The sequence below is a fragment of the Erithacus rubecula genome (assembly GCF_903797595.1).
Source record: "Erithacus rubecula genome assembly, chromosome: 14".
Taxonomy (NCBI): Eukaryota; Metazoa; Chordata; class Aves; order Passeriformes; family Muscicapidae; genus Erithacus; species Erithacus rubecula.
The window spans coordinates 11,088,318-11,231,404 of NC_136666.1; the positions used below are offsets into that span (position 1 = coordinate 11,088,318).

Here is a 143,087-nt window from a genome sequence, read left to right on the forward strand (position 1 = left end):
TTTCAGTCCAGTGCCTCCACCTTTGATAGGTTCACCACCAGAAAGACATTTCATTGAGCAAGGTCAAGACCATAGCAACGAAACCAAACAAGATCTTCAGATTCCATTTTCTGAAAGCAGTTTCTTAACTTCTAGTTCTGCACCATTTCAAGTTGAAAATGAGAGGAGCATAAATGGTCCAGATGTCACTAAAACAGAAGATGATGCCCTTTTAAGTGATTCCAGTTCACATAATACAGCAGCCAAGCTTGAAATGACAGCACTATCTCCAGAAAACAAAATGAAATCTGTGGAAAAAAATGCTGGGCCAAGGAAAGGGCGTGTCTTTTGCACTGCATGTGAAAAAACATTTTATGACAAAGGTACTTTGAAAATACATTACAATGCTGTTCATCTGAAGATAAAGCACAAATGCACCATTGAGGGCTGCAATATGGTATTTAGTTCATTGCGTAGTCGAAATCGTCATAGTGCAAATCCTAACCCCAGACTCCATATGCCAATGAACAGAAACAACAGGGATAAAGATCTAAGAAATGGCTTGACCATTGCTGGACCTGGAGATAGTAAAAGGACAGAGTTCACAATTTTAACTCCGGATAGCAGAACGATTTCCAGCTATGCCAGCTCTTGCACAGATTCAAAAGGCCAGGCTGGATTTTCCAGTATTGGACATAACGGTGTCCTCTTTCCAAACCTGAAGACAGTACAGCCTGTTCTTCCTTTTTACCGCAGTCCAGTCACACCAGCTGAGCTTGCCAATACTCCGGGTACTCTTCCTTCTCTGCCTCTTGTTTCTTCCTCAATACCAGAGCAGCTTGTTTCCAATGAATTGCCATTTGACATGCTCCCCAAGAAGAAATCTCGTAAGTCGAGCATGCCCATTAAGATAGAGAAAGAAGCTGTTGAGACGCCCAATGAAAGTAGCGATGTTGCCAGTTCTGAAGATGAGTCACGTCTGCAGGGGGTAAGCGATGGAGAGCTTGAGACCTGTGAGCATAAGATAGAGAAGCGAGTGACCGACAGGGTGGAAAAGCACCCCCATTCAGGTAATTCATGGAAATCTCTCTCTGGGGTAGAGGGCCCAAAGTATTTTGAATCGGTCTTTGCACCAAATAACAAATACATCGAGGATATCTCTGAGAATGAATTGCAACACTGTGAGAAAGAGGTTAAACCAGAAGAAAACCAACCATTAAAAATAGTTTCCCATGAGATTATGTATGAAGATCCAAAACACCACCACAGTGATGTTATAAAACCAATGACTGAACCCCCCATGTATACTAAAGAGCAGTCAAAGCACAGGATTCCTAAAAATGACTGCCCTGAATTGCAACACCACTTGCTGACCGGGGGCTTTTTCAGCACTTTGTCAAACAGGGGTGCTGCCATTCCTTGTTTTGAAGACTCTAAAGATATGGATCATGTCAGTCAACATGCACTAGGGATTCAGAAGGAAGAAAGCCGCTTTCATTGCGACATCTGTAAGAAGACTTTTAAAAACCCTTACAGTGTAAAAATGCATTTCAAAAATGTACATCTCAAAGAAATGCATATTTGCACAGTTGAGGGCTGTAATGCTGCTTTCCCTTCTCGTAGAAGTCGAGACAGGTAAGAAAATTATAAACAAAATTGTATTTATTTTACCATCACAATGGAGCCTGATTTGAAATTAAAATGAGTGTTTGAGGAATGGAGCCTGCAAATATTTTCTGTGTATCCTCGTATAACAGGTATGATAACTTATCAGAACATTCTTGAAATGAAAATCCATTGAAAGAAACATTTCCTTTCTACAAGACTACAAGGTATTAAATAAAGCCATGAAAATTTCATAACTGATAAAGACTGCAGTAGTTGAATGAGTACTTTACTACATAAAGGGAAAGCCATAAGGGTATAAATTCAGCAATTTTCCAGTAGATGCATGTGTGGACTTACATGTTTAATATGTACTTTCATGTGTCTTTTAATGTATAACATCCTTTTCAATGAAAAAGCAATGAGGTCAATTCATGAAATACTCATTTGCCCTTGTCCTTTCTTTACTCAAGGATTTGGAACATACTGGTGAGAAAAAGACCATAAGAAAAGCAAGATTAGTCTTTGTCAGCCCAAAACTAACAGTGGTAGTCAAGCTAACACTGTCTGGTGTGTATTCACATCAGTAGTGCTTTTCTGTGAGATTAAATACTAATTTCTAAACTAAAGCATGAGCTTGATTCAGTTTAATGTTCATTTCAGTACTGCATTGCTGTAATTTGTTTTATTTCAGCCTGCCCAAGGGGAACACAGTGTTACAAGTTTTCCAAGTCTGCAGCGGTGTTAGAGCAGGTTTTGGCTGCAGGAAGCATGCCTGGATAGTAGTTGAGAGTGACACGAGGTTTAGATTGTCTGTAATCTGCTAGGGGTGCTGGAGCCAGCTGATGCAATCCAGAGAGGATGAGCTGGTCTCTGAGGACTAGCCACTGCATCTGAGATGCACAGATTCATCTGCTGCTGGCAGGGCTTCATACCCTGCTGCCTGCATCTTCCCAGATGTGAATTCCTCTCCACTGTAATTGTGATATGGGCCACAGGAAAGAAGGCCAGCAGTAAGATTTGCATTCACATGCCACAAATTCCTTCCCACACCAATATGTTGAGATAAGTTTGAACATAGGTGCTTTTGGAAGATGGGTTTAAAAAAGATTTTTTAAAAAGGCAAGTGAGCTCAGAAGACATTTCAGAAGCTTTGTACAAAATAATAGCTACTTGAAGCAACTTTGCAGAAGTTTCTAGACTTTAACATAGAGTAGTGTGACTACAAGTGGTAAATATTTCTTTGCCTTTTTGAACAATTCATGGTTCTGATTAAGCCATGATGGCAAAGAGAAAGACAAATGTTTTTGCCAGTATTACAATAAACTCAGCCTTTTAGACAGAGCCTGCCATTCTCAGTGAGCTGATTGATAATACTCAGTGAGGAGCAGTGATTCTGTATGTTTTGGTTGTTTTAAACTAAACTCAGAGGTGCCCATTTGAAAAGCACAATCTGCATATAATTCGTTTTTCTTTTCCAAGGAAATTCCTGTCAAGAAAAGGCTCTGTACTGATGTGTACAAGTGCATCCTGGACATGGCTACAGCACTTAGAGATCAGCAACATTTTTTGCAGACTCAAGTGTCAATCCTTTCCTGCTTGGTCCATTGGGAAAGAATTTTGTTTCTTACTCACCTCAGTCCATTCTCTGATCTCAGTTCAGTTTACAGGTTTTTAGTCTGTCCCCCCCCTCTTTTAGGCTTAGCACTAGATCTAGCAGAGCAGACAGCTGTCCCCAAAGCAGGAGAATCTAAAACATTGATTGCTGTAAAGTTATTGCATAGAATCTGATATATGCCAGTGAAAGCAAGTCACCCAGTCACATGTGTAAATTGTCCATGTGCACTCCCAGTGGGGCAGTTGGTCAAATCTGAAGTACACAATTTGTGCATGCTACTAAATATTGATTTTCCTTTCTTTGTTTATGATCATTATGAAACAGCTGTTAAGTGAGGTGAAACACTTTCTTGCTAAGCTTGTCTTTGTTCTTTTAGACATAGTTCAAACCTAAATCTTCATCATAAGCTTCTGACTAAAGATACACTGGAATTCAACAACCATTTCAATGCAACATACCTCTTGAAAGACATGGCTAAGGAGTTCTGCCAAGATGTTTCTTTAAAACAACACGTTGGACATACTTCTGTAATCTTCAAAGGAATGAACAGAACAGGCAGCTACGTTTTCCCAATGAGCAAAATTGCAGAACCCTGTTCTGAGAGTTATGGATATGATCCATTAAATGATGGAGCTGTTCTGGATCTAAGCACTACTTCCAGCGTTAAATCTGAGAGCAGTGCTCATTCTTCATGGGATTCTGACGGAGGAAGTGAAATATGCACCATGCCCTTGGATGACAGTGATGAAAGCTGTGAAGGACCCAGCCTAATGCCCAGTGATGAACTCTACCAAGACTGTACTTTAATTGAGAAGGCTAATCAAAACTTTATAAATTTACCTTCCAGTTTGCCAATAACTTGTCATATATGTCAAAAAACATACAGTAATAAAGGAACTTTCAGGGCTCATTACAAAACTGTGCATCTCCGCCAGCTCCACAAATGCAAAGTCCCAGGTTGCAACACAATGTTTTCATCTGTTCGCAGTCGGAACAGGCACAGTCAAAACCCCAATCTGCACAAAAGCCTGGCTGGGTCACCAACTAGCTTACAGTAAGATCAGACTGATCTTAATTTATTTCTCCTAAGAATTAATCATTTCAATTAAAGAATGTGTTAACGTTAGTTTTATTTAAGCTCATTTGACTTCTAGCTCACTCAACAACCACAGTCAAATTCTTTTTTCCTGTGTGTGCTCTACAACAGTTTCAGTTAGCAAAGCTTGGTGCTGTAGTTCTTGTGCAATTGTTTTGTTTGATGTTGAACAGTTGAAACTTCTGTAAGGAAAAGAAAACATCTTAGAAACGGGGGAAATACGGAGACATTAACTAAAGTGTTTCTGATACCTTTGAAGTATTACTTGCCACAATAGGAGATTCAAATGAGAACCATCATTGCTTGTGTTTACATGTTTAATGGGTTGTTGTGTTGTGTAAGAAATGAGTAATGATTGGGGTGAGTTTCCTCTGGTTGGGTTACGAATCTTGAGGCTACCATTTGATTCCTGAGACATTAATCTGAAGCTTTGTTAGTAGAACAGAGTATATGTACTAAAGTATCCCAAAATCCAAAGAAGAAAATACAAATTTGAGAAAACTGCATACAGTTTAAATCTGAAAATCCTGCAGTCCTTACTCTTTAAGGTTGTGTTTCACTTCAGTAAAGAATAGTCTTCTGCCTTTCTTATAATTTAATCCCATTTGCTTTGCAGGAAAAGGGACTACTTAACTTGTTGGCAGAATAGCCTAAATAAATCTGAGACATTCTGTTAAATTGTAGTGGTAGAAAGAATGAATAGGCTAAGCTAAAATTTCTAAACTACAGCAAATGCATCCATAAAATTGGGGGGAAAGTAAGCCCTTTAATTTAAAATGCACTTTTTGAGTTCTGCTTTCAGGAAGAGAAAACTTTTGTTAAAAATAGGGGGAGAAAAGGGAAAAAATCCCCAACCAAATATCCAAGCTGCTTAGGAGCTTATGGGTGCAATTCTAAGCCTCTGAGAGAAAGAGATAAAATGGATGCAGTAGATAGATACATGTTTTATGATGCAGCAGTTAGTTTCTCTTACCAGCGGGGGATAAAATGTGTTGATCTTTGTAACAATAGAATGCTTATTCTCATTCACACCTCTTTTTTTATAAGAACGTTGTTCAATATCCGTTAGAATGTTTCATATCTTTGTAGTTGCCCCTGTAATTAACAGTATTCTGCATTATGTTCTATGCACTTAAGAAGACTGGCCTTGCATTGTATTTAAAAACACTTTAATATTTAATTTGCAGTCACATCATACAAATGCTGTGTGTGTACTTGTGTGTCCTCTTTCAATCATTTGCAAAGAGGAAAAGAAATAAGAGAGCAAGTCTTACAGTACCATTTTTTACTTTATTCCACCAGTGGAAATCTGTTGATTAATCTATAATGTATGCAAGCATGACATTGACAGCACAATCTGTACATATTATACCAAAGTGCTTACAGTATTTGTGGTTTCTAAACTAGTCTAGCTTTCCAGTATAACTGGATCTTAGTCTTTATTCATTTTTGTGCCTGAATAAAAATAGACTGAAATTCAGGATTTCATATGTATGTAGAAAGAATAGTACAATGCTATTGCCATATGTCTTGATGTTTAACTTATTCTAAAAAATCCTATGGTATTGTAACCATTTCATATTGTATAAAAGGAACAAATGTGGACTGAATATTTCACCAATTCTTTTGAAAACTGGTTTGTGTGTGAGTATGGGTTATGCAAGGAAAAAACATGACACAGTTGTAAATGTTTGTGCTCACTAGAAATGGTTTCCATGCATTGTGTAAAGTAATCTTCTATTTTTTTAATTTACTGTAGGTTTATGTATATTTAAAATAATCCATTTGTGCTTGAAGCCGTCAGGAAAAAATATTAGCCTGTTGAAAGTTGTGCCATTGCTTTGAGGTTTTGTGTTCTGGGGGAGTTGGTGTTTTGGTTTTTGAGGGGGAGTAGGGTGGTGTTTGTTTTGTTGAGGTTTTATATTGTTGTTTTCTTTGGATTTTTGATAGAAACTTCTATGAGTGGGGGTCATAGTTTGAAAGCTAAGGGCACAATCACAGGAGACACAAGTGCTCCCAGCCTTTTGATAGTATAAATCAATTATTTGTTATCCAGCTATTTCAAGCTCTTTTATATATATATATATATATATATATATATAAATTTCTTGGTTTAATCATTAACTGTTTTTTGAAACAAAATGTGATGTAAACAAATGTAATGACCATTTATTTAGTTTTCACTGTGTCAAAAAAAAAAAAAAAAAAGAAACACATTTGTATACCCTAATAATTTTGTATGTGTTAATAAAAACCAATAATAATGCCTCTGGTTGATTCAGAAAAGTAGGTTTTTTTGCTTGAAAATACTGCAATTCTTAATTTTTATTTTAAAAAACAATTTCTGAGAACACATTCTGTCTGTGGAGAGCAATGGTTTGACAATGGTGCTAACTTATTCCATAATAAGGAAGTGTCATTATTTTAATGAGCCATTAGAAGTAATGTAATAAACGTTGTCAGATATTTTATTGGGGTTTTTTTTCTTTGTGCAGTAGGCAAGGGTAGAGTTCATTTAAAAGCCATCAGCTAAACAGAAGGTAACTATCTCATTATTGAGAACTACACTGAAAGATATTTTGTGTCCTCTTTATACTTTGGAAGGGTTTGTTGGGGGCTTTGTTATTTCTCAGGAATGTGGGCAGGATGGGAGATTTCTCAGAGCAGGCTAACCCGTAGCACTGCTGGAGCAGCATATGTATCTCATGAAGTGTTTGTGTAACTCCCTCCTCCTAATGACCAAAATGTGGCTGGACCAAGCCTTGACATCTCCTGTTAGCTTTAAATACGTGTGATGCTTATAGCAGCCCCTATCACATATTCACCACAGATGTTGAAGGAAGTAGCCTCACTTCAGAATAGTAGTACCATTATTTTTGGAGCTTTTCAGAGTCAGTCTGGAAAGCTAAAGCAGTTTCCCCTGGCTGAGGCTCAGTTCCAGAGATGTTCACATCTGCGATCTGTGAGTATGTGCAGTTGGGGACTCTAATCTCTTCCTGAGATTGGAACTGGGCCTGGGCATGCCCACCCCTACTACTTGAGTATATAATAGCTCCTTTTTTATTTTTAACTTTTATTCTTCTCCCTTAGAAAACAAGAGCCTCAAAAACTAGATCCTGTCGTCTTTCTGTGACTCCAAAGGAGAAGGCACGGGTGCACAGAGCGGGGTACCCACTCCGAGCATCCAGTTTCAGAACACAGGTATTTTGAATAGTCTGTGGTAGCAAATCTATGTCCCTCTGGAACAATGACTGTACTGGTGCTTACAGGAGTATTTGCAGAAATCTGTTTTGAATGGAGTGTAAGGGATCTGTTTTTATAGCCCTAGTTTTCTAAGTACTTTGAAAAGAACTGCGGCAAAACCAGAGGCTGCTGTTTCTAGTGAATCTTTACTGAAGTTATACACTGCAAAACCCAGCAAAGTGGAGAAACAAGTTCTGAAAATACCTGTCTGATGTCCTGCATTGAATAGGGAAGCCTAAAAAACAGCTAAACTACTTGGACTTAATCCAGGGATTTTTAGGTAGAGTGCCAGATCCTCTTTGAAAAGGGTTCACGAGCAACTTCTGATTAATCAGCAAGCATAGATTTAAGAAAAGCAGCTAAACTAAAAACACCTTTAGAGTTTGAGATACAGCCCATAAGGATTCCATTCAGCCTGCAAGTGAGCATTCATTTCCAAGCTGAAATGAGAGGTTGAACTGGGAAGGAGACAACACTGCAATAAAAGGAGGAAGGTTGGATCAAAGGTTTTGTTCAGAGCAGCATTTACTGCCAGTCCCCCCAATTTGAGGGGAGGGCAACACAAGGAAGTAGAATTAACTATGCATAGCATGATCAAGTCAGCTTTGAATGACTTGGAAAAGTTTTGGAAAACTCTTGAACAGATTGCTGGCTAGAGAGATTTCCACATAACCTCAGCAAGCATGTTTCTGAAGGTAGACTGGCTTTTCATTTCCCCTTGCCTTCACCCCTCACCCCCTGGCTCCCCTTGCCTTTTGGCAGTCCTTGGATTATGCGAGGTTGCTAACTTGGAAATGTACTGTTGAAATGTCACCCTGTTAAACTGCAGCCCTGTCAGCTCTGTTCCCTGTGAGCACCCTCCAGCTTTTATGTGTGGTCTGTAAAGAGGCAAGGAAAGGTAACACTGTGAAGTGACAGTCCCTCTCTGGTGAGCACTTCATCTAATTCTTTACTGATTTAAAGCTTCATGGAAGCATTTTTAGCCTTTTATATTATGTCTCTGTAGCTCCTACCCTAAACTGGTAAAACTGATTGTGAATTACTATCCATTATTGCCTGCAGATGCTTGTGCTTAATAAGCAAAGAAGTTGCTTTGACTGCTGAGTGCAGCACTGAAAGTTTGTCAAACTTAGGTTTGCCAAAGTCACTAGCAAAACTCTTCTTAATTTGGACTGTGAGGAGTCCCATATATCATATATTCATTATACAATTTTTTGATTTTTTTTTTTCTTTTCAATGACTTAAGCCAATTCAAACATGTCTGAAGTGTGAGCTGATTCTTTGCTTCAGTCTTTTAAATCTTTGGTCATTAGTCTTCTTGTTCTGTAGTTTCTGCTTATTCAGTGTAGGGATTTCCAAAATGTGTTACTTTTATAGTATTTCTGCTATTGTTAACTCCTGCATCTGCCACTCTTTATAAGCTTGCAAATTTAGAAGCTTCCCTGTCATACGATGATATGAGAGAGAACTCTCTACTTCTGAAGCTTCCTTGCCCTTTTTCAGCCTTTGAGTCAGATTGTAAGTTATCTTAAGATATGTGACACATTTCCTACTCACTCACTGTCTGTGCATATACCACAGACCAGTGTTTCTCAAGACCAGAAGCCCAGTCTGCCCTTCTCACTGAAGCCTAAAGCCAGTGAGGTGACTGTCAAGGATGAACTGAATTACCCTGGATTGTTCTCACGTCCTCTTTGTATCCCTTCAAATTCAGAAAGAGCTAGTCCTAACATTTGTTTAGTCACAATAAACTGCAATGGCTTCCTGACTTTTAAAAAAAGAGAATCCCATAGTTGCAAATAATATATTACTGTTAAGGTATGTACTGAGCAACTTGCATGCAGTAAAACTGAGCAGATGAAAAGATTTCAATCTGAGCTCTCATTTTAATTCCAAAATTATTATTTTTAACTATAGTCATTAAACAAGCTGTTTTCTAGGAAAATATCTTATTTGAATCTGCTGATTTATAAGGATGACAATATGTATATGCACTTTGTGCATAGGGGATTTATGCACACATATATGTCAATAGATAGTAAAATTTCATAGGGCTGCATATTCATGTTAAACCTAATTCTGTTCTCATTTATGGTAATGTAAGTTGGGAGCAATTTCAATGAATTCAGTAGAACAGGGCTTATAGTACTGGAATCATGTCTCAACAAGGATGGTTAGTTACATGTCTGAGTAAATAGGCCCATGTTAGCTGCTTACAGTGCTTTGTAACAGCTAACTTACTAAAACAGGTCAAAATATTACACCATGAAAGAAAAAACAAGTTTTTACTCATTTCTACACCCCCGTCCCACTATAAATAATTAGTTTGCAAGCAATATTTCTACATGACCAATGTAACAACTGTACTAGTGTTATCTTTGCTGGTAAGAGCATGAAACAGATCCTGCGTAGATATAAAACAAAGTCTGAGCTTGGCCAGTTTAGGCAAGTTCAAAATCTGGACAGATATGCCTTATGACATTCCGACAGTCTCCAGCCAAAAATTCTCAAAGAGAACAAAAAGTGTGAGTGTATGGAGTATAGAGATGTGGAAGAACCAGGAGCAGCCGGAGTGACTTCAGAGGAGACGCTAGGAAAACAACATAACTTACTGGAGAGGAGACATGTTATTGCTGCTCTGGGAAGCCAACATCTGCACCTCTGTGTGGGATGATATAAACCTTACGTTGGATTCCTGAGCACAGAGAGGCCATGTGCAAGCAAGAGGTACACACAGGCTGCTCAGGCTGCAAGCAGCTCCAAGGGAGTGTGCCCCAAGCCAGCAACTTGCCTAATGCTATCCTTGCAAAGTAATGCAAGGCTTGGTAATGATATCCACAAAAATGGGGGCTTCTCTCTCTTCAGAAAGTCAGTGTGCAGAGCTTCCACTTTTTGCTAACAGCCTGTAGATTGTGAGCCCCTTTGCCTTTCTCAGCATACCCAGGAAAAACTCCTTTGAGTGAAACCCTCTACTTAGCTTTCCCAGCACTCTGCCTTCCTCTGCTTTAGCACAAAGTGCCTTCACCCTCTGACTACAAAGGACAGTGCAGCAAGACCTTCCACTCTGGCCATCCTTATCATTCAGCTGTTTCATCTCCTTCCTTTCCAGGAGAGGTGAGGGGTTGATGATGCACCTAAGTTTTTCTCACTTCCGTGGAGTTTGACAAAAATCTCCAGTCCCTGTGTTTCTTTTTCTCCACTTTACCTTGCACAAACAAGAATGAAGAAGAGCAGTAGCTGAGCATGAAACTGGGGGACTGTAATTTGGAGAGCAGCCACACGGTGGTTCCAAAGGGGGAAGGAGTGCATGGAGCACAGTTACTATTGTGGGTGGCATTTTTGCACTTTTTTGGTTACCACCATCCACAGAGAGAGAATCTTTGATGAAGAGCTCCTTTGTGGATGTTATTTGTGGCAGGAAGGGAGATTTTTCTTTTTTGAAGAAAACAGTAAGAAATGAATGGAAGCTGTGCAGGCATGAACAGCTACTGCCAGTGAGTGGATGATACCAGTGTGTTGGAGATGAAGCAGAAATGGAGGAATATTTGCATGTTGAAATGAATGGGAAAATTTCTGTTTTCTCTGTATCTACACTTTTCCCTGTTGTTTTTGGGAATGCTACTTTACCTTCTTTTTCCTATATTTTACTATGATTGTATGAATCCTTTAAGGGTACAGTTGGAAACCAGTCTCAGTTTCTCACCCGTATCTTTGTAACCTGTATCTCTGTGTCTTTGTCTTTCTATGATAAAGGGATGGGGTTTCCTCTTATTCAGACCATGCAGTTCAGCTGGAAACAAAACTCAAAAAAATTGATCTACCAACACTGCATTTCACACACTGCTCTCTTGCTAGTGCCCTTGAGCAGATGTAAGATGAGTCTGGTGCCTGCTCTTCATGCAGAGGAGGGGAAGGCTATCTACAGGTAACTGAGCTGGTTGGCATGAAAACTCCAGTCATAACTCTTCACTTTCTGCTTAAAATTAAACAAAGATCTGCAGATGCATTTTAGTGCACACTCAGAGCAGTAGTTTTTTGACCTCATAAGAAAATCATGAGGGTAACACAAAGGCTTTGGTGTACACTGTGACACTGCAAAACATTTAAAAATCTGATTCCATAAAACCCTTTTTGTGTCTCTATGGAGGATTATTGCAAATGCAGTTTTTGCATGACATTATATTCCTTCAGTCTTTATTTTTAAAAAATGTTCAGTATTCACAAACCATCACTTCCTCCATCACTAGTCTTTTGTTTACAGCAATGTAAATTACTGAGTTTAGAGTTAAGGAGCAATAGCTACTGTTTGGTCAACTATCCTCTTCTTTTTATTGTGTTTTTCCATGACTGAAAGAAATCATTTTGCTGTTAAGTGGCATTCATTTTGTTCTACATGTCAGGCTATTGTAGGGAGTGGGTGATATTTAAAAAATTTTGGCCTTTTTCTAGGTCTGCCCTGTGAGGACACAGGTATGTCCTGCTGCACTCTTCTGGCTGGAATTAGAACTGGCCAGAACAACCTTTTCATTGCAAACAGCAGGAGGTGATGCTAGTTCTACTATATGGTAGATGCCTGTGTAAAATCTAACAGAGGCATGCTTTAGGGAACTAAAATATAAATTTTCTTTCCTTTTGTTTCAAATGGTTCATAGCAATAATACCCCAGGAAATGCCTTATTGACATGGATTCCTGACAGCACCCTGCATGTTGTCATGTGAGGCCTGTTAGTCATTGCATCCATACTAAAGTTGTGTGCAGTACAAACCAACTGTTACTGCCTCGAACATCAGAATAATAAATACACATGATCATGTTAAATAATGGAAATATATCCAGTGTTGCACATCTGGTTTCAGGGATGCATTAACCCAGACAAAAACAATGGTCAAATAGGGAAAGTAGAATAATTTCCAGGTCAGTAATAATAACTGTTCACACAGCACTCAGGGGAAATCAAACACATGTATTTGCATTCAAGTATGTACTACAAACACAAGAAGTCTGCATATCCTTCTAGAAAAGCATGCCAAATTTTCTTTGAAAAGTTGTGGTTTTAATCACATTAATTATATGTTGGATTTGGGCAGAAGACCACCATCATGACATTACATCAACAAATTTTGCACTAATGTAAATACCACAAAGAATCCTGCAAACTAAAGTGAGCACACTATCCCAGAAATCTCTGCAGAACATGGTGCAGACGAGCAATGTCACCCTACTCAGCACCCTGCTTCTGAAATTTAGAGTACCTTATGAAGTAGTGATGCTTTTCTAGAAGGGAGGATTTGATTTCCAATCTCTCATTTTGTATTTACAGTTTCTCTCTTTATATTAAATCACAGCTCTTTCTTGGATGAATTCCTCTTGTGCTTTAACATGGATGTAAGTAGAAATTCTCAAAATTGCACAAATTCTGCAAACAGCAAAGAGTGCACCTTTTCCCTAACTTAACATCAAAGGAGACTCTCAGGGCATTTTAAATGAAGATAAAAATGTTTAATTCTGCATACAGCAAATGCTTTCAAGTGAAACATACATTGCAAAGAGAATGCTCCTTCCCCAGAGTTTTGGCCTTGCAACCTCTCTGAAGGGCCAGGACTGAGTCACGAGGATGTTTGAATGCAGTTTTGTTGCTGTTCTTGTTAGAATAATTATTTGCTGCCATGTTAGCAGAAGAATGTTACCATATGGAAGAAGCAGCTAGGGGTAAGTGGGTATTCAAGACAGTTGGAAGCATAATGCATTACAATCCCAAGTATTGTTAGTAGTCCATTTTTATCTGCTGTTTACAGTGTGAAAACCAAGCCCAGTATTGCATCCTTACTCAAGGACCATGTTGCAACATCTTTCTCATGTGGACTGTGACATAAGCAAAGATTATGCACATAATTAAATCATGGCCTTCCTATTTCCTCAGGCCTTTTGCCCTGAAAAGGTGACTCTCACTTTTAGAGTGCTAACTTTGGTAGCAGGAAACAGCAAAAGTACATTATTTTTTAATTTTTTAAAAATTAATACTATGTGTGCAACATCATCATGCTGGAATTGACAGGGACTGTTAGAATTACAGTCTCATCAGTCAAAAGCCTTGAATTCACACCAGCAGGTAACTGAATTGATGGAACTCAGTTTTGTAAAACAGCATTATGCCCAATATCTGACAGGTGGAATAAATATGAGTTCTCTTCTTCTGAAAGTATTGAAACATTTGCTGAGATCTTAATGTCTGTGGCTTCAAAAACTGTGAGCAAAGAATTTTAATCTCATTGCTCATGCATTTCTCCAAGTTGTTTAACAATGTTTTTGCTATTGTTGAGGGGTTTGTTGGTTTTTTTTTTGTTTTTTGTTTGTTTGTTTGGTTTTTGGTTTTTTGTTGAAAGCTGCACCATATTCCAAGTTTAGAAGTGAAGATCTTGGATAATTTGTGCAATTCTGTCTTCTGTTATTCTCAGATTCTGCTCTCACGTAAGTGTGGATTTCTGCTGAAGTCAACAGGGGGGAAAAGTCTTTTCCAGGCCAATAGCAACCTCTTTCAATAGAAGGCCACTTCTAAATGTTTTACTGTAACAGGTGTAAAGCAAAAGAATAGATGTTGGAAAAAGATATGTGGTAAGATGGGTCTGAACCTCTCTGCTATGAAAGAATTTTCATAAAAAGACCAGGAAAAAGTACTCACAAACCCTTTTTGCTGGTTGGATTATGCTTCATCCTCTGTTGGGTCCCTGGTCCATTCTTACCCTATTTTATTTTCTTGAAGTAGCTGTAGGCTACTGAAAGGCCATAAATTTTAAAGCAGCAGGAAAGGAAGGACTTAACTCTTATTTAGAGACTAAACAAGGACAGAAAGTTCCTCCATCTCTCTGCTTCTTTCACATGAAGTGAACATAAGAGTTCCTTTTGGACACAAAACAGGACCAAAGCATCTTTTAGTTGATACATTTCTTCATTCTGGTCCATCATATGGGTAAAAGCTGCAGAGCTTTCAAGCTGTAATGAAATAGTCTGTTGTTTTTGGTCTAAAGGAGAATATTGCTGTCCTTGGCTCTAAAGAAGGGAAGGAGAGTCTCCTCAGATGGAATATATGATACTTTTGTGACTTTTAGTTAATTTTTTGAGATTCTCTACATCCATAGCTTCAAATTAAATTCCTGTGTTGTTCCTAGACAATCTTCTATCCCTCTGTAGCTTCTTCCAGGGACTTTCAGTTATAACATGCTCTGGCAGAGTAGGAGAAGGGAGTTGGATCTTTAATGTCATCCAGGCCTGCAACAGCTGTGTAGGAGAAAGAATCAAACTGGAAAGTATCAGAACTGGAATTGAACCCTGATAGCCAGGTCTGCCTGTCATCTCACCATTACCATAATTGCATCAAAATTAACATAATTGCAAGGTAGGAGAGGTTAGAGTATGGTGCATTCCCAAAAAAATGAACATGCCATCTTAAGTCAAGAGACAATATTAACAAAACAAGGATCAGCTTTAGCTGGAATGTGGGTATTTGCTGGAAAAGAGTGAGTGAAATGTGAATCAAATTCTACCCAGAGTTTGCAAATCAAAGAACTACTGAATTACAAGTGATTTTTTCAAAGGACTGCAAGAATTTCTACCAGATTACCAAGGGACTTCTGTCTCATGGTGAATTATAAGCAGAAGACAGGTGCAGGCATTGATTTGACTAAAATATTCAGTTTGAGACATGGTGAAACTTTCTGCTGTTTAGTTAAAATTCCTTGTCCTAAATCATGAGCAGTTCCTCCTCTTTCGTTTAATCCCAAAGGGATTGTTATAGCAGTGGACACTGAGTAAGTGAGCACATTATCAGTCTGTTCATCCAATAAATACCCCTTCTGCTATCTGTGCATGGAGAGAAGGGAGTGAGTCAAAGCTGAATGAAGAATTGCAGTGCTCTTGGAATTCAGCCTGCAATCACTTCCACATAATGCCACCTTAACTCCAGTATGAGTTATGTTGTAGGTTGGAGTAAATTTTGCTCCTTGGCTAAGGTAAGTTGTAGGCCTTGTGCCAGGTGTTATAAAGAGCATTAATACCTTTTGTCATCTTGCTACTGTTGCTTGTTGTTTTCTAAGGCTGAATTTGTTTCTAGTATTTTTCTAAGTACAGTATTTGCAGCTTCCAGTACTGCCTCAATGCCCCAACTTCTAATATTTTGTGGAAATGAAGGGGTTGAGAGTATGTATGTAATGTATATGGCATTAACATATAAAAATGGTATGTTTTATGGCATGAGTAAGAGCTGCTAAGACATTGGCTTGCAATTCTTCAGGCATTCCCCACAAAAACTAGTGCTGTGAGTTACCCACTGAGATGGGTAGGTCAGACCTTGCACATGCTCCCATGGTATTTGTCCATTGGTCTTCTCTTCAGAGAAGCTGCTGGTGGTGACACAGATGTGCTAGACTGGTCACTGGCCATGTTTCTATTTCAGGTATGGAATTATGGCTTTTGAACAGCTGGAGATGAAAGGAATGTGCACCTTTCACATCTCAGTTGAGAGACTACACCAGGCTATGTTTGAGATGATTTCAGGGCGAGCAGGATTTTATTTGTGTGTCACACAGGCAGGTGCTGTGCCTGCACTGTGAGCTGGGGAAATCGTGGTGGTTCTGCTGCAAGATTCTCACCTCACACCATCCTCTGCCATAACAAAACACCAGCAAATGGCTTGGCACAGAGAAGAGTAAGGCTCTTTCCTGAGGTGAGGGAAGGGAACCTGCCCCACCCTCATGATATTGTTTGAGCTTCAAAAGAGCCTCTCTTTGAGACTTCTTAATGTTTCTTGGTGAATTGAGGTGCTGCACAGAGCAATTAGAGACCAGACCTCAAGGTAGAAATGTTTAATCCTTATTTTTAGCACCTTGCATTTTTCGAGTGCATCCCATAGAGTGAAGTAGATTAGTAAATAAAATAAAGACAAGGGAATGTAGGCATAAAAATAAATAATTTTGTCATAAGCAGATGGTACAGTTATATTAAAGCCAGATGAGATGCAAAGATACTGTAGCCTGAAAGCAAAATGTCTCTTGGAGCAGTTCCCCCTGAGCATAGTTAGATCTCAAGTTAGGCATTACAGTACACTCTAAGAAGATAGAAGTTTATTTTCCTTGCTTCAGATGAACTTACCTGTTCTGTGAGCAAAATCATATTTACAGTTTATTACTTCTCTGATTAAGTGCTCTTAATTCTTAAATTCATTGAACCATTGATTTTGATAGACAGACTACACATGCTCAAGAGAGTTATTTAAATAAACTTCTATAAAGAAACCTTTCTTGAAAATCTCTGTGTATGCAACAGATGGGTATTACTGCCCTGTAAAGTAGATCGTGATGATTTCCCAGGCACTCAGATTTGGGAAATCTTGGATTTGTTTCTTACTCCTGTGAAGAGACAAAGCCCAACACTGACTTGGGAACCCTGCAGTGCATAAACAATCCTACCAGACTGGAATTATTAGTAGACAGAGACCTCTGGTGGAAATTTTTCAGTACTTCAGGGAAATACAGATCTTTTATTTAGGAGCAAAGCTTGGAAAACCCTCCTGGTGAGAAAGGTCAGAGGCCTGGGAAGGACTACATTAACAGCAGCATAGATATTTTCAATGTGGTTTTTCTCTCTGTCCTGTCTAGAGAGCTGAATGACTCTCTTTAAATAAAATAAACAAACTGACTTGGATCTGAAGACAAGAACAACAATGGCAACCCTTCAAGCTGCCTCTGGGAAGCAGCAGTCCCTTTACCCAGCTGTGCCTTGGCAGACTGCAGTGTGTGCACGGTGCTGGCAGCAGCTGTGCTGGGGGTGCACCTTTGGCTAACACAGGGACCCCAGGAGAAGAGAAAGTCCAGGTGGAAAAGTCCTTCTGGCATCTACACCATGGTGTAGCACCAGCCTGTGCTAAGGAGCTTCAGAGAGCCTTAATGCTCTCTTTACAGAGAGCATTAACAAATTATCACAAGATATTGAAGCTACAATTCCTGTGCTAGTCTGTCTCCAGAAGCTTCCTCATAGATATTTTCTCTTATTAATAGTTGTGCTTTTGGACACAATGAACAGCTTGAAGTACACTGCCAGTGCCTCAGCTCACAACAGATTGAATAAAGCTAAAGCAGGACTTTACCCAGTAGTTTTTCCCAGTAGGTTGTAGAATTTGGTAGCTGTCATAAGTATTGGCTTCACCTTTCTGAAAAGGAAACTAGTTTTGCTCTTGGACAGCAGGAGAGCAAAAAAAAAAAAAAAAAACCAAACCAGCAAAGCCTCCAACGTTCAACAATTGTCCACCACACACAATTCTGAAGAGTCCCAAGTTCATCTCTTGACAACAAGATTCAAGCTTAAAAATACAGGAACACTTCTGAAAATCTGACTCTCAAGCATGTGTTATTTTCTCCCCAAATCCATAAGACTTTACAACAAAATGTCTAGAAGTATAAGCAGATCAGTCAGTACATTGGTCTGGTTCTACATTCTGCTGCCTTCAAGTTCTTGATTGTGCTCAAAGAGAGCATCTCCACTGGCTGCACAGTACACATGCATTGTAGATGCATGTCAGCAGTTTTCCTGGGCATTTACAACTGCAGTTTTCTCTGCTTTGAACTCAGCAGAGTGTAGCTGGTGGCCACGTGTGCAAGGAATGGTAGTGCTCTTCTCAGTGTGAGTGACAGTCTGACAGACATCTTGTAGAGGTTGGGATATTAGTTTCTAAACTTAAGCTTCCCAATGGAATTCTCACTTTTTGTAAGAAAACTACAATAAGTTTCTTGTCTTATCCTCAGACCAAATCTCACTTTAGAAATCCCAACTTGGTGGTATTTTATAGTTTTCTTGGTTAAAGTTTGTCAGTTAATTTTCATACAAACATTCCTGCTCCTGCTGACACAGACAATACTGAATACTTATGAATTAGTTCAGTTCATATACATATTCATTTAAGAGAATATCAAGGGTCACAGATTTTCTGTTTAAAGAAAAAAAAACAGATAATCTTGGCCTAAAGCTCCCTCATCCAGCACCCAACCCCAAAGTCTCTATACATAACTGCTTGTTCAAAATTCCTTCTCAGTCAGTTTTCAGACTCCTGTTCTGCCTCATTATTTGACAAACCACTTATCATACCAACTCTAGATATATCTTAGAAATTCTTGGGCTGCTTGGCTTTTGATTTGCAGAAGAAACCATGGATCTTACAACTTTTGTGTTAGACAGAGCCCATTGACCCAGTCACTGATGTTTAATTATGTCCTCTAACACCTTCTTCCTAAAACATTGTTTGACTCTTCTTGGATCTATACTCATTTTCTGTGGTAGATAGCCTAGAATACCTAAAATAAAAAGAATGTATTCCCTAAAACACAGAGTTGCATTCATACAGATTAGTTTTTCTGTCATGCCAGAATAAATCACTCAAAACTATTTTACATTATTTCCTACTAGTTATAAATAAAATTCACACTGTGATAATTCTTCCTGAATGTTGTTTGTTTCTCCAGATGCCATCAGATTTATAACCTGTCTGCACTTAGATTTTGTGACAAACATTTGTCACATACATAAGCTCCACTGGGCTGTGTGCAGAACAAACAAAGTTTCTGAAATTTGTATATACTCCACCATGACATTTTCAAAACCATGTATTTACCGAGTTTTGTGTTGCTTATTCCTGTGCCCATTCACATCTGCATTGGCATTTTAGTAACTTAAGTACTCTGGTGATCATTTTAGTGTCAAAGGAGAAAAATTTATATATATAAGATGTTCCAAGTGTTTGGTCTCCATGTCATCTTCAAAAATATTCTGAAAGATCAAGTAATTCAAACTGAAAATAATTTGAACATTTTTTAGCATTACAATCCATGTTCATAAAGAAACATGTGGCCAGCTTTAGGATAGTGAGTACAAAGCTGCAAATTAACTCCATTATTTTACAGAGGATCAAACACTAGGCAAAAATTTACCTACATTATTGTCTCAACTCTGATGAAATAATTGAGATTGCAGAGGGAAGGAACATGTAGCCCATCAAATCCTTTTAAATACCCATTGTTTCTATTAGTAATTTTACCTGTTATGCACATCATTAGCATTGTAAGGAAAGCAAGTCATTTATTCCTGAAAGTAAGCCAGCTTTAGAGAAAGCCAAAATTATCTTTCTTTCACCCTACAAAGAAGAGGATTAGAAGTACAACAGAAAGTAAGAATGTTTAGAAAGTCTTGGAAGCCACTTTAAAAGCATTTGTATGTTGCAAATGATCACAGAAGTGAATGTTAAAAGATGCATAGCTGAATTTCTAAATTGTAGAGGTTTTGGCAAGCAAGTAAGAAGCCCTTTTCACATAGTATCATCTGGTTTTACTTTTACACTAAAACAGCCCTGCGGTGTCCTTTTAAACAGTGCAGGAACCCTCAGCTGGGCCTCCCTGACTTGTAGTGCAAAACCCACCAAAATGTAGAAAAACCTCACCCTCTAAACAGCAAGAGCAATGGGTCAAGAGTGCATGTGTGTATGCCATAATATAGGGCAGAGTTGTGTGATTTATATAGATTTTACAGATTAGAAGTTAAGCCAGTTTTGTCACCATATTGACACCTTCTCCTAGGTGAAGAATTCAGACCAGCCTAAAAAAAAGGCCCAGCACTGGGAGTAATCAGCCTTTAAAATTGAATAAATTAACACTTTAAAAGCAAACCTATCCCCAGCAGTTTTGTTAGCCAGGAAAGGGAAGACTGCACTTAATCCAGTAGAGATTCAGCTGTTGACACTGTCCAGGCATTTCCCAATGCATGGTGACACAAAATCAAGAGATGGAATCTTCAGCCTTTAGTAGTAAGAATGTCTAGTTTGCCATGGGCTGTCTCTACTACAACATTCATTCTGCTCAGTAATTTATTCCTGGAGTTTCCTGTAGGACATCTGAGTGATTCAGTCAGTATTTGGATAGACAGTAACAGTACAGCTCCAGGCCTTAGGAGCATCACAGCATAACCTAGATTCTCATCAATTGCAGTAATAATTGTACATGTTCTGACTTGGCTCCTGCTCATTTCTGCAGCAGCAGCTCCAAGTGCCACTGTCCATTCCGTGAAATACTGGAGCTGGCCATGCCATGTGGTGGGGCAGCAGCCTTTGACATGCCTAGCAATGAACATGCCATGAATCTGAAGGCAAACATTTAGGGGCTCAAAGCCCTAGTTTTTAAGTGAATCACAAGCTTCAAACAAACTTGCAGGAGCGTGTCACTAAAAATGTGAGGGAAATGAAGCATTTGTCCTTAATCCAAACCAGAGTGGTTACTGACAGAAGAAGGACACTCGTAAAGGATCAAAGCTATTGCCAGGGAAAAAAAAAAATAAAAAAGAGGAGTAGTTAAAAGAGAGAGTACAGAAGTACCCTCATTCCTACAGATACTTTCCTGTATGCAAAACACTGAGACTGCAAATAAACATTTTTATTGTCATGTCACATGATAGTGCTGCATTGAATGTGATAGATTTCCTGGCAAATGTTTGTGTGGAAAAGCAGATGTGGCAGAGTGATCTGCTATGAGATAGCTCTTTGGACCCTGCCAGCCTCCCAGGAATGCTCAGGATCAGTGAGAACCAGCAGGTTCCTTACAGTGTGTGTGTGAGAAAAAATGAGTTCATATTCAGTGAAATAAAGAAATATCAGATACCTGAGGGTTTACATTTGTGTGTATACTGCGCTGCATACCATTTTACATAATATATGTATACAGTTTAAGCAACATGTAATATAAATTTCATCTACCAGTTTTTCATTATTATCTATAAATGTGCAGAGCTACATAGTATTTTTAAGAGTGAAATTCTGTCCAGAGAATTCAAAAGCAGGATCTTGCTGGTTGTGTGTGAGGCTTATGTGAGTGTGTTTCCTTTCATTGCCTTGTGCAGCAAAGAACTGGGTACACCAGATACACAGTGGCCAAATTATCTCTTGTATTGCCTTCAGCTAAGTTGCACAAGACAGGGCTATTTGGTCTATTGACCTTTGGTACAACTACAGTTATTGTAAACTACATATTTGCTGAGAAAATAATTCCTTGCTTTAATTTGACACTTTATTAACCTGGGGAAATTAACACACAATAGAATCATCTTTTGCCTATTCATTTAAAGTCCCATTGCTGAAACAAACAAACAAATTGCACTGTTTATATAATGGCCAGTACTAGATGTAAAATAACTTATAGCTTGTGGTTATAGAATAGTCTGCTGTTACTTGTTTAGATTACTGCCCTGAATGTCAATTCTTCTTATCCCCTGTTAACAATGTTAATTTTATGTGACGTGGATAATACTGACATCCATGTAAATAGTTTATATTGGTTTGAATCCTTCTATATTGGATGCTGAAGTCTACATTCTATGAGTTCCTCAAGCTACCACTGTAAGGTAAAAACTGTCCTGGAATACTGGGACTGAGGAGGACACTGCATGTGAAAGGAAACTGCAGCTCATTTCAATTTCATACTATTGCTGCCTGAGTTTGCCCTTCCCACAAAAGTATGGAAAAGTAGATCCTTCCTCTGGCAAGTCCAAAATAACATGTAGGTCTAAAGCTCTGCTTAAACTGAGGCTTGTGGGACAGCACAATTTAACTAAAGGTCTGTGGTGCCTAACCAGTTGTATCCATTCTTGCCTTTCTGCTGCTCTGCTAGCCATGCTCCAGAGTTCACTGTTGATCACAAAAACATCTGTGAATGTTCAAGCTGTTCCTCCTCTTTAGGTGCCATGGCCCACTTGGCAACAAACTCTGACTTTATCTTCAGAGGGCCAGCCTCTGCCCAGTAGAGCAAGCTGCCAGGCCCTCCAGCTGCCAGGCCCCATGAAGTTGCAGAGGGAGGATGCAGGACAAGCAATTAACAGAGGCATTACATGAATGGACAGAAGATTTGGGTATTGCTTTTGGTCCCAAAGTTCCTGCTCAGCTCTGCACTGGCATTATGCCCTTTGAAAGTTTTAGTGGGAGGGTTGCCTGAGTAAGACAGGAGCATCATGTCCAGTGGGAGTAGCAATCTATTAATACCTCTCCCTTATAAGACTATCCTTGCCAATTCTGTTTGGCTGCTTCATCTCATGATATTCACTTTGACTTTCTTAATACTAACCAGCCTAAATATTTTATGCTTGTCTTCCAGCAGTCCTTTGCTGCTACTACTCAGTGAAGATAGGTTATAATTTTTCTTCTGAAAATATTTTTCTTCTGAAATATTGTAGTTCTCTGAACTGCAGTGGGAAGGTTTGAACAGAGGTTCATGTTCAGTAAGACAGCATCCACTTAAACAGGGTTGCTAAAGAAGAAAATAAACAAGTGGACAGAAATAAGCCATTTCCTTATGAAGCCTCTTTGTTCTAATTATGTAGTAATACTGTCACTTCTCTAGAAATATGTATGTTTCCTGGCTTATAATGATGTCTCTGCAAATAATACACATCTGATAGGATGTATATTATTTAGTAATATTTATAGTGTTTTTGTATCTTACTGTTATTTTATGTTTTAGCAACTCAGTTTTTCAGTGATACAAATCAAGAGCAACTTCACTGTATCAAAGCAGATAAAGTGACACAAATAGCAGCAGAAACAGACCTCTGACTTCTAAGAGACCTAGTGCATATTGGCTGTTTGCTAGCAAGTGCAGTAGCCCTGATTTTTTATTGTAATATTTATTATTTATAAACATGTAACTTTCCAAACTCAGAAGAAGAAGACGCCTTCTTTGAAGAGGGCAGTGTTGAGAAAAACAAAGTCAGACTGTGGAGAAAGAGATACATTATACAACAAAGGAGCACTGGAACACTGGGCAAGGTAATATTAATTATACATTTCAATCTTAATTGTTATTAGGCATGCTAACTTCCTTTCCTCCTCCACAACCTACTCCTGACCTTTTCAGTCTCTGAACCACTTAATTCCTGGCTCCTATACTAACCCTCTCATTAGAAGTGTGGTAGACCTAATCAGCTGTCCTAGATTTTCTGGGAGGGATGGAGTTTTGAGAAAGGAATTAAAGAGAAATGAGTTTACAGTTCTTAAAAGGACATGTCATAAGCAGGAGTACAGGCTGCAGGTTTCTGACAGACAAATAGGTGAGCAGGATATTAGGTTTGGTTCATGGAGGAACAATCAACATGTGGCTGCCACATGACAAGATGTAAGTGGGAAGGGGCAGACTTGCAGACCATCACAAGAAACATGATCTGGAGGCAGAGGCTATGTGGAATGTGTGAAGAAATGTGCTTTTAAGAAGTTCTCACGGGAGGCAGCTGGAATCAGTTCTTGCATTGTGCAGGGTAGTGTGGTGATCTTTGAGTACACCACGAGGTTTAAGTGATATCATATCTGACCAAGTGAGGTGGTGTGGATCCAACAACTTCAGTCCCTGCATCCCAGCTTCCCATCATGCCCTGGAGAGGAAAGGAATGGCTGCCCAGAGACCTGAGTCCTTATTTGTTGGGATGATGAAGGGAGAGAAGGTAACTTGCCCTGTTTTTAACTTGCCCTATTTTCTGATCAGCAATGACTTATTCCCCTGCAGCCCACCAAGTGTAATATCATCCATATCCACTTCCCAGGCACTTCTTCATGCCTGTTTTCATCCTGGTACCTAACATGGTCATCACCCTCAGCATCACCACAACCACAGAGCCTGAGGAATCTCCTCAATGCGTCAAACTCAGCAGTATCTCAGTCCTCACCCCCAGGTCCTCTGAGGACTCATCATCCAGGAGCCAGGGGGATGATGTAGTAAGTCTGGGCAGAATGGGGGTGGTGAGAAAAAAGTTCTGGTTTTGGCTGGGATATAGTTAATTTTCTTTACAGTAGTTCATATGGTGCTGTGTTTTCGATTTGTGACCAAAGTTGTGCTGACCACAGAGGAATGTGTGACACTTGGCTGCCTACTGGAGTTAACCCACAAAAAAAAGAAGCAGGACCTGTGAAGCCAAAGTGTAAAACACAGGTATGATAGAAAGATGATGTTTCCAAGTGACTCTTGGGCAAAGCAAAGTGCTTATAAAGAATGGCCATATCCTCAAAGGCACTGCTTCACATGAACTGGAGAAAGAGGGCACGTGGATGGGAAAGGTCAAGAAAGATATACAGAGGTCATATCTGGAGAAAAGTGCCTTCACAGAGATGAAAAATATTCATGTAAAAAGGAAGAGAGTGAGATTTGGATATGGACTAGGTAAAAGATATGGAGGGAGATAGGCATAAGACCCAGTTTAGTGATTTGAGTCACTGAGAATTTGGGGATGTTGCCTATGGAATAGAGAAGGATGATCTCCAGACAGTTCAGAGGTGACATGCTGAGAGATTTTCTGTTGATTTCAACACAGTTGGGATGACAGTCTTGTGTCATTTAGTTTTCCTTCTATTAAACTCTTGTTGATGCCAACCTACCCTAGAAGAAACTCCTGACAGAATTTTTTTTTTCCTGTGATAGCACACGTTAGACTGCAGCACAACAAATAAGATTCAGGGCTTGGGTTCTGGAAGTATGAATCCTTGAGCAATAGGTACATCCCATCATCAAACTCTGCTGCTCTTGAGAGGGGTTTTATGGTACAAAGCAGCAGCACTCTCCAGAAATTGCATGCTAGCTGCATTATTTCTTTCTATTTCCTGGCTTCTAACACTGTCATTCAGGTGAGACAAAAGTGAAGTTACAAATCTCCTTAAATAAATATGTTCTGTTGTCCATGTTGGGATGTAATTATTCATTAAGTCACACTTCAAAAGGCATTTTGATGAATGTACTAGAGGGCATGTGAAAGAAATCCTTTTCTCTGATATTTATGAAGGGAAACTACAATGGGGTAAGTGTCACGAATCTGGCATTAAATTTATTGTTCTTGTCAACTCTCAACATACTTCTCACCCAATAAATCTCTGAGACTTCAGATGACACATCTAAAATATTTCTCCAGAGGAGAAATATCTGTTCCACGTTTTCTTTCTTAGGTATGTATTATGGCTTTATAATTTTAGAGGTGGAGTTTCTCACCTGGCCATTTGAAGATGATTTTATAGATTAGCTTATCAAATGGAAATGAGAGTCGCTACTTTCATTGTAATGAATTATGTCTATAACAAACACATGAAATTATGGGAACAGCAAAGTAAATTGTGCAACTTCTGTCCATCAAGATAATCTTCACCTTGTGTAATGTTTATGGAAGTACTGGATTTTGATGAGTGTTTCTCAATAAATGGCTGCTAAAACATTTCACATGCCACAAGAGAAAATTCAAACAGTGAAGTTGCAAAGTCAGTAGTTGTGAAATACTCAGGTTGCTGGAAAGCTTTGTGATACAATCTTTAACAATTTCCTTCTGATTTGTTTTCCTCCCCCTAAAAAATCTCAGGCTGGTTACCACTGAAGAGACTGGTAGGTCATAAAGTCCAGTACCTTTGCATGCAGTGTGGATTTCCACATAAGCTGATGAGCTCACAGACAGCACAGTGACAGGTCATCAGTCTTTGTATGGAGAACTTGCCAGCAGAGAGTGAGATGTACTGGGCTACAGCATTTTTTAAATAATGAGCAGGTCTTCTTGATTTATACTAAGATACTCTGAAATCTTTGTCTTCTTATACAAGTCTGCTTTTGCCTCTCTTTCTTAATCCCTTTCTGCTTTTCTCACATCCTTTCCAGGCTTTAGTTTCTGCTTCCCTTCTGGCTTTCCCCAGTTCTCTCACAGGGAGCCATTTTTTCCTCTCATGAGCTTTGCTTCCACAGTCATCTCCAGCATGAACTGAATCACATTCACTTTAGCCTACAGCATGTTTAGTCCAGACAGAACATGAGGCTTGTTTATTAATCCCTGTTGACTGTGTACAAATGCTTTTCAGACACTTGAAACTCAGTTACATTTATATGGTATCTGGAAATTCAGTAATTTTACCGAATTACTTCTTTTACTGTCATTGTCAGAAGAGTCTTGATTCATTGAAAATTTCAGTTCTAATGGTTAAATTATGAAAGATATGCAAGAAACTAGAAACAGAGGTTTGAGTTGGAACATATTAAGCAGCACTGACTGTAGGCATCTTTTGCCTGCTGGAGCTTTAGCTGAAATGCCTGTAGACAACAAGGAATGGCAGCAATGCATACTTGCTAATAACATTTCCATCCCATACAAACCTTTCCAGCTGAGAGTGGAAAGCTCCCAACCAGAGAGAAAGTTAATTTTAACTGAAGTGCTTCTATCTCTTCTGCCTCTAGGATATGTGTTCACACCTCTGCAACATGTAAAGCAATCACCTTAAAGATTGTCTAATTTAATATGATTAGGAGTGTATAACATAAGAAGATTCATGAAAGTGAGTATAGATAACTTGCTCCAGCTATGATACACACCCTTCTCCCTTCTAAGCTTATTAAAGAGAAAGCTTGAGATCCTCTGGTGAGCTGCTTATCTCCAGTAATTAAGAATATCCTAATGGGCATGGTAAGTGCCTTTCTATGCATGTTGGGATGGACATAAACCATCATGTCCTCTTTCTGCCTGACAAGAAGTAGCTCTGTGATTTCAGACAGTGCTCTCAGACATGTCTTGCACAGGGGAATGGCTCAACTGTGATTCAGAACAATTTCCTATTAAAATATTTAGCAGAGAAGCACTACTTTACTGAGGTCATAGGCAAAATACTAATAATGGTAATCATTACTGATACATTTTTACATACAGGAAAAGGAAATGCAGAAGAAAAGAAAATTATATCAGCCACAGGTAGGTAAGTAAAAATAAATAGTTTTATTTCATTATCTAACAGTAAAGCTGATTGTACAGGTAGCCATGGTGCAGAGCATTTGCAGTCTGATCTCTGAAGAGATTTCAGCAGGGAAACCAAAAATTGTAAGGTGGCCAGGAACAGAATGTTAGAGGCAAATGTAATAATCCATGTGGCTTCAACAGAAACAATATAGGCAGCTTCTCAAAAAATGGCAAGTGCAAGGTATCAGCATGAACAGGATTCACATTCCAGACTGTCTGCATGCAAATAGGTGTGTGTAAAACCATGATTATGGAGTATTTAATGCAAAACTCGGGTATGTTTAAAAATTTATACAGAACTTTGGAAGGTTTTTTTGAAATTAGGCCTTTTTTGTCCACATGCTCTCTTCTGAAAGATTGATCTACACTTTCAAATCAATTAAATCCTTTCACTATGAACGTTTTCAACCGGGAATGTGTAGTTATTCTTTTCCTCATATGAACTGGGGAGAAATGATCAGAACTAGCTGATAGATTCTCAACAGCTTAAGAACACTGTTTCCTGGGAACTATTGGGAAAGCAAAATTCAGTAGTGTGGTAATGACTTCAGAGCAGTTATCTCAGACTCCATCTGTCCTGGGTGACTCAGGGTTTCACTGCTGAACATGCTGCTGGCCCTGCCACCTCCCTCGAGGTCCTGCTGGGGCTCTGTCATTACCATCTCCCCTGCTCATGCTTGTGTGTTCTGCCCTGCTCTGGGACAAAGCACCTGTCTGGCAGGGGGAGAAGTGAGAGAGAACTTGCTATGATCATTCTGAGGAGCTTAGGGAGAAGAAGAAACCCATCCCTGCTGCAGGTGTCCCTTGCTCCGTAAGGACATGGCTGTTGCTGCCTCTGGGACCTGCTGATTTTGTGCCCAAAGCAGACACAGCTCTTGGCTTCTGTAGACTTAGGACCTGGCCCATGTACGTGCAGTGCACATATCAGCAAGCCTCTGCACCCCTCCACTCACTGTTTGGATCTGAAACTGCTCTTGAAGTGTTTGGAGGAAACTCTCTTCACTCCTCTTTTCCACTTCTCTATGGAAGGAGTAGATGAACTCTCCTTTGTAAGAGAAGAGAAAGGAACAGAATACAGGTGACCTAGCAGGAGATCTCAGGCTATTGATGCTGTGATGAGTGGCTGAGGGGGTTATGCACACTACCAAACTCCTTTGCATTTTGTGCCAATGTTCTTTCCTTTTAATATGTGGAACATTTGATTTGGTTTTTCATTTGTCAGCAAGGAAATTTGCTTTTTCTTCTCCATCTTTTCCCATAGCTTAACCATAGCTTGATGGAGGAACTATCTGCAGAGTGTTTTAAGAGTTTTCAGCTGGCCAAACCTGAACAGAGTTCTTATCTTAGCAACTCATTTATCCTTTGCAGTCTATTCACTAGGAAAAGAGAGCTGCATCCTTGCATGTCCATGGGATGAGCTTTCTTTGGAGCTCTAGTATATGATTATCTTCACTGCAGACTACAAGCATTATTCATTCACTGCATTCTCTGCAGACACCAATGTTGGGACAAAAAGAAATAAAAATGTGCAAATTGCAATGAGATGTTTCAGTTCTGTATTTAGTCACTTTAAATGTTGTTATTTTGACATTAGCAATACACTGTTGTTTGGGTGTGTACATAAACTGTAGAGTTTCCTTTTGCAAGAAGCTGGCACACATCCTGCTCCATTCTGATTTATGGTCACTAAATAAGTTGCTAGAAAGAGGTATTCATATCTGACATGAAAATCAAACAATGCATAAAATTAAAAAATAAATAAATAAAAAAGGCAGCTCCACCTCTCTAGTAAGTATTCTGGAGGGAAGGCTGGTTTGGGGAGGTAATCCTATGTGTCTAAGACAGCACACAGGATTATTCTGGTGAGTCCCCAGCTCCTATACTCAGAGATTTTATATTACATTTTTGTGAAGAGAATTAGGTACCAGTTTAAGAGGATACAAAATCCTATTTGATGTGAAAGTGAAAGTGAATTGTTTGGCCATATGTATATACTGCATTGGCAACCCTCTCACTGATTAATACTTCAGAACAGGTAGCAGCACTGGGCACAGTGCTGGCTAATTATCTAAATGTTTATCCAGCTTTTTGGAAATATTTTTCCATTATTAGTCTGGTACTGATACCTGAGCTGATGATTTTACAGCAGTACTTCCCCTATCAGCAAAGTGCTTATTGTTTTTTATGACCCAGAGCAAAAACTTTCTTGACTTACATACAAGCAACAGCAGCATTTGGGCTCCAGAGCCACATCTGGGGGCACCATAAATAGCAAGCCTTCTTGGTCCTGTGCCAGCCCAGGAACAGGTGCTAGAAACAGCATTTCTTTATCTTATTTTTCTGCCATTACCAGCCATTTCAGACTGGAAGTGCTCTCTATGGTCCATCTACTCCCTCCTCAAAATGTGACCCTACAGTCTTCAACCATCTATTTTCATCTTCATCAGCAGGAACTGCCTGTGGCCAGGTGCTCTCCTTGGGAGTCAGGGAGTACCAGCCAGAGCTGTCTCCCCAAAGCCAAAGAGGACAGTTGCCATCTTAAATGTGGGAGTGGTTGGGGAACCTATTGCTAGAGTTTCAGCCAGACCTGCAGAACATCCTTTCCTAAACTTTGCTGCTTGTGAACCACCTTGCAGGTGCCTATCTATTTTTACTAGATAAGGTACTTGAGTATAATAAATGTCAATAATAATTAATGTTTGAACATTACAGCTGAACTGATAACATTATGGTAAAAGCAGCAATATCTGGGATTTGTGAATTACCAGGGCTTCCCTTCCACGGGGAAAAACTGGCATCACCAGGCAAGCAAGAGATCCCAAGCACCCTGTGATGGGAAGTCACCATTGTGCAGCTCCGAGGTCCATGGCTTGGTGGATGTGGGTTTTAGTTTTGAGCTGAGAAGGCAGGTGGAGAAGAGGCTGGGTACAGAAATTGGGACAACCTTGTGCTTAGGAGCCAGGCTGTTGCCGAGGGTGTGCTGAGGCTGGCTGGCACGGATGGGGAGGGCTCAGGAGGGGTGGAGGAGCCGGTCCGAGCTGGGCCTGGCCTCGGTGGCAGCGGGGCCGGGGCACCGGCGGGGCCGGCTGCCAGCCCGGCCGGCTCCTGCCCGCCGCGCTGCCTCCATGGCGGGCGCGCATAAAGAACCATGTCATGCTTCAGCGGGGAAGGGAGGGCCGGGCGGGACTGGAGCGCGCTCTGCTCTCCTATTTTCATAGAAACCGATCTGTGTACCTAGAAAATAACAGGAAGGGAAAGCGCGGGGGGAGGCGCGGGCGGGGTGGGGGGGGGATAAGAAGATCCTGTTTTCGGTCGCTGCCCGAGGAGTAATTCGTCGGAGACGGCTCCATCTTCCCGGGGCCGCGGCGGCTGCGGCGGGGATGGAGCGGGCGGCGCGGGCGGCGTAGCCCAGCGCGCACGGGGGGGGCCGCGGGCAGCGCCGCGCCCGCCGCCGCCGCGGGGCGAGGGCTCCCCGGCCGCCCCCGCCCGGCCAGCCCGCTCCCTGGAACCGGGGGCTGCTGGGGTTGTGTCCAAGGCCTCCCCCTCCCCCGCGTACACACTCACACACACAGACACACGCACACACACTCACACTCACACACACACACACACACACACCCCGTCTCCTCCTGCCGCCGCCGCCGCCGCCGGAGAGATCGGGGATCGCCCGCGGCCCGGCCCCGCTCCCGGCTGCGCCCCGCGCCCGGGCGCATCGCACCCCGCGGGGGCTCGCCCGGCTGCCCCCGGGGCGGCGTGCGGGAGGGCGGGGGGACACACGGCGGCTCCCGCGGCGGCTCCCGATGGCTCGTCCGCGGCCCCGAGAATACAAGGCTGGAGACCTGGTGTTCGCCAAAATGAAGGGGTACCCGCACTGGCCGGCCCGGGTGAGTACCGCGGCGGGGTACCGGCCCCGCGCCGCGCCCCTCGCCCCGCGGCCGGGCGGGCAGCGGCCGGGCCGCGGCCAGGAGCCACCGGAGGGCCCGGCCCCGGCCCCGCCGGACGGGGGGCCGCGCCGCGCGCCCACCCCGTTATTATTGTGCATCTTTTCTTTGATCTGTAGATTTCTCCCCGGCCCCCCGGGAGGAGGAGGAGGAGGAGGTGGAGGAGGAGGAGGAGGAGGAAGAAGGGGGAGGGAGGGGGGCGAGCGCGGGCTGTACCTGGGTTGTTATCGCGGGGAGGAGGCTTGGGGAGCCGGCAGCCCTGCCTGCATGAAAACGATGCTGTGACTATGCGCCCTCCCTCGCCCCGGCCCGGGGGCTGAGGGGCCCCGGCGCCCCCGCGGCCCGGCCGGACAGGGCAGGGCAGCGCGGCCCAGCACGGCCCAGCGCGGCCGGGACAGCGCTGCGGGCCGGGCACCTGCGGAGGGACGGGGACGGGGACGGGGACAGGGACAGGGACAGGGACAGGGACAGGGACAGGGACAGGTCTGCAGGGGGCGAGGCTCGGGCCAGGCTGTGGCTGTGGCTGTGGCTGTGGCTGTCCCGGCTCGGCTGGGCTCGGTGGGTCGGGGTCTCTGTGGCCGCCCCGCCGCTCCCTGGCTTCCCGGGTCTCCCGCGCCCCCCGCCGCACCTTGCCCTTTACTGGGCTGACTTTCTTTCACAGGCCTTTGTCATTTCTTGTTTTACACTGCCGTGATACAACTGAGGTGCAAAGGCAGCGTGGTCATTTGACGGTCAGATTAGCGCTGATTGTACTTGAACATCCATTTGTGGTGCTGCCACAGTAACGCAGGGCAGAGCTTTCCCCAGGGGTCTGGCACTGGCACACTGACATGGCCTGTCCCTTCCCTCCTCTTTGGTCACTGTTGTGTAAACTCACTGAGTAACACGTGTTGTGGGAACTCTTGGCAGGCATCAACCAGCGAGTCTGTATTTACTTGTCTTCCCCGGCCTTGCTGGGATGATTGGGTAGTGCTTCATGCCATCATTTGTTAGTCAAGGAAAGTTGCTGTTCTTTAGAGACTGTAAAGAGCATGAAGATAGTGAAGAGTTGTGTGCAACCTGCAGGAAAACATGGATGAGCAGGGTAGAGATGGACTGGACTGACATTTAGCATTACCCTTGGCAAGACAGCCCTGGAAAAGGATGGGAGTAAGTGCTGGAAGTGTGTCCTGGGCAGAACTGGGAAGCAGAAGTGTTGTTGAGCAGCAGACACTGTACGAGGAGGGAAGGCCAACACAGCAGGCTTAAGCAAAGGTTGGTGAAAAAAGAATAGCAACAGGGTTCTAAATATCCAGAAGCCTGGTAATGAGGTGGTGCATGCAATTATTTTGGCAGAGCAGGCTAAAATTAGCATGCAAAAGTCCGAACATAATCAACAACGGGTTGTGGTTTTGTAATTCTATCATTATACAGGTTGGTGGATATACTACCTAAAAAATGGCAATTTATGTCAGCAGAACAGCATGAGCCACTGAAAATTGACTTCTTTCCTACCTCTGTCATGGTTTAATTTACTGTGAAAATTTTAATGTGAACAGTTGAGACCATTACTACGTTGAAGCATGTTAATCCCTTTCCTTTTTGAGCCTTTGTAAAACTCCCATTTGTTTACTCAGAAGCAGAACAGGGCCTTTTGTTTTAAATGGCATTTTCTTTCCTTTCAAAAAATCATTATATGCCATGCAGCTGGTCATAGTTTTTGACTGGGTTACTAAATACCTACCTGAATGGCAATAATATCCAACAAAGTACATCTTGACTAGGAAAAAATAGGTGTGCTGTTCACATAACTCACTTCCTTTGTGCAGACTAACAGGATGTGAAGTTCAAGTGAAGACAAAGCAGTCTCTAGTTTTAACATGACTTAGCAAGTAGAGGCAGAACCTGTAGAGAGCCCAAAGTCTGCCATCAGGTAAGAAGGGAACTGTCAGGAAGGGCAGCATTAGCACTGGGTGTTAGTTCAGCAGAGTGTGCACAGAATGTGCTCCTGTACCTTGTGATGCTGTTATGTACAACTTCATGGTAGATCAGGCTGATGTCTGCCTGAACCTTGTTAAAATTACAGTTCATGCCATCTTTGCTTGGACTTTTCTTCATCTTGGTTGCCAAGTTTTGCCTGGTGCACGCTTTCTTCAATGAAGGAAAAACCTAGTGAGAACATTAATCTTTATTTTCACTCTTAGTAAACATTATGGCATAGAAATAAGGAGGAAAGAAAAATTTGAGTTGAGAATGCAACTCAGATACTTGTGATTAACTGAATGCCTTTTATCCAGGGGATTCACTTGCTTCCAGATCCTTGAGTGGTTGCTAGCTACTTCTCTATTCATTATGCAATTAACATGTTTGATCTTTGTATTCTTATAAAAAGCTTATATATTTCATGCTAATATAGTAGCTTTAGTAATACAAGTAACAATGCATTTAAATGGCAGTGTTATTGCTCCTAGCAAGTGGTGTTTGGCATCAGTGAGACCTTTGGCATGAATTTCCTGTCTAGGGACAAACTTCTTACACTGTGTTTAATAAACCTGCAAAGTGTTAGAGCAGGACAGAAGTGATCTGCCTGCCCTTTAATGAATCAAACTGACCTGGCTCAGAATCAGCCCTGTATTTCTGAGCATGTGGCTAGTGTCATGCAGAGGAAGTACCTCAGATCCCAGAGGCTCCAGCAGCAGCTCCTGTCTCTCACAGGGATGGGGCTTGTGGGCTCAGCCAGCTCCAGGTGTCCCAGCACCACAGACAAACCCAGCACAGGCAGCCCTGTCAATTCCTGTGTTAGCTTCCCACCCCTCTCTTTGGAGCTTTGGTGATGCAGTGATCGCTAAGAACAAGCCTGACAAACTTCACCTCCATCCCTGTGAATAAAGAGAGAAAAAAATATGCAGAAAGTGCAAAATAGTGATGAAACGCCAGGGCAGCATTGGAAAATTGTGTCTTGCAACTGGTGGAGTGCCTGACCAGTCAAACTGCATTTAACATTTCTTCGTGGATTGGTCTAGAGTTTATTTGAGAAGGAATTTGCCACGCTTGGCTGAAACAATAATGGCCAGATACCTGATGGCTGGAAGAGGCCACTTAGGTCTTATTACTTGGAAGGGCTGCTTTGCATTTTGGTATCACATTTTCTTGTGCAAAGTCAAAATTTCCTTTAGCTTGATTGGAGGACAACAAATAGTTTTAGAATTGTATTGAAGATTAATAATAGTGGTAAAGGAAATACAGTTTGGTTTTAACATGGTTTTTATGTTTGTCTGTAATGTCTGTTGTCTTCAGATGCTCATCACAAATGCAGAAACAAACTGGCCAGGTCATCAATCAAACAAATAAGCAATTGTGTATCCAGAGAACATGCAAAAATAGAGGGAAGATGTCATTGTTGTTAAAATGTAGAAAATAAGAATTAATTTTGTTATACATGTGATGAGTGGTCTTTGCCTTTGAAGCACTAAATCCCCTGTGTATTACCTCCTTGTTTGTAAAAGACAGTTAACAACTCTTGTCCCTTTAAAAAGGTGTTGTGGAGACAAAAGCCCTAACATTTATGAGTTTCTTTGATACTGCTGTGATAGGAGCTGTATTAGCAAACACAGACAGAAAAATCTCTTTCTTCAGCTACCCTAGTTTATCTAGGATAAATGTCCTGGCTTATTGAGAATTTGCCCCTTGAATAGTCACTCAGATGAGATAAAAGGGGAAAACTAGTGGTAGATTCAGAAAGATCAATAATGCTGTTTGTTTTATGAGTGACCCTGAAGAAACAATAGGCACTTAGTTGCTGAAATTAGCTGCTGATTTAAAAATAGGAAGGAAGCTGTTAATGCAACTGTAGAGAGCAGAGAAAAAGTCTGGAATGACCTCAATAAAATAAGAACATGCCCAAATAAATGGCTGATGCCATTATTGAACAGAAGTCTAGGATTGTGCAGCTGGGGAGACAAGAACTGTATTTGGATAAGCAGCAGGAGGTTGTGTAGGGATGGCAAAGCTTATTTGGGATAATACAAGAGACCCAAGCAGGTAAGACAATGTATTGTAATGTAAAACACATGGATGTTTAAAGCTGTTCAGAACACGTGCTGGGAGGAGAACACAGCCCTTGAAGTGTTTGTGTCATACCATTATGAAGGTGTATTTACTGTCTTGTCAGGGTGAAGTTCCTGTTTCCTGCACTCCTGTTTGTCTTGCCCAGTTCCTTTATTGATACTCTGAATTAACACATACTTTAACTCCAAATTTGCTACTTAGCTAACAATACTCTTATGAATGCCACTGTTAAAAAAAACATCTGCCAAAAGCAGTGGCAGAATGGGATTTGGAGCACTTCAAGGTATTAGTTGTAAGTGGATGTGAAATTTTCAGTATATTGCTTAGAGTAATACATAGTAAATGCTGTCATTTTAATGGGAACTGGTGTCAGTGGCAGGCTGAGCCATCATAATGTAGTGATTACATGGTAGTTTTTAGCTCAGTATTTTCAGTATTGTTGACTGTGTCCCCCCTCCAACAAGGCACCTGAAAGTATGAACTAAAATAATTCAAGAGATGGGTTTAAAGGTAAGCTTATGCCTTGAAGGCTGTGTTAGATGACAGCTTAGAAGGGCTCATAATACTATGGTATCATAATGTAATATACAATGTTAGACACTATGAAAAGAAATTACTGCTACAGAGTAACAGAAGACTTTCAGTATCAGTAAAAAAAATTCAAAAATATACTTTGGACACCCCTATGCAGACATTTTAATAGATAAGCCTCTATCATCCAGTTCAGTAAAGTGTGGATGGAGCCAGTGGGTTGATTTTGATTCAGGTGTAAGTGTAGGACCAAGGCTTATGTTCTGACATCATTTGATAAAGAACAAGGAACAGAAACAACTTTGGTCTGTTATAATGGCCAGTATGACAGCTTGCAAATATCGAACTCTCCAACACATCATAGAAGAAAGGTTCTGTGTTTTAAGTGTTTGATATTTAAAACAGACCATTTGTTTTTGTATTAATATAAGGATAAGGGCAGGTGGGTTTTTCCCTGGCAGGGTTTATCTTTTTTGGCAAAGAATGACACACAAAAATCAGATTAGATCCAGAAAACTTCAAAGGGTCCATCGAAATAGACAACAGATCTTTCTCTGTGTTTTTCTGCCAAAACTTGGTCTGCAGTCTTTTGAGCTTTTCTCCTTGGCCATTTGGGACCTGTCCAGTCCTGCACCATGTGCTTTTCTCCTTTCCTCCTTTTGGTTGCTCTGGTTTATGACCTCACTTTTGCCATGTTACTAAATATGAGTCCCCTGTGACTTCTCCTTTACCAACTGAGAGCTTCTTCAGTCTCTCTCCCTCTTTAATTATGTACCTCACTCACACATCAGTCCTTGGAGATCTGCAAGCGATTTTTCCTGGCTGGTCTCTGTTTGTTCCTTTCTGAGATGAGACATGATTTGCTGATCACTGCAAAGGTCTGGCTTATCCTAGAAACTGATGGAGAGGTTGTGGCTTCTTCAGGAAACACTTCCATGAGTTCTGCTGTGCTGCAAGGGAAAAGAGCCCATTTAAGGCAATGAGTCCTTATGGAATTGTTTGTACTTTCTAATTCTTCTGCACCGTGTTGACACATGTTGCTTAGACAGTATTTAAATTTATTTGCAGATACCTGGTATCCTGGTTTAAGGACATATCCTAGAGTGGAGGTGAATGCATTTTCAGTTACTTAATCAGTTCATTGGGTACTGATTCCTTCATTTCCTAAAAAAAAAAAAATAGCAAGGGCTGAAGTATTAATCCTCCTGCTGTTTGAAAAATAGGGAACTTAAGTAGCTGATGGTCTTTTTCTGTCCTCCTGCAATTAGTTTTAAGTGTGAATTAAAAATATTTCATCTGAGGATTGTAGCATAAAATGTCATCATTTTTATACATGAGGTTGAACCATAGCTTATAGTAAAACCTTTGCTCTTTTTTGGCAAACAAATAAATTTTGGTCCAAGATGTTCCATGTTTGTTGTTAGCACAGCAAGGGTATATGGGGAAACATCTTTAAAATTCAGTTCTTTAAAATCTCTCTGTTGGCTTTTTTTTCCTTCTTAAATCAGTTTAAACAATTAGCTCCAAATGTGCAAGTCTGATCTTTTTGTGTAGATGACAATAGATGAATACATTTTCTCCTGCAGTGACACAATTTTAAGTCCAAATGAAGCTAACACAGAATAAAGACAGTTGTCTCAGAAGTTTTGAGACAATAAGCAACTGAAGCTTTTCATACCTATACTCTACAGACTTTTTGTTAGATACATTTCCTTGTTACTTTGAAGCCACTGAATAATTTTCATCAACTGATCTCATGGAAATCGTTGGATATATATTTTGGATGAAGGAATAATGCCCCTTTCAGTGACACCTGTATCCTGTCAAGTCAATCTGTATGTTATTACTGCAAAAAGATGGGAGAAATATTAGTTTCCCCCATTAATTGACAGATCTCTTTTTTTTTTTATTGGGTAAAGAAACTTTTAGGACCCCCAACCAGAATGAACTTTATGTAGACAGCAAAATGAAGACAGAGTTTTCAGTTTGAACTCTTAATTTTGTGATTTTCCTGTCATAATGACACATTAACAAGTTTTCCTGCATTTAGGGTAATAAAAATCTTGTAAGCAAGTGACTGCTGACAGTAAGTTTATACAATTGTCATTTGGGGATAGATGAAAGGACTTCCTGGTAATGCTGGAGAAGTGATAACAATGGGGAGAGGCTGGACATTTTAACTGGTTTCAAATGGTGATGCCTGAGCAGTGAAAACCTTTCCACTGTGTACTTGAGAGACATAAGGGAGAATGAAGCTGCCTGAGGCCTCTCAGTAATACAGTAATTTGATGATAAATATAGCAGCAAACACTGGGAATTAGTCTGTGTGGAGCAGGCAGGAAGAGGTGGAGATGGCTTTTTAAAGGTGTTAGGAGTCAGCTGAACAGTTGTGTGCTGTTTCTTTAGGGACCTTGGCACTTTCCAAGGCTGCTCCTGTGCCATCCATCTCTGGTGCCCACCTCCCATGGATGGGTCTGTGTGTGTGCAGACACACCTGTCCTGTGCACAGGTACATGCTCCCCTGGAGAAGATTAGCTGCTCAAAACACAGGTGTAGCACTGGAGCAGGACATCAGCTGACTCTGGACTGCAGCAGGGGCAGCATCAGGAGTTTAGCTCAACCACAGTGGAGCAATGAGAATGAACCGTTATTTAAAGATTCCAAGAAATATTTGGCAAACAAGACAGTATCATGAGGTAAAGCTTTTAAAACTTAAAGAAGGAAACAGATCCTTGCTTCCTCCTCTTGGGAAGGTCTCTGCAGTACTGGCTTTGCACATCTGAGATTGTTTCATTCATTTGTGTAGCAGCCAGTTCTAAACCTGATACTGAAATTGGATATAAACTGCAGATTCATTTCGTTTTCCTTTCTTCTGCTCAGACTGTTTGACATGACAGGCTTGATAATACTTTTGCCTGAAGGGTATATGAGACCTGGCTTTGGGGATTGGTTTTGTTTGTTTGTTTGTTTGTGTTTTTTTGGTTCTAGAAAACAAAAGGAAGGTAAGAAATTTGAGTAAATACTGCAGCATCTTAACAAAACAATGAACTTCCATGTTATGAAGTAGCTCCTATTGCCCCAGTCTGAAGTTCCTCATCCTTGAAGTGGTCTCAGGTCAACTCAAATATTATCCTTGGCATCAGTGTTTCTCCAAAAAGACACATAATGTCCTTGAATTTCAGAAGGATTTTATCTCTGCCTCCTGGCCTTTTGTAAAGCTCTGCTGAAATCTGAAAATGCCTTCAGAGTCAACATAAAGGGAGGACATGACGTACTCTGCTCTGGGCCACACAGAGCCCAACATTAGAAAGGACAGGTGTCCATAGACTTTGGTCTCTGCCTTAGAAAAGTACATTTAAATCTCTTTCAGCTTTCCATCAGCAGATTGAAAGGTTAATTAGCATACATCTGTAGCCCCGACAATGCAAACTGGAAACAACTGCTTATTTTGCCTTGCAGCAATGTGTAAAAAACCTAGAGAGAGACTGTTTGCCAGCTAGGGTTTGGCTGCTTGAATAGGACACATCATATAGCAGAGGAGGAAAAACAGGACAAGGCATATCATACATCAAAGAATTTCCTTAAGACCATCAGTTAACAAAATATCCTACATGCAGCAGAGTAAGTAGAGCCAGAGAGGAAGGAAAAATTCCAGGCTGTAGGGACCTTACAGATGTCACTGTGGTGTCACTGATGTCAACTGAGAAACGGTGTGTCAGCCTTTAAAGTCAGGAACTTTGTCCTCCTTGAGCTTGGAAGGCACCTACCTATGAAGCCACTTAAAGCACAAAGAGTAAAACTACACCAAAGGCAATGAGTAGAAGAAACTTTAAGTCTGGGAGAGCTCGAAATACAATTGCACAATAATGCAAACCATTTCTGGGAATCAATCCCATATCAGACTGGATTACTGAATGTACTAAATATAAGTACATATTGAAACTTAATAATAACTCAGGGAGTGACCTTATAGAGATGTGTAGCATCAGTCTGGAGATGCAATCCAGGTGGGAGAAACAGGAAAGTGCAAAGAGAGGAGCAAAAGTTGTAGTTGCAAAGAGCAGTTCTGGAGTTGCTTCTATTGCCTTGATCTGTTGATGTGTTTTGCATACAAAGTCATTGGAACAAAAAAACTAGCTCTTTTTTGCTAGTTTTTCTCCATCTTCATGAAATTTATGTTTTATAGCATTCACACCTCCAGAAAGGGTTACTGTCAACCCTTTATTTTAATTCTTGGAGGACCATGTATCTTCTTCATCTGGAATCTCTTCCACATGTAGAAAACAAGAATCCAAGTCTCCATTCCTGTTACCCTAGTCTCTTACCTGTTGTTTGGTAACTAGGAGGCAATTCCTGCAGCTCCTCTTCTGCTTAATCCTCTGGGAAATGTTTGGATGTAGGCACTTACAGTTCTCCTTTTCTATAGCACTGTGGGTATCTTCTGTGGGGTGGGAGCAAGGGAGGGAAGGGCCCATGGAGCAGTGTTTGGACTGACATGTGCCATGGGCTGTCTGTCCTGGCACAGCAGCATAGGTGATGCCAGAAAGCAGAGCTCTGTACCTCAAAAGGAGATTTATATCCTTCTCTTCAGTTTTGCTTTTTCTTTCCTCCCTCTGCTTGTACAGAGACCAGCCAGGCACAATGGCTGGGGGGGCTCCAAAGCCAGCAGACATGGAGGGCAGTGTTTGGCACCCCTCAAAGGAAAAGCAAAGCTCTCCATGTATGGAGTCCTTCCTTTCTTGGGATAGAATTGGCTGCTGAGCACTAAATCAATCCCACCAGCCCCACTGACTGTTTTTGGTGTGTGCACTGCCCAAAGTGTCTGTGTATTTTTCCTTAGGTTCATTTAACTTGTTCCCAGTCAGTCCATCCATGTCCTGCACAAGGCTGGACCATTCTCCCAGGTGCAGTTGCACCCTGTGGGGCTGTGCCCATGCTGGCAGGATGTGTGTTTGTATATGGGGTTGCTGCAGAGTGCCATGACCTTTGCAGCACACTGGTTATTCAAATGTAACTTGTGGTCCACTATTGGCTTCCTGTAGTATTGCTGCTTCCAGCTTTCTCTCTCTGACATTGCCAGTGCTTTTTCCCAGCTGTGTTGTGTTTTTCCTTTTGCTGACTGAATTTCAGTTTACGTGCAGCTCGTGTTTCTCACAATCCCAGGACTGTGAGTCAGTTGTCACTGGGTTTGCAATCACTCAGTGTAGGGAATTGACTGCACGTTTCTGCATACACACCTGAGACTGTCTTTGAATATCTGCAAAGGTTCCCACCTTGCTGTCCCAAATGCCACTTCCAGATCATGGAAAAAGATGCTAAGGGGGGCAGATCCTGGCAAGAAATACACCTAAACAAGGCATCTCATGCCAGGCACTGTGTCCTATTGTAGTGGCATGTTTTTGTCATCTTTTTCTTAAATGAATTAGTTGCTTGTTGGTTTTCAGCCCAGATGTCATAGTTTCCATCTGAGCCAGTATAAATTTGTATTTTTGTAAGGATTTCTTCAGACTCTATTATCTGGAATCCAATTAAGTAGTGTTCATTCAGGATTAATCACATGTGGAAGTGTTTGCAGAATTGAGGTTCCTGTGTTCTTAGCAGCATACTATTACTGCTGTATTTCATTATCCCCCAGTAGGAAAGGGCTTGGGAATTTCATGTGTTAGTTGCCTTGCACAGATGCACTGCATGGCTGTCCTGGGTGTTATGGAATAGCAGAAGGAAGATGATACCTTATCCCAGTAGTTGGCTCTCTAAAGACCATGTCCCAAAGGTACAGAATGAGCTTTACTGCATAAAGATTCCTTGGTTTCAATAAAACTGCTTACATGTGTTCTGCCATGCCTGTAGAAACACAAAGTAGGACCACAGCCTAAGGGAGAAGCAGACATTCATCTTAAAAAAGAAAAAAATAAAATCTGACATTCCTTACTGCAGTGCCTCTCCAGATACCAGGACTTTTGAAAGATATTAGTGGTGCAGCAAGCTCAAAAGATAATTCTTTTCGTATGGTGTCTGGATCAGGTGACTTGCATATGTGCACATTTTCAGGTGCCCCTTTTGCTGCTTTTTATCAGAAGTTCTTTTTCATAATCTTCCTCTTGTGCAAAATGTGTTTTCCTTTGTCACAGTCAGTATTTCTATCACAGCTTGCAGAAGAAGGTAGCATAAAGCTATTAAGCCTCATGGTTAGAATTTTAATGTCTGCAAAGTAGTAAGTTTGTTCTATCTGATAATATTTTGTTTTCTTTGCATTTACTTGTGCACCTCTGCTTTAGAGCTTTTTAATGTTTGTAAGGTAGTGGGTCAGTTTTATTAACAGATTTTTTGAATTGGTACTTCTGGTAAAATGACAAGAACTCCTCGTTAAAAGATGAAAACAGATTAGAGAAGACACACTTGTCAGATGGGGCTCTTCAGCATTAAAATGCTGTGAATGTTTGCTCCTTATCTTTTAGAAGATGCTTTATGCCATCTCCTGCCTTGCAAATGAATGGATTCACCTGTGTGTATAATTGCCATGTTATTGTGCTGGATGGGATCTGATCATACAAAGACAATGGCTTTGTTTATGCTGCCAAACTGCATGCCCAGCTGTGCTAGCAGGATCAAGCCTCTAGCTGTTAACTTTCTAGAAGGCCATAATAATAAAGATTTTAGTGGCAATATGTTCAAAAGATATGCCAGCTTCTTCAGCAGATGTGGGAGAAGGAGAACAATTTTTTAATAAGAAGCTTATACTTTTTCTGAAGCATTTGCTGCTAGATGATGGTGTTTGCTTGTTTGTCAAGTGTCAGCCTGGCAGTGACCTGCTATAATGACAGGGGTGTCAGGGTTGGAACCAAGGCAGATTTATTGAAAATGATGCCATCCTGAATGCTGCATGTGAGGCTGAATTGGGGATCTTGACAGGTTCAAGCAGTGTGAGCTAAAATGCTGTGGTTGTGGAGCGTGGTTTGGACACATCATGTTGTCATCACCATTGCATTAGAAAGTAAAGGCAAGTGACAAAATAAAATTTTCAATACTGACAGAAAGGGTTTTGGTTGGATTTTCTTGATTTGTATGAGGTCTATATAAACACTCTGTCTGGATCCTGGCATAAATCTGTATGTGCAGTGATCTCTAATGTCCTTCCTAGTTCCAGATATGTGTATCACTAACCAAGTCATCTTTTCTTTGTAATTGCCTTTTCCATTTATTTGCACAACTAGAATAAAACGCTGTTACTTTATAGTTGCTTTTTAAAACAAAATAGCAACCTGATTAAAAACATGCTTAGTATGGATGCCATCCCTGATTCATAGGTTTTAAAAATTTAATATTAATGTATGTAGGAAATAGTACAGTTCCACACATGTAATTTGTTCCTTGACAGTGTGGATCCTTAAAATTGATCTTTTGGTTACCTCTCCAAGTCTGAGATAGAAATGAGAAACAGTGATGGCCAGAAGGTACAGAGATGCAAAGTTGGAGAAAATCAGAGAAAGAAAGCAGATTCTGGAGTAAGCTTTGTGACATAACTGCAGCTGAGTTACTGGGTTTTGCAGGTAACTTTGTGTTGGTGACAACACCATATTCTGAGAGGTTCTTTGAGAGTAACACAAAATACTGACACATACTTCATACATCTATTCAGCTTGACATATTGGATAGAAACAAGGGATATTAAAAAGTAACTCTTCATCCTACACAAATATATAGGCAACTTCAAGCCCACGATTAATCCATATGAATCAAAAGAGAGTTTTCACATGCTTAAAACTTGTATTCAGTGGTTTTGATGTAAAATGTATTCTTTATAATGATGGGCTGCCACCCTAGCAAATCTGGTCACTACCATATTGATGTATTCATCTTGTCTCTGACATTAATGCCACTTCTGTTTCTAAAAATACATCTTTTTGTCTTCCATGTTTTCATTACTTCATTTGAGTTATTTTTTCTAATATGGTTTAGTAATTAGGATTTAAGTTCATAGGTCTAGAGTACATAATGGAGTGCTTTGTATATTTTAATATAGTTTCATTCCTGTAAGCTGCTGTTTGAGTTTGGACGGGCTGGATTTGAGGAAAATGTTCATTTTAACAAGTAAGGTTCCTATTGTTTTAAGGACTATCTAAGTAAATTTCAGCAACATTATATTTAGAGTCAAAACTAAATGAAAACTCTCATTCTGGGGTTTTGGAAGCAGAAAAATGGGCAGGTGGGGAGAGATATGACTTGACTTGGAAAAACTTGTTTCCAAGTCTCTTTAGGTAGGAGGATTAAAATTCCTAAGAGTTTAACCTAGAGTGAGGGACTTTGAAAGAAGGCATTTGACACCCTAATGGCAGCTCCTGGAAACAGGAGCAGATACTGAAAGCAAACCCAGTAAAAATACCAAAGCTGGGTCTAAGTGCTGCACAGAGACCACTGAGACTGTGAATCTTTTTCATTCCATGGTTTTAGCAACTCAGTCGACACAAAGTTCCACAAAGGCAAAAGTTCCATCTTAGCAAAGTAGTTTGGGAGTTAATAGCTTGTTTTGTGCCGTAGAGGGTGGCTGAGGCTGGGGGAGGAAAGGAAACAATTATTTGTTATTTATAGTTGTTAAGTTTAGAGTGACCAGAGGCTTTCAGAGACCCCTAGCCCTCCTGCAGGTACGAATTTGCAGCTTGTCAGCAGAGTAAACAGAAAAACCTGCCTTTGCACAATTATTGCAAATCACTCCTTTTCATTGCCTTTGCAGTTAGATTTCATTGCTTCTCATTTCCCCAGCTTGGGTGCCTCTGTTGTGTTTTACACGTCACTTGCATCGCAGCAAATCAACTGTCCTGCGTGCCAGTGCTGCTCAGATCAGACCTATCCCCAGCCCAAAACAGACTGAGCCTCTCCCAGCCCATCACCTGCCCATCCCAGCCAGGATTGCTGGGATGTGGTGCTGTGAGCGTGGCTGTGTGCTGCACAGGCACCTGCACCAGCCCTGCTGCCTGCAGGTGTGCTGGTGGCTCTGTGCCTGTGCCTGTGCCTGCAGAGGCTGGGTGGGTGACAGGGCACATCAGCTCATGGTCCTGGGAAACAGAAATGGGTGTTTGAACCAGTTGCTTAAATCTTGCAAATAGATGTTCTGGTGTGAGCACATTAAAACCATGAGTCTTGATGTTCCGTGGGTCCGCAGAGAGCATCATAATGAAGACAAACACATGCTTGGCTGTGTCCCTATTCCCTCTAGAGGACTGGTAGGACACTCAGTTTCATCTCTGCTGCTGCACCTGAACCTCAGAGGGTTGCAGGGTATTGGAAATGTTTTGTGCTTTCAAGATTTTGTGTTCTTTTCCCAGGTAACAACAGTAAGCATTTTCTGTATGCAGGCACTTGTTCAGTGGCAAGGAGTGTTTCAGGTCTCCCTTAGCTGCAACTGATGGTAAGAAAACAGGTCAAAGAAGGGAAAAGCAGGAGGGTTTTCTGTACCCAGAAGCCCAGATAATAGTGGAATCTCCAGTCTCAAGTTTGAATCCTCCCCAGCAGGGGCTGGGGGCTGCACTAAGTGAAGGAAGTTGTTCCTTTCTTTGTTTCTGGTGTGTGTGTGTATCCACCCTGTCACAAACTGGAGGGTTGTGTTCTCCATCAATCACGTTTCCTTCCCCAAAACAATCAGCCACAAGTTGTAGTGTCAATAATGTTTTGTGTATTTTTTGGGAAGCTGAACTAAATACTGCACAGGGATGCTCCATATTCTTTAGCCTGAAAATATTGTGTAAGTCCAAATTTTTCAACTGACTTTTTGGGATAGGAAATGATACTGAAAAAGAAATGGTAAATTGAGCCAAGTCTAGGAGACCACAGTCTTCTGAAAATTTGCTTACCTTTTGGCTTTAAGTGTGCTGATAGGAGTAGAAGGACTAGCAACACTTCTTTTAATAAAAGCTTGGACAGAGAAGTATGGAGCTTTGGGTGGAACAAATGAGCCTCAAGTATAAATTCTGTTATGTGTATTTGACCAAATGTCAACACTCTAGGCTGGCTGCATCTAATTGAAAGTGTTTTGATCAAGTTAACTGGCAGAAAAATCCTACCTCATGAATATAACATTCTTCCTTAAAACTAAACAAAGTCAATGAAGTAGTAACATTCTAGTGTAAATATTGTGAGGCAAAAAAAGTATTCCTCAGTCTTATACCATCCCTGCACTCCTTTGAGCAGATGGAGGAAGGTTATATGACTTCTCATGTCTGTTTGGTTTTTTAGAAGAGAGTAGGAAGGCAGAAATACATTTGTAAATGTCCATCCCTGAAATTTCATACTTATTTTAAGAATTATTGATGTCTTGAGTGGTTAATTAATTTTTATTTGCTGTATGACTTCTAAACACATTTTTATATGTGCATTTCTTGCACACTTGTATATTTCAAGGCAAAAATTGTTGTTTGTTACCACAAAAATTTGTGGTAAGATGGTAAAGTAGGACAACCAAATTTTGTCATCAGAAACTGCTTTCATTAGGTGTTAGTGGCCTGACTCTGATTTGCTTTGGTGAATGTACATTGCAAGCAATATTTTGATATCTGAGAAATAATTCAGATAAAGGAGAACCAAGCCTTTACTGTGCTTAAAGGGAAGAAAAGTAAATGTTAAATGCCTCAGAGCTAGCAATATTTGTTTAAAATAAACAAGCTCTCCCCACCCATACACAAATAAAAAATAATTTTGTGAGCCATGAAACTTAAGAAGTTTATTTTTCTCTGGCTTGCTTTTGTGTGGATTTCCCAGTGTCTGATGTTTTGATTCAGCCTGCATTGCAAGCTGTCTCTCAGCATATGTACTACTTGTCTGCCCATCTTCTGTTGGACAGCCTATTTATCACAAAACATGGGGAAACTTAATATCTCTCTGGCCTTTCTGCTTTTGTCTGGCTTGGAAAAATTGTCTGATGTGTCCCTGAGTTATTGCAGGTAAGAGTCAGACTGAAAACTGTGGTTACATCCTTTTCTTTCCTTAGGGAAGAGACTGGGAAAAAAAAAAGAATCCTGGTGGTAACACCATTGCTTCATTCACAGCAGCAGGGAAACACTTTATTTGGAGAAAACAGAGCATTTCTGCAGCAGCCTGACTTTGGGGTGTACTGACTGGGAGGATTACAGTTTGGTAACCTGAAATGCAGCTCTGACAGAGCTGGAAGTATGTGTTACTAGGAATTCCTCTCATTTTAGCAGTGGACCTCCAGTGCTTTACAAGAAGTCCCATAGTCCCCATTCATAAAAGTGAGACCAAAGTGAATGCAGTGGTTCATGTGGCCAAGGTCATCCCAGGGGCCAGTGGCAGAGAGGACTTGTCTTTGTATCCCCTGAATCTCCTCCTCTGACAGTCTTCCATCCACCAGCCCCAAAATGCAGAGAGGCCTGGAATCACATGAGTAGATCAGTTATCTACAAAGCCATGCATATAGATACCAGTCACGCAGAACTAAGCTCTGGCCCCATTTTCATATTGGAGATTAAAGCAGCTCTGCTGAAAGTGTATTTCAACTTTCTGTCTTAAAAATATGCTGCTAATTAGGGATGTAAAGGGGCTGAACTCAGCTTCAAGACTGCTGATCTTTCCTAGTGAGACATTGCTGCCAGCATTGTTTGGACTCCAACTAACCCTTCATTGCCTTCTATCTCGTTGAGGTCCTGAGCATGCATAGAAAAAAAAAAAAAGGGAGGATTGATGTCTTTATATTTTCATTTCTGGCTGTCTGCAGGATACCCTTCAGCCATTTTCAGCAGTGCTCAAAAGTATGCTCTGCTGGTTTTAATCTTGTTTTGCTTTTTGTTTTTTGCTGGTGGCACTCTTCCATGCCCAGAGACATTTTTAATTTTTTCTTTTGTAGCTGTGCAATTCCACCTTATTAAGTTGGATTCTGCTTCTAGTCTCACCCTTCACAGGGTTATCTTTTTTAATGGGTGAAAAAGTGCATATGCCAGCATTCCACACTATGAGTCCAGGTATGTGATGTACATTGGGGAGTAGTGCTCTGCTTCAAATATCAGTCCTGATACATGAGAGAAAAAGTCAGCAGTCTCCAATCAGCTTTAGTTGGATTGCTCTTCAATTTTAAGCACTATGGAATTTGAGTCACAGTTTTTAGCCTGAAGCAGGTTGGATTTTTTTTTTTTTTTAACATATTAGGTCCTCTGGGAAAAAAAAAAAATTAATATTTTACATCTTACAGAGCAGTATTTTAAATAATGGTTTAGAAAATATACTGCTATACTGCTGACTCCCTGTAGCATTAGCTATTAAAAAGCATAATAAATCCATTGGAATAAAAATGTTGTAGTAAAGCAAAATATCCTATTTTAATAATGGATTTTGAAGAGTATTGCTTTTATCCATCTAGAATCCTGCTAATAAGCTAACTGCAAAACATCAAGCTGCTTGCATGTGTTGGGCAATAAAAAGCAACTTGAACCACTTTCCAGCAAATACTCCAGGCCTCTGCTCGACTGCTGTGCAGGACTCCAGGGATTTCAGTGGGAGATAGGGATCTCAGCAATGGTTCTGTGTGCTTTTGCCAATCAAAGGCATTTACACTATGTCAAAACAGTCAGTGATTACTGCTCTGCAGTTTCAATTCCCTCTTTTTGTAAAATAAAAGGACTTATTCTTGCGGTTTGGTGCCCACATAAGCATCCCTGCATGCTGATGTAAAGTTTTCTCTTCTGTAAATGGGGATCCGATAGGTATTTTTGCATAATACTTTTTTTTATTTCGGTGTAAAATTCTGTTGGAACACAACAGAAAGCCACCCTGACATCCTGAAATTCTTGCTTCTGAACAGCAGCTTATGCAGAGCACAGTGATGCCAGGAAACATGACCCTTGCTGCCCGCAGCTGGAGGGAGATGCGATGCCTGTGGGATGGCTCGGGGATGCCCCGGCGGGCAGAGCAGCCCCTTGCTGGGCGCTGCAGTAGCATCAGCATCCCTGGGCGGGCACAAGGCGTGCCGGCTCTCGCGTCTGGCACAGACATGGTTCCCGTTCTGCAGGGAATGCAGAGCTCTGCAGAGCGCAGCACCCGGGAGGGGGTGCAGCTTCCTCTGCTCCTGCACCAGCCCTCCCAGCCAGCTCCTCCGCCTGTCAGGAGCCTGCCGCCTTCTCCCACAGGCAGGCGCGGCGATGATTTGTGCTTGTGGGAGCCGCTGTTGTTGTCCTTCTCGCTGGTTCTGGCTCTGCAGAGCCGGTCCAGCCCACCCAGGCAGCGCCCGGCTCCCCAGGGTCCGTAACCCCGGGGAAGGGAGCGCTGCGGTGCCAGCGCTGCCAAAGCCACCCGCGCCAGCCAGCGCGAAATGCTCCCTGAGAGCCCCTGAGAGCAACGCGCTTGGGCTGCGCACACGTCCCAGCCTGACATCTCTTGCCTCCACATTGGTAGTCACTGGCAGCACGGTTTGATAAAGCCCCGCTCTGGCTGGAGAGGACCGAGCTGCATTTTCTGTTCAGTGTTCTTGACCCCAGAAGCCTGGCATTTGTTTACCGGAAAAAACCTCGCAGTAACATCTTTAAAGCTCTGCTGCTTGGCTGGCAAACAAATGCTGGGCAGTGCAGCTCTGCTGAGGTTGTGCAAAAAGAAAGCAATTGTTATTCATTAAGCAGATGACAGCAACGGGAGCTAAGGGGATAAAACTCGAAATCTGAAACCACCTGCTTTAATTTTAGCCATAATTGAAGCGGCTGCCCGTGGTGCTGCTGATGCACGTATCAGATTTGCACGCCATGCCCTGCTCACACTGATTTCTGTGGCAGCGAGCTGCAGCCCGCTCTGGTTCAGGCAGAGATGGAGCTCCTGTTTGATTGCATCTTATAGCGGGTACTTGAGAATCTGTTTGTTTCCTTCCAGGAGCAAAACACAGTCGCAGTCTGGCTCTCTGATAGACAGATGCTTTAGTCATTAGTGAGGTTTCTGTGACTACAACACTGTGTTCTAGTATGGGTGCTCTTCCCTCTTTTGTTCCTGGTTCAAGGCAGCGATGCTTTTTTCGCTCTTGTGCTCATGCGCTCACTCTTCCTCTCCCTCCCTCCCTCTCTCTCTCTGTCTTTGATCTTGCTGATATGGGGGAAAATATCGGATCCAAATCTGCAGCGTATTTAACCAAAACATCCTGTAGAATGGGAATAAATTGTGACTGAGTGCAGCAGCAGGAGATTGCAGTATGGTTGCTTGTCTTGCTTGCTTTCTGCTACAACAAAACAGCAGCAATTGTCATGGAGTGCGGGGTTGTTCTGCAGCTAAATAAGCACGTAGGGACTCCACGTTCAGAGGGCTAAGGTGGCTTTTCTGGGAATAGGGAAACTGGGCAAAGCTCTCCTCTCACAGTCTCTAATGCCGGGATTTGTGTGAAAGAGGCAAAACGGGAAGAGATCTTTTCTAATGGCAGAGAGTGTCTCATCCTTCACTAAATTCCCTGGAGTTTTTTCCACAGAGTTCAATGGCCCTAAGATAACAGTGTCACTTCATATCCAACCTTGTTACTGTACTAGCAACATAAGCCCCAGAGCTGGGGAGCACACAGCAATACCAGTGAAGGAAGGAAAAGTCTTGACCTCAGCTGCAGAGTGAAATGTTAGAGTGGGAGCACTGACAGTCTCTCCTTGAGCTGTTTGGTGCAGATTTATACTGCATGTGTTTGCATGTGTATGCCAACTCCCAAAAGCTATGAAAAGCTTTTTTATGGTTTCCTGTGATGATACATAGTCAGAAGGGATACTTGGATGAATAAAGAAATATGCCACAAAATGGGGAGCAGGTGAGCTGCATGACAGATGTGTGTTCTGTCCTTTGTTGATTTGGTGCTGCTCCTTAGCTAACAGTATTAAGTGCTGGGAATAAGACAGAAGACTTAACTCCACTTGGGATTTTGCTTAGGAGATCCTCACTGCTTTAGAGCATAGCACATTGTGTGATGTAAGATGCCCAATCCCTTCTGATCAGCATTCCCTGCTAAGCATGTCTTCATTCTCCCCCTTTAGTGATCATTTACAGCTGTTTACTTTATTTCATGAGAGATGCTGAGAGGGCTGAGGCAGTAACTGGGCTGTGCTGCTCTGTAATGCAGCCCAGAGCTGGCGCCGTGTTTCAAGTGGCCAAATGAGATTTGCACTCAGGTCCCAGCAGACACTGTCTCAGTCAAAGGAGTCCACATTTTTCTGGGGTCTGGTATCTGGACATCTTCTTTGTCACAATAAAGAGGAGGATGGCTATGACATCCAGGCAGTCGAGGTGTGGTACCCCTCCCTGTCCTTGGTAAACTGCCAGCACAGCCTTTTTTGCTCTGACATATAGATACTTCCATCTTTAAGGAGGCATAAAATGTTTTGCAGACATGCAGTATATTCCTGGCTTAATATCAGTTTGGAAAGGGAGTTGCAGTGTTTTTAACCTGCAGTCTTTTTATCACTCTTACAATAAGTCTAATATCTGTATTTAAATAATTAATTGTGAGCAAATAGCAACATTATGGGCACTTTATAAAAAATACACATAGTTCATGTCATAAAATTATGAGCTCTAAAGTAATGTCTTCAACAGCCTTTCCTCTATGTGCTCCTGATGATAAAGAGGACATCAGAAAGCCTGTCATGTTGTTTCAGTTCCTCCTTTCACACAGCTGAGCTACAAGTGAAGGCATGTGTTCATTCTCCATCAGTGTGTATTTTCCTTCTATGTGCATTTCAATAATAGATTCTCCTTTTATCATCAAATTATTAGCTCTTTTAAGTACAAGAAACAGGTAATTGCTGTGCCCACAAGGCCTGTGACACCTGTGACAGTCCTGGATTGTCTCCTGCAGACTGTGCTGGGCAGTGGGTGCATGGTGACATGTGGCTCATTGTGCCAGAACCCCACCAAACCCCTGAGGGAGTGGTTTGGATGTGCTCTCAGATCTCCAGATTTTGGTGCAGTTAGACCTAAAAGATAGGTATCCATTTCTTGTACAGAAAGGAGTCCTGTGATGTTACAGTTCCACATGTGGCTCTCGTTTCTCCATCCCCAAGGGGTGTCCTTGCAGAAAGACCAAAAAGGTTTGAATTCTTACCCAAGCTCATACTCCTTTGAAAGCTACATAGCCAAGCAGATGCTTTACTGTGAAAGAGGACATCCTTTGAAAACAATCTGGTGCTTATTAGTCAATAAGAATTCAGTGTTAGGGGTCCTTTGGCAAGAAAAGAGAAGGAAAGCACATGTGGGTCTGGCCTCCTGAGTGAAAGCATGCAGGTTCCATCCCCGTGCTCTGCTGAGGAGCAGATTTTGTATAGCACTGTTATGTCAGCACTTTGCTCGCAGTTGCAGTGACATTTGGCAGGATTTGATATGCTTATGTTGAGACTGAGTTGCCTTAGACCAGGCACCAAGCCATTCACCTGCTCACTGGTGCTGCCCTGTAGATATCTAGATTCATTGGGCTCTCTCTTAGCCAGAGAGTTCTCTGGACACTTAATTTCACACACCCACATATGCTCAGAAGTGCCATTTCTGGGAAGGCAGGCTCTTAGAAAAAAAGCTTTATTTAAAGCTTTGCTGTGTTTCTGGTTTATGTGGGTAGGCACCTGGACTCTCTTATTTCTGTTGCAGAGGACTACAAAATTAGACATAGACAAGATTAAGTCCTGGGCCTCACCTCCTGCTTCACAACCAATGCTCTCACTCAGACATTGGGAGAAGGGGTCTGGGCTCTGCTCAGCCTCAGGCTTGTTCCAATACCATCTCTGTGTCAGGACAACACCCTCAGCATCCCTCCTTCCACTGCTCTGCAGCTGTATCCTGAGAAATACAAGGCCAGGATTAAAATGTGAAAGAAGAGAGAGGGTAGAGGAAACCAAAGCCAGGTATCAGGGTGTTGCAGGGGAAGGAGAGTCCCTGGCCCCCCTCCCTGGCGTGCATTACACACTTTACACTGTACCACCATCGCCACTGGGAGCACCACTGGGAGATTGTCCAGTTTCCCAGCTGCAGAGTCCCAGAGATGGCATCTGTTCCCCATTTGCTGCAGAAGTTATGGAGGTGGCTGTGTGAGACAGGCAGGATTGCCCTCTGGGCTTCGGTGCCTTTGATGAGAGGCAGCATCTGAAGTTAACGCTTAAATTAAGCAGACTTGATTTTATTGCCTTTGTGTATTATAATGCCCATGAAATCATTAAACCTTTGTGTGTGCTCCTGGGTTTTCTGTGTCTCCCTGCAGTATTTCAGTCATGTCCTGACTTTGTATGACCTGCCTGCCTGAAAAGCCAGCAGCTCTTTTCTTCCCCAGCCTGGCACACAGTGGGACCCCCCCAGGGCTGCAGGATACCTGTGCTAGCACCTCCATGGCTTGGTAGGGATTCTTGGATAAGGGACATCACTTTTGGGAATAATCTTTTTTTCTACTGCTATCTGTCTTACAGATTGATGAACTTCCTGAAGGAGCTGTGAAGCCTCCAGCAAATAAATACCCCATTTTCTTTTTTGGGACTCACGAAACGTAAGTGAATGGACGTGACCTGTTCCTTTGAAAATGTCTTTTTCCACTGCAGCTAACATAATTTCCTCTGATTTTATTGGATCAAATCCTCACTGAAGCCATTGGGAGCCTAGAGATAAGTCCAGCAAGCCCAACTCATTTGTATTAACAAATGGGAGTGAAAGCTGAAAGTATTTGGGAATGCTGCTGCCTTCATGGTCTACCATGAGCTAAACATAAAATCCTCTTTCCTGTAAAGAAATGTGTTGGCATGAATTCATTAACAGGTCTGGAAAATCCCTGAACTCAGAGGCAGGGACAAAACATTTTCTACTTGGATGTCCATCATAGCAGAGACCAGGCTCTTGTGTTTGGACATGTTTGAGCTCGTGTCATGTGTGAGAACTGCCTTGGTAGTTTGTGATAGAATAGGAAGCAGAGCCCAGAGTCTAAGGCAGTGCTTTAAAATGTGCATACCTGGGAGATTTCTGCTGGGGATATTGTAGGATGGAGCTCACAGAAGTGATGGAAGGACTGAGCTGGCTGAGCCTATAGGGAAAAAAAGGAATCATAGCACAAGAGGTAAGTTAGAACTCATTTTAATTGCTACAAAATACAGAGTTTCAAGATTATAATGTTTGAGGTAGCTAAAAAATAAGTCACATTCCATTTTGCATAAAATATTTTAATTTTAAAATTTTTCCTTCATCATTTGCAGGTAATATGTTTTTTAGAATTCTTTTAAAACTGGAAAGAAATGAAATTCTGATGATATTTTAAATTTGATGCTAGAGGCTTGAAGCTTTATTAAAAATGTATTGTTATTTTTAAAAATTTTAATATTATTCCAAAATATGATAAGCTACATAGCTCATACATCACATTTTATTTTAAAAAATCTTTAAAGGCATTTTCTGCTTTATAAAGTTCATAATAGCCTCTCTTTGATTAAAATTGTTCTGCCCATTGCTAGAATGAAACAACCTGATATTTTGATATATTGTGGTCTACTAGTACTGTCACAAAATAATCTGGAAATAACAACATTTAAATAAATTGACAATGCTTTCAAGTCACAAACCAAAATGTAATTGTTTTTTAATGGAAACATTTTTTGAGAAACATTTAAGAAAAAAATTGACCACTTTTCTTCCAAAATGAGTGAATTCTAAACTGATAATCTCTATTGTTTTGGATTTTGTGAGCCCGTGATCTCACGGTAGCATCTGAAACAGGAAAAAGTTTGTAGTTCCTACTTTATAAATGTAAAAGCCTAACTGTTAAAAATGAACTATAGATTGCAGCTCCTTAGTTTTATAGCAGAGCAGTACAAACTTATACTCTTCCAGTGGCAATGAATATATTTCAAGCAAAGATGTAGACAGTTTACTTTACATAAAAGGCTGTAAAACATTTCCATACATTACTGTGGAGCTAAGTTAAGGTAGCTCATGCTAAGTTTCATACAGCTTTCCTTTGTTATTTGTGTTAGAATTGTTTGTTGATATTTTTGACAAGGAGGCATCTCCTGGTATTAGCAAAAGCGTAGATAACATAATTTATTCAGTGGAGCATTTAATATTAACATGACATCTGTTAGTTTGGAAATCACTGTTTGGCTTTCAGGTAGAAATGCATTCTTGGCTTTGTAATTATATAATTAAGGCATTTCTCAATATCCAACTGAGTGTGGATCCTGTGCTGTCTCACATGCAGTTGGAAGGAAGCTCTTTCCTCAGGGACTTGTCATCTGATGCCTTTTAGCAACCAGTTGGCTCTGCTTGGCCAGTGGGATGATTTAAGTGAATGGAACTTTGCACATTCATAAATGCTGGGCATAAATCAGGCATTAATCTGAAACAATGATTGCAGAAAGGAAGAAATATGATCCTGTGATTAAGGTATTGGACTGACACTGAAGAGACCTGGTTTTTCCTCTGTACTCTGCTATCAGTTTGAGTTTGACCTTGGGCAAATCTTTGTGCCTCAAAGCCCATCTGCACAGAAGGGCAGATTCCCAATGTCATTACAATGAATGTGCTGGACATGGTGGAGCTCCACAGTCCCCCAGTAACAGAGACCAGAGAGTTAACATGAATTGCAAAGATCATCAGGAAAGTAGGACAGTGATTATGGTGAAGGACACTGGGACTTGCTCAGCTCTGGTCATTGATGACACAGAATCTTTACGTGTGGGAATGAAGGGATCTTTTTGTCTTCATTGTTTTAATTTGATTTGTGATTACAATCTCAATGCCACAATGCAGAATACAGTCAATATAGATACCCAAAAAAAGAGAAAGTTATGCTTTCTTCAGTTTAAGAGTTAAAGAAGTTGGAGTTTTACTGTAATGTGTGTGGAAAAAGCAGGACAAATCATCACTCTTATTTTTTTTATAATTATTTTTCCCTGCATTGTGGTGCTTGTGCCTGAAATTAGTTGGCCCAGTGCGTAGCTGACTTAGGCAGCAGCAAAGCACAAAATCCCTCCTTTGCTGTGCTGTCTAAAAAACTATTTGGCCACAAGCACCCTGTGTGCCTCATTGTTTCCTTGTATTACTCATCTGTCTATATTCATCCATTGTTTGTTGTTCTTATATGAAATTATAAGATTTTTGGGAAAGAGAATTTTTATTGTGTTTGTACAGAATTTAGTATGCAGGGGTCTAATTCCAAGAAAGCAGCTCCCAGGCTTACTGGCAGTATAGGTAACAATAAATGCCACTGCTTTTTCTATCCCATAGTACAAGTGATAAATTTTGGCTCATGGGTCCTAGGCACTCCTTACATGCTTAACTTTTCATGTGGCATTTTTGAGGCCTCTGGATTGGAACACTAGGATTGGAAGTTTGGTCCCTCACTATCACAAGCAAGGACATCCTAAACTGTTTCATAAACTTTCATAAACTGTTTGAGTTCCCAGCAGTAGTTAATAAAATAGAGATGTTTCAGTTGTTTCTAGAGATACCCAGCATGATTTTACTACATCAAACATCAGGATGGTGAGCCAGTCCATTAAATCAGAATCACAGCAGTAACTCAAAGCCAGTGTGACAAATAAATAAAAAATAAAACTAGAAAAGAAATGATGGAATGAGCAGAAGGATAGGGAAAACATTTGCACTGTTAGTGTTTTGATTTTTTTGAAGGGGAGAGTGCTAAGTCCTTTTTTTGAATGTTACCTCTGTTAAATGCAGTGCATTCCTGGGGCCCAAAGACCTTTTCCCATATAAAGAATATAAAGATAAGTTTGGGAAATCGAACAAGCGAAAAGGATTTAATGAAGGCCTGTGGGAAATAGAAAACAACCCTGGAGTAAAGTTTACTGGATATCAGGTAAATTATTTTCACACCTATTGCTCCTTATCTTTCTTGTTTTCTTCTTTACTGCTTGTCAAAGTGAGCATTTTAAGAGTGATGTCTAAGGTTCTGGTTTTGATGGAGCAAGGAAGTTTCACAGCTCTGGTTAATTGTGTAATGTAAAGACAACTGTGGTCTCACACTCTGTGACAAATGGAACTTTAATCATACTGCAGAGCCTTTTGCTTTTTATGATATTCTAGGGTGGTGAAGTGGAAAATTCTGCAACACATTTAGTTAAATTAAAAATGGATGGTTTTATTTACTCCTGTACAAACATGAATAATTTCTGACTTCTTCTTTCTGTTGTTTATTTTTATATCAGGCTCTGTGTATTTTACACAGACCTTAATGTCACTGCACTTTTGATTTTTACATTGGTAATGTATAAAACATAGTGCCAAAGCTTAGAGGAGTGAGGAGGTGGAGGGTTAAGCTGCTGTTAGGAGACAGCTGCTGCTGTACAACAGCTCTCCCTGTTGGATGTCCAGAGCAGAAAATCTGTGAAGCTGGAGGGGGAGAAAAGTAGTTGGTGGGCTGTATAAAGCAAAGAACGTTTCTCATTAAAAAAGTGTGGTCCTTTGAAGGCAGGAATCACCTCCAAAAGAAGGCAAACACCTTTTACATTATTATCACAAAACCCTACAAGCCAGAGATACAGACCACCTGCAGAAAATCTGCTGCCTTCTCAGTTCCTGTTTCATATTTTCAGTCCTACACATGTTTTGCATACACTTGGGGATTTTGAAAAAATCCAGTGAATAGTCTGTGGGAGATGGGCTGTCAAAGAGTGCTCAGCCTGCTGGTCTGGGTTTGCTTTTCCAAAACACAGAGATCTTGCCCTTTGAGGGGAGTATAACAGCCATCTTCTCTCACAAAAAATGTATCTCCTATTGCAGCCAAAGTCTAAAAGCTTCAGTAGTTTTTCCCAAAGTAGAACATGCCAGGTCTCTCCACTAAGCAGCCCTTAGTTCTCCTCCAGAAAACACATTTTTGTTATCAGATCTTCTGTTTCTATGTAAACCCTTCAGAACATGCTATCCCAGAATCTGCATCTCATAACTGAGTTCCAGTGGTGACTGAGAAAATTGCCTTTGCAGCCCTTTTTTGTGATAATTGCAAAAATAACCTGAGCTCTTCCTAACTATAGAAATTAAAGTGTAAGCTGTCCATTTCCACTTTATCATCAATGCAGAATAAAAATCAAATAATAAGTATTAGTGATATTTTTATTGTTTATTCTATTATTGCTGTTATTTTAAAGGCAATTCAGCAACAGAGCTCATCAGAAACTGAAGGAGAAGGAGGAAATACAGCAGATGCCAGCAGTGAGGAGGAAGGTGATCGGGTAGAAGAGGATGGAAAAGGAAAGAGAAAGAATGAAAAAGCCGGCTCAAAACGGAAAAAATCCTACACTTCAAAGGTTATCTTCTGACTTTTCCTGGTTTTATCCATGGGCATTTATAATTGGAATACTGTTCATCTCATGGAAATTTGTTCTTCCTTCTTTGGCATTTTGACTCTGATATCACAGCAGTGTGTTCAAATAGGCAAAGGGGAGTGCTCTTACTTTGCAGACAGCCTTGGTGAGACACCAGCTGAAATAGTCTGCCCTGATCCAGTGCCCACACACTGAGAAGAAGGTGAAACTATGGGAAGGAGGTCAGAAGGGCTGGAAAGAAAACCCATGCAAAGATGGATTGATAGGTTGGATCATCTCGTGTAGGTCTCTCCCCAAGAAGAAGAAAAAAGCCTTAGGAGTGATGGCTCCTGAGAGTCATGAGTTCAGGTTTGGTTCTGTCCAGGAGAATTTTGCAGCTTCCCTCTCCCATCTGCCAGAAAGGTCTGATGTGCTCAGCTGCTCCTCTTGTAGCTGAGTGTAAAATACTTCAGTGCAGGATACAGGATACAGAATGGGAAGGAGGAAGAACTAATTCATTAAGCAGGGAGTAGGATGCTCAATTTATAGATATACCACCTGCACTGTAGTACCTACCAGCCCTGTTAATGTCTTAAGTAACAGTGTAGATCGGGAAGCTAAGAGTAATGTGTCTGTCTCACAGTGGCTGGTGGACATAATCCCCTGAGAAGTGACACCTTTGGTTCAGGTAGACTTCTCACTTGTCACCTGGGTGAAGGGGAGCAACACTATAGTCACTTCCTCTGGTTCTGCATGTGCCTCCAGGGCTGCACTTCACCTGAAAAATTGTGGAAAGTGTGGCAATTTATTCACATTCATGTTGTTTTTCTCTGAAAGTGAAAACTAATTGAAGTGAGAAGAAGCAAGCAAACAATCTGATCCAGGCACAGTTTGGGGGAGAGTGTGAATTTTTGTGGTTGATCCACCAATCAAAATGTATTTTCACTCCTTTTGTGTGTTTTACATTAGAAATTCAGGTCTGGTCTACCATCTTCTTTCCAGAAGACTCTGGGCAAACAGAGGATTATGAAAATGGTGGCTTAATGCCACAATTTATCCTTTTGTACTGTAGAATTGCATAACATGAAGGGAACAGAAAAGATGTATTGGTTCCACATGGCTCTAATGTTAATATATTAAAGCTGACAGCACTAAAAAAAAGTATGGAAAGCAGCTCTGCTAATGTTATTCTCATTTTACATCTCTGTGTTTAATCAAAACTTTTGTCAAGCTGGCACCATCTGTTTCATTAACTAACAAAACCTACAGGTGACCCAACACTAATACCCAGCTCCTATTACTGTGTCTTGTCTTTCAGTCAATTGAGCTGCCAACCTGTGCTGAACATAGAATTTCACAGAAATTTTCTTCATTGGTGGCAGTAGCTCCAGCTACTTCACCTGAAAAATGCTTTTCATCCCACAATTCTCCCCAATATTTAACTTAAACAGAGCAATGCATGATCAGACATCATTTCACATACATTTCTGAATTGTATTTCTATGGCTGAAGCTCAGGTTTTAATTTTAACTTTTTTGCTGATTATTTTAGAAATCCTCCAAGCAGTCACGAAAATCTCCTGGAGATGAAGATGATAAGGACTGCAAAGAGGAAGAAAATAAGAGCAGCTCTGATGCTGGGGACGCAGGCAATGACACAAGAAACACTTCTTCAGATTTGCAGAAAACCAGTGAAGGGGTGAGGAATCTTCTGTTCCTGTCATTCACTTCCCATGCAGTTTGCTCCTGGGGGTCTTTGGAGCCAGGGGTGACCTGTGTGTACGTGCCACCTTCTTGGGTTACATTTCAGTGCTCAGAATTGTCTAGAACAGGAACATGGACTTGGTGCCTGCTGTGGTACAAATTTTGCTCTAGAGAAATGACTGAAAAAGAGCATTATTTTGGTTCTGACACTTGCATAGATGTCAGCTGAGAGCTGAAAACCATGAGCTGGAATGATGCAAAATTGATGTGAGAGCAGAATCAGACTGTTTGCATAATGCATGTTGGCTCACTGACAGGGGGAGCCTGCTGACCCTTTCACACTTGTTTAATTTGTGCAGTCCCAGTGTCTTCTTTGGAGTTCACGAGGGTTCATGTGCACATTACAGACTTTGCATACTGTGGGTTCCAGGGCAGATGCTGCCCTGGGCTGTGACCTTCCAAGGATGGGATATACAGTCTGCTCCAGAGCAGCTTCCCACAATCTCCTTGTGTGTTTGTGTCAGTGTGTTCATATCACTATTACTTTGTTGTGGCCACAACAACAAGATGGGAAGGCTGCTGAGCAGAGGGATTAGCAACTGGTCACTCAGCCACCTTTAACAACCTCTGCTATTTCTGAGCCTTTGGAGCAGCACAAGCCTCTCTGCTGCAGCACTTACAGCTCCAGCTCAGAGCCAGTCCTTGTGCACTTCCCATGCCAAGGCCCTGCCACGTGGGCAGCAGCTGGGCTGGGCTGTCACAGGAGCTGAGTGACACGAATGCCCAGGTGTGACAGGAGGCCAGCCAGCACAGGCTCTCATCTGACACTGCTGAGCTGCCTTAGCACCCAGCTGTGTGCTCAGCCACAGCCCTTTCTCACAAAACACAGCCTCTGGGGAGCTGCTCTTGTCTCCTGCTCAAAGACTCCTCCTCGAGCTTCCTTCCCCATGTCTCTCTGCACTGCAGTGTAGTTGTTCTGTGACTCTGCTTTATAAAAACTTTGATGGGTGGCTCATGGGGTCACGAGGAAAATGTGCCCTGAGTGTCTCCCATCCACTCTGACAAAGCTGCTGGCTTGAGCCAGAGGCTGATGCCAGGAGACACTGCCCAGCTGTGCCCTCCCAGCCTCTCACCCACAGGCTGTCAGGGGCTGAGTATGGCCCATGTTCTGCCTAGTGAGCCCTGTGACACTTCCATGTCTTCAAGTAGGTATTTGAGTGAGAAAAGTGTAAGCTGCATCTGAGGTAGCAGAGGTTCAGCAGGGCCTGCTGTGTTTCCCATGTTTGAGGCAGTGACAGGGGATATGTCTGTGAACTTCAGGCACATTTTCCATGTAGGGATAAAGTTCTTACTGAGTTAGGTAAATCATAGACTAAGTGGCTAAAACGTCCCACAGGATAATGGCTTTGTGGCTATTAACATTCATATGGCTCTTCCTTCTGGATGTGACATGCTTGGGACATGCTTGGGACGTAGAGTTCAGCATGCTACAACATTATGGTGCTTCTCAGCATTTTTAGGATTACAGATATTTTAGCCTCTGTGCTGAAATACTGAAATACTGTCAACAGTCTTATCCTTCCTACCAGCACCAACTTGAAGAAATACTCACAGTCAAAACTGTCATACCCTTATGGGGAGGTGGCTCTGCTGTAACTTCTGCAGCCCCACCACACAGCCTTGAACTCACACTTGAGCAACCAGTCTGTTACTAGGTCTTGGGTGCTTTTAATGTTATGGAAAAGGTGGAGTTTTGGTAACACAGATTAAAGAGTCAATAGGGATGTGGTTTTAAGGGCAGCTCAAGATAAAAGCACTGATAAGTTTGGAAAAGTTCACATCCTGATCCACATATTTCACCTTGGGCATTTCTGCTGCAAAATCACTTCATGCATGAGTCTCCTCCGTGTTTCAGAGGTTTTGTCAGTGCAGTTCTCTGTGAGCACCAGGAGGGGACACTCCATCTCCTGCTGCTCCTCAGAGCCAGATCAAGTGTTTTTAGGGCTGCCTTTAGAAGACACAGGGCACTGGAGTGCAAACATACCCTGAGGGCACAGGCCACCAAAACAAGGCCAGGCTGTTTCACTCCATGGTTTTGCTTGGGAGCTGCCTGCTCGTGGAGGCTGGGCCAGCCTGTCCCTGGGCTGAGAGCACCTTCAGCCCCTGCTCTGCCCCCCAGGCCTCACACCTGCAGGAGCAGCCTCCAGGAGACAAGCTTTGCTCTTAATACTGCTAATAATGAGGGAGTAATTAGCTTTTATAATGCCTGGACACATCTCCCCTCCTCAGATCAGATGGAATCTCGCCTTTTAATCACACTCTTACCCTCAGCATTATAGGGATCTTCTTGAAGAGCTAAAAGCCAAAGTCAGATGATTGCAGGAGCACCTTCACCTATATTTTTTAATAAAAATTCTAACCTCCAGGTGGTAGAGGTAAGCTTGAAAATGCGAAGTGATGGCCTCCTGAAGACTCAAACCCAGAGCAAATAAAAGTACTTTCAGAGCTATTATATTTTTTTTCAGTCAATTTCATACTGTTCAAGGGCTCAACTTGTGATTTTCTTTTTATCCCTTGGGTAGGAAAAGGTGCTTTCTTTTTTTTATCTCCATCCCTTAGATTCTGTGCTATTCTTGAGTACTACAGGCACTCTCAAGAAAGGGACTTCAGTCCCAACCATAGTTGGTAATTGTGTCCCATCACTACCTGTTTTTCAAGCTTTCCCTAACTGCTGTTCTTTGTCTGATTCCTTCCTCAGCAAGAAGCAGAGCCTGAACCTCAGGGCTTGATAATCCAGCATTAATTAACTGATAGTGTGTTAGCTAAGACAGCCCATTCCAGAGTTTGCTCAAATCTTGAGTCACAGAATCTTCCCAGAACTGTTCCCTGCTGTTAAATACTAAATTGTTTTGGCTTTTTCAGAATACCATGTAAAGATAGTTTTCTGGTGGAAGGGTATTCATGGCTCTGTGTTGTTGACTGTCATGATATTAAATTAGCTCATAAATTGGTGAATTCGTGGCAGCAGATTGACATTCCTGATTTAAATCTCTGGTGACTTGTGTCTTTGGTTCTTGGCTGACATAACTCTGAACACCCAAACTGCTTTTTATTTTTACTTTCTGGATGGCCACATATTCATGTTCTAAAGCTGGCTGTGGTTCTGGCCTTATTAGAGAAGGTCAGGGTCAGCACACAGAGTGTGTGGCAGGTTTTCATTTTGGTATTCACTGTTGTAGTGACAGTCTGGGCAGTGTGTTGGTAAAGGAGTCATTTACTTGGTGTACAGGTGCAGGAGATGAAGGATTTTACTGTCTTCAGAGAATAATAAATTTGCTGGAAATTAAATACATTTTCTTGCTCCTGGTACAGCCTGAATATTAAAATGGAATAAAGGACTGTGATCCTTTTACTCACACTGACAATCAGTTACCAACTGAGTCAGTGGATCTATTTGTAGAGGCAACTGCCAGCATGAATAAGGGGATCAAAATCTGGTCCACAATTATTGCCATCTGACACCATTGCATTTGGGAGAGCATATTTAAAACAGCCAGTGTCCAGGCTTTTTTGTTGTGGTGTTCTTGCAGGGTAGCAACAATCAGTTAGTGCTATCAAGTACAAGTGTAATGGCCCACCTGGCCAGGGAAGCACAGGTTCACTGTGTCCTTCTGATGTGATTTTCAGATGTTTGGTTCCTTTGCTCCTCTTTAGTTGTCAAGAATAACATTGGTCAGGCTACATAACAGGTTTGAGGGATTATCAGCATTGAAAGCATAGCATTAATAGCTTGGTTCAATGTAAAAGCATTTTGTACAAAAAATGAAAACAGTGTGTTTTTCTCTCTGATTTTCTTTTTCTGCAATTTGAGCACACTAAAATCTACCCTTCAAAGCAAAAGATAACATTTGTAAGAATGCGTGTAAGTATTACACAGTAAAAATTTCTGTGTAAAAATCAAATAGTGGCATAGTATAATGGTGTAAAGACTTGTGTTGTCTGCTGACTTCCAGTAGCTCAGGATAACAGCCCTGCTGGCTAAGGACATGGGACATAGCTCAGAGAAACATAAATGTCTGAATGCAAGTTAAGATTAAAGCAGCCAGTACAGATGAAATATTTGCAGCTCTGTGTGCATTGAATCCTGTAACCACTTTGACCTCAAAACAACATGGAATAACAGCTATTGTACAGAGCAAGTAAACAATTATCCTTCTGCCCATGCACTTTTAAAGTACAGGATGGCTGAATTAGTTGTCAGACAGCATTAAGGAAGAAATTTTCTGTGCCAGAAAAAGAGAGGGCAGTTTGTGGATTTAGTTGTGTTTCCTGCTCTGTTTTCTCTGTGCAGTCATTGATAACAGAAGCTTTGCTCTCAAATCAGTCAGATCCTTTGTGTGCAGCAGCTCTGGGCAGCAAGGCACACGTTGTACCATAGCTTACGGTGAAGCTGAGAGACTTGTTCAAACAAAGATGTTTGAGTTGATGTGTTTCTGGAGAGATGTGAAACCATGGAGACCGGGGATGCGCTCAGCTCTGCCGCATCCTGATGAGCAGGAGCTGCAGGGCAGGGTGGGAGCCTGCCCTGACAGCCACCCTGGGCTCTCTGCTTCTGGGGACAGGGACTGCTGACTCCTGGGGCACCTTCCAGTGCACCCAGCGGGCAGAATGTGTGCCATGATGGAGCATGGACTGGGAGTGTGAAATCCCTAGGGATGACTTGCATTATCTGTCTCTTTGTTGTCCCTCGTGTGCCACACTGTGTCCCAACAGCTGTATCTGGAGGGGAAGCATTAGTGTTCCAAACACCCACATAAGAATGATCCTACCCAATCTTCTGGACACAGTCCAGAAGGGAATTGTGATTAATAATTGCAAAGGTTTCATGCTCCAAAAGGACATCTTTCTGTACTGGATCTGAGAGTCACAGCACAGGAACCAGCTGTGTTACCCCATCCTACCTGTCAGTGCTGGGCAGCAGCTGCCAGTGGAAACCTTGGCAGAAAGTAGGGTTTGATTAACTGATCATGTGGAGTTGTTTTAATGGGTGTCTGAATCTGAAGGGAAAGGAATAGCAGTGAACCTCCCCAAAGCATCTCTGAGTATGATCTCACTGACTCTGAAACAAGAGAGAGGCCCCTGGAGTGTGGTGTGCTGGATGGGCAGCACATGGTTACACCTTTTGGGGGAGTCAGAGCTCTGGTAGTTCCTGTAAACCATCACTGCATGCCTGAGCACTTGATAATGAGCCCTGATCGTGTGTCATTAGTCAGGATGTACCAGGACTCCCACACGGGAAGCACAGGTTTCCATTTTTACTGTTCACAAACCACTTGTCATAGGAGAGAACTGCTCTGGCCACACACAGGGAAGACATTGCAGTGTTGTAGAAGGGATGCCTTGGCCAGAGGTGGGTGGTCATGGTGCACTGTATGCTGTCATGTTGCTGGCTAATGTAACACGTCCCAGGGTCATAAGTTGAATTTTCTCATCTCTATTCAATTTGAGAAAACCAAGACTTGCAGATACTTCCATCATCATTCAAGGGCAGTCTGATCCTGATCCTGCTAATGTCAGGGAAAGGCAAGAGCTGACCTTGACTCAACTGTAGGACTTCCTTCCTTTTCTGTCATCACCTTACAGTGAGCTGGAGCCAAACTGTTTCCTTTTCAGAAGCAGAATTTGGATCCCTTAGTGATGAAAATGTTTATCTTTGCTCATGCTTGCTAAGCTTTCATGTATCTGAACGAGAGGGTTTTCTTGTGGCTGGACATCCAGGAATGCAGCAATGCCTGCCTGAAGCTCATCAGTAATTTAGTGCAGTGGAAAAAAGCAAAATTTGGTTGTGCCTGAAGTGTGCTGCAAGTTTGTAATGGAGTCATTGGGGGAAAAACCCACCCACATACACCACTGGAGCTGCTTACTGAATACAGCCCTAAATGTTTACTTTTAAACTGTGTTTATTAATATTTTGTAGTGATATGTTTAGCTGATGTAACAAAGCAGTTTTCTCTAGGAAAAATTTGTTTGAACAGACCAGGTGGTTACTTGTACCTGTGACTTTGAAGTGTGGAAATATGACATCAATTGGCATCAGCAGCATGTTATTTCTTACATTAAACGTGACTTTTTTCTCTTTCTCTTTCAGACTTAACCAACATAATGACTGCTGAATATTAAGGGAAAACACAAGAAGGTTACATGTTTGGTTGTCTAATATTCTTGGATTTGATATGAGTCACCACATCTGTTCATTAGTACCATCAACTGCATCCCAGTTTGTATGCACATTATTCACATTCCTATCTGTTGTGTTTGCAGAAATGACATTTTTACCCTTTTTTCTAAGGGTTACTTTTTGATTTTCATATTATTTGGTTGCATGAAGTTGCCCTTTTCCAGTGGCTGAGGTTTATGAAGATATCGCATACTTGAACATGTTTTAGATTCCTTTTCTAGACAGAAAAGGTGTAATTCCAAATTATATCATTCTAAATCAACATTTTTTAAACACAACTAAATCTTAGAAATTAGTCCCCTCCATACAATGCTAAAATTATCTTCCACATACAAACATAATTTTAAATTTTCCTATATCCATTCTCTCTTGGGTTTTGATCAGTTTACAACATGAAAGAAAAATTATTCTTCAGTTGAAATCACCGCCAAGTTCAATAATGTAATAAAATACCTTTCCTTATTAGAAGTACCTAGCTAGTTATACTCTTAATACTTCTCCAAACCATGATGTAATGTACACTATCTGACTTAGTTCCTATATGTGGAGTTAGTGAAAGTCTTTTTGTGTTTCTTTAGATTAATACAAGGATTTTTCCAATGCCAACACAATTTGAAATCATTCATTTGGATGCTCTCCATTTTTAAGCTTACTGTGATATACAGCCCTATGGGAAACCAAAACAAAACATCAATTTTAAAGAATGAAAGGCTTAAAAAAGGATGCTGTCATTCTGGCTTTTTTTTTCCTTTTGGAAATAGAACTAGACTAGTAAGTAAGCATTCCAAATCCATTACTCTGTGTACATTATTGTTGCTATTGTGATAATAGAGATTTTTATTTATTTTTATGCCAGCTTTTATTGTGAAAACATATTTAGTCTGGTTTTATCAATCCTTGTTATGCTTGTCCTTGGAACATCTTTTGCGTATTCAAGGTTTGTAGTTGATGAGTTTACTGTAAAAAACTAAAAAAAAAAAAAAAAAAAAAAAAAAACCAAAAGGAAAAAAAACCAAAAAAAAACAACCAAAACAAAAAAAAAAGGAAAAAAAAAAAAAGAATTGTTTTTACAGAATAAATTTATTGGAATGTGTATTGGGAGTAAGGTTTGAGGTTGTAAGCAACTAAGTTAGCGTCATATTTGGCTTCATACGTGTAATAATGTGAGGTATTAATGTAAGTCAAGTATTAAAGCAAAACATTCTGTTAACATGAGTTGACCATAATAGATACAAGTGCAGGTGAGATCTTTATTTTTTCTGTACTTTGCCTTTTCTGGATAACAGGAGGTCATTAAATTCACCTTGAATGTATTCAAAGTTTCTTTAAAGACATCAGAATCACATCAGAGGCTCAAATACCAGTTTGTGAGCCAGCACGTCCTGTGACAGCCTGGCAGAGCTGGGTTTGTGTCCCTGGGGAGAGGCACTGGGACTGAGGAGCTGCACTAGGGATGCTGGGTGCCAGCAGGCATTGCCTGAGGTGTGCTGTGGCTGTTTTGGACCTGCCCCTTTGGCTGCAGCTGTAAAACCTGGGGCCTCTCCTCTGACTGCTGCTGGGAACTGCATGGCAGTGCTCAGCAGGAGAGTGATACAGCCTGAATTCCTCAGTGCTCTGAAGGTCCCTCGTGCAGGGTGCAACACACAGGCACGTGAGCTGCTTCCTTGTTACTGATTTGGCTTGAAATAAAATTCATTCAATCAAAACACCAAGAAGTCAACATTCCCAAATAAAGTGTTTCCAGTTAAAATGTATCAGCTAGTTTCATCTGTGAGAAGGCACTAGGTGTACTGCTTTTAATATAAAATCACATAGAAGGCATAGAAATAGCTGTAATTGCAAATAGAAACATAAGCTGCCCAAACTAAGGTCGCTGTGTTTGCTGCTGCTTGTTTCTGAGCCAGCAGCATTAGCAAAAGTAGCTGCAGAGACACAGCCAAAACCCCTCCTCTGGAAACACAGGAGTGGCCTGAGCCCTCTGTGTCCAGCCCACCAGTGCTGGTGAGCACCTGCTCAGCTGCAAGCAGCTGAGCAGTCCTTGCAGAAGTGGATCCTGAAGAGAATTAACAAAACTTTATGATTTGCTTATCATAATGGAGTCTTACCATAAGAGTTGATTGCTTCTTCAAAGATTTCTTGGGATTTTTAACAAGGTTGACCCACAAGACATACTTTTTGACAAATAAAACATGTGCATGTGACAGAGTTATGTATGTCAATTTTTCATGCTTCACAATGCTGACCTTCATGTTGTGCAATACTCTGTGCAGGGACTGCTAGCACTGCTGTTCTTCAGCGTGCGGAGGCTAAACACTGACATCATTATTATTATTTAACTTCATGCAGTATTTCTAAAACTGTCAAAGCAGCTTACTTAAAAATAGCTGTGGGAACTGGCAATCCACTGCCACGCAGAGTCACAGTGTTGAGAAGTGGTGCTAAAGGCAGCGTCTTTATTTTCCCTTTTTCAGCAGGATAAACAAAGCAGACCGTGCGACTACACAGTTGTGCAATTTTACACATCTTACACGCTTCATTTGGCTTCCATTTGAGCAGTTCAGGTACATCCCAACCCAGTTATATACATAGCCAAGGACAGGAGCTGGAAACAGTTCTGCTATTCTGTTTTTTCTTCTTGTTTTGGTTTCATAAAAAACTCTGGCTTGTTGACACACCTGTAAGCAAACAGCTGGGGAAGAATCCCGTACATTATGTTCAATATCAGGAAAAACTCTTTTGCTTCTTCAGGGACTCTGTAGATGTAAGGAGTTCGAGCATGAAGAGAAGCACCAATATGGGAAAATTGAGCCTGTGGTGTGTATATAACACATATATTAAAAAAAGGTAAAGTTGATGTATATTTTTGGAAAGATGGCATAATCTGCATGCAAGTCTGCATCTCCAGTGACATTTTCCAAGCCAGCCCTTATTCTTATTCCAGAATTATCCATCATGCACAGTGGTATAAAAATACAGTCTAAACTAAAATCATTAATATCTTGGTAAATGAGGCATAACTGGAACCATCAGTGATATGGTAAGAAGTTTGTTTTATGCACATGGTGGCACTGATCACTTCATCAGGTACAGGATTCCACCCTGGCTTTCTGGGTCACAGTTTGTGCTAGAGAGTCCACAGTCCTTCCCCAGGAAAGTGGCCACTGAAGGGCACATCCCTGCAGAACCCAGACAGGAGAGGACTCTCACCCACCTGCCTGGGAGTTAGGCATCAGTGGGAGCAGCCAGACACTCACTCTGAGCAAAGTGAGAAAGGAAAGTTCGTTCTGGTTTGGGTTTGGATTTTTTAATCTTAAACCCAGATTGTTCCAGATTCTAATCCCAGAACCCCTGATGATTTCAGAAAATGTCTGCAGTATTTGGCTTTTGGGCTGAGGCTATTCTGAAGCATAGATTGAGCATACAGTGAAGGTTATAGGCACAGACAGGCTTGCTGGCCTGAAGCATATTTTTAGCATAAACAAACATTTAAAGATAGAAGTGTCAGGATAGTTGGTGTCTTTTGTTTCCATCTGTTACCTGCTATTTCAAGCCACAGCTCATTCACATTAACTATTGTGTGTCCAATTTTTTTATTACTATTTAGTTAGTTAGCAGTGGAGGAGATCTGAGAAGATAAACATCAATTTGATCATAAAGGGAGCACTGGGACACCAGGATTTTATGAACACAGAGGAGTGCACTGTGGCCAAATCACATCATCTGTTCTGGCTTCAGCAGGAGTAATTTTGGCCTCCTGTAGAACATAGTTCTGGTCACAGCAAAGTAGAAGAGGAAATAAAGGGCAGGTGTTTCAATACATGACCCTGGCAAAAGGCTGGGCTGAGACCATCATCAAAACAGAAACAGAAATTTCAGGCAATTCCAACCACCTCAACTGAACTGGGAGAGCTCATTGAGCAAACCTGAGCTGGGAAAAAAATAATCAGCGAAATCAAATCCACAAACACACTTCAGCAGAGTGCCACTTAGCATGTTTCTGTAAATAGCTATTGCACAGCAAACAGATGTTCAGGGGCACACTCTCAGCAGCCTTTCTGTATTGGCCTGGTAATTCAGTGTGTCTCTTTTGCCCCGTTTGTTCTCCCCTGCCCCAGGCAGGCCCTGCCTTTGGCACCTGGGTGGGCTTTTCAAATCCCTGCTGCCTCCCTGGTGGGAAACCTGCTCAGCCCAGGCAGCCAGAGCAGCTCAGCACAGGGCAGAGTCCCAGACAGATGGACAGACAGCTGCCAGCAGGCTGCAGGCAGGAGCTTTGGGCTGTCTGATGTTCCCCCAGACCCTGAGAACCTCTGGGTTGCATTTTAGAGCCTTGTCTGGGGTGAACAAGCTGCAAAGCTGCAATTCTGTGGGGGGGATTGTGAGGCCTGCCTGTCTGCAAGAGTGGCCAGCTGTGCATCAGAGTAAATGTCTCATAATTCATGGTAAACCTTGTGAGAAGGAGCTGTGAGGGGATGCTTCTGAGACACCCATCCCAGAGCTTCCCAGATGCCTGAGTATCTAAGCCTTACTGTGTGATCTTGTCTCTTACAGGAGCTGTGGCACATTAGTGAGCTTTAATTGTTGTAAAACCAAAAAGCAGTAACATGATGTCCTGTCTCTAGCCTACAAAGATTTTTAGTAGTTAATGATGCACCATATAATGAAGTTATTGCATATTAGACTTGTTTTTCACTGTAACACATGGTTTCTTCTTTCATTACCGAAGAGGATATTTAGGTCTGTAAAATTTTTTTTTTTTAATTTATTTGATTTGCCTTTATGAAAATTGTGTTATGTCTTTAATCTCCTGTGTTTCTCTTCTATGACTGTTCTCTGCTGCTACTTCTTTTTTTTTCCCTTCTCCTCTTTTTTTTTTCATACTTGGAGCAGGGGATATGTCTTAAAAGAGATCTCTCACTCACCAGTAGTCCAGTCCTGCTCTTCCTTCCAGGTAGACTGGCACCAGATCTTAATTCTGAGCTGTCAGTCCCTGCACAGCTCTGTGCCTGTGTGCATGGGCTGGTGCTCAGTGAGAGAAACCTTGAGTGTTGTGTTACCTCACCCTGACTGGAGTCTCTCAGCAAATAAGCCATTCCTCGGTGCTTGCTGTTTCTGATCCCCTCTCCAAGTGGAGAATTTCAAGGCTCCAACAAACCCCTGAGCCTTGGCTGAGAAATCAACCAGATGAGATGCTGCAGGTAACCTTCTAAGGTAGCCTTACATGCCTGACATCCAGCCTTTGTTTCCCTGTAGCCTTGGCCACTCTGCTCCTCAGGCACTCACTCCCAGCTGGAAGCTGCCTGCTGCTGGATGTGGCACTGCCCAGCTTGGCAGCTGCAGTCTGTGTCTGCCTGCTTCTCATTCCCCTGCTTGTCTGTATAAAGAAGTCTGGATTTGGCCTTTTTACAATATTTTTTGCCTTCTTGCCTAATCATAGGCAATATTTCAAGCATTTTTTACCCTGCAGTTGAGGATGAAGAAGGACCCAGAAAAAGGTTAGGAGTCCTTCTTCACTCTGTGCCTTCTCTCTAAGACTGACTAAAATCAGGCAAAGACTATAACTTTGGAAGGGTTTTGACCTCATCTCATAAGCCCAACAAAGCCATCAAATAGTGGGGGAGTAACCTAGAAAAATACATTCCTTGGGTTTAGGGTCTCTGGTAGACAAGAAGCACTGCAGAAAGTAGCCATCAAAAATGGCAGGGTTATAGAAAACTCTAGGAGGGAATAGAGGTAAACTTTCTACATTTGAGAAAACAAATGGGCTGCAAAGAGCTGCTGAGACAGTGATTTTGGCTAGCAAGGCTGTGGCTCTTCATCCCTTCTCACATGGCTCACTTGCATAGGGAAATACCAATTTCATTAAGTTCAGAGGCTGTTTCAACCCTTTTGTATAATCAAAGCTCCTGGTACTTCACTCATATGAAATTCAAAGAGCTCCTCCTGAAGCTTTAGAAAGTCTAGCAATTGTTGGGTCACAACTGGTTGTGGAGTCTGAATGTTAGTAATGGAGTCATTCAAGCTGAGAGTTATTTGTAATTCTGAAAATCAGTAAATGTGTGTCTATGTGAAAGGCTAGTTGGCTCTTTGGAGGTTGCTAATTTAGATGCATCACATGGTATTTTGTGACTTGTTTTTGTAAAAAGTACATCATAACGATAGAAATAAAAATTAAAATCTCCGTGTTCCCCACCTGTAGGAGCAGTGTTCATTCCCAGGGAGCAGTGCCCACTGCTTCCACCATCAGATACTTACCTTTATTGGATCTTTGTGTGTGAGGGGAAGCAAAATGTGTTTCAGTAACTACATATGTTTTAATTATCAATTAAACCAGTGTTTTTAACTTAAGGTAACAGTAGACAAACCGTAAATGTGTTTTTTGCCTCAAAATGACAGAACACCCAAATAATCTAGAAGGAATCCTCAATTTACTGTCACATTCATTTTGCATCCCAGGTTGGTCACAGTTTACCAAGTCAAATCAATTAACTCATGTTCACTTGTAGGATGGCTGAAGTTCATCCTGCAGTGCATTAAAGTCAAAATTACAAAAAAAGCCCTTGGAAATGTCAAGAACTGTTTCTTGAAGCAAGATAAAATATGAAGAGTGCACAGCAACATAGAGTTCTGTTAATCAGTTTCTGTCAGCCCACAGCATTTGCTGGTGCCAGGATGAGCTTTAAATAGTGAAATGGGAAATTTTGGGTGTTAGTTTAATGTGTATAAATGGATATCCTGAGGCCAAACCACAAAGAACAACAGAAGGGTTATAGACTTCAGCCACAAAGTGTAACACTCACACATCTAAAAGGTACAAAGAGCTGTTGAAAAAAAAAGTCATTATTCATTACAGGAAACATATAAAAGGGGAAAAAAAAACCCAAACCAACCAAAAAAATCACCTCCAGACCAGGAAGCTGAGCTTTCTGGTAAGTTTCCAAGGTTGTGATAGTTGGCACACTCTGACTTCTGATTTACTTTTCCTTGTGATAAAAAGTCTTTGAAGGAGTGGTTTCTTTTCTGATTGTCTGGGCAATTTATGGAACCCAAGTAGTCTGTCAGTAGAGAAAAGTTCCTCACACAGCCTTGCCTACTTAGCTAGCTTGTGATTTTTTCTTTTTTATTTCTTTTTTTTTAAATTAGATTTTGGCCAAATACAGTTGTACAGTATTTATGATACTTTCTGTGCATCTAAACTTCCTCATTAATGTTTGCCAGATTCTGTTTTGATATCACATGATAGTTCAAGATTATCTATAAACTGATAGAGAAGAAAAAAGAAGTCCTATTCCCTCTGGCAACTGCTCCCAGATAGAAAATGTCACTCCACCCTTCTTACTGGACAGTTAAAGTGGATTGTAGTTTGTATCTATGATTCTCTCAGACTTGAGGAACCAAGTGTTGGTTTGTGTTTGTCTCATAGTGGTATTGGAATTACAGTTATTGCTGTTGGTTTTGTCACTATTTTTGTGCTTATTCTCTTATTGTGCTTATTCTCTGCATTGTCTGGATGTTCTGAGCACACACATTTCATTTCCTATGTACAGAACAAACCGATTGTCCCTGTGTCTCATCTGTTTAATGTTCATCTGTCTGTCATAAGTAATTTACCAGTTCCTGTTGAATTGTTTTGTTTTGGTCAGTCTTCTCATAAGCATCAGTCCCATTTAGTAATTAACTGCTGTTGTTTGTTTAAGAGAACCAGAACAGAATGAGTAAAAGAAATATGATCATTGTGTGTCTTTGGCAACACAAACACCTCTGGGTGTTACTGTGGTTTGTGGCCCAGGAGGTTCCCTGAGTTCTCTCAATATCATCCTGATACTGTACATTTTGTGTGACAAGAAGATACTTTTTCCATTTATATATTTCAAACTACCTACTTGACCAACACATGTTATGGAAACAATGTATTGTGCTGCTGTGTTGTGTTTGGGTTTTGCTGGATTGTTTTTATGATGGGCTGTCACAGCTTCAAGATGGGCTTCCTTCATGACCCCAGCTAAAGAGTGCATGGTGTTTAACCAGGTTTAAATGAGCCCAATAAAATATTGTGTAGAAGGAGAGAAGCAAGCTAAAGCAAGAATGTGGTCATTAGAGAGTAGTAGGTTTGATTCTTCACTCCCTTAAATTAAGGGTTTTTTACAGATACAAAAGGTGATCTGGATTACATCAGCACAAAACCTGAGTGGGAAGATCAAGCCCTGGGCCCCTTATTGATTCCATAGGTCTCTACATGTTATTATGTAGTTTAAAAGTGAACATTTTGCAAATAAATACCTGAGCTAGTCCTCCAGCATGTATGAGGGTCAAATCAGGCATCCAGGAGCAGCCAGGCACCAGCAGGCCATACAGGGCAATCACATAGTATGGCACTGAGTAGAACATGTATGCCAGCATCTGCATTTCAAACACAAATACCAGTTGCTTTGCAGTGGGAGGGAGATGCATTTAAAAGCCAGTTGCTTACTGAGAAGTTGAGACTACTCAAAACTACACTTCTGGCAGCTATGATTCCCAGGCTTTTTTGTCACACCTGGATACTGTGGACTGGATCCAGCTACCCTAAGGTCTCTTCTAATATTAGTGGCTGATGTCTGCTTGCCCCATCCATATCCACTTCATCCAGGACATGTATTCCTGCCCCTTACTATACTGGGGCCATGCCAAAGAGCTTATCTCCTTGTCCATGCAGCACAGGGAGCCTGTCAGGCTCCACTGCACTCTCAGCTGGGAGCTGTGAGACATCCATGCCCCCCTTTCCCAGAAAGAGCTCATCCAGCAGGGACACTTGGTTCCTGCTCATTTCCCAGCCCTGTGTCCTTTCTAAGGAAGGGAAATTAACATGAAAAGCATGTAGATCTGTTTCATGGGCTGTATTAAAAGAACCCTGAGTGATTAGGATGTGTAGCTCCATATAACCAATGTGAACCTAAGTTAAGCTTATCACAACAAGGAGTTGGTATCCTACAATGGCTAGAAATGGAACTGGAAAATACCCTTTGACTTGCCATGAATTGAACTTCCCATGTTGATCCTATTATCTCTGAAACCCATGGCTTCATTTTTGCACCAGTTTACAAACCACTTCTTAGCTCTCCATGGTCAGAGCTTTACCTGAAGCTTGGGATAGGCAGCAGGATCTTTTATGTAGGGCTCGTGCAGTTGGATGTACAGCCGGCAGAGTTCAGCAGGGCAGTCCAGGGCAATCTGAGAAGGTTCAAAACATATCCAGTGATCAATTTGTTCTGAAATCAGCCAACCTGACACGTTACCAGCCCTAGAGGTGCACTCATGGTCTGCAGCACAGAGTTTGCAAAGGTGATCCATGTGATCACCCTCAAAAGGTGAAATGCAGCCTCCTCTCAGCTCCTGCTCCGTGGGTTTGTGAGGAAATGCTGAAGAATTTACTCAGTTGGCTATGCTGTTGTGAAAGTACAATTGCTATTGATGTGCTTTGATAAATAGCCTTCGATCCCACCAAATGAATTTTCCAATGGAAAATTGCTCTAAGAATGGAAATTTCAGGGTAAGCACCCAGTTTTAGGATAGCAAGCTATGAATGGGGTCCAAGAAAAGAGCTGCTCTGGGACAAGGTGAACAATGCATGAGCCAGGTCTTACTTGAAGTAATAATTTTTGAGAGTAGTAAAGGACAGATTATTGGATTTTACATTCCTGTAGGAAGAAAAAGTTCCAAAGAAACATGGAGAGATTGCAAAAATATTTCCTTTTCATGGTAGTCCTTAAAACTACTACAAAAAATTGTGCTGTAAATTGAGCTTGCAATCCATGTGAGCAGCTGTCCCTGGGCGTGTCTGTGGCATCCTCAGTGCCTGAGCCACAGGGCTGAACAGTAAGTTTTGCACAGCTTGATTTCATGTGCATGTGTTGTGTGACTCTGAGGGAGCAGTGCAAAACTTTAAAACTTTACAACAGTCAATATTCCTCCCTGTTCTTTTCCAACATGGGCATCCAAGAAGCAGGTCTGAGTTGACTATAATGGATTGTGGTTTTTGAACTTCTGCACAAAACTACAGTTCCTGCACCTTACACAGATGTTCAGTTGATCTCTCTGTGTATAAGCAAGGCCAGTAAGCAATTGCTGCTTGGTGAAGGAAATGTATAAGGAAATTACCACAGTCTCAAAATCAACAAAAAACATTCCTCTGAGAAACTAAGTGCAGAACTGAGTAAGACCATGAGAACAACATTTTCCACAGTGAAATTACAGGAAACCTGATTTAACCTGTATCAGTGGTGCTCTGAAATAACAGGATCTATAAGAAATAAAGCAGTCTGACAAATTAGAAAAAAAAAATGTTTAAGAGAAACAGGAGGTGAGAGAGGAATGCAAGCAGCACAGCTACAAAAGGACAATCTGCACTAGGTAAATATGATGTTGTTGGGTATTTTTCACCTCCTACTTGAATTATTCTAGAAAAGATCAAATGTAAAAGTTAAGCAAGCAGGCAGTTATCTGAGATGCCTAAACATTTGAGCTGTGCGAGTGAATGATACACAAGTTTCATTTTGCTTAAGACAGAAAATGCATTAGAGCTGACAAGGAAATAGATTTACCTACTCCTGGATTTACTCCTGAAAGTATTTTCAGTACTGCTTCCTTCCCTCAGAAATTTTAATTCAATCAGCTATGCTTAGAGAGCAACCATTTTTAAAAATTGTCTCTTGGTAAGTAGAAACAATGTGTGTTGTTCAGGTAACATGGATAATTTTTTTTTTTCCTTTTAGGTGGAAATGTTCTCCTCTATCTCATGCAGTGTAAGCTAACTTGGTTTTGTACATGATTTTAAATATGCATCACTGCTTAGAAAAACATGAATACAGAATAACTTTAGTTGCTTTGTCTCCATAAATGGAACAACAGACCAATGAAAACAGTTTTGGGTCATGTTGATTTCCTCTTGGGATGCTATTTACTCTGGTGATTGTGCACCACCTTTTGAAAAACATGCTGCACACAGCACAAAATGGAGAAGCAAAGCATCAACAGTTATCATATATAATTTATCCTTTTATATCTAAGGCCTGTTTAAACCCAAATATTACAGATTTCCCCTGACCACAATGTATGTGCTTTTTCATACAGACTCAAATTTAAAAGTTTGACTGAAAATTAGCTTAAATTATTTAAAATATGTTTGACTTACCATGCCCCTAAATATGCAAAAGCCTGTGGCTAGAATGAGGTAAGCAGCTAACATTAAATCTATTGGTCGTCTTAAGAGTCCTTTCTTCTGGACCTCCTGAACCACCTGCAACACAGAACATGTTTAGTAGGTACATCCTGGTTCCCTGTCACAAATATTTAACTCCACATCAGTCACTGCAAAGAGGGTGGAGTGGTGAAACATCATGAAACATCACATCTATCCACTGATTTCAGAGACAGAAAGATTTCCACCTAAAAAGGTGACTCCAGACTTTATAGGATGTAGTGAGGAAAATTCATCTGAATAAACTCTAGAAATGGATGGATCCAACTGAAGACATTCCAATAAAGATTAGTGTCATTTCAAGCAACCTAAATCAAATTAACACTAACTCTGCAAGCACCTAAGGCTTTAAAGCAGCATAACTTCTTCAAAATTGTCTTTTTGTAATTGGAAATAATTTGTTTTCCTGAATGTCCCTATGTAGAAAAGCCTTGGAAATGTAGGTTTGTCTCAAACATTTGAAGTTGAATCTAGTGTGCTTTGTAAAAGGACTGGGTCCATCTCATTATTGAATGCTGGTTTTCAGCAGCTTGTGACAGTATTAAAATTAATGGACTATCACTGGCATAAAATAAAAGCTTTTCTGTGGCTGGTTGAGTCCTCTGCTGAGTTCAGTAAGCAAATACTGTATCCTAGTGTGCAATGCAGAAATAGAGAGTGAAATGTGTGTGTATGGAGTATGTGGAGCCCCTTCCTTTCCATCACTGAGCACTGTGAATTCCTGGGATGGCACTGAGGCTGCCCCAGGGTTTGTGTTTCCTCAGCACAGGAATCCCCCTGCTGCAGGGACAGAGGGGATCCCACTCTGCAGAGCAAAGTCTAACAGGGAAGGAGGTTTGGGCCATCCAAAGGCATCTCTTTGCCTACACAGTAAAACCCACAAGGCCCTTGGAAATCATTTTAGCTACACTTTCTGCACTGTGTATTCACAGACAAAATCATAAACACATCACAGTATCTTTCTGTAGTTCAGAGGAAAAATTCCCTGTGTATATGTGTTACTCATTTCCTCTTCCTTTTTATTGGCCGTTTGTTGGCATGCAGACAGCAAAAGAAAAACCTGATTTCCTTCCTGTTATACACTTGTGGAATTGTCTCCAAAGTGCAAAACAAAAATTAGGGTACAGGGGCACAGTTAAAAGCACACGGGATCAAGATATTCACAATAAAGTTATTGGAACAGGAGAACAAATATTGGAAACAAAATTTCTGAGTAAATACTACAAGATCTGGATTACAGATGAACAAAATAAGGCTGTGGCAAACATAAGCCATCCCTTTCATAACAATTTTCTTCTGATTTTCTTTTAAAGGATCTTTTTCATTAAAGAATACAGGGACAGCTTTGTTAGATTTTTGAACACAAGTAACAGGTTTTGGCAGTATGGTGTGACTTCACAGTATTCAGAGTACTGGTGTAGGAGTATTTTTAATACTACCTGCAAAGAATGCCTATATTCAAATATTTCTTCCTATAAAAGAAAGAGGCTGCTTATGGCTGAGTTACAAATAATTTTCAATTGTAGACCACCTAGGATAATGGAAAGCTGATATATTTTCTTTCCCTTTTGGACTATGTGTGAAGCTTTTAGATATATATCACCTCTTTTCAAATATTTCAATATTCCTCTTTAAATATTAAATGGATGTGTGTATTTACTGTAATCACAAAGCTACAATAGAACTTTGTGCTTAGAGGGTTTGGAGACAAAGCCAGTGTAAGTGGAAGCAACCTTTGGTGCAGTACTCTGAAATTGCCAGGGTACAGAAAACTCACACCTTTATTCTTTATGCACACATGCAAACAAAATGAAAATGCAAAGCTTTAAATAAAAGGGAAAAAGCAGAAGCAAGAATGTGATGCACTTTGCTGGCAGGCTCAGCTACAGAGTAGCTTTCCCTTACCTTTCTTTTGCCCAGCAAAGCCCAATCACCCCATGCTAAAGTGAATTATGTGCTGGCCAAGCAGCGCTGGCCTGCCACGAGTTTCCCATGTACTAAAACAACAGTGACCTCTGCACAGATCTCTGCAGCCCCAGGGATTCTTTGTGCAGCAAGGAAGTGGGTAGGCACTGTGCAATTTCTCTCACTTCCAGGGAAAAGTTTTTTTCCATAACTTCTGAGAGGCTTCTTGCATCATCAGTTTGAAGGAATTGGAATAATCTTGTGTGCTGTCTGCAAAAGTCAGTGCCTTCAGAAGTCATGCACAAATCTGAATTTGTGTATTAATTCTGTTACAAAATTTTAAATTATATTAAACTTTTATGAGCTGATATACTTGCAGATAAATCTGGCTTTGTAAAGACTGCAACACAGCTTGGCTTGATTCCAAATGAGGGCATAGCTCCATTCCACTCCCCTGCACCCCCTCTATTAGAAAAAAACCCTAAATTTTAATACCTCTCCTCTGCCCCCACAGTATTTTTTTCCTTAATTAACAGGTTTGTCATAATATTATAGCAATGTATACCTTAGCCAGCAGAATACACTTTGCTTCTGTTGCTTTCATGTAAGTATTTTCCAATTTATTAACAATAGCATGTTTAAAATAATTGTTACATTTTCTTCCTAAATCTTTTAATGCCAATTCTGAATAGTTATAGTTTTAAAAAGTTAAATTTTACAGCTAATTCCAAATGATCTACTGATATGTTCAGGACTTAAAATTATTAGCTCACTGATTAGTAGCATTAAACACAATTATTTCCTGGAAACAATTCTTAATTTGGGACTGAAAGAGTTGCATGAAAAACTCATGAGTAGTCAGGTTAAGATTTAAAGGCATGCTCAGATATGGAGCATAATTTACCTGTGAAGATTAGATACAACTTCTGAAAAACAAACAGCTTGGGTTGGCTATAAGGTCTCAGTGAAAGGAATCAAGGCTTTTTCTGTAACCTTCTGGGCAAGGAAGTTTAGGTTTTCCAGAAAGGATTCATGAAGAAGTGCAATGTTAAATTTTCAGGTCACCAGCTTTTCCTGCACTCTCTCTTTGAAACAGAACATTAAACTAAGTTTCTCTGAAATTTATAATAAATTAAAGTATCAAACCTAGGTAAGCAGTTTATCTCTGGTAAGCCCAGGAGAAATGGCTGCATTTCAGTAAGTAATCAATCAGTCCTTCACATGTTTTCTATAATTCCTATTTCTATAGTATTGTTAATACCAGGAAAATAGACTGAAACCTTCATCCATGCTGCACACAAAGGCTGCTCTCAAAATGTCTTCAGTAAAAATTGTGATCACTACCTTTAACTACACTTGATAAGTCAAAAGAATGTGTTTCTGACCACAATTAATGTCTCCTTCAAATAAATCAGCTCACATGGCTTTGGGATGGCACATGTGGTTTCCTATAAACCTGTGCAGGAAGGTTTAGCACCTGAAGATTCCTCCAATTTGCTTTCCACAGTGATTTGCCCTAAAAGCTGTGATTCTGTAGGTGTTCTTCAGCCCTGAGGAGATTGAACATCTCTCCATGCTCCCCTTTCCTCTGGAGGATGGATGGATGGCTGGATGTTGTGTTTCTCCTCTCTGGGAAGGTCTGCCCTGCCTGGCCTGCTCTGTGCCACTCCCCTCTGGCTGCCTGCTGGCTCTGAGCAGCCACTAATCCTTCATCTCTGTCCCTGTTTGCAGTAAAAGAATGCAAAAATATTAATTGATTATATTGCTTACAACTGGTATGGAGTGCTGCAGCAATAAACTGGCTAAAAAGATCTGTTCTGTGCTATTTACTGCAGGGATTTTTGAAGTTTTTTAAAATATAAAACAGTACATAAACTATTAATGCATTATTTTGATGGCTCAGTTAAGCTTATTATAACCCATCTAGTCATTTCAAAGGCAAAACTCTAAAAATTTTCAAGTAAACATTTTAATGGATGTTTTAATAAGAAATGGGTAAATAATTTTCATATCAATTTATGTAATGTGCCTCACCTGTAAAATCTAATATATTACAGAAAACACATACAAAAATTATTAAATTACATGAAATCTGTAAGTCATCTGCAGAACAGTGCTTTCCTGCAGTGTTTCTACAGGACTTTGTGCTGCTTTATGAAGCTGATAAATGCCAGTATTTTCATCAGCTAAGAATCTAAAACAGAAACTGAATAGATAGAGGGTAGAAACACAGTTACACCTATGAATAGGTTCTCTACTCTAAACATAAGATTCTTTTGCTTTTTCTTTTTTCCACCATAATGAAATAGTCCTGCAGTATAGATATTTTTGCAGTCTTCACAGCCAGACAACAATTGTTGTAAGAGTGAACAGTCACAGCACATTCCATGCTCACTAGGGGACCCATAAAACCCACCAGAAATTGCCAGCACATTTCAGCTGCCCCAACAGTAGCCAGCATTAAATACAATAGAATTACCTTGACTGGAGTGTCCTGAGTCACTGAAGGTTGGTTATAAATTCTGAACCCAGCCCATATGGGGAGGCAGATATAAGGTATACTTAGGAAAATAGCAGGGCACACTTTTGCTCCATATTTGCCTGTTAAAAATTGTTACAAGATTTATGAGAATTTGCAAGCTCTGTTGCAGAAAAATTAAAAATTGTGCTATGTAACAACAAATCTGAAGCAACTATGGTAATGTAAATAAACATAAAACATCAGAAATCTCTGTTAACACAAATCCTCTTGAAAATTACATGCTTAACAGGAGTGGAGACAGATAAAAGAGAGCCTGTGAGATAGGAAGCCTTTTCAGAATTAGGAACTTTTTGAGAAGATGGGAATCCACATCTGTCACTCTGCATTGGGTAATCCTGTAATATGGGACAGCTTTCAAATCTCACAATGGACCCTGCTTCAGATAGAAACCTCATTCTTTTTAAAATGTATCCATTTTCCAAGATGCTCCATTTCTATCCCAAAATGCTGATTTCTCCCAGAGTCCTGAGGGCAAAACTTGCAGAGATCTCTCCTCAGCCTCAGGTAAACCAGGAAAATTTGTGTCTGATGCTGACCCTCTGTGTGCCAGCAGGGAAGTGTCAGGCACACTTTGTAAGAGGAAAGGGAAGGACAGCCACACTAAAGCTGCTGTTTCCTCTGTGTGAGAGCATCTGCAGAGGAGGGAGCTGGGCTGGCCCCAGCCTGTGCCATGGATATTCCTCCTCTGGCATAAAAAGCAGGACCAAGAGACCTTCCTGAAAGCTGACTGCAGGATTTGGACACATCAAGGTTTTTCTCAGCTGAGCATTTGTCTGCAACAGTTCCAGCTTAGCTAAAAAGGAAATATTCTCTTGAGAAAGGTTTCACCCTTAATGGATCACCTGCCAATAACAATGATGGAAATATTTTTATTTCAATCCTCACCTCTAACAGCACTGCTATGCACCAATTTATGTTAGAAATCTAGGAATGTTAAATTTAGTTTGAAAACAGAATAACTTCCAAATTTTACTTTCAAAGGTGATTTGAGTGCCTCTTGTAAGGTGTTGGAAAGTCAGACTTCTAAGCAAATTGGAAATTATATGCAGAGTAAATTCTGTATTTTTATGATGCTAAGAGATATTATTGTCTCATTACTTAAACCTGGTTTAGATTAAAGCCTTATAGATATATCAAAACACAATACTTTCTTCTTTCCCCTTGAAACTAAAGTAAATTTAAAGGTGTTTTTTTTCTCCAGTCTCCATCTTTTCTTCCTCATATTTAAATTTTAAAATATCTTGTGTGTCTTTATTGATATTCCTAAAATTCCTCCTTCATATTATTATAGAAATGAACCAGCACTGCACTAAAATGTAGATAGCACAATGCTGAATTTAGAAAATGCTACACAGGAAAAATCTGGTCATATAAATCACTTCCTTACCCACAATATTTCCAGGCATAAAGACAATGATGCTCATGATAATGGAACCCAGCCAGTAGAGACCAATGGTTCTATAGCTCTGCCTGTTAAAAAAAGAAAACAAGACAGAATTATTGAACTGCTTCTAAAAATTCCCTACCCTAAATATTTTACTTATTGCTGGGGTTGTATTTCTCCAAGTAGAGGCTTTTAAAATCTGTACCACAAGTCAGGAGTGGATTGCTGCCTCTGAGAGGGGTCATGGATAAATCCTGCATTTGTGTGGGACAAGGTTATCACAGGGACAGTACAGGCTTTGGGCAGACTCAGTTATTTGCTGATGTGTCACTCCTGTGAGGGCTGACTGCATCACAGGCTGTGCAAGACTATAAAACAATTAATAATTAATTTCATACTGTTAATGCTACTATTACCAGCAGGTACATTTACCTCTGAAATTTAAGTACTTATTTTCTCAAACTCTTTATTCAACAGCAAAAAGCATAAGAATCTCTAGAATAACCATTTTCTCTTAAACTTCATGTCACTTTCACAGGGAGGAGAGATCATCATGGTGCTAAGCAAGACATTATTCCTGTCATAAATTTTTTATTTGAAAAACAATTTTTTTTCACACATGCTTTTTAGTGCACATCATCTTTCAGCTTTTAGCTAACACAAAGCCATGCAGATGCTGCAGGGTGAAGACAGGATACATCTCCAGGCATTTTCTGGGCTTAGCTAAGAGGAAGGGAAACTTGACAAGGGTAGAACCCCTGAAAGTAATGAAATTTTAACAGCGTTGCTTTGGCTTAGAACATGAAGCCACTCCAAAATAAAAATCTAAATGCTGCATGGAAAAGAAAGGCCTTTGTAGGGGATATGAGGATGCAAGGCAAGGGATGGGACTCACTCCCAGGCAATGGCTGCCACCATCAGCAGGTACATCAGGTAGTGCGCGGAGCCGTCCCAGTAGCAGATGACGTGGCCGTAGGCAGTGTTCAGGTATGGCTCACCCTGCAGGGATGGGGAAAAGAGACAGGGCTTGGACAGGGTAGCAATCCATAAAGAACAGCAAGGAACAAGCTCAGAAACCTAACTGGTGTGCAGGCAGTGGTACAGCTTCTGACTGACAGTACACAGACCTCACCTGGCAGGATCCATAACTGAAGGAGTTCTGCATTTGCAACAAAGGGTGCAGCTCCTGCTGTGACTGTCAGCATTACTCTGCCACTTTATGGAAATATATTTTCCATATTTTAGTGATAAAAAACTACGAAGCAAAGATTTAGCATACAACAAATACAGATATATTTAGCAACCTAGAGATGTGAGCAGTTTGAATATATGGATGTCGACATACGACCTTGTAGGGTCCAACTCATTTCACGCTTAAGTTCATGGAATCTTTTCAATGACTTCAGTGACTTTCCTGTCAAGCCCTTACTGAGCTATTTTTGGTGGATGTTGATATTCAGCAGCCAACAGATTCTGCTGACTAGGTATCTGGCATCATCATTTTTTAACTCTACTTTAATTTCTTTCAGTGATTAGACAAAAATAAAAGGGAAATTTTGTTTTCTTCTTGGTAACACTTTTTGGTGCTGTAGTATTCATCCACTCCTGAGTGCTATCTGTGGTTTTCTGCAATCCGGCAGTCCCTTCAATTCCCATAGAAATTAACACAGAACAGTGTTACTGAAGTAAAGTGTAACAACGATGGAGCTTGAAAGCTACATTATGTCTCCCAAATGAGTCAGTTGATTGCAAGTCAATTAAGGTTTTGTCCATAACAATAATGAAGCAGATCAACTACAAAATTCAAGAAGACCATTTTGAATCTATAAGTGGTTATTTTTCTGTGACAAATACTACACCAAGTTATGTACAGTGAAGATTTTATTTACATTTGTAAGCCAAAATGTTATTTACCTCTCTCAAGTAATGAGTCATGAATCCATCAATAATCCCATCCTGTTCCAGTCCAATTATTAGATTCACTACACTGGTAAAGGCAAATACAGCATACACTGTAATAAGAAAAAGGGGGGAAACATAAATTAATAAATACTTGGAATCACACAGTTGCTTCACAGTCCAATACATTGTCTGGCAGAGATCTATTGAACCTGATATGTCAGTTCCGAGGTCATAGATATTTAACACACAATATGACTTTCCTGTACAGCTCAGGATTTTTTAATTAGTGGTTGGTCAACACAGCTCTTAGGAAGCATTTCTGAGGAATGTGAAGCTCTGTAGAGCTGCAGGCACAGCCTCCATGGGAGGTCAGTGTCTGCAGAAAGGGCTGTGCAGCCTCTCCAGAATCGTGGGCACAGGAGTTTACAGCCCTGACTGCAGGCATCACTTGGAAAGGAGAAAGGACAACAAAAAGGAGGTGGAGAGGAAAACATGACTTGTCATTTTTGCAGGTGAGCAAGGCAAAGAGCAAAGCCTAGAGCAAAGCTGTGAGTGAGGCAGTCCCTGCTGTGAGCCAGGACATTCAGCTTTACCAGACTCACCATAAAACAGTGGATCTTTGGGTGGCTTTCTCTTGACAAGAACACGAGCTGACAGAGCAATAAGAACCAGAACGAGCAATCCAACTGCAACGATCACCCAGGAACTGTAACAGTATGTTAAAAAAAAGGAAAACAAAAAAAAAAGGAAGAATTTAAAAGAAAAACAGAATTTTGCTTCATCAGCCAGCTGTCCTCAAATGCACATACTCGTAAAGTAACTTTTAATCATTTAAAATACAAATTTGCAAGTTTATTGCATAGTCTGCCATAGTATTCATCCGATAGTTTTGAAGAATTTATGTGCCTCTCTTTTCACTTGTGATCAGCTAAAAAAAGAAAATAGAAAAAATAACTACGTAAACAACGTATCCAGAAATCTAGATTTGTCTGATTAAATCAGTTTTCATGCTAAAATAAACAGAAGCTATGGGAAAATTAAAGGGCAATGAAAGATGAGGATCAAACCCACAGGGACTTCAGTGCCAAAAAGGATCATTGGGGACATTTTGTCTAACTTCAGCAATAAATTATCTATCTACTCAGGAAATTAAAAATTCAAAAATAAATCACATCAATCCCATGGAATAGGAGTAGCAGCATGGGGCACCTCTGATGGATATGGGCTTAGTGTTCAGTTATGGGAATGCTACCAGGGCTCTCTCCAGCCCTACAAGGCAGGACCACTTGAGTGGGTTCAGTGATCAGCGCAGGTGGGCTTAGCAAAAGGATCTTTTCCCTGGAGATGGAGCTATAATGTTACTGCACGTACAGTGGGAGTGGCATAAAGCACAAAAATTCTTTGGCACAAAGGAAATTCGTCTCCTTCCCCAAGAAAATGCAAGTTAGGAAAATCAGTTTAAAATTGTTTCATAGATCTACGGGTGCAAATTATCTTTAGCTCTCTATAAGGTAAGATTCTCCTTCTCAGTCTTCACTTTTGTCCTTGTACAAGGGAAAAAAATGGAGGAGAAAATTAGGTAAAGTCCAGAAGCATAAGCTAAATATATCTGATACATCATTTTATACATAGTACCACCCTGTGTAAAGAAAACTATTTGTGTACGAACAAATTATATTATGACATCAACCTTAGCAAAACATAACAAAATTATTGCAAAGAATTTGCAAGACCAAATATTTCAGACAATATACACACGTACTTTCTAAGTCAGGATGAGCAGTACCAGCTTGTTGATTTATTTTATGTTTTGAATCTTCTGCTCGTCTGTTTTCCCAGGGATGAATTTCCTCATACTATTACAGCTGCTAATATCGCAGTGACTTTTCACTGCAGTTTATCAATTTGAAATAAATACTGGCAGTTAAGTAAGTCACCATGTGTTATTTGACATTACTCTAGCAATGAGAAACAAAAAATATCAGTTATGGGCCAGGAGGAAAATGAGGAAGGAACAGATGTAGCAAAGCCCTAAAAACAAGAAGCAAATATTTGTGCAGTAAAGTTACAAAACACCCCGGGCTGTGGGATCACAAAATATCACGCAGACCTTTAAGTGAAGCGGGTTTTGCCATGAGGAAAGACTTTCCTTTTCTAGAGCTGCGGTTTCTCCCGGGATCCCGGTTTTTGGCAGAGCGGGGGCACAGGGTCGTTTCCAGCCCCTGCACCGGGACCCTCCGGGGCCGGCGAGTTCTCCCGCTCGCTTTGAAACACAATCGGATTCGGTTTGCGAATGTCGGGGCGCCGCGGGTCGCACGGCCGGGCCACGCTGCGGGTGATGGCCACGGGCAGCGACAGCGTCCCGGGGCGAGAGGTGCCTGCATCCCGGCCCGGGGACGGGGCAGGACCGGCAGCGCCCGGCGAGGCCGCCCCGGTGCCCCGGTGCCCCGCTCGCCAGACCCGGCCCGCCTCACCAGACCCGGCCCGCCTCACCAGACCCGGCCCGCCTCACCTGCCGGTGGCCGCCAGGCAGTTGAACAGGTAGGTGACGGGGATGGCGGTGAGCGAGAGCACGAACACGCCGGTGGCCGCCGAGGCGCTCATCCCCGCGGCGGGAGCCAGCCCAGCGCCGCGCCGAGCCCCAGGCGCCGCCCGCCCCGTCACCGCAAAGGTTAAATCCGCCTCGGAAACCGGAGCCGCTCCTCCGGCCGCTCGGGGAGCGCCTCCGCCCGCCCCGGGGCTCGCCCCGCTCCGCCTCGCCCCTGCCCGGGCCGGGAGCTGCCCGGCGGGCGATGCCGAGCCCGGGGACAGCGGCTGCGGGGCCGGCCCCGCTGCTCCGGGGACCGGCGGGGCCGGGGCGCCAAAGGGCAGCGGGCACAGCCCGGGCGGGCGGGCGAACTGCGGCTGGAGGCACGGCGGGGACCGGGGCGGCCGCAGCCGGGGCGAAGCGATCCGCTCAGGAGAGATGCGGGATGGACAGAGGGGCCGGCTAGTGCGGAACGCCCTGAGAAACCCGAAAAAATGTATGCATCTCTTTTGCGTCAGTATTTAGCTGGGTTATTAAGAACCAGGACATTAGCGTTTTAAAAATATTGGGGGGTGAAAAGGGAGTTCATCTTTTCCATTTAAGTGCCAGAAAAATTTAGCAGAAACTAGGTATATGTTTGACCTTATCCATCAGCCTTTTTCTTTCTGGCTTCAAACTTTGCCTATACCTCAATATCAACACTGAAGTGTCAGCGGTGGAGCCTTGTTTGCAAGGCAAACAGAAATGAAAACCGCTGTTCCTAGAAGTTACTGAGCATTTAATTCCAGGACATTGGCAAGTGAGCATGTGTTGCCTGAAGAAAACAGCAAATGCACTTCTAGCGTGCCAGGCAAGCGCTTTCTGGAAGAATTAACACCGTTGAAAAAGAACCCTCTGCAACAATGGGTGCAATTCAGAGTCCCCCGTGTTGAAATGATACAAAGAAGGACTGCAGGGGTGGCTGAGAAAACTGGGCACCTGTCTGTCAGGAAAGGCTGAAAGCTTGGCTCAGAGTGCTGTCTGTAAATACTAAAGGAGTTAACACCAGCGAGAGGAGAGAACTCTTTAATTTGAAGGACGAAGCTGTGAAGTAACTATCACTAGTTTTCAGAAACAGCTATGAGCAATAAAGGGTATTCTAAATCTTTTACAGTAAATTTGGCCAGTTCAAGCTACAGACTAATTGATATAAAACCTCTCACAGTAAGGAACTTGGGGACCCAGAACTTATCTACGTCCTATCTATTCTATACAAACAAATTCTTGCACAGTTATTTCAAGAGAGAAAAATCTAGAATCTGACCATAGCTATACAAAAGGGTTAAACCATGCTCAATCAAACTATCTGGTAAAAACATGATGCAACTCCTAAAAGTAATTTAGTCCACCCAAGTGTCAAAATTGCCATTGGATGAGTCAGGGCTAAATTTACCACCTCCAAATGCCTACCTTTCAATGCACAGCCGGTTTACTTCTCAAGCTTTCAAATGTATAGGCTGCTTATTTGTATGCAGCTGCCACGGTGCAGTCTCAAGATTCATGTCTCAAGCTTCTCTTCTCAGTTCCTGTGACTCTGAAGTCAAACATTATATGGGAAACTTCTTCCCTACCACTCTGCCAGCATATTCCAGCTCTGATTTGCATCCAGCTTGTTCCTCAAGTCCTATTTAAACTTCTGAGTAGAAAATGTCAAGGCACATGTGGTGATCACATAGCAACTCTACAGTAGAGATGCATTGTTTGAGCCTTTAGTGTTGAGATCTATCCACTTTTGATTAGAAAAATTATTATGAGCATCTGATAGCAGAAAAGTCCCCTGTAATGGAATATTTGAACTGTTTGTTCAAAGGGCATGTTTTCCCCTTTCATTTTCATCTCTGACCTCATGAAAGGAACATTATCATTAACAGCTCCATCATTCCTTTCCATGTCCTGACAGAGGAGACCCCCAAGCCCACCCATGACAGTGCTGAACATCTGGATTCTGGTGTGCCACACTTTCCATATCAGAAATATATATTTTTTTCTCACTACAGTTCCCTCTAACTCTGGCCTTCCTGCTCTGTGCCAAAATATCCTGGCTTCTATTTCAGGCTTTAGGAAGAAAATAAAACTGCCAGCATTCTTGTTGACTTTATTTGTACAGATGAAGCCAATTCTAGAGAAAAAGGAAAACTTGCTGGGTTGGCACAGTCCAAAACCACCGACCAACTTCCCCAAAGGCAAATAGTTCCAAATTTGGCTTAAGTTAGAAATTAAATCAAAGAGCAAACAATCTCACTGATCAAACAACACCCTCACTTGAAAACCAGGAATCCTCAGAAACTAACACATGGATTTTTTGACAACACTAAGTGTTCTTGTGGGGGAGGAAGGGGAAAGAAGAACTTCAACTTCAACTGCTTGTAACACCACCCTCTATTCACATGTACCAGAACAGTGATATAAAAATGAAGGTAGGAATAGCGTGTCTTTAACAACATAATTACTAATCAAACTGTTATATGAAAGCAGTGTTGATAAGCTGCTGTCACCAGAACAAATGGAACCTCCCAGCTCCCTGCCACACACCCAATTATATTAATGTATTGAAGTTGCAAAATATTTTTTTCTTTTTTTTTTTTTCCTCAGATTTTATAAATGGTAACATCATCATGAGACATGTGAATGCCCTAACTTGTAGAAAATCAAACAACTATTTAACTATTTAGCAATATTATATGTCAGGATAAGATTGAAAAATACATATATCCTACATAAAGCAGTGTGTAGGATATATGCAGTGAAGCTTAGGAAAGCAAAATGGAGTAATGAAAATGGAGACTCCTTCCCATGCAGAAATTGTCAGAGGATCATATTTATTGACAAGAGATTCCTCGAGTTCTGAACTTATGTTTCAAGTGAAAGATAGTCCCTTCAGCAGCACAGCGCCAAAACTGGCGATCCTTGACCACGCTGCAACATTCTTGTGTCAGAAACTACGTAGTTTCTGTCTAAATAGCCATTTTAAAATAGGCAACTCAGCTCTCTGTCAAATCACAAGTATCAGCCTTGTGCCACATGTCAGATTCCTCACTGGGAATCCTGGCCCCAGCAAGGAACCAGTTCCACTTGTGGGGCCCCTCAGCTGGCAAAGCTCAGCTCAGGAGCAGGAATCGTGCAAGGGCTGATGTTTGTTGGCTTCTTGATTAGAACATTAATCACTTCTTATCTTATGGAAGTTGTTTCTCTCCAGTCTCTGTACTAAATGGTGGCAGATCAGTTCTGATGTCAGGAGTGAGAAGGCATTTGTAAGTGTGCCAGCAAAAGAATGCTGTGAAGAATATAAAAATAGGTAATTTATTAATGGTCAGCTACAAAGTAGGAGATTTAGTGGCCATTAGGTCTTTGTGTCTACTTTTAGCCTGAGAAACAGCTTTTACCTATAATAACTGCCCATTAAATCATGATTACTTGTAGGATTTAACATTATAATTAAACATTGTTGTCTTAATTTTAAATTGAAATTTAAACAAACATAGGTAGCTGAACCTTAAGCAAGCTCATGAAGATCAATGCAAGGATTAAGAGACACTATTTATATCTCTTGGAAGCAGTGCTCATGTGTTCACAGGGCTCTGCCAAGCAGCAAGCTTTCATTGCATTATGATGCCAGCTACAAAATGCCATCCTGCTACAAAACAACTTGTGTCATTCAATTTTTATGGAAGCTAAGCTGATACATTTTGGAGGCTCTTCTTTCCTGTATATGCAAGTGAGTTTTTAAGGCAAGAGAAGTCAGTAACCAATAGACCAGATAAAGATGTGTGGATTAAAAGGTGAATTAAGAGGTGAATTTAAAGCTTCATGTTTGGGTCTTTTGTTAATGTGTTCATTTCCTGGGAGAGCATCTTAGACCACACATAACAAAGCCAACCTCTCCTGTTTCTGAGTTTCTTGTTAGCTGAGGGTGTAACAGGTAATAAGTGATGCTCTAGTGGAAATCTCAGACTGCATGGTGCATCAGAGAAAACATAATGGAGCTCACATGGAATGCACTGGGGGTCAGGAGGCCACGTGCTGATGATCTGCTGAGGATTTGGGGGGATTCACCAACAGCCATCACAGCATCAAAGAAGAATCCAAAGAGGAATTAGTGATCTGTGACCATCCCACTTACAAATTTGAGTATTGGGACCTCAAAAGCAGAGCTGAATTTTTGTGCCACAACCTCTCTATCCACCAAACAATGATATTAAAAGGAAGAAAAGACATGCCAGAGTAAAATTAATAGGCATTATATTAAAAGGGAGCATGTCAATTGTACTATTTGTCTTAAACTGGAAAAGGCTTCTGTGATTTCTCAGTAAGAATCTCGTTAACTATGTGGAAATTAAGCTGCTAGGTAAATGACATGGTAGAAGTGTAGGAAATAAGGATTCTGTCTGGAGCACTGCTGAGCCTCAACACATTCAGCAGGGACTGAAAGGTAAATAGCTTCACAAAATAGCCACTGGTCAGTCATAAAGACATGATGGTAAGAACAAATAAAATAATTTTGTCTTCTTTGCTTCTTCAGCTATGCTGTAGCGGAATATTTAAAATTCTTTAAAATATATGTCAAAGTATAACATTTTTCATAGAACCAGCCATGACAGTATTTTAAATTATATGTATAATAGGTATATGATGAGTAGAATCTTCTATGGCTTAAATAATTTGTTTTGTTTTGTAATTACTTTCAGAGGAATGATGTGATGAATGTTGCTATTGCTCCTTGCAATAAGTTTTTGGAATGCATGAATGTTCTGAAAGAGAAATGAAAGAGCTGCCCCACAATTGGAGTCCTCAAAAACTTTCATGTCACGTTTGTATCAGATGTACACATCTCTAAGCCACAATTCTGAAAAATTTCACAGAAATGCTTTGATTAGCAGGAATGTTTATGATAACAGTGTGCTTTAAGTAATAATTACTATAGAGTAGTAGAAATTAAAGTACAAATCATTAGTACTGTCACTAAAAATGAGAAAAGAATCACTATGATAAAAGACACAAGATACATAATTACCTTAATACTCCAGGACAGCTAGACAGCACAGCTGAAAATGCAAAATAAAATGCTCAGATACAAGAACTACTTGTAGAAATGATAGCACAAAGAATTATTATGAATTTTAAAAATTCTGAGAATGTTGCATTCTTATTGTCAGTTTTAGAGTACAGGTGAATTTATACCAGAGGAAAAAATACCAGTTTCTCTCAGTATGAATTTTAAAAATCCACATTATATAGGCTCTTTTTAAGATGTAAGAATAAAACTTAATCCCTGCCCTTAGTGTTACTCAGATCTAAGACTGACTTTTCTGCTCCTGAGTGGATCCTGTGCTCCAAAAACTGGATCTGTTATCTGCAGACCCCACATCCCAATGGTCCAGACTAATGCAAGCCAGAGAGAAGATAACCACAACAACCACAAGAAAAAGCCCAGAGACACAACATTGGTTTTGTGGTTGTTAATAACTACAGTTATTAAAAATTACACATTTGACCAGCTGTAATGCCACTGGTAATTCAGTGATGGGAACAGTAATATGCATGTCTGTCATTCACAGCAGTGGCATGGATCAGATGTAGGGGATTTTAAGAGTCTAATTGAGCATGGAAAGGAAAATATGTCATCAAGTGGCCCCAGCCAGGAAGCTTAATCAGAAACAAATCTGTGATTTACTCTGAATTATTCCCTTCCCTCCTGAAGCAGAGAAAGGATGCTCACTGCTTATGAGAACAATTGCTAATCACTGTGAAAATATGTGCCAGCTCAAAAACTCTGATCATAACAACAAACAGCTCCTTGGAGCATACACAAAGCTGAGTTCATGTGGGGAAAAGAAGGAAAGGGAGGAGAATTTAAATCATTTCAGGAACAAATGGTTGAAAACAATACTCTTAGTAACCTAAACCCCTTTGAGAACTGGCCCCGTTTCAGGGGCAGGAGAGGCCAGGGCAGGCATTCCTGTGTCCCTGGGACATCCCTGGCATCACAGGTATCTCAGAAATCCCTGCTGTTTCATCATGGCATTCTCTGCTTCATCTCCACAACATGTAAACACACTTTGTGCTCTCTGCCTGCTGACAGGTGAAGGAACCTCAAGACTTGGAGAGTACTTCCTTCATGAATTTCCACAGAAAAAAAAGGCACCAGGTCAGCATTGGATTGCTCAGGCTATTATGTAGAACTTGAAAATTAGCTGCTCAACAGTGTACATACTCCCTGACCTTCTGTTTTGCTGGCTAGAGATCAGAACAACCTGCACAGCTACATAATATAATACTATTGAACTTTTGTTTGCAGCCCTTGATATGTAACCATTTTGATACGTGAGATCAAACAAAAGAATGTCTTCTTGAACTGCTTATATAAGTAAATTTTTATCCTATACTAATTTCTGCTGTATTTCCTAGACAAAACCTGAGCATACTAAGAAGGCAAATGATGGGATGGCATTTATGTGACATTCATGTGTACCCTTTTGGGAAAAGCATTGTGTATTATTTCTGATCTAGACTGGCAAATACAATCCCATGACATCACATTTAAAAATGGCCGTGATCCACCCACTGAGAATGCCAAAGAAAAGCTGGCTGGTTTTGTGGGCTTTTTTTCAAGGAAGCTAGCACAAGGATTACAAGGTGAAACAAATGTCTGCGGCTCATTGTCTACATGAAGAAAAGATCAGTGTCAAAAGGAAATACTTTACTAACATTTTTTTAGTTCTCACTTTCAAAACTGTTTCAATTAGTGCATTTGGCATTTAGCTGAACAGATCAGATGGACATCCTGGTCACTCTTCTTCTTTTCTTTCTCCTTTGCTTTTGTCTTCTTTCCTATTTTTATTTTTTTAGACTTTTATTTTATTTTATTTCATTTGTGTTTCTTTCCCCTCATTTTCTCTTTCCATTTTCTTTCTCAGACCATCACACAGGTCTTTCCATTTTTTTCCTATGTTGCATAGCTTTGCCTTCTTATGACTGATTTCTCATCCCTGAAGGTCTCTTATACATTTTTTTTTCTACCCCAGCCAACCTCCTTTTACTTCTCTAGTATACCTTTCCCTTTTTCCTCAGCCCTCTTCTATCCCTGTTAACTTCCTCTAGAGTGTTGCTGACACTTTTTGCAAAAAGCTTTTCTCTGAGCAGAGCAGTCATGGCTGCTGGCTCTCAGCTGACAGATCAACCTGTGAGTGAGCACAGAACGATAAAAAGACAGCAGTGACACAAATGCTCATTAATACCCAGACCATCCTATTTCTGGGGAAAAAAAAAAAAAAAAAAAAAAAAGAAAAAAAAAAAGAGTCCCATTTAAATGGAAATTATCCATTTGTGCCCAAGGTGTCAGTGTTTCACATCTCTGTCCCTAAGCCGTGGAGGGAATGTGGGGTTCTCCTTCCTTCCCTTCTTTGTCCACCTTGGGACAAGAGAAATGCAGAGATGATACTTTCATTCTTCTAAGTCAGCAGTATGATTTTATTTTTAAATATAGCCTCTGCAAAGCTAGCTGTTGCTACACTATATCTTCTGGTGCCCTTTCCCACTATAGTTTATCCTGCTGAAATTGCTTCCATCTCGCTAAAGGTTCTCAAAAACTTGTTCTGCGAAACGGACCACATTTGCTCGGTCTCAGTTTGATCCTAATTATAAACCTGAACGCAGAGCGGTGACATGTTCTATTCCTCTTTTAGCCACACGCTCCCAGAAATGCTGACAAGTCGGGAGCGGTGACAAACAGCTCCCGGCGCCGCCGCGGAAATCGCCGCTGTGCTTACAGCACAACCCCAGCAGATGGCAAAAGGAATCGCCTCAGCTCTGCAGCGGTTTGACAGGACCGGGAAAACGCAGACACGTCTTATTCCTTGTCCCGTTCTTTCCGGAGAGCCAGCAGGGCAGCGCCCAAGGTGAGCCCGGCTGCGCCGTCGCCCCTTGCCGAGGGCGCTGAGCTGTGCGGGCGCGGCCGCGGCACGGGCGGCTCCGCGCCCCTCAAGCGCCAAATGCCCGGCCAGCAGGAGAGCCCCGAGGTTCAGCCTTAAAGCTGCCGGTGTTGCACTTCACAAATACTGAATATCGGCCACCAGCCCTTGTTCCCCTGTTACCACAGCGAAACGGGCGTTATGGAAATGAATGTGAGTTTCACGTGCCTGAGCACAATCGCAGCAATTCATCGCTCCCACGGGCAGCGCTATCAGCGCCGAGCCTGCCGCTCTGAGCCCTGCCCGGCCCTGCTCCCGCTCCTGCTCCCGCTCCGTCCCGTTCCCTCTCCGCGGCTCCGGGAGCGCCTTCCCCGGGCACGGGCGAGCCCGGACGCCTTGACGGCCGCAGTCCCGGGCACGTCCCGGGCACATCCTGGGGTACATCCCGGGGCACATCCCAGTCACGTCCCGGGCACATCCTGGGGTACATCCCGGGGTACATGCCGGACACATCCCGTGCACACCCCGGGCACACCCCAGGCTCATTCCAGGACCATCCCGGGCGCATTCCGGGGCATATCCCAGCATATCTCAGGCCCATGCTGGGGCACATCCCGGGAACATTCTAGGCAGATCCCGGGCCCATCCCAGTCACATCCCGGGCACATCCCGGTGTACATCCCGGGGCACATCCCAGGCACACCCCGAGTACATCCCGGTGTACATCCCGGGGTACATGCCGGACACATCCCGTGCACACCCCGAGTACATCCCAGTCACATCCCTGGCCCATCCCGGTGTACATCCCGGTGTACATCCCGGTGTACATCCCGGGGCACATCCCGTGCACACCCCGAGTACATCCCGGGCACATCCCGGTGTACATCCCGGGGCACATCCCAGGCACACCCCGAGTACATCCCAGTCACATCCCGGGCCCATCCCGGGCCGGGCCGCGCGGGCAGCGGCGCGTGCGCGGGGCGGGGCCGGGCGCGCGCTGCCGCCGGGGCGGTGCGGGCGCTGCTGGCGCTGCTGACGGAGCGCCCGGCGCGGCCCGGCCCGGCGCGGCCCCGAGGGCGATGGCGGCCGCGGGGGGCGGCCCGGGGGCGCCCGCGGAGACGCCGCCCGCCAGCGCCGCGGGAGTCGCCGCCGCCGAGGCCGGCGCGGTGCTGCAGCGGGAGCCGCTGTACAACTGGCAGGCCACCAAGGGCTCGCTGCGGGAGCGCTTCGCCTTCCTGTTCTCCAACGAGCTGCTCAGCGACGTGCACTTCGTGGTGGGCAAGGGCAGCGCCCGCGGCGGCGGCGGGGCGGCGCCCCCCGGGCCCGGCCAGCAGCGCATCCCCGCCCACCGGTTCGTGCTGGCGGCCGGCAGCGCCGTGTTCGACGCGATGTTCAACGGCGGCATGGCCACCACCTCGGCCGAGATCGAGCTGCCCGACGTGGAGCCCGCCGCCTTCCTGGCGCTCCTCAGGTCAGCGCGGGGCGGGCGCTCCGGCCGCCGGGCCGAGTCCTGGCTCCGCGGCCCCTCCCGGTCCCGTCCCCTCACAGCCCGGCCTGTGCCTGTGCCCGGCCCGGAGTGACACGCAGGGACGGCGCGGAAATACCTTGTGGGCTCCACGCAAGGTCACACCGCCCCCCGACGTGTTTTGGCCCCTTCTTGCGCTTTAGCCTGCGCTGTTTTCCCAAGATAAGTGCCCTAATCCCACGGCAGCTGGCTGTCCGTTTAGGGAAGCACTCGGTGGGTGTCTGGTTGGGCTCTTGGATTCGGTGTTTTGGTTTGTTAAAGTAAAGTGATGGGAACTGGTGGGTCCCCTTGGTGTTGCAGCTATCCGGCCATCTTCTAATAGTAACTAAGAAGGGACAGAGGCTGTTGTACGAAGCTTTTAGTTTCATTTGATACTTTAACATTTGATACTTACTTTGAAGTCTTAGTCATCTTCCTATTCACTTTGTCAGCGATGATAATAATATATCTTTTTGCCATAATAGCACCCTTTATGGTCCTATTTGGGCAGAGAGGGAACATGCAGCAGAAGGCAGCAACCAGCTGATTTTTTACTCCCAGACCATCTGAGTGTGAGACTGGGAGCACAGTGGTAGCAAAAAGGATGTAAAGTGTGTTAATGGTTTCCAATTTGGTCAGAGTGGGTCTGCTAGTTTGCATGCTCACAAAATTGATGAGTTTGCCTACCATTTCTCTTTTCTCGGTGTAGTGGCAAATAAAATGTATGGTGTTCATGGAAACAGTTACCAATAGTTTATTTGTGCCTTGGGCTGCGATGTGGTAATACGACTAAACTGCATAACCTTAAGGTTATTATCAAAGAAAACACTCTGCTAGGCAAAAAATGTAGATCATAAAATATACAAAACAGTTCTTTGTAATTAACATTTGGGAAACAAATAATATTATTGCCTGGAAATAAATATGTAGCGTCTCAAAGTTTTTTGTGATAGGAAAGACTCCAAACTCTTGGCACCTTCCTTCTTTTGCTGAGGCCTGAGATAGGAACAATTGGAAGAGTCACCTGATCCTTGGGTAATCCTGGGCATGGGAGTTAAAGCAAGTGATGTGCACAAAACCCAACAAACCCCCATGCAGCAGCAATGTCTTGCTGTTAGCAAATGAACTGATCTTTGTGGATTTTTTTGTGCAGAGGAGTGAGAGGTAGTGGGAAGTGTCTTTCAAGCAAATTGGTTTCAAAGGTTAAAAGACAGTGCATACAATAAATGTATGTGTTTGTCTCCACATATGTGGGAAAAACGCTGGGCAGTGAAAAGGGAATACAATAAGAGAAGTTTGGGTAAAAGTAGAAACGTGGAGATTTCGAGGAGATTTCTAAGTGAAGATAAGGATGGCATTTGAACACTGTTGAGGTGAATGAAGAGGTGTTGTTAGAAGCAAACAAAAGCATCTTGTGTTGGTCGGGCTGCCAGTGCCCAGTGGCTGGGACTTGCGTCAGTGCTGATTGTGCTGCTGTCCTGTCTGGGTGTCACCACGCTGGGGACTGCTGGAACATCTCAGCTTTGCTTCTGTGCCAGCTCTTCAGGACCTTCTTCCATGCTATGTGTACTTCTTTGAATTTATATTGAAATAAATATACATTGCAATACCTTGTTGAAAACATATCTAGGGAGAACTTCTGTAATACATGCCAGTACTGGGCTTTTTCCATGTTGGAAGCAACATGGGGTCTTTTCCTGGTGTTTTTTTTCCTCCTGAAAGAGGCAGGAATTGTACTGTTGGCCTTTTCTATCTGTCATTAGTAAATCACTCAGATAATGATAGTCACCTTTCACAGGACATTTCTTCGATGTTTGCAAATACCACTTTGAGGTATATTGGCTAGAAATGAAGTCAGGATCTTTGAATACACATAGCAAATGAACATCAAGTAAAGGAACTGTTTTCGTAATGCAAAACTTCCTAGGCATAATTTACTAATTATTTAGTGTTCCTCAGCTCATTTCTATTTTATTTACTCATATGGTTTGACAGATTAGTCAGTTAGTAATTGACAGATTAGTAGTTTGACAGATAAATCCTTAAGAGCTGAAATAATAGCAAAGTCACAATGTTCGAATCTATTTCCCAATGAAACAGCTTTTGTGTGTTTGTGTTTCTAACTACAAATTGAATACCAATGATGAAGAAAGTTCAAGTTGTCTCAGTAGGGTTCTGCTTTGCAGTTTCTTTTTGTTGATTTTACTAAGATTATTTTTAAAAAATTCATTCATATTTTACAATAAGCTAACTTCTCCTTTAATCACAGAATAAAGGAAAGTGATGATATGGCACAAGTTAGCAGTCTGTCTTCCAAAAATCTTTTCTGAGAATTTTGGCAAGCAGTAAATAAGGGAGTAATCATGACTAATTTGAAAAAAATATTCCAGTGTGCTTTTATAATGGTGAAAACATTTAATCTTCTGAGAGGATGCTCACACAAGGGGAGAAGGAAGTGCTAGCCTGAGAGTAAAGAAAAGTAGCATAAAATGCTACATACAGTGAATGTTAAATGGTCACTTGGAAAAACTGTTTATTCTGGCCATTAAAATGTTCTTCCACTATGCACATACACCCCCAGCTTCCTATTCCCTCATCCTGGATGCCAATAAAAGTAGGTTGTTTCTGTCTCAAAGGGAAGGAGAGGAGGGAAGAAGGCAAGGGGGAAGGAGATTGTCAGTCCCACTGAGTTCAGTGGAGGAGGAGCAGTGGTGTAAACATAAATCTGTGCCAGTTCTGGCGTGCCACAGAGGGGAGAGTTCACACACACAGCTCTGGGCTCACCTGATTTTTACAGGGGAGACACACCTAGGACTGCACCCCTCTTCTGTGGAAGGTACAGCAGGAAGCAAATCACAAGGCAGCCCCTCTGGTGTGTCACTTGATTGGCTTCAGATTGGATTCACTTAAGGAATAAAACCAAAATCATGTTCCAAAACCAACCTGGGATTTGTTTTTTGTTTTTTTAAATTATGAAAAATGCATACTGTAGTTGGCACAGCATTGCTTTTTTTACAGCCTGTTAATCAACTTTTATGTAATTTGGACTTGAAGATCCTATAAAGTCAAAACAAAAACAATGGCATTTAAAACTGATTATTTTAAATCTTTGAACCAAAATATAAATGCACTGTTCTAGTGCTTGAATGAAGAGCTTGTCAATGTAGGATACAAAAGTGTCCCTGTGAAATATTTGTTTCTTAAATTTGTCAGCCCGTTGTTTTCATCAACAGGTAATAATAGTTCATAGCTTTCATAAATCAGTTCTTGTTGAACTGTATGAAACTTTTACTTTAAAAGAAAAGGTCAGCATTTAATTCAAATAATTAAATGTTCAATTTAAATCCAGTTTAAAAAATGTATCTAGAGCATCATTCACATCTCGAAAGTGATGTGCAAGCTGGCTGTTTGAGTAGGCTGGAGTTTTTTGATGGTAAATATGTACCTGTGTTGTGGCAGCAAATTTAATGTTTAACACCGTATTTAGTTGTGTGTTAGCAACTACTGAGAATTAGAGTTTTCCTGGAATATAAGAAATAAAAACAATTAAGAACTTCAGTTGAAACTTTAATTCTGGGTTTGTATTACTACATCTTGCACGGAAGTATTGAGTCTGTTGTTTTCACAAGTTTCTCTTTTTAGATACAAACTGCTGATTGCTACATTTAAAAACCCTTCTAAACACACCTTCTGTCTCTGTGTGTCATTCATTTTCAGGATCTTCTAAAAAACAAATATTAAGAAATATAGAGGAAAGACTTGGTTTTCATTGTAAAATTCTTGCATTTGCTAGTGAGCCCTGGTTTATTATGTTTAATTACCTATGTGTGTTGAGGACAAATGTATTTTTGTAATCAAACTATTCTTGATTGTTTTCTGAACAGCTGATGGAATTTTGCTAAAATTATCTTAAATGTCACCTGTAAGAAAAGTTATTTTTTAAAAGTCATATTTTCCCTACAGAACCTTAAAATAAATCTTACCTTGTTTAGTCTCAAATAACAACTGCTCAAGATACAGGTTTTTTTCCTTGGTATTGGTGGAGGTTGCTGTCTTCTGGTTCACAGCTTATGCTAAAATCTCAATCAATCCTCTTGCCTCAAGCAGTGGGGACAAGCCAGGGTGTTTTGCTGTGGCAGGAATAGAAGAGTCAAGGTCATCTGCTGGAATGTACTCCCTTGCCTCTCTGAGTACTACACCAGGGCAACTTTGAATAAGATGTTCTCACAATCTAAGTCCTTCATGGAGGGGAAGCCAGTGTGCACTGTCAGTAAATGAATTTTAGGAATACAGGCATAGAGGATTGTGCATTGATATTTTCCTGATGAACTGAGATCATGCACTCGTAGGAAAGTAATTCTGCCGCTCAGCTGTTGTTGACAGTTGGGGAGCTATGTATAACTAGTACAGCCAGATCAGTCCTAGGGAGTGATACATATTTAAAACAAATGTATGCCATTAGGTTAACATAATAGTCTTTCTTGAACTTTTAAACTTACCTTCTTTATTTACAAAAATGTCAAGAGGTCAACTGCTGCACCGTTCACAGTGCAAATCTTTGGCTTGTTTTCTAAAAGCAAAGAGGCTGTTGTGTTTGGCTGTCCCTCTAAAGATATGTTTTTATGATCTGTATTTGTGTATTGATTTATAGGTTTCTTTATTCAGATGAAGTCCAAATTGGTCCAGAAACAGTCATGACTACTTTATACACTGCTAAAAAGTATGCAGTCCCTGCCCTGGAAGCTCATTGTGTGGATTTCCTAACAAAGCATCTCCGAGCAGATAATGCCTTTATGCTGCTTACTCAAGTAGGTAAATTTAAGCTTAGTTTTGATTTGCTAGAGAATTCCTAATTGGGGGGAAATTACTAATTTTCCTTAATTGTATATTCCTTTGAGATTTTAAGTGCTCTTTAAGGTATAAACACGAAGAACACTTAGAAAAAGCAACTTATTTTAATTTATGTCTATACTAGACTTAAACTCCTTGCTTTTTAAAATCAGCAGTTTGTCAGCTTTGTGCTTAAGTTGTATGTCTGTATCTTTCCAGGCTCGTTTGTTTGATGAACCTCAGCTTGCTAGTCTTTGTCTTGACACAATAGACAAAAGCACTATGGATGCCATAAGTGCAGAAGGCTTTACAGATATTGACATAGGTGAGTCACTCTGTGTGTCCTAAGCAGGAAATGACAGTACCCCGGGATAGTTCCTTCCCCCATCTGAGTGTGCAGAGTCCCAAACACTTCTTCCCTTCCTGCATCCACCCCTGCAGTGCTTTCCTTTAGCCTCACTCCTGAGCTGGATTGCACTGCACTGTGTCCCTGTTTGAGTAGAGGTGCTGTAGGGCTCCCACTGTGGTGACACCACACCTCATTGGAGCCAAAGCTTTCACTTGCTGAGGGGTGTGCCTCATCCCTGAGGCATCCATACCTGCTTTTCACGTGCAACAGGTGTTGCCACATGGCACTTATCTATTCAAAGTTGCACAGATAGGTACAATTAATGAAATCTGCTTTAAAAAATGAATACATAAACTGTGAGTTTCTCTGTTTAGTCTTCTATGAAAAGCTAGCAGTTCTAAATTTGCTTGCTCAATTTCATTGCGACTCTGTGTCTAAGGTTTTACTCCAATTCAGATAGATTGTGGGAAAATTCAGGCTGAAGGAAGGTGTTTCACTGCATAAAGAATTTTAAAGCCATTGCTAAATTATGTTCAGTAGGATTTGTTCTCAGACTGTGAGTGATCTTTAGTCTTGGTAAGTCAATCTGTTCTGACTTTCCAATATGCTATTTTCTATAACTGCAAACATGGCTTATGTAAATTCAAGGCAGATAAAAATTCCCAAAGACAGAAGATTCAGAATATAAAATCCCATTTATTTTTTGACTTGTATTCTATCATAACTTGTGCATACCTCTTATTCAAAGAAGGCCAGAAATACAGGATAAGTTGCTTTTTATACATGTACCTTGCCTCAGATCTTGTGTTTCACCTTCAGGCTTTATGGATAGCAGATATGTCAATGCTTAAGATGACTTTCATGTATCTTTAAACTGGTTTTTGTGTACCACTGCTGCTTGTGGCTGAAGTTGATCCAGATGTGCAGGTGGCTGCCCAGATAAGAATATGACACTGAGTATCATCATGAGTAACATGGTTTTTTAGTGTCATCAGGAATAATTTGGTTTTTTAGTAGTGTGCATTCAGTGCTTGGTCACTTTCAATTTTGATCTTGCCCTAGCAATGGAAATTCTTCAGGATACTTGTTATCACTACAGAGATTAGTTACACTCTTAGGAATCAAGAAGAAAACTCATATCCTGTCTTCATAGCAAGGAAATTAATTTTTAGTTTGAAATCTATGTGTCATTGAGAAATTAGTTTTTTATGTAAGATAAATTATGTGTAATACGTACACACACATAATAATAAGTCAAAGCTAATAGTCTTGTTACAAATGTTCTTAGTGTGTAATTAGTATTTTAAGCTGGCATCATGTAACACTGTTACTGGCTTGGATGAACACTGATCTAAAGCTGCTAACATTTCTTTTTAGACACATTGTGTGCAGTTCTAGAGAGGGACACTCTCAGTATTCGAGAAAGCAGGCTCTTTGGAGCTGTTGTTCGCTGGGCAGAAGCAGAGTGTCAAAGACAACAATTGCCTGTGACATTCGGGAACAAACAGAAAGTCCTTGGAAGAGCTCTCTCCTTAATCCGTTTTCCGTTAATGACAATTGAAGAGTTTGCAGCTGGTGAGTTTTGGAGTTCTTTGTTTTACTGTTAGACCATTCCTCAGTGCTGTGTTTGGATGCTTAACACTAAATTCTTTTGTTAATATTGTACTAATAAGAGTTGTGATGCACAAATGAAAGCAAAACATTCTGCAGATTATGCTCTGGCCATTGGAAAATGTTATTGTTGTCTTCAGCTTGTGAGTATGTGTGGTTTAAATACAGCAGCTGGAGTAAGCCTTCAAATAATCCTGGAAGTTTTATGTTTTCACAGGCCCTGCTCAGTCTGGAATCTTGTCGGATCGGGAAGTAGTAAATCTCTTTCTGCACTTTACTGTCAATCCTAAACCTAAAGTAGATTATATTGACCGACCAAGGTGCTGCCTGAGAGGAAAAGAATGCAGCATCAACAGGTTCCAGCAGGTGGAGAGTCGCTGGGGCTACAGTGGAACAAGCGACCGCATTAGGTAGGACTTCAGAAACTTTGATGGAGGGACAGAGAAGTGTGGGGAGAAAGGGAGCAAATCATTCAACTTTGACTTTTTGGTATAAGATACAGGAGCAAACATGGTGGCTCTGTTGCACACCTTTGATCTTTTCATTTTTTAAAATAACTTAGGCTATTACACACGTAAAATACAAACTAGCAAACAATGTGGTTCAGGAGGATTGGGTGCATTCTAGAATGATTGAGTGTGATCTGTGTATTTCTTTTTGAAATGCCAAGTCTTGATCTGTTTTTATTTTGGAGATACTGAAAAGAATCTGGTTATGTTTTGTTTAGTAATACTGAATATTTTGAGGAATTAGTGAAGCTTTAACCTATAAAGCTGGCAAAACATTTTTCTTAGTATTGAAATCTAAATTTAAAATACTGTTAATAAAAAAAAACAAACCAGCAATGTCATTATCAGTTTACTTCCCTACTCTTCAGTGGGAGTCTATTTCCTACTTGAAATAAGGTAACACACTCACCACAGTAGTTTGAATTCCTTTCTTGTGCTTTACCAGGTTCACAGTTAACAGAAGAATTTCCATAGTGGGATTTGGATTATATGGATCTATTCATGGACCCACAGACTATCAAGTTAATATACAGGTACAGTATATTATTTTTAAAAAGGCTTGTACACTTGCAGGAACTTGCAAAAGGTTTGGTCTGTATCTGGAAGGAAGCAACTGATAGACCAGGAGTCTAAGGTGTTTTGTCACAAGTGGGCATAAGGGGTGACTAGGCAAAAGAAGAACACTGTGGAACTCTGCTCGCTTTCTCCTGCATTCTCCTGTCCTTCTGTCATTTTCAATGTAGGTGTTTCCCCAACATCCAGATTTTTTCCCCTTTTCTCAAGCCTTTCCTAATAGGAAATGTGTACTGATACTGTACTTGGGTATGTTATGTCCTTCAATAGCCTGCATGCTTTGTATAAAAGATTTGATTTTCATAATTGTTCCTTTTTTTGAACAAGGTTCCTCAGTTTCCTCATTTTGAAATTCAGCACAGCTGTGAGGGATTTGCTTTTGTTGTTCATGTGGGAGTGTTGGCTCTAAGTATATTATGGACACTGTTACATAGTGTTTCCATTATGAAATTTTGAATCTGATCCTGCTCATCACTCAGTACCAAATCAAGGCTTGCGTTTCTTCCTGCTGAGCAATTGGTTAGCAGGCTCATGAAGTGGCCAGTGATAGCATCTAAAAATGTCCCCCTGCTTGTCTCCTGGTGTGACCCTTGCCTGGTCCCAGCTGGTGATTGAAGACACCACTAAAATTGTATTTCCTGCTCCTGTAGCCTCTTAGATCCCCTAGCATGTTGTGGTCAGGATTGTCTTCTAGTAGTATTGATCCAGCACTATATTTTGTTTTCATTTTTGAGTGTGGAATTCCAGCCTATTTGAATTCTTTTTCTTGTAGAGATTAGTTTTGTTTTGATTCTGAGCTTCCTAACAAGATATTAGGATTCCCTGACTGGCACAGTTTTACCCTGTGCTGTGCATTTCATAATCTGGTACTATCATGTCACATTGCTTTATTAGGTGCATGAGAAATTTTGTGAAATAAATTGTCTGTGACTTCCTATAGGGACAGAAATCCTATTGTCCTATCTTTTTACACTTTCATCATGTGCTGGAATTGCTGTTTCAGTTCATTAGTGGACATTCTATTTAAATGACAAATTGTCTTCTGCTTCCTATTTGATGATTGTTATTATCTGACTACTTTGTACTTAAGGATAGGTATTTTGTGTTTATCCCCTAAGGAAAAAATATTGTGCCTTTCCTCTAAATGATGTTCCAAACAGAATGTATCTGGAATGACATTTTGAAGGAATTTGGCTTTTCCACATTCCTCACTTTAAAAGCTCACTTGTAAATTCCTCTATTTGAAGTACCTTCAGTTTGGTTTTGTCAAAATGTACATCAATGTAAATGAGTAGCATAGTGCACTAGACAGAATGTTTAGGACAAAAGAGTTGATCTCAGGAACTTAGCAGCTATACTAAACATACCTGGGGATTTTTACTTCACATAAACCCTTTTTTGAACCCCTTAGCTGATTTCTTGTTAGCAGATGCAAGCATTCATTGTTCCCTCAGGATATTTGCTGGATTTATTTAATCTGAAAAGAATTTAGGTTTTTTAAACACAAACCAATGCATATTAAGTGGGAATGATTCACTTGAAAGAGATCCTCCACAAATTCCAGCTGAAAGGCTGCATAAGCCTTTATGGTTCATTTAAGGCCATCCATCTTATATAGGTTCTCTTCGTCCTGGAAGTATCCCTAATAAGTGATAAATCTGAAACTTTCTTGTCACAATCTTTTCAGACAGTTAAGTTTTGTGTCTCTAGCTTTCTCCTTGACTCTGCATCAGTACTATCAGAGCTCCAGCTAGTTAAACATTTAGAACTTGCCATAAAATAGTGATAATGTATACTACAAATACATCTACATCACATGTTATGTGAAAAGGGCTTAAGTCTTCAGCTTTGTAATTGTTAATATTTCTATTGATTGTGGCTGGGGAAAAAACTACAGTAAATTTTGCTTAGAATAAAGTTTCATTTCATGCATGGATAATACTAAAAAATATATGGCGAGTTAATAAGAAACTATTAAAACTGATATGATTGTGTGCTGTAATCACAAGAAGTGCTCTGCTCTAAAGCTCTGATATCCAGTTTCTGCAAGATGTATTGGGCAGCATGGATCAGGACTGCAATCCAAAATGGGAAGGAATCTGCTATTATCACATTGGAACTAGTGATTCTTACTCGCCACTGAAATGGAAGGCAAAATAAATATTGTGTCATCTGAGTAGAATTTTTATACTGAAACAAAATTAGAAATAAGTTGTATAAAACATAACAGCACAAGTTCTTGTTCTCTTTTATGAAGGTGTCATTGAGTGCCTACATTATCTGTAAAAACTTGTTTTCTAAACTAGCCACAGGCAGCAAATGAGATTCCCTCATGTGGGCTGTGAAGGTGTACAGAGATCAGGAAACCTAAGCAGAGGATTAGATGTTGTATATGAAGGTCAGAAGCTGAAGGTCTGAGCTGTTCTCCATCTCCCAAGCACAGACTTTAGCCTGGCTGGAGCAGTGCCCGCAGCCCGTGTAACACATTCCGAGCTGTGCGTCAGCTCCAGTGCTATCAGGAAATCACAGCTCCTTCCCAGCTGAGATTGCACCCGCCTTGCAGTTAGGCTGGGTGGGGTCGGCAAGTGTTTGCCTGTAACCTTCTCATGTGCACACAATCAGAACCTTTCTCACGCTTGTAAACATTCAAATACAATGTTCATGCTTTTGTGCAGATAATTGATTATGAGAAGAACCAGACGCTGGGACAGAACGACACTGGATTTAGCTGTGATGGAACAGCCAGTACCTTCAGAGTTATGTTCAAAGAGCCCATAGAGATTCTGCCCACGGTTTGCTACACAGCTTGTGCAACCTTGAAAGTAAGAATGTCTAGCAGTACAGAAGAAAGTGTTACTTTGATGCAAGAGTTATTCTTTTATCAGTCTTCTAATGGGAAAGTGTCTTCTAGATCTTGAATTTATTTTATGTTTAGGGCTAAAGAAGGGTGTAGTTAAAACTAATTTGTAAGACTGTTAACTTCTCTTCTGTGCCACAGCATGGAATTCCTAATTGGATCGTTTGTGCCTTCCTGATTTTTTGCTTGATGTAGGAGTTAGGAGTTCTAATGAAAGTCACTGGTTCTGTATGGGGAAAAAGCACTATAAAGAAAATATAATCTGGCAAGCTTTCCATCAAAATTTGATTTTTTTTTAATCAAGGATATTCTAACCACTAGCTAAATTCAAGAAAACAGCTTTCTAAAATCTCTTTTTATATACTAGTGCTGAAATAATAGGCAAGAATTACTTGTTCTCAGAGTCTCCCGTTAGTGTTCTGGACAATTTTATTTCTCAAAAAAATTTTAATATTCTTCTAAATATAATTTCCTATACAGAAATCAGAGTTTAGTGGGTTGGAAACAAATACTGCACATTAAAAGCAGCTGAGGAAACTAAGTGAACTAAGTAAGAATATAGACAACCTGTGTGATAAGGACAAATACTAGAAAGTATTCATCACTAGTTGGATGAAATCAACTGGTTTAAATCTGCTGTCAAAGAAATATATTTTTGTTATGTAGACATAGGACCCTTGCTTCTGTTGACTGTGATTTTGTATATAATTTTTTTTATTCAGGTACAGAAATTTTACACTACTAAAATAGCCTAAGTCAGTTGACCATCAGCAATTTTTGGGTCTTGCCCACTTCCATTCTATTGCTCATCTCTTGTGATGTTTTTCAGGGTCCTGATTCCCACTATGGAACAAAAGGTTTGAAGAAAGTGATCCATGAATCTCCTACTGCTAGCAAAACATGCTTTGTCTTTTATAGTTCACCAGGTAACAACAATGGTACATCAATAGAAGATGGACAGATACCAGAAATAATATTTTATACTTAAGTTTCACGTGATGATCTGGAATGTGTTGGTGTCTCAGTGGACTTCAGCTCACTATTGGCAGCAGTTAAAAAAATTCTGTTAAGTTACTTTAATGTATAAAAGCAAAACTAATTTGTTTGAGGGGTACCAGAAAAGCTATATTTTTTCCTGCATCATTATTGGTAGATTGTAATTTAGCTATTCCTCTAAATGAAATGTTAAGTGGAATAAGTACTCTGTATATTGAAAAGTTTAAGTAGTACCTTGTGGTTAATTACTTTGTGTTTCCACCCCTTTGTTTCTCATGTAGTAAAATTCATTTTTTGAACTGGAAAATCCTTATTTGTTATGAACAACTTGTGTATGTTTTCTCCAATCTGTCCTTGAAAGACAGTAAAGCTGCTGCTGTAGTCCCATCTTGCACTTCTTTCCAAAATGACCTTGGATTGACCCTATGGACATGGATTTCTACTGTATTTTTTTGAAGTACATCAGCAAAGCTGCATTCATATTGCCATCATCTTGACTTTTTCCAAGAGCCATGGAGAATTAATGGACTTTGCACTGCAGAGAGCATCTGCAGCTGCACTGAAGAAATAAATATTAAGTCGAAATTCAGCAACAAACAGATCTTTCCAGAATCTCTCTTAATTCAGAAGGGCTGTTTTGGAATATAGAAATGGTTATGCAAATAGCCACTGTATATACGTATGTGCCTATAAAAAAATGTATAATGTGAAAATGAGAATACAAGACTTGTAATGATGTTATTTTATCATTAGATATTCCAATACTAAAAAAATTAGTATAAACCTAAGGATTATTGGTGTGCAACGAGTTTTAAAGATTGCATACAATCCTTTGATGCCATTGCTGTATGTATATAGTGTTCAATGTCTTGCAGAATGTACCGTGTAGTACGGAATGGCTTCATGTACAAAGACCTGTACCCTCCCCACATTATACTAAAGTAATAATTTGAGAATGCAGGAGAAAAAAAAATAAATTTCTTTTCTTAAGGGGGAAGAGGGGGAGATCACGCAGGTTTGGGGTGCCCAAAGGCCGTGCATAGAACAAGTGTCTATCAAACATCCAGCTCTGTGCACACTCTGCCAGCAGCGCTCTCCTGTCCCTGGGCCCAGCGCTGCTCCAGACAGGGATGGGGAGCAAACCGAGCCGGGCCGGGCCGGAACAACCGCTGCGGGCACAGGGTGAAGCTGTGTCGGAACAGCCGCTGCGGGCACAGGGTGAAGCTGTGTCGGAACAGCCGCTATGGGCTCAGGGTGAAGCTGTGTCGGAACAGCCGCTGCGGGCACAGGGTGAAGCTGTGCGGGAACAGCCGCTATGGGCACAGGGTGAAGCTGTGCGGGAACAGCCGCTGCCGGCACAGGGTGAAGCTGTGCGGGAACAGCCGCTGCGGGCACAGGGTGAAGCTGTGCGGGAACAGCCGCTATGGGCACAGGGTGAAGCTGTGCGGGAACAGCCGCTGCGGACACAGGGTGAAGCTGTGCGGGAACAGCCGCTGCGGGCACAGGGTGAAGCTGTGCGGGAACAGCCGCTATGGGCACAGGGTGAAGCTGTGCGGGAACAGCCGCTATGGGCACAGGGTGAAGCTGTGCGGGAACAGCCGCTGCGGACACAGGGTGAAGCTGTGCGGGAACAGCCGCTGCGGGCACAGGGTGAAGCTGTGCGGGAACAGCCGCTATGGGCACAGGGTGAAGCTGTGCGGGAACAGCCGCTGCCGGCACAGGGTGAAGCTGTGCGGGAGCAGCCGCTGCGGGCTCAGGGTGAAGCTGTGCGGGAACAGCCGCTGCGGGCACAGGGTGAAGCTGTGCGGGAACAGCCGCTGCCGGCACAGGGTGAAGCTGTGCGGGAGCAGCCGCTGCCGGCACAGGGTGAAGCTGTGCGGGAACAGCCGCTGCGGGCACAGGGTGAAGCTGTGCAGGAACAGCCACTGCGGGCACAGGGTGAAGCTGTGCGGGAACAGCCGCTGCGGGCTCAGGGTGAAGCTGTGTCGGAACAGCCGCCGCCGGCACAGGGTGAAGCTGTGTCGGAACAGCCGCTGTGGGAACTGTGTCGGGCCGGGCCGTGCGGAGCGCGCAGGCGCCTCGGGGCGGGCCGGGCGCGGTTACGGAAGGGCCGCCCCGGCCATGCCGAGCCTCGCCGGGTTCCTGCGGTGCGGGCGGCACCGGTGCGGAGCGGCGGCGCCATGCCCGGGAAGGTGCGGGCGGGACCAGGAGAGGGAAGGGCGGCAGGAGCGGGTGGTGCCCGCGGTGACCGCGCCTGTTGCTCTGTTTCAGGGAAAAGCGGCCGCCAAGGGCCCCGCGGAGCCGAGCGCCGCCGCGGGACCGGTGGTGGCGGCGGGCGGCGGCGCCGTGAGGGTGGCGGTGCGCGCCAAGCCCGGCGCCCGCTGCAGCGCCGTCACAGGTGGGTCTGTGGGCACCGGGCCGCCATCGCTGCACCCCGAGGAGCAGGGGAGGGAGGGAACGCACAAAATCCCACCCGAAATCTAAAGCGAGGAGTTCGGCTCTCTAGGAATAGCGCCTTCGCGTCCCGCCGTACAGCGCTGGGTGGCGCGGTGAGCACGGGGTAAATCCTGATCCTAAATCCTTCAGTTTGGCATCTGCGGTTTCGCGCGGGCTGCTCGTGTCTCAGGGGTCTGTGCAGTTTTATTAAAGCCATGGAAGTTGGATCTAATACACCGTGTTCTCCCTCTACAGCCCCGGGTTGCTCCTGCACGCATTGGGGTTGCGTTCACATGCCGGTGTGTGCGGGACCCGCGGGCTGTGGCAGTGCCCAGGACCCCGGGAACACAGGGAATTTCCTGACAGTAACTCTCTGTGCAGACTGATTGAACCACCGGCTTTTGGGGGTGTAGCCTGATTTGAGTCGTGTTAGGTGGTGCCGAGCAGGACAACACCCGCACAAGATCGGGCAGCTGGGGGGGCTCAGAGGGTGCCCGCGTTTCGAGGAGGATGGTAATTCATGACTGCTATAGATGAAGCTTCACTGCTGGTATTGTCAGGAGTTAAAGGTTGGTTGTACTGGCCAACTGTCAAGGGACTTTACGAAATCTGAAAATGCCATCACCTGCTAATCCATACATTTACTTGGTTTTAAATTAAAATGCTTTTGGAAGCATAAACATTCATTTTCAGGAAACTATGATTAGATGTTTTTGATATTTTTTGCATAAAATCCTCCAACTCTTTGTTGTAGATGTGACAGCTGAGGCAGTAGGTGTAGCTATTGCTGCACCTCCTTCGGAAGGGGAGGCAAATGCAGAGCTGTGTCGCTATCTCTCTAAGGTGCTCGAAGTGAAGAAGAGTGATGTTACTTTAGAGAAGGTACTTCCTTTTTTTCCTTTCAGTTTTGTCCTACTGTGGTTGAAATTCAAGATTTTGAAACTTGCGTATTGAGTACGGGGAGCTACTCCAAGTTCAGTCTGAAAGCCACTTTAAAAAGTTTAGTTGTGTTAATGGAATGTTTCATGGAGAATAAACTTAGTGTAGGAAGAACTATGGCTGATCTCGAGATCTTTTAAACAGAAGAGTTGTCACGATAATGTTTTGTAAATCTCTGTAGTTCACGTTTTCTGTGTTCTTCAAAGATTCTCTTGTTTTCATGTCAAATGAGTTCACAGAATTGGTGGTCTGCAGAGAATGTGCAGTTTATTAATAAACTTAACACCTTTTTTTAAAATAACTTCTATATTTAAATCAAAAGACTGACATTTATCACACATAAGCAAGAGCATATGTAAGCACTTGGGTTGTACTACTACTACTTGGGTTATAGTTGGGCCTCAAGAGTTTCTCTGTATTAGAATTTACATGTCTTGACTTTGGTGAGTGGAAACTCTTTGTTTTATTCATTGCACTGAATAAATAATTTGTTTTATTAATTCATTGTACTTGAAGTCAGTCTTTCCAACCATTTCCATTTATAGTTCATGAGCATAAGAGCACAATGAAAAATGGAGTTTTTTATTTTTATTTGTTGGTTTAATGGAGTGGTTGTAGAAGTCTTTTAAAGAGTAGTGGTAAAGGATGACTAAGGAATTGAGCATGTGTTGTGAAAAGTTAGAGACAAAAAGATGTGAGTCTTGTTTTTCCTGAATCATGGGCAAACTGCTTAATTCACTTATTGGCATTTTATAAAGAGCATTGTTTTCTTACCTTAAATGGTGGTTCTCTTAAAATAGTTTTTTTTCTGTGTTTGTCTAAACCAGGGGGGTAAATCACGTGACAAAGTGGTGAAGATTTTGATATCAGCGACACCAGATGAGATTTTAGAAAAACTGAAAAAAGAAGCTTCCAGCTGACCTAAAACGAGCAGGAAATAGGAAAAAGCATCTTGGTATATGGACTGATATTCTTTCTTTCTTAATATAATGCTGTTGAGAATGTGGGTAATGACAAGAAGATGCTTCTCCCTCCCTTCCCCCCTTGCTAATATAGGTGCTGTATAATTGAAGTTTTTTGTAGGTTTGGTTAGAAAACTGAGACTCTGCATCTCCTTCTGTCACTACAGACTTCCTTCTGCTCTGGAGAGTTTCTTGTGGGTAAGATTTGTCCTCTTTCCTGGTCCCTAAACAAATGGTTTAGGAAATGTTTTCTTAGTGATGCTAACATTGGCTAACGAAATGAGAGGTTTGGAGTGACAACCTTCTGTGTGGGAAGTGGTACAAAAGGACAAATCTGGATGGCAGAGCCATAAAGGACACTTTTTTCTCTCTGATATCTCACAGCAGGTACTGTGTGCAGCTTTTTACTGTGGGCACTTATAGATATCCAGAATAAATGTATTTGAAGCCAGTGTGCTGTTGTTGATCACACAGACAAACTGAAAGTAGAATCACCTGAACAACTGGAATAAAAGCAGTTTTCAGTATGAAAAACCAGTGCAGAATCGAGTTACTGCACATGTGGGATCACTTTGTCATAGTTTCCTTGAAAGTAGAGATATGGTCAAATATATCTTTGCCAATTGTATGTCACCTGTAATGACTGTTTTTAATAAAAGGGGCAAAAAGTATTATCCAGCTTTGTTCTGTGTTTATATTTTTAACAAAGAAAAAAGTTGTTTCTTAGAAGTCTCTTCCTAGAATGCTACTTTTAAACAGACTTTTTATTTCTTTTGTCTAAAAATCCATAGTAGAGCAACCCCTAGAGAACAGGGCAGAGTCATTTGTAGAGCAGAACAAGAAGTCTGAAACAATACAGGCAGCAGCTCTAGTTTCAGGGCTGGTGAGAAAAAGGCTGAACTTCTCTAATTGTCATGCTTCAGAGGTCAGAGTGAGACTTAACTGACATTTCCCAAAAATGTGTGTAATTCCACGTGTGTTTCTGGTAGGACTTTGTTTTTTCCTCTGCATCACTGCTGATGTCTGCAATTGTCCTGTATTTGTCCTATGGTTGTCATGTTAAGAAGAAAGTAATGGCTAAATGGAAAAAGGTAAACTGTTCTGAAGGCTTGCTTAAGGTTTGTGCTACATTCTCCTGGAAAACAGTGTTATGAATGCATAAGCATTTATGCAGATGCATTGCCAGGTTGATGCACTACAGGCTTCATTGCTCATAATTTAGCTTTTTCATGGGCAAAAATCTTTTGCTTTAGGGAACTCTTTCAATGTCCTGTTATCCTAAATATTGCAACATTTGCTTTTGGAGTTGGAGAATTGATGTTTGTTAAGATGACAGTTCCTTCAAGGTGACTCATTTTAAAAATGTTATGAAACATGTTACTTTCTGGATAAATAAGTCTGAATTCTGTTTGTTTAATGGTTTGCACCTGAGTTCCTTATTTTCTCAGGCATTTGAGCAGCCATACATTGCCTCAGTCCTTTTTCCTTACTTATCTTTTCAGTCTGCACAGGCTGATTTTGTTTTACTGTTCTGTCAGTTTTGGTTCACCCCTCCCTGCTGTTACATCTGCTCTTGCCCAGCAGAGGGGTGCCGTGCCTTGCAGAAAATTTAAGATGAAGTGTTAGTGATTTTTTGTTGGGATCTTTTTCCTCTTATTTCCTAAACTTCTTAATGTAAGTAGAAAACAGCAATAAAAAGACTGAGGAATTCTGTATTTATGGATTACACTTGGAATGGGATGCTGCAACAGCCATTATAATGTCTTTTTGAAAGCTTATATACTGCATAGAAATCATGTATTTCATTACACTTTCTTGTAGCTTCAGATTCAGACTGAGGGAGGAGCTGTGTGGACAGACACAGTCTCTGAAGTACATTGATCTTCACTGATGATCACCTAAAATTGCCAGTTTAGTTTTTCAGTGCCCTCTCTGTCTTGTCAATGTGTTCTGCCTAGGGTTTGCTGGCTTCAGCCTTGGCTTCTTCACCTTTCCTAAACACCTCCAGCTGCCATTCTGCATCTGTTCTTCTGATCAATGAAAGTAACTTGAATTCCTGATAGTGTGGCAAATAAAGCCTTAACGTGCTGGGAACGTGCAATTTATGTAATACGAGTAACCAAAATGATTTTAGAATGGTTGTAACACTGGGGTGTTGCCATATAGAATCATATCTATGAATCACAGCCTCTTATGTCAACATTTTTTCTGCTGTCCTATAGTTATATCCCTAATACCTTGGTTGTGGATTTAAGTAACCTGGTAAAAAAATGCCTGGGAGTGAGGAATTGCTGGTCCACTCTATATCAAAATAGAGGTAGAGAAGAGCTGAGAAACTTGTGTGACCAGACAATACCAGAACTGTGATTTAGGCCTAGCTCCTGCAAGTCTTGTATTGAAATCCTAGCCTGTCAACTGTCTCTTCATGAACACAGTAAAATATCTCATTCTATTGAAAAAAATGTGGTAGCAAATATCCCTTACTCCAGCAGAGTATGGTTTGATACAGCAGAGCTTTTTGATATTGTAAGAAGCTTCTTCCAAGAATTTACAGTTTACAAATCCCTGTTCAAAATAAATTCTTATTTTGGACCAATTTAAAATCACTGTCATGCCAGTTTCTGCATAACTTTTACCTGTTGGTACCTGCTTTATCCATATGCATTAAACTACTTGATTACTCAGCTATTGAAATCAAACACTGTCCTCTTTCCCTAATGTATGGTCTGACCAATTTCAGTAAAATCCATCTAATGGTGATTTAATATCTGATTGCTTGCAGACCTGTGCAGTCAGTGCAATTTTTAAGTATAATTAAGTTATTTAAACATTAGCAAAATAGAAGTTACCTGAATAAATTCTATGCCAGTCTTATAGCTTAGAAGGGACTTAGTCTTTCATCCAGTCAGTTATATTTAATTTCTAAAATCCAGCTTTGAAAGTTGGTTCATTGTAGTAGTGTAAAATGCTAATAAAGAATATTTAATTATACCCTCTGAAACTGCCTCTTTGCTCTTTTTCTTTCAATCCACTCCATTTATCATCTGCAGCACATTCCTATCTCCCCTGTTAGTCCCAAGTGTTTCTAAATCCTCATTTCTCCAGGTATCATCAGTCTAAATAATCCTGGATAATTGACAACTTTGTCAATAACTGGCAGCAGCAATTTAGCAGAAGGCACAGTTTAATATCTTCCTGCTTCCAGCTTCCAGGAAGATAAATACACCTGATTTTCCTGCTCAGCACTTCACATCTCGTTTCCCCTCTCATAATGTTTATTCGCGTGTGTAAAACTTGAACCAGCTAAGTTTTAGAATTTTTTTTTTCTGCATTACTTCTACCTGCTGTATTCACCTGTTAATATTTTAGTCTTTATGTTGGCAGGATGATTCATTGCCATATTGACTGGTGTAAAAATGGGCTCCCCTCTCTCCTTTGGGGAACACAGGGCTTTATCCTCCTGTGAGGCCTGTCCTGGTTGTTACTCTCTAGGAAGGGGCTGCACTTAAGGCAAAGTGCTCTTAATACAACTGATGCACAATAAAAAAGCTGCTGAAGAAATGAAATTGCCTGAAAGGAGGAGTCTGATACTTCTCTGAGATATTGGGAATTTGTTTCTTTCTGGTCCCTCATGTATTGGCTCCTCAAGTAATTGTTACTGAGCTGTGATAAATTTTCTCTCACCTATAAACAATGCATTTATTTGTTATTTCAAGAGCTGGGGAAAGTTAGAGTGATGAAGTCCACTGTGCCATCTTACTACAGCCTGAGGGTAAGTTTTTGAAATATTGTTTAAATAACATTCTGAGTTTTCAAATCAGAAATATGGCAGGTGAAAAGGAAAATATATTGAGTATCAGTTCAGCTGCTGGTCACTATAGAAACATGCTGTAAAGAAAACAGTCATGGACCCAAGGAAAAAAACAAACAACAGAGGGTCAAAGCTTCACTTCATGCTGCTCAGATAAAGCAGTCATCTGCCTTAAGAGAATAACCAGGGTTGCAAACTATAATTCAGGATGATTGTCATTAAGTTGTTTTTTTTCTAATACCTTGTGGATGTGCAGTGCATGTGGGCAGGGCTGCAGTAATGCTGTTCCTTTGGCCAGCTTTTGTTGCTGTGATGCTTTGCAAACCAGGATGCACTGAGGCATAATTTATAACAAATTTTTCAAAGCTCTCAGCATGTGTTAGGACATACTTTGTGCCCAGCTGTCTGACAGGGGCATTGCCAAATTGAATTTTATAAAACAAGTTATTTGTGTGGAGCCTTTTTTTTTTTTTCCACCAGTGTTACTTTCCGTAGCTTGTCTTAAAATCTAGGAAGTTTTTTTGCTTCCTTTCTGATGTTCAGAAGGTCTGTGGGGTTGCATTTGATGGAGGTATCAGCACATGTGCTCAGCCCAGCATCCACCTTCCTCCCTCATCCTGGTGCTCTTGCTGCCTCTCACCTTCACCTGCTGCTGCTGTTGCAGGTGAGTGTCCCCCAGGCTCCCTGGGGTTGTTTCTGCTCTCTGTTTGGCACATCACTTCTGTTGGTGATGCTTATCTCCTTAGATGCCACAGCATTTCTTTGTCTGGTTTTTGGGGCCTGACAGCCCTTGGAGATGCATTCATCAGGAAGGAGGGAATAGACCTTGTGATACAATCTCTGCAATCAGAGGGCAAACCTGTCCCTTCCAGTGAGGCCTTTGGCAGCTCTTTGTAGCCTCCTGACATTTGCCCTTTAATGAAATGTCTCCTTCTGTCTCCAGTAAATCTGACAGCAATCAGCCAGCACTATGTGAAGTCATGTTCCTGCTAGGAGGAAAGATTGCTGGTAGCTACTCAGATATACTTCTGAACAGGCAATTTTCTTCAGTTTCTTAACTGCCTTTTTACAATGGAAGTGCAAACTGTTAGTAATAAACCTGATAGGTTTATGGGTTTTGAGGAGACTTTTCCTTTTTGTTCGAAAAACCTGATTAAGCTCATCACTGGCTGAATATAAATGCTAATACATAGAGGGAACCAGCCAGGCAAATTGCACTTGGCTAATTTTACTTAATGAGAATGTCTGATTCTGTTCAGTCACTTCCTTGCTGAGTTTAGGTTCAGCTGCTGAAGCAGACCCATGAGTTTTTTGTTAAATATTTCTAAAAGATGATCAGCTTATAATGATGTTCTCAAAGTCTGACTTCTGTTTGCTGTGATTGCCATGATATACCAGCTAGAGTAATTTTTTTCCTTTATTTTACATGCCAGACAATATTTCTGGCAGAAGATAAATGTGAAAATAGAACATCTGAAAACATTGATTTGACAATAGCTGTTGTTAAATTGTGGATATGAGGCAAGGCCTGTCTTTCAGTAGCCAAGTACCTGTGTGTGTAAAAGTAGAGAAGGTGTAAGATCTACTTAAACATTACTTTCAGTAGTCTGAAAAGTATATAAATCCTAAATACACAAAAACAAGGAAAGTGACCCTGACAGAGGAGGTATTTTACATTTTATGCACTTAAAAGCAAAGAGAATGTGTGATACCAGAGCTTGCCATAAGCTGTTCTGCCACCTTTATGGGGCCACCTTTGCAAATCTGAATTTGACAGGTTTGGTTTATTTGTTTCACTGATCTTTCTGTAAGGTAGGCCTCCACAGGAAACCTATAGGGGTTTCTCAGCTGGCTGAAATTCCTATTCACAAGTGAACAGACTTGGTCTTTTTACCTGGGGAGGAATTTAGTGAAGTGCTCCAGGCTCTACACACTTGGACTTCCAAATTTAAATAAGCAAACCCTGTTAGCTCATTTTCTGGACTTAGTGATTTTCAGGCTGGGTTTTAGGCTTTGCCTGTGATTATCCAATGTTACCTTGAACAGACCATCTGAAGAAGCAGACCTTATTTGTTTTACTCCTGGGTTTATGTAATAGGTTAATTTCTCAAATTAAAAAAAAAATCTAGAAAATATTCTGGGAAGGCATGAAATAATTTTGTTGATCAAAGGATAATTTATTGGGCTAGGAGCAATTTTACTTGGCTTATGGGCTTTGCAGGCTTGTCCTGCATGTCCTTCTAAACTCTGCTGGAAGATACACAGAATAGAGGGTGTGATAGACTCTTGATGTTTTATAGCACCTCCTCTGCTGTTTAGCACTCAAGTCAGAATGAGGGAAAAAAACCTGACAGGTTTTCAAAGACTGTAAATCTAATAATTTGCAATATAGGTTTCACAGTTATTTCTTACTGGCAATCTGTGAATCTAGCTGGTAAAAGGATATTTCCTATGGCCCTCTTCATGTGACTCCTGAGTCCTGCCAATCTGAAATTTTTGAACAGGAAAGATTCATCTTCTGAAATGATGGGTTCATGTGAGGACCATTGATGTGAAATATAAAAAGGGCATCTATTGATGTGTTTGTGGTTGAGAATTTTGTGAGTTACAATACAAATTCAGATGAAAAAGTTGATAAACTGCTCGTAAGTAGCTCATCTATTCTGCCTTCCCATCTTAGTTAGTTAAAGTTAAATGTAGCTGCTCTACAAAGGCAGCTACATCTTGCCAATATTTTTTGTGTTGGTGGCTGAACTGTTACCCCTGGCTGCGAGGCAAGGCTAACACTTTGTAATTGCTGTGAGAGGCTGGCACGTCTCCTTAACACCAGGGTTGGCCAACTGCAGCTCCTGGGGCTTGTCTTATCTGCAGAGCTTTGTCCAAAGTGTTGTGAGATCTCCCACAGGTTCACCTGATGCTGAATTGGCAGCCCTGGGAGCTCAGCCTCCAGCCTTTTGCACCAGCAGGAGCTGCTGCCAGAAATGCTCAGTCGGGTTAGTGGATATGGTGAGCTGGCTCTGCAGGGGAAGAGAACTCTGGACTGCATTAAAATATGGTTCAAAATATGAGACATGCTCTTCTGTGTCAGAAAATAAAGTATTAAGATGCTAATTAAAGATAAATTTTAACTTGGAAAAATTCATCCCCATCACTGGTACCTTTCATCTCTGAGTTTCAGACATAGCCCTTCTGATGGATTGTCACTGCTGGGAAAAGTGCAAATACCAAAACAGGATGACACTTCATGGTTTAAGTGAAATCACTTGAGAATGGTTAAATCAGGTTTTCTGATTAGCTGACTCCCTTGATAGTGTAGTGCATGAGAGAGTGAATCAAACACTTATTTTCCTTTGCTCTGCTGTCTGTGAACAGCACTGAGCAGAAGAGACACCCGTCTGTCTTCCAGATTATATGCTTTCTCCACAAAGGAGCCTTTGGTCTACTGCTACATGCTTATTCACTTTTAGAGGATAAATACAGCCCACACTTTTAGAGGATAAATAAATCTGTGACTTCTTAGTTGCAAGAAAAAAGTGTGACTGGAGGCAGGTTTGGCAGCAGAGAATAAGCTAGCAAGGCTGTCACAAATGTTGGATTGGCAGCAGAGGAGATAACTATATTTCAGGGGTTTAGAGAAGAACTTGCCCTATACAATAAGGTTGGAGGCAGTTGTTAGAGAGTAGGATTGCTGATTATCCTATATGTCTTATATTATGTGTCCATTTTCATGAAAGAAAGAATCTTTCCAAAAGAAAAATGTCAGACTTCTAAAGTAAGAAAATCAGAGCATATAAATAAGGTATAGCAACCTTTGTGTTTTGTCCCTTTTCTCCAGTGTTTTCTGTTTAGAATAACCTACAGATTCTCATTCTAGATTAGGTGGGGGTTCTTGGACATGCACATTCCTCTGTTCCTTTGGTGAAGCTCAAATTCTCTTGTTGCCCCTGTAATAGAAATAATAATATGAGCATAATCAAGGTTGTATTTGTTTTGTGATTATTCTGAACACTTGAGAATAACCGTAATTATAGTACCATTAAATAGTAATGGAAAAAGATTTAAGAGTGGATCATGAGACTCCTGGAAGGAGATGGAAATCTTACTCAGTTTTCTTCAGACTGCATTACATTTCTCTCTTTTGTGGCAAAAAGAGGAGCCTGAAATGATTTCCAGAATGGTAGGAGTCAAGACTGCCATGTTAGAGCCAGGATTGTGTGGGAAAAACTTAACAGAAATTAATGCAGTTTCACTAATTAGTTTCTTGTAATTTTAGCAGTGCTATAGTGGTCAGAGATAACTGCATGTAGAGCTCAGAAACAGGAATATAAGTGTGAAGAAAGCAATTCTTTCATATCCCTCTATACCTCTCACCATGCAATCTGATGGCTTTATAAATCGTGCAGGTGGTGTTTTCTTGGAGTGTGTGGGTGTGACAGCAGTATGTGATAGGGCTCTATGACCCAGATCTTTGCTCCATGAAACAATACTTCCCTACACCATGCTTTGTACAAGGCAGTGTAACCTGGTGTTTGTCTCCAGCCTTCTTTCATAAAGTGTTCACAGTGTAAAGCTCATGTGCTTGAAATCTTGTGTAATCCAAGGGATAAGGACAATGTCCATCTGGAAGCCAGATAATAGAATTTTGTGATAACTTGGATAACTTGGCAGGATCCCTCAGGGCCAGAGGTGTCTGTGTAGGTTGTGTGCTTTTTATGTAGCTCCAATGAGCCTTGCAGCAGCTATGAGGCCATTGCCTTGCCCTTGCTTTGTTTCAGGGGAAACAGATTTCTTTTGTGCAGTTTAGTCAGTCTGCTCTGTCGTGTGTGAGCCCCAGTGTGTACACTGGGCCCTGATTATGCAGTGTCTCTGTGGCTGTTGCAGTGTTGACAGTGCTCATTTGTGAGGGAGAGATGATATACATGACCCTGGTTAATGATCCTCTTAACACACAGTGCTGCCAGTCCAAACTGGAAGAGAGCATCCAAGGAGGAGGACAGGCTATGCATGATAAATACCTCTCCCACTGCACAGTCAAGAGTAGGCTCATCACAAATGTGAAAAATGGAACCTCATTTTCCTTGAGCTTTTCAACTTCTTGTTAAGACCTTTCACAAAGGAAATAGTGGGGTCTTTTTGTCAAAATCATTATTTAAAGCCGTGTAATTTGAAAGTTCTTAGAAAGTTACAAATGTGAATTAAAATACTCATTGTAGTTGTTTCTCCAGTACACAATCTTTGGTTTATTCCTTTATTTCCTTCTGTGTGTAGTGAAGTTTCCGGACAAAGAGTCAATGAAGAGGATTTATAAACTGAGTTTAGTGTAATCACCTCCTGGCCTGTATCAGAATTCAGGATGTATTGCTTATCCTAATCTGAAGTGATGTGTTAATTTGACTTGGAAATGGAGTAAGATGTGAACTGAGAGTAAACAATTTAATGAATTAAATGAAATCATAACTACAGATCAGTGATTCTGCAGAGTGTTTTGCTAGTTAAAACAGAAGGCCGTGCTGTTAGAGCATGGGAATGTGCAGTTTGTCAGCTGCTGGCAGATGATCAGCCCTGTTCCCAGGCTGAGCAGGGCCCGGCTGTGCCCTGGGGCTGGCAGTGTCACGGGGACACAGGGACAGGGACACTGGGCACGGAGCAGCAGCCCCAGCCTGGCCCTGCCCGCCCGCCCGTGATGCAGATGTTGCACACACGGGATCCTTCATGCATTGCAACACTTGTTCAGGCTCTCAGCATGCTGCAGTGGACTGACTGCTCCTATATATTTATATCTGTTATGCTCATAGAAAAAAATGTAATTTATTTAGCAGCTTAATCTGTAGGAATTCAGATAAATTCTGCTCTTTGGACCCTTTTCTTATTTTCAAGTCTGTAGCATTCTCCACCCTGTCTGTACTAACCCAGGCAGCTCCCAGTGAGGTGTCAGTGATTTTTATTAACTACAGTAATTTTCGTTGTTTAATAACCTCCTCTCAGCTTTTGGAACTGAGGCACTCTTGTGTAATTTACTGAGATTGTCATATTAAACTCCTCTTGTCCCTTACAAGCAATGTTAGGGCTGCTCCACAGAGATGCTGGTAGGTGCTATAAGGATGCTTAACTCAGCTGGGATCTCTGAATAAGCTGCTTTTATCCCAAGTGGTGCAGACAAAAATACTACAAAGTCAGTGCCACACACTGTTCCACAATGAAGCTGTCCCAAAATAACCAGTCCATGGCTGATGATAAACAGTGTAGTGGGCCAAGAACTCTCAGGCTTAAGCTATTGTTGAGAGAAGGAATTGGCAATGAGCTCCAGGGGTGCAAAGAACATCTTTCAGAGAGAATCCTGAAAGTTTCTATAGTAGCAGCAGATTCTGTGAAGGATCTGAGAAGGTTTTCTGAGCATGTCTTGGGTGACATGGTTAGGGACAGGTTTCCACCTTGTCAAACGTAGAATGGGAGGTGTGATCAGAAGAGACAGGAGCTGCTCATCAGCCCGTGTTCCTGGGTGCACTATGTGCAGCACAAATGGAATTCAGCCAGAGAGCAGCTGAGTGTGTGGACAGCTTTGAATCCAAAGTCACGACAGGACCTGCTGGGATGTCTAGGATCCTCCCCCAGAGCATTAATGAGAAATTGATGCCATATGGAGGAATTCTCTTGCCAACGGCCTGTGATGCCATCTTTGCCTTCCAGTTCTCATTAATTACAAACGACTTTTAAGTAGATTTTTATTTTACCTTCAGTAATATGGTTTCATCTTCTTGGCCACTAAGGACACTGGTATTTTAGTATACTCTTCTAGGATTAAACTTTCTTTCTGGTAAGAGACTTTTGTTGCAATGGCTGGTTTATCACTCTTTGTGCTCACCAGTACATCCCCTCACCACTATATTTTCTTTTATTTTCCTGTAGGTGCAAAGAACAACTTTAACTTTTATGTATATTTGAAACTCAGATGTTTAACTGTGTAATTTTAGCTGTTTGCATTAACATTTTTGCATCTGCTTGGGTTTTTTTTTAAAAAGCAAGCACTGTAGTACTTCTAAGGCTGGAATTTTGCACACCCTTGCTGTGACTATATAGTGTGTGAGAATGTTTATAAAATCAATTAAATATACATGAGTAGCACACTCAGTACAGTAACTGTCACAAGTTTTATTGATGTGAAATCTAGTTTGAGTAGATTGTCCCCTTGTTTTTAATTCACCTCTATATAATTCAATGTTAACTGTCAAGTTGGACTTTTAGCTATCACAAGGATGTCTTTATGCTGTTTAAATTTTTAAGGCCTTTTTCTACCCATAGGATTAGAATCACTTAACATTTACTGCAGGTCTAGCTTTGAGAGCTTCCTGGGCTGCAGAATCCCATATGTATATATACATATGCTGTATAACTATGGGGTGACATAAAGACACTGTTTAAAACAAGTCACTGCCATCATAGTATCCTTGGATTTGTTAAATTTTCTTTTTTTTTTTTAATCAACCAACAAATTAATTTGTTCACCAGGATGTTTCTAACACATTGAGTTGCAACATACAGAGTCCAGCTGAGATTTATCCACCATACCTATGCTTTATATGGAGTAGCTGCTGCCTGGTAGGTTTTGTAGTCAAAATGCAGAGCACAGCAGGTAGAAACAGGGCAGAGAACCACAGTTTTACAGATGGAAACTGAGACAAAAAAGCACTAAATATGATTTGTAGCTGAGCATGTAACACACATGTCTGGTTCTATTTTTAAAACATCCTTTTCACTTTCTTTTTAGTTCTGGAAGAATGACTGTAACTGTGGCAAAATGGTCTTTTCAGAATTTAAAGTAGCTTTAACAGTTCTTGTCTTCAGAAGTGCTCAGAGTATCAGAAACTAGTAAAACAGCTATATCTGAAATAAATGGCCTAGTGGCAGAGATAGGAAGGCAAGACTAAAAACAGTATCAGATTTAAAAAACGTTTTTAGGTCAGTAGTAAGAATATGTCTAATGCAGGTGTGGAGAGAAGTAAGATTAGGCTTAGCTTTTATTATCTAGCACTAAATCCATTTTATCTCTAGAAACTAAAATCCTGCTGGGTGTGGTCTAAAGAGCTTCTTCAATTGGATTTACCCAGACTGCAGGATATGCAATAAACAGTGATTGTTTTATTGTCCCTTGGATCTGTCCACCTTTCTTAAGGAGTTAAGCCATGCCAGTGCAATGAGATTCTGCATTCTGCCAGCTTGTTCTGTGAGGGGAAGGTCCCTGCAGTCTTTGGAGGGAGAAGGAATTTGTTTTGTTGTGCTTTTTTTATTCTGTTGGTTTTTATTTTTTGTTTCCCACCCTCCAGGCTTCGATGTGGCCATACAGTCACTTGATGACCAGCAGTCAAATCTCAGCATTACTGCCCTTTGCAGGATGTGTGGGGACACAGCCATGAAAGAATCCTTGAGCTCAGTCATGCTCCTTCCCTTCACTGCCAGCCCTGCAACACTCTGCCCTGCTCCCCTTTTCTCTTAGAGCATTAAAGGAATAAATTACTCCTTCTGATGGAAGCATCCTCTGAGCCTCCATCCTGGAGAAATAGGATTTGCCCATGCTGGCAATTTAAGGTAAAGCTCCTTTCCATTCTTACAGGAATTTAGCTGGGGTTTAGAGGAGCATATGTGTAGCCCAGGCTTGATGCTCCCTCAGCTCACTTCAGAGCTTGTGTTTCAAGTGTGTGGCTTGTAAATGAGTAATATGAGCTTGATCTGAGGAGAATGTGTGTCCCCACAGAGCTCTTGCACTAAACTGATCTAAACTCCAGAGGTTTTGTATGCTGTATTTAAATGCTCATACCATTAAAACCACTGAAGCAGTACTCTTAAATGTACTTTGGTTTAAGTCTCAGTGGCCTTCATAAATCAATGATGACTGAAAACCAGGCCTTTGCTGTGGAAAAAATTATTTTCTTGTTACGTAAAAAGAACATGTAATCATTTGGGGCTGGTTGCTTTTGGCAATTATTACTGTAATTTTATTTTTCTTGAGCATATTTTCAATAGAAAAATGCATCATTTCAAGGATTTCTTCAGAAACAAACTTTCAGGCATGACGTTGGACACAAAGCTTCCACTTTCTGATCATGCTAGACCTGGCCGAAAGCTGTGTGAAATGCCTTACAATATAGTTGGGCTTTTTAACTTTCACCTCAGCATTACTGATTATAATCTTAATTATTTAATTTATATAGATATATAAATACCATATTGCCTTTCCTCACAAAGAACAAAAGCAAGAAAAAGCTTAGTGTCTTAATCATTCTTTTAACATGTAACACGTTTCTGTTTGAAGATTCTGCTTGAATCCTTGAAGATTTTTTTTTCCATGAGATGATGGAAATGATGATGAGATTATGAGATTGACCATTAATTATTTTTGTAATTCTTTAACAAATAACTAAGTTATTTTCAGGACTTTAACTCATTACTTGAGTAGATAAGGTTTTTTCTTCAAACAATAAGCAGGAGCAGTTTTGATCCTTGTTATCGAGACACATTTTATTAATGAAGCAAAGTTTGAATTATACAATGTAAAACAAAACCCCCCAAAATAAAGGGACCCCATACTTGGGGGGGCAAAAAGCCAGGTGCTGAAGTATGATTTGATTTTTAAAAAAGCATCTCTATGTTAGGATAAAGATGACATTCATTTGTTTTCATGCTAGTCACAATAACACAGATGTCATGCATTGAGGATGGTGATACAATTTCTCCTGTTGTGTATTTATTAGACTTGGAGTAAAACACAGGTATTAGCAACTTCCACCATCTCATGTAATAAATGTGCATTTTAACAGGGCAGGGTACTTAGTCAGGGCGAGCTGTACAGAAATAACACTTTGGCATTGCTGTTTCACACAAGCAAATGGGGACTGACAACCACCAAGTGCAGTCCAGACTTTCTGAAGAAAAATATAGGCCATGGTAAACATAAAAATACATTCCAGCCTGCAGGGCCTAATCGAAAAATAAGCCTCTTGAGAGGCAAGATCTCTGTGCACCACCACAGCACAGTGGCCATTGACTCTGCTGGCAGTGCTGGAGCTGCTGGAGCCAGTTTTGATCTCTAGAGTTTCCTCTGTGTGTCTCGAATCAGGCTGCATTTTTCCTGGGTGCTTTCAGGGAAACCTGATCTGCCCTATAATCATGCTTAGCTCCTGGGCATTAGAGCATCAGCACTGTGCATAATTCAGGCAGGGTTATGTAGCTCTCTTCTAAACATTCAGGGACAAGGGGACAGATTATAGCTATTTTTCCTGATTGGCAGATGAAAGGCAAAGGAGATGCAGTTTTGCCAAATTGCTCCCAAGGCAGTCAGCTCCTGCAGCAGGGAGCAGTCCTGTTTTCCCTTTCCTTTTGCTTGATGTTCATACTCCTCCTGTTTGAGGGTTAGAGAAGGTGTGACAGCACAGTTGGACCAGCCAGAAAAATTCCCCACTGTGTAATTCAGAGATCTTTGTTTTACCTAAGGGATAGGGGTGGTGGCAGATAAAACCTTTTTTTTTTTATTTGTAACAAAAAGCTTTTTCCTTCCAGCATCTCAGTATGAAGCAAACATGGACATATTTTTGGTTAAGCAGAATATTTGTTAGCAAATTAATAGTATGAGTTTGAATATATTCAAATGTATAGCTGCTGCAATATATTAAAATATATTTAAACAGTAGATAAAATATCTTTGTTGTTTGGGACCTGAATGTTGATTATATTTATATTGCAAATGACATTTGTCTATCTGGTCTGAGATCTCTACTAGAGAGCTTCTTGAAAGTAATTCAACTTCTAACTAACCTTTCAAAGCACATCTGCACATTTCTGTTCCCAGCTGCAGAGACAGAATAAAACAGAGTTTGAATAGCACTGCAAACTTGTAAAACTGGATCTCACAAAGCATAGTGAGATTTTTTAACTGTGCACATTCTTTTGCATTCAAATTTCTAGGGACTTAGTTGTGACTTGAAAGCCTTTATCATTTTTTAGGATGCTAGTTAAGAAATTGTATAAAAGCTATTGATTTTTCTTAGTTATTTGCCACCTGTAATTTAGCATGATTATTCTTCAGTATCAATTAACAATCCATGCAAAATCCCTGAATGTTTTCAGGAATGGATTTAGAGCTGCTGCAAAGCCCTATTCAGAACTTTTTACTCACACTCTTGGTAACATGGCATTTTTTAATACATAACACCTTTATTTTATTCATGATAATAATGATGTCTGAGCAAATGTCAGATGAAGAGATCCTCAAGTCAGATTCCAGGCACTGAATTTTAATGTTTGCCCTGCAATCTCCAGCATAGTTAATGCAAACCATTTCTGTAATGTTTGAAGGTGCAAATATTAGTTACCCAGCTTCAGTTTTTTCACCTGTAACACACTGTATTGCACAAACTGTAATTGCAGGCAATACTCAACTGGTTTTATTTAACTTGACAGAGCCAGTAAACTGAACTTTATCATAAATACTAATAATATAACTACATAAATTTCATAAATAATCATAAATCATAAATTAATCTAAGTGGAAAATTAGGTAATATATTTTGAAATTTATTTATCTTTCTGTCTAGTGCATGTATTAGCAATGTATTCCTTTCCCCCTACCTCCCTAAATTAGACTCTTGCCATAATTATTCCAAGGGAAAGTTTTGTAAATAAAACAAAACCTTGAAGTTGAATTGAGAGCTCTGCTGGTAAGGCATATGGGAATCATGAATATAAAAATACAGACAGAAGCTGTACTGGTCTGTCTCTCCTGATCTCAATCAAGAAATTCAGAAAAAGAGAGCTAAGAGCATGAAATGTGTGATTCTAATTTGTAACTTCCACCTAGACCATCCTGATCTATCTGCTTCTACAGTTCACCCATAATGCTGAAGATTGGATTTTCCATTTTCTAGAATACTACACCACCTGGCATTTTTTCAGCATGCTTTGCTGCATTTCCAGCAATCTGGGATTCTTGCCATGAAGACAGGGAGAGAACTGGAAAAGAATTTGGGGAGACCTTAGAGCACCTTCCTTGAAGAGGTGCTCTTTTCCTAGGAGACCTTGGAGTACCTACAGGGGCTACAGGAGAGCTGGAGAGGGACTTTAACACAGTGCCAGGACAAGGGGGAATGGCTTCAAACTGAAAGAGGGCAGCTTGATGATATTGGGAAGAAATTCTTTCCTGCAAGGGTGGTGAGACACTGGCACACATTGCCCAGAGAAACTGTGGATGCCCCATCCCTGGAAGTGTTCAAGGCCAGTTGGATAGGACTTTGAGCAACCTGTCTAGTGGAAGATATGGCTGAGGTTGGAGCTAAATAATCTTTGACATCCCTACTCACCCAAACCCTTCTAGGACTCTTTACTCACTAGCTGAAAGATAATAAAAAAAATAAAGTAGTTACTGTGCTTGAGGAAAGACAAGAGAAGAAACAGATCTGTTCTTTCTGCTGGTTTCATTTCAACCTGAGCTGCTACTCCAGATGGTGTAGAAGAACATCCTGGCACAGCCAGCCACATCCGAGGCATAGCTGGTAGTGTCAGGCTCTCTGCAGGAAGAGATGCATTTCCTTCTTGGAGGGGGAGCCTGGGGTGTTTGGCACTTTGCACATGATTCTGAATTAAATGAGAATTCCACCAAGGGTACTGACTTGCTGGCTCTCCACAGAGCAGACATAACAACTTTGCATGATCTTGTATTTCCCTTTGTAAAGGCTCCACTGTATTAATGAGGGTTCAAAGGAATGCATTTCATCCAGCAGAACTCCTGAGAAAAACCTCTTGTGAAAAGATTTCTAACTGAATTCTAGGCAAATACTTCAGGGAGTAGGGTATTAAAACCTGTATCAGGCCTAACAGTATTATAGGAAAAGAAGAAAACAAATATTTAACAGGTAGGTGAAGACACTTGTGTATCACACCTATGTAAAAGCTACATCTGTGACTGTTTCTGTGTAAACACACCCTTCAGCCCTTAAAAGCATCTGATGAGCTGGGGGACTCTGCTTCTGACCTCTGTACTTTGTCTTTAAATCAAGATGCACTAATTTGTGCTCCTTATCACATAATGCCATGACTTTTACAGCAGTCAGCAGGGATGGGGCCCTGTTTCTGCACAGCAGCTGAAGGAAATGTCAAGTACAAAGACATGCACAGCTCCCTTGATACAAGTTAGCTGATCACATAAATGGGGAAACAGGGAACTCTGACCCTGTTAGAGCAGAATGTGGATAGTGGATTAACACTCCAGACTTCTAATTAATCACAGTCTCATCCTTCTGATTGCAGCTGAGTAGGCCATTCTTCTACCTTAAGCCCACAGCTGTCCAGTATTAGCACTTATCTGTCAGTCCAGCTCCTTGACCAGCTGCTGGCTAAGGAGACAATGTTGCAATCCTGAATGTCTCAAAAGTAGATTTCAGAAAAACTCAGAAACATCCTTACATGTGAACTATAGTTTTATTGTGTGAATACTTAAAAACCCCCATAAATCCTAAATTCTAAGAACTGAGTAACATTCTGCACTGTTTATGCTATTTTCCCATACAGAAAAAAGTACAGACCAGTACTGATCATAGGGTTTGTTTTTTTCCATAACATGCACAAGGTATTTCATACAAACTACAATAGCATTGAAGTTTTACAGCTTTACTGAAATGGGAATCCTAAAATTTATTATGCACACACCAAATTTATTTGAAGATGACACAGATTAATCTAAGTTTGATATTACTTCTCAGATAAAACTTATATATCACTGAACTGCTACAAGAAGATACATATTTAACTATTTTTTTATCCAACTTTTAGGCGATTTTTAAAGAGGAATACTGCAAATGCATTGGAGCCATTGTGCCAACAGACAATATGCCAACCCCGAAAAATATTTCAGTAATAGGATCTCTCTTCTCAGTTTTAAGGCATCTGAAATTCAAACCAAACTGAGCTTCTCACTGTCAAAAACCAAACTAAGAAATTCTCTCCACAGAAAGACACAGTATGTTATTTTCAAAAAGAGCTATCTTAAGGCAATGTGCCACTGCTACAGGCTGCATACTAACCACAGCTATCCTATCCTTCCCTCACCTGTTTTGGTTTCCAAAATGTAACACACAGAGAAATATCAGTGATGGAAGAAATAACATGCACAACACATGTTCAGTCAAAAGAAGGAGATAAAAATTTAATCTAAAATCTACAGACTCTAAATAAACTCCATATTAATGTGATTTTATTATTCATAAAAGGAGTTCCCTTTTTCATTTCACACTACAGAAAAACAGCACTGGGCTGTAACACTGGTTCTTCAGTCATCTATAAACGGTGGAAAAAATAAGAAAACTAAAAGCTAACAATTTGTTAGATAGCATCACTGTACTTTTAACCCACAAGAATATCAGTAGGGATGGTAGCGAGGCCCCGGGTTGTAGGAGTTGTAGCCATATTGTCCATAGTGGGATGAGTAGGATTGTCCTTGTCTGTGCTGCTGGTAGTTGTGACCCCAGCCTCTGTCTGGCCTCTGATTAGACCTGTAGTCACCCTGCCAGTTGTATCTGTCCCCTCGAAAATATCTGCCATCTTGAAACCTGCAATGAGAAGATACATCAAAGTCTGACATAAATTATAACAAGTCTAGAAAAATGAATTATAATGAACTCTACCTAACAGCACTGAGTCCTGGCATTAGAATATTCCCTAAAACACATGCTACTGCTAAAACACTGCTACCACAGCAGATTCCCACACTCAAGACCCTGTACCTTATCAGTGCTATGTAGCCATTGTTCAGTCTGAATTTTGTCTTTTCAGCCATCTCAATTCCTATCAATGCCTGAGCTGCCTCATAGTAATTTTGTTTGCAAATGGTGTGGTGCAAACAACACTTGCAAAAATTTCACTTTGTGACCATAGTGTGGGTGTAAGAGGTCATCAGTTCAAAGAGTCACAGAGCTTTTAAGAACACCTTAAACAATCACCTGTGTTTAATCTTTGATTCTATTTAACTTAATGACAAGCTTCTAAGGTGAGAAAAAGTTACAATGATAAGGCACAAATTCTATTTAGATATTTAGCTAAGGAGTTTTCCCAATTGTTGGCTGAACTGAGTTTAACTACTTTATATTAAAGGCTGATGTTAGTATTCCCAAATGTACTATATGCTGTAATTGTTGTTTTTCAGTCACTCAAAAATCTGTCCAAAATTCAGTAAAAAGCTGCAATTACATCTTAAAGAAATAATTCAAAGTATTTTGCTTTGGCAGATAACACTGTACTTGCCAGGCAGACTGGATGATTGATTTTACAGTCACTTCTACTGAATAAAAGAAATACAGGCTAATCTTAAAAAGTACAGCAAATATTTAGCTTACAAATGAAATGTTTTCTGGACAGCTAGTAACAGATAATCACACTAGTAGCTTGTTCCTTTGAACATCTTCCTGACAGTTATCATCCAACATAAGATAGGCTGCTTAGTTTTGCAGAAATCTTGTATTTTCCCTCTGGAAAAATGTTTCTGGCTGAGCAATGACAAACCCCAGAGCAATGGGTTCAGTGGTTCCAGCTTATTCTTTACTAAAAAGCAAATAATTTAGTACTTTTATACACAACACAAAACGCCAGTCAATACAGAGAAAATGTAAAACCTCATTACAGAAGACTGTATTTCTCTTAAACACAGTTACCTACAAAGTAATAATGAAATACTCCAATGAACAGCACAGACTGTTCTCTTCATACTTCTTCTGAAATCAATTATAATTTAACTGTGTTTGTGAAGTTACCACAATTAAACAGAAAAACCAGTACCGATCTCTGTTTCGCTGGTTGCCACCAGATCTGTTTCTCCATTCTTCAACTATGGGAGGAGGATCTGCAGGGCGTTTCAGATATTCTTGGTATTCTTCATCATCTGATGTGAATCGATGAGCAAACATCATTTCATAATTTGGGGGCATGTCAGCCAAGGAAGTCATTCTGAAAACTTTAAAGGTGAACACAACAAAAGTGGCTTTAGCAATGTGTGAAGACTCTCCTCGTCATAGCTACCAAAATCCATGTCGTGAAAATGAAGGACAAGGAAGTTAGATTAACACAGCTGTTGGGTTTTGGGAAGACATCACAGATGCCTCACAGGAAAAAGTGCTTCAGAACATGTTCTCTATCTACTCCTGATACTGACTTTTAACAGGAAAAGAGTTCCCATAATCAACTTCAAAAGTTTGCTAGAGGAGAATATCATGCAAAGCCTACAGATACACATAACCAGCAAGACAGGCAAAGTAAACACATTTATTCACAGTAACTTATGTGTTAATAGCTTCATTCAGGGAAAGGTGAGGACCTAAGAGGATGCTAAATTACCTCATAATATGCCTGTCTGATGAGACTTATGCTTAAGGGCTTAGTTTCCTTATTTTTGTATATATGCATTTGCCATTCAGATGTTGGTGTTATCTGGTACTGTCCATCAGCAAATATGGTCTTAATAGCAAATTTAAAGGCTAAGCCCACGGTCTTAACAAGCCCCACATAATTTACAGTATCTGGCTCTGGACTTCCAGAATAGGCTCTTCTGCTGTCTCCCAAAGACTTGCTGGCAGGACCCCGGGAGCTAAAATATACAAAATATACACCCTCAATGACCAAGTGTGGAGCCTCTGCCCGCTGTAGCTGTGAGCAGATAGGGAATCAGCACAGTGCCCTGCAGCCCAGCTCCCCTGGGGCAGACAGGGAATCAGCACAGTGCTCCTGCAGCCCAGCTCCCCTGGGGCAATCAGCACAGTGCTCCTGCAGCCCAGCTCCCCTGGGGCAATCAGCACAGTGCCCTGCAGCCCAACTCCCCTGGGGCAATCAGCACAGTGCCCTGCAGCCCAACTCCCCTGGAGCAATCAGCACGGTGCTCCTCAGCCCAGCTCCCCTGGGGCAATCAGCACAGTGCCCTGCAGCCCAGCTCCCCTGGAGCAATCAGCACAGTGCCCTGCAGCCCAGCTCCCCTGGAGCAATCAGCACAGTGCCCTGCAGCCCAGCTCCCCTGGAGCAATCAGCACAGTGCTCCTGCAGCCCAGCTCCCCTGGAGCAATCAGCACAGTGCTCCTGCAGCCCAGCTCCCCTGGAGCAATCAGCACAGTGCCCTGCAGCCCAGCTCCCCTGGGACAGACAGGGAATCAGCACAGTGCCCTGCAGCCCAGCTCCCCTGGGGCAATCAGCACAGTGCCCTGCAGCCCAGCTCCCCTGGAGCAATCAGCACAGTGCTCCTCAGCCCAGCTCCCCTGGGGCAATCAGCACAGTGCTCCTGCAGCCCAGCTCCCCTCAGCCATTGGTGTCTGCAGCCTCAGGAGCCCTGGGCAGCCCTCCCACCGCCGCTGCACACCTCTCTGAGGCAAATGTAGGAGTTATTCCTGCAGGATGCAGGAGTAACTCATCCTCCTTTCCTCTGCCCGCAGCTAACCTCGTTAGTTTTTTATTACGGGCTATCTCCAAGGAACTTCGCTTCTCAAGACTAAAGCAGCCGGGGTGAGGGCGGCGGGGGTAGCACTGCCCGGGGGACCCGCCGCTACAGCTTCTCCCGAGCAGCTGGAGGTGTTCCCCTCACAGTTTATCCTGTTAATACCACATTCACCCCGCGGGGCCCGTACCGGGGACACCCTGCAGCCAAGGCCGAGCAGAGAGCGCCGGAGCGGGCCGGCTCCCGCAGCAGGGCCCCGCCGGAGCGCCCTCCCCTCACAGCGGGCCCGACAGAGCGGAGAGAGCACGCGGGGGTCGCTCCCGCTCCCTCCTCCCTCACAGCCTCCCCGCCGCCCCTCGCCGCCCCTCACCGCGCCTCAGCCGCCGCAGCCGCCGCGATCCCGCCTCTTCCGGGCCGGGCCCCGCCGCTTCCCGCGCCGGGGCGGGACACGGGACACCGGGGAGGGACAGGAGACACACCGGGGAAGGACACGGGACACCGGGGAGGGACAGGAGACACCGGGGAGGGACAGGGAACACCGGGGAGGGACAGGAGACACCGGGGAGTGACAGGAGACACACCGGGGAGGGACAGGGAACACACCGGGGAGGGACAGGAGACACCGGGGAGGGACACGGGACACCGGGGCGGGCAGAGTGGAACCAGCGATTCCTTCCCACAGGTCAGGGTTGGATCCAAAGCGCGTTGGCAGCAGTAATATCGAGGCTGGTGTGGCTCTTTCCTTCGCTGCCACGCGAGTTTTAAGGAGGCGACACCTGAAATGTTTGGGTTTTAACCAAAAAGTGCAAATGAAAAAGGTGAAGTCAGCACGGCGTCTATCATGCCCTTTAAGTGTATTTCTGGTATAAAAAAGCTTTGGGATGTGTTGACTGCTACGTGAGGGAGGTAAGATGACGTGAAGCTTTTTGGCAGGCCAAATAACTCCGTGTAAACCAAAATGATTCTGTGCTGGCGCCGGCTCCAGCTGCACATCCACGGTCCCCCAGTGCTGTGGATAGCGGTCAGTCCTGCCACCCTGAGAACAGATGAAATTACGTGTGAGCCTCAGAACATCGGGCTGGTCACCTTTAACACGGGTGAGGTTGGACTGGAGGCATCGAGACCTTCCCGCAGCAGAAACGGTGTCGGTGTCCCTGGTCCCAACTTGCCTTGTTCCCGCTGCGCTGATGTATTTGCAGTGCTGACTAATTTCCACAACACTTAAGCCAATGATTTTTAAGCGGTCTCTTGTGCTGTTTATAAGAAATGTTTTTGTGTTTGGTTTTTTTTTTTATAGGACCCTTTCAGAAAGCAATGGTTTTTTTACAAGCTCCGCAAGAGATTCTATTGCTCGCAGGCACTAGCAAAGCAGAGACTAATAATCAGGTGGATCACTTGAAACAAAATACCCCGGCAACAGCAACAGCAGCATCCAACTCTCCAAAAACGAATAAGTGCTCTTTGTTTGATATAAACAGCAATAATTACAATCTGCTCTCCTGTGTGATCTACAGCAGGTGTGTATTGTCACTCGCAGAATTGGAAACGATGGCCTCAATCCAAATATCATAATGCAAACATCTTAGCTCGGATAGGCAGCTCTAAGCCAAAGAAATTGTCATTGAGGCTGAAAAATAATATTTTTTTGCTTAAGCTTTCCCCTTATAATCCCTCTCCTACCGACTGCCTCTTTGAAATGGGCAAAAGTAAGCAGGATTTTATTTCTTCTCCAGACATGTTTCATTTTGATCGCTGGATATTGCAGTTTCAGGTGTGTCTACAGAGGATTTCATGCATAAAGTTAAGGAGATGGTTCTTAATAAAAGGTACACACTTGCTTTATTTTTGAGGCTCTAGTCTGCTGTTTCATGGATGACATTTTTCATTAAAAGATCAAACTTAATATTAAACCTTTAATTATAGTCTCAAGACATCCACACAGCTAATCAGGTACATAATTTAAGCATAAATATAAGTTTTGTTGAAGGCATGGGCCCCTTGTAATCCTATAAGCAGTATATTTCACAAATTACAATTTTGGAAAGGTGCTTTCATCAGCATGTTTTGCATAGAAAAACAGTTGCAGGGAATGGCTAAACCAGAGTGGCACACAATTATATCTAATATATATTTATATATGGTATTTTTGCTTTGGTTCTCTTTTGTCACGTCTTTATGCATACTTTGGGTTATATCAAGAAGGAGATCATGATCCAGGCAATATCCTAAGATTTCTTTTAGATGTTATTCTGAAATTCAAACTGCATATAAAAGAACTGCAGTGACAGATGATTTTTAAAGGAATAAAGGCACTCAGAAATGAGTATTGTCACAGAGCAGAACTTTCAACACCCACTAAATGCTTCACATAGCACATACCTACAGACTAGGTGCCTGAGTGCTTAAAAGGTCAAGTTCCAAGTGTTGTCAAGACAGAGAAATTGATAATCCACTCTTGCAATCTTTCTGCTCACTTCAAGGCTCTCTGGGTAATTAATGTGTTGTTTTTGTGTGAACACCATCTCGTAATCAGCATCTCTGAAGTCTACTGCAGTGTGATAAAGCCTCAAAGGGTTTGCTTTTTTTCCTGTGGATTTCATTATGTTAAATAACGTGCTGTTAGATGGAGTCTTATCTTCCAAATTTTGAACTAAGACTTTTTCCTTGTAGCCTATTGGAAATTAATTAAACTTTTGTAGAATGGATCTTCCTGGCTGAGAAAAAGGGTATGTGCTAAAACTAGCAAAGTCTTGTTTGCCTTGAAACAATGGAAAATGACAGGGGTTTTTAGAGCTATTTAGCCTTGATAACTCTTGCTGTTCTGTCACAGAACTCTATACTTGATATTTTGCCTAAATTGCCAGCTTCTAGACTAATGTATTTTCATTATGCTCAACTTTAATTTGAAAATTAATTTCCATTATTACAGACAGTTCATAGGTAAAGAGGTAAATATTGTCTACAAAATAACCAGCCTGTATCAAGGAGGAAAAGGAAAACATTCCAATTTTGTTTAAAATCCTATATATTTTGTAATTTTCTGTTATTTTAAAGGCTGTGTTCATTGCTCTGTCTCAGTTGAGCTTGACAGCTGTGACATTTTTAATGAAAATTCAGCATGTGTCTATCTCAGTAGCAAGAGAAAATGAGAACTACTTTGGGGAGGGGCATTTCTCTGTCTTTAAATAGGAGCAATTATTTTTCTCTAGTGTTAATATCTACTTTGAGAAATCAACTAAGAAATTAACATCACTTGTAACCACTTGTAATTGGGGCCTGTCTGATTGAAGAAATATTTGTCTATAGACAAATAAGCAGCAAAACCTCCATAGATGATTATGGATCCTACTGGGGATTTTTAATAACAAAACAACATATCAGAAAATATTTTGGGAGAAGTTTGTCTTCAAAACTCTGATTTTTTTTTTTTTTTTTAGCTTGCCGAAACTCCTCAGTGGTTTCCTGTCAGCCAATTTCCCTCTCCCCCCGTTTATTTTTGAATGTCTCAGTTACTGTGTAACTGAAAGCCTGGTTTGTTTGTACAAGGAAACCTGATTTCCCCAGGTAATTTATTCTAGGAAATAGGGATGTCTGGCACAGCTAGGGAGAGCAAGACTTGGTGTTCTGGCTCCAGCAGGTACAAAGGGTATGTGTGGCAGCCTTGTTATTGATTACACATAAAGGAAAGCTGTGTTTCTCTGGCACGAGGGGCTGTGAGACCACCAGGGCACATCTGAGCAATAATGAGTGCCAAGTGTTTGCTCGACCATTCATTGCACTGGGAGGTAGGTGAGCAGAGACACTGTTTAGCCAATCTGCAGAAATACTGGGGGTTGTGCTCCTTCTCCAGGACCTCCTGTGCTCAGAAGATGAGTTCTCATCATGGGATTTTATTCCTTTGGCTGGAAAGGATTATTGCCTAGATGAGCCTCACTTAAATAATAAGAAAGAAAGAGATACAACAGCTGCTGCTGACAAATGCCTCTAAAGCCCGTGCAGCTCTCCTGTCACATCCCTGCTCTGCCTTTGCTGTTATCCTGTACAGCATCACTGAGCCTCAGAGTGTCTTTCACACACCTCCATCTGGTGTTGTGAAGTCCATAAAGGAACAGACTGCGTGTTTCTAAGGACTTCAGTAAACTTAATACAAGAAATGTTTCCTTCCCATAACAATGACCTTTAAATGTTAACTGGATAAAAAAATAACATTGTCCTTTTTTTAAAAAGGGGAAAATGCAATTCCTAGTGCTTGACTGTGTTACAGAATACAATTTTGGTGCTGTGAGACCCAATTCCTTTGCATTAAGTTTACAACAGTGTAAGGCTTGATTAGAAAGAATTTATTCCTAATTTATGCCAGCACAAAAGAAGGCCTTTAATTTTCCTAAGTGCTACTTCTGTTGTCTGTCTTTTAAAACTCACAGTCACTTTAAGTTATATTTCTAGCATATAGTTTTTAAAATATGACTGTCATTTATCCATATTTATATACATATATACAAATTTTAAATCACTACATTCTAGCTGGTTTTTTTTGTTTTCACCTTTTAAACTGACTAAGCCAGCTGTGCCCTTTGGGGTCCATAAGAATGAATCATTTTTATTATTTTTTTCTCTCTTAGACAGTAATTACAGGGTAGTATGCTGTCTCTCTGGTTTTTAATATTATGGTGCCATTTTAATCCAAGGTGCAACACCATTAACTTCAGCAGAGTTACACTAGCAATGAATTTGTCCCCAGGAGGTTTTTCCAAATGTTCAGTTCTTTCCTCATGATTACCCAGAGGAATGGAGAAGAAGAAGGCAAGACAGAGGACCCTTTGATAGGAGGAATGTAGTTCAAAGCAAAGTCTTGTTTCTGCCATTCCTGGTGCTCCATATGTTCCTCATTTGGGGTGGAGGTGGGTTAGACCCTGTGGGGCACACATGCTGGGGCTGAGGGGCAGGCAGAAGTTTTACACAGCACATCTGGTGCACAGGTTATGTCATTTCCTAGATGTAGGTACTGTACAAATTGGAAGGTGGGAGGAAAAAAAGAAAAAGAAAAAAAAAAAAAAGTGGAAGGAATATTCAGGCACTTTAAGTGTACTTCTGTGGAACTGCTTGAAAATGGAGTAGCCAAATGCTTAGATATCAAACTCATCATGATCGTCAGGCTGTCTCAACTCCAACTCAGATGCTTTTTAGATGTCAAGTAATTCTGCAAGCTGGGATGTGTGAATCAGTGCTACCATGGATTACCTATTGTTAAGACAGTTGCAAAATACAAAGAAGGTACTTGCAGAAGTTTCTAGCAGTAGATTTTATTCATATGCAATTTTCTTTTACAGTTGGATATTTAATTTCAGTTTTGTCTCTTTTCTCTTGTCCATATCCAGTCTAAAACATTCAAATCCTCTGCAGTATGGAGAGACCAACTTGTAAGTTAAATACAAATTAGTAGCTCCTATCTGAGTTTGGAAGGGGAATTTAGAGCATTTCCTCCTTGCCATTGGGGAGCAGAGAGGGACAGGAGGGTAGGGGGCAGGAGCCCATCCCACAGCCCCCAGGCAGGGCTGGCCAGGGCTGGCAGCTGCCAGAGCTCAGCCGGGCAGACAAGTCCATGGGGATGAGACAAGTCCAAGGCAAGGCAGAAATGCAGGTCAGCACGTGGGTCACTGCCCAGATGAACAGGCAGAGCAGAGCTGGGCAGGGGCAGAGGGCCCCATGCCTGGGGCAGGGGGCCAGGGCTGGTCACACCAATTAAGGGCTGTCCCTGCATTCAGGGCCCCGACAGGCACATCTGGTAGCAATTGCTGCTGTCTTTAAACAGAAACTCAGATCCTTGCAAAGCCCTGGATCTAGCAGGGAGAAGTGGTTATGCCTTTCAGCAAAGGTCTAGGATTTCTCCTGGGATGGACTCTCAGTGCAGTTTGCCTGTTGTACTCCAGTCAGATGCCTCAGATACAAAATCAAATATTCAACCTCTAAAGAGGACATCTAGGTCTCCTGTTTTACTCCCAGAGTCTTCCTTCTCAGAAGGGTGACTTTGGGCACTGGAGCATTGCCCTGAGGCTCCCCTGTTTGCTCTGAAGCCCAGGTCTGAAACCTGCTGGTAGATGTGCCAGTAATGCTCCCTCTAAATATGATACTAAATATGGCTCTTCCCAGATGGCTTCACCAGGAAGCTGTTACCACAGGAATTGGTCTCCCTTCTTTCTTGTCTTCACATGTAAGGAGGGTTCCTGAATGTTCTTTGCAACTCCTCTTAAGCACCATTAGAGAAAGCAAGGGCTGCACTATAGGCCACCTTTGTACTAACTCAAATTAAAAGAGTCTTTTTAGTGTTAAGTTACTGTTTTGAAAAGTTGCAAATACCAATCAGCATTGAGACAGCACTGTGAAATAAGGTATAAGTGAATTAGCTGAGCTGCAGAGAAGCCTGCAGGATTTTGCAAATCTGGACTGAGCAGTCTGCTCCCTGTTGGGAGCACTCCTCTGTTGATCCCTGCATTGTGCCTTGGCCTACAGAAAACCTGGAAACTCTTTGATAAGTGACTGTCTTTTCAGCTGATGTCTGTGATGTGTGGTGCTTGGTGCTTTTCTGGGGGTCTGGCCAACACTGCTCAGAGCAGTAATAACCCTCCCTCCTGTTACTAAATCAGGACTTGAGATCATTCTTTCCAGCAAACAAGAGTTCCTAATCTTTCAGGAGATTATATGTTGGTTGCCACCCCTCTGCACCCCTCCTGCTCTCCCAGGGCACCTCTGCCTCAGATGTTGAGGCACAGCATCCTTCCCTCCCTTAATTCTGCTGTCATTTCTTCTCCATCTTTGCCCCAGACTCTTGCAGCAGTTTCCTCTCCTGGAACCTTTCCAAAGTGCTGTTGCTCCTGTGGCCCTGCTCACCCTCCCTGTTTCAGGTCTCCCTTTCCTGCTTTCTGGAGCTGTAGCTGTTTCTCCCCTGACCCCACTCCACCTGCAGAGCTCTGCTGTGAGGGCAATCAGCTGCTGAGCATGGCAGTGCTCAGATGAACTTCCTGATGCTCGTGGGCAACAGAGCAGAAGAATTTGCTGACTACTTGACAATCTAAAATTAAAAAAATATAGAGATATTATCATGGAAAATTCATAGTTCTGATGGAGGTTCTGATGGAGGTTCATTAAAAACAAGCTAAGAAAACCTCACATATAAATGAAAACCACATAGTTGATCTTGGTGATATTCTGAATATGATTGTTTCTTATTATGCTATGGCTGCCCATTTTAAGAATAATACACAGTTATTTTCTTGGTGTTAAATGGTAGTGTGAGGATATCACAAACCTCCCAAGTAAAAACTTTAATTAAAAAGCAAACATTAATCTCCAAGCAGTAGCATCTGCAGCATATTGCAAGATAAGATTTCACCAACCTGAAAAACTAAGCACGATTCTAATTAAATCAGGGAGAAAATGATGAACTAGATATACGATTTATTTAAGGATAGCAGTTATATAAGGTTTCAAAGATCTCATGGTTGCTATCTGATGGGAAATGCTGCTGCCAGATCTCACAGACTATTTCCAGGGAGTGAGATCCGTGTTCCACTGGTTCCAAGTACTGCTGTGATTTTGCATTCTGTGGGGCCAGGACTTTGTGGTGGCTCTCTCTAGGACGTGGGAGCCCTGTTGGTCCTGTTGAAAGATGCAGATGATCCAGTAGGGAAGCAACGTGTTCCCATGGCATGAGGAGCCACCACACTGCATGTGCTGCTGCTCTTCCAGTGAGGCTCCCATACAAAGTCCTGACTATTTATGGTTATTTAAGGTCCCAGTGCACCTTTTGAAAATTAAATCTCTTAATCCCTGTATGCTGGCCAAAATCTATTTTAAATGATGCCACTCAGCATTTCCTGTATTGTTCCAGATGGAGATGGTGTTGGCCGTTGCATCCTGTTTCAAAGTGCACGCTGGGCTCCTCTGTTTTGGAACAGCTGATATTTTCCAGAAACACCGTGCTGCACTGATGTGTGAAGTGATCTCTGTGTATCCCTCCTTGTGTCACAGGAATGGAATGAGGATTAATCAATTATGACCAAACCATGATCAGTGAAGTCAAAACAAGGGTTTCTTTCCATGGGGAGTATCATGGGGGCCAGGACTGGCTTCTGTGTGGATGCTATTGCTTTGAGATGCCTGCATGTAAAAACAAAGCAAAAGGCAAAGCATCAACTTGTTGAAGGTGTTTGTGTAGTGAGAATTCTTTTAGCTGGAGAGGAGAATGGATTTTAACAGCTGTTTCCTCAAGAGTTTAGTTACTTGTCACAGCAGGCTTTATTGTGCTTGAGGAAATTCTGGTTTGTTGAATGTGGCTTTAAGCATGTGGTGCTAGCTGGCATTTGTGGCTTTGCATGTTCTGTACATTCAAAACATGCTTTGTTATGCTTCCAGGACTGGCTCCTGCTCTTTCCCACAGCAGCTTATGCTGTGGAATTGTATCTCAAAAACCATGTTCTTAAACCCAGCAACAGTTTGGCTTTAAATATTGGAAAAACATTGAATACTGAACAACAATAGCTGCAGGTTATTCTCTATGACCAAGTGTTAATTATTTTGGGCAAAAACAGGATATAAAAAACCTATTCTGGCTAGATTTCCAGGAGACTGAAAAATATGTGTTGCTTAGATCTTCTGTCACTTGCCACTTATGATGTCACATTTAGAACTGTAAATCCATTTACAAGTTGGACAAATGATATCACTGAAAAACGTTTTTGGAGGATCATCTAACTTCTTCCAT

General features: G+C 41.5%; 6 protein-coding genes across 13 annotated transcripts in view; 4 read left to right on the forward strand and 2 right to left on the reverse strand.

Moving 5' to 3' along the window:
• The window catches only part of BNC1 (basonuclin zinc finger protein 1), a 20,014-nt gene extending 13,961 nt beyond the window's left edge, over positions 1-6,053 (forward strand). For both annotated transcript variants that reach the window (XM_079317721.1, XM_079317720.1), the window contains 2 exons: positions 1-1,614; positions 3,579-6,053. The exon at positions 1-1,614 is cut by the window's left edge and continues 308 nt beyond it. In XM_079317721.1, coding sequence (XP_079173847.1) covers positions 1-1,614; positions 3,579-4,260 — 2,296 coding nt within the window. In that variant the 3' untranslated portion in view covers positions 4,261-6,053. The remainder of the gene's footprint in view (positions 1,615-3,578) is intronic.
• A 24,613-nt stretch (positions 6,054-30,666) lies between these two features.
• Positions 30,667-67,268, forward strand: HDGFL3 (HDGF like 3). Its single transcript, XM_079317729.1, has 6 exons — positions 30,667-31,244; positions 53,282-53,358; positions 56,535-56,673; positions 57,962-58,120; positions 59,669-59,815; positions 65,969-67,268. Exons 1-6 carry the CDS (start codon positions 31,161-31,163, stop codon positions 65,972-65,974), a joined length of 612 nt encoding a protein of 203 aa, XP_079173855.1. The 5' UTR covers positions 30,667-31,160; the 3' UTR covers positions 65,975-67,268.
• On the reverse strand, positions 67,021-89,115 carry TM6SF1 (transmembrane 6 superfamily member 1). Of its 4 annotated transcripts, none has more exons than XM_079317727.1 (10): positions 89,001-89,115; positions 85,627-85,730; positions 85,037-85,134; positions 84,018-84,121; positions 83,126-83,208; positions 81,676-81,797; positions 77,226-77,330; positions 75,173-75,265; positions 74,336-74,455; positions 67,021-68,867 (listed from the first exon to the last, which is right to left on the reverse strand). In XM_079317727.1, the coding sequence occupies exons 3-10, from the start codon at positions 85,055-85,057 to the stop codon at positions 68,676-68,678; spliced, it is 840 nt and encodes a 279-aa protein (XP_079173853.1). In that variant the 5' UTR covers positions 85,058-85,134; positions 85,627-85,730; positions 89,001-89,115; the 3' UTR covers positions 67,021-68,675. The 4 variants fall into 4 exon arrangements, 3 of the variants coding, with proteins under 3 accessions (XP_079173853.1, XP_079173852.1, XP_079173854.1); XM_079317726.1 differs by lacking the exon at positions 89,001-89,115 and adding an exon at positions 87,537-87,737; XM_079317728.1 differs by lacking the exon at positions 89,001-89,115 and adding an exon at positions 87,135-87,153.
• A 7,372-nt stretch (positions 89,116-96,487) lies between these two features.
• Positions 96,488-109,514, forward strand: BTBD1 (BTB domain containing 1). Its single transcript, XM_079317724.1, has 8 exons — positions 96,488-96,968; positions 101,653-101,809; positions 102,051-102,156; positions 103,558-103,755; positions 104,009-104,201; positions 104,746-104,833; positions 107,549-107,695; positions 108,560-109,514. Exons 1-8 carry the CDS (start codon positions 96,577-96,579, stop codon positions 108,716-108,718), a joined length of 1,440 nt encoding a protein of 479 aa, XP_079173850.1. The 5' UTR covers positions 96,488-96,576; the 3' UTR covers positions 108,719-109,514.
• An 88-nt stretch (positions 109,515-109,602) lies between these two features.
• Positions 109,603-116,064, forward strand: LOC306807978 (UPF0235 protein C15orf40 homolog; the record flags this gene model as incomplete). Its single annotated transcript, XM_079318055.1, has 5 exons — positions 109,603-109,643; positions 109,794-110,484; positions 110,998-111,124; positions 111,917-112,044; positions 112,929-116,064. The coding sequence occupies 5 exons, from the start codon at positions 109,603-109,605 to the stop codon at positions 113,019-113,021; spliced, it is 1,080 nt and encodes a 359-aa protein (XP_079174181.1). The 3' UTR covers positions 113,022-116,064.
• A 14,972-nt stretch (positions 116,065-131,036) lies between these two features.
• On the reverse strand, positions 131,037-134,769 carry RAMAC (RNA guanine-7 methyltransferase activating subunit). Of its 4 annotated transcripts, none has more exons than XM_079317672.1 (3): positions 134,697-134,769; positions 132,688-132,862; positions 131,037-131,465 (listed from the first exon to the last, which is right to left on the reverse strand). In XM_079317672.1, the coding sequence occupies exons 2-3, from the start codon at positions 132,852-132,854 to the stop codon at positions 131,276-131,278; spliced, it is 357 nt and encodes a 118-aa protein (XP_079173798.1). In that variant the 5' UTR covers positions 132,855-132,862; positions 134,697-134,769; the 3' UTR covers positions 131,037-131,275. The 4 variants fall into 4 exon arrangements, with proteins under 4 accessions (XP_079173798.1, XP_079173799.1, XP_079173800.1 ...); XM_079317673.1 differs by lacking the exon at positions 134,697-134,769 and adding an exon at positions 134,517-134,668; XM_079317674.1 differs by lacking the exon at positions 134,697-134,769 and adding an exon at positions 134,330-134,471.
• Positions 134,770-143,087: the final 8,318 nt, after the last annotated feature.

Excerpts from the sequence above, each read along its gene's own strand:
- TM6SF1 (XM_079317726.1), bottom strand. The coding sequence starts at position 87,628 with ATGAGCGCCTCGGCGGCCACCGGCGTGTTCGTGCTCTCGCTCACCGCC. Across the intron at positions 85,731-87,536 it reads TGCCTGGCGGCCACCGGCAG|TTCCTGGGTGATCGTTGCAG; the intron begins GTGAGGCGGGCC and ends ATACTGTTACAG. Across the intron at positions 85,135-85,626 it reads CAAAGATCCACTGTTTTATG|TGTATGCTGTATTTGCCTTT; the intron begins GTGAGTCTGGTA and ends TTCTTATTACAG.
- BTBD1 (XM_079317724.1), top strand. The coding sequence starts at position 96,577 with ATGGCGGCCGCGGGGGGCGGCCCGGGGGCGCCCGCGGAGACGCCGCCC. Across the intron at positions 103,756-104,008 it reads AATTGAAGAGTTTGCAGCTG|GCCCTGCTCAGTCTGGAATC; the intron begins GTGAGTTTTGGA and ends ATGTTTTCACAG. Across the intron at positions 107,696-108,559 it reads CAGCTTGTGCAACCTTGAAA|GGTCCTGATTCCCACTATGG; the intron begins GTAAGAATGTCT and ends GATGTTTTTCAG.
- RAMAC (XM_079317672.1), bottom strand. The coding sequence starts at position 132,854 with ATGACTTCCTTGGCTGACATGCCCCCAAATTATGAAATGATGTTTGCT. Across the intron at positions 131,466-132,687 it reads AACCAGCGAAACAGAGATCG|GTTTCAAGATGGCAGATATT; the intron begins GTACTGGTTTTT and ends TTCTCATTGCAG.
- HDGFL3 (XM_079317729.1), top strand. The coding sequence starts at position 31,161 with ATGGCTCGTCCGCGGCCCCGAGAATACAAGGCTGGAGACCTGGTGTTC. Across the intron at positions 53,359-56,534 it reads TTTTTTGGGACTCACGAAAC|TGCATTCCTGGGGCCCAAAG; the intron begins GTAAGTGAATGG and ends TGTTAAATGCAG. Across the intron at positions 58,121-59,668 it reads AAAAATCCTACACTTCAAAG|AAATCCTCCAAGCAGTCACG; the intron begins GTTATCTTCTGA and ends TGATTATTTTAG.